Source organism: Silene latifolia, chromosome 6, assembly GCF_048544455.1.
Source record: "Silene latifolia isolate original U9 population chromosome 6, ASM4854445v1, whole genome shotgun sequence".
NCBI lineage: Eukaryota > Viridiplantae > Streptophyta > Magnoliopsida > Caryophyllales > Caryophyllaceae > Silene > Silene latifolia.
The window spans coordinates 25,703,829-25,848,007 of NC_133531.1; the positions used below are offsets into that span (position 1 = coordinate 25,703,829).

Genomic DNA, 144,179 nt, shown 5'->3' on the forward strand with positions numbered 1-144,179 from the left:
TCTTATTGCTATGAACTTCATCCTCATCAGGCCGCCACCTGCCCATCTCCTCAGTCTGCCCCGATGACCCCTGCTATCACCGACCCACCACCTTTGCGGCCCCCTTCGAGTCACGGCTTTGACAATCACCAACAACCAGGTTCGAAATCTAATTGTTTTATATTGATTACTCATGTATTAAGATTGAGAACTTTTGAACGTTTTAATGGATTTTGTATTTGAAATCAATTACATAAGGTTTTAATTTACTCCGTTTGGAATTAAATATCATAGGTTTTCAGGTTTTAAATCAATTATATAACACTTCTAAACATCAACAAATTATTATAACTTAAATACTCATATTTTTATATTGACAACTCACATTTTTAAGTTTAAAATAATTAGTTTCAAATTACTACATAGTTAGCGTATAAGTTTAATTAGCTAATGAAGCATCGAAATTTTTTTACTCCTAAACTTCCAATTTTATCTTGAAAGTAATATAATTATGAAGAAAAGTGACTTTATTTTGTCATCTAAAGTTTGTAGCTAATGATTATTAATTTTAAGTTGAAAATCCAAGGTTTTAATTAAGAAATTCATGACTTTGAGTTGAATATTTGTGTGAAACAGTTACGTGAAGACTGAAGAGTGTACTCGTCTTGATGCTGGATTTTGAATGGTATCAATGGAATGGCATCAGTGGTTTGGATAGCCGTCAACAAGAAATAATGTTGAAAGAGACGAAAAGAATATATATCGTGGGATAATTGGTTTCTTTGATATTTTAGTAATTTTTAAAATTGTATAGTTGCCTTTTAGTAACGCAACTAGATTTCAAGCCCGGGTGTTGCCCGGGTGATATTCAAACAGTAGCGTAAGGTATTACTATTTATCACGATATTAATTGACTTGAGATGCAAAGCCTTTACATACAAAATATTTGCGTTGCTACGTAATTTGTGTGATCTTGATAGTTTTAAATTAACCCATCATAAAACTGCACATTTAAAATTTATCAATTTTAAAATAATTCCTAACAAATTGTAATAATATTACTATTATATTTGGTAGACACTTATAAAATATGATCTTCCATCTTTATTCTATCGATGTGGAACATGAGTTTGCACCCTAACAATATTTCTTAATATTATCTTGGAGTAGTTCCGAAATGCGTAAAATTCATCTAATGCGACATTGTATGCCTTGTATAGTCATATTGATTCTACTCATTTTAATGTTGTAACACCATTTCATCTGGCTTACTTATACGATCAATTCTTATAATAAGCTTAATTAATGTAAGAACTTACTCTCATAATTGGTCAATTTCAATATTTTACCATTTGAGTAGTTTAGAAAATTGGGGGATAAAAAAGTCTAATAAAAATAATTGATTCCTTTAATAATTTGATATACTATGACAAATATTAGCTACTATTATCACGATATATGTCTCCTACTACCTTATAAAAGTGGATATATTTTTGGAATAATAAAAAATAAAGAATAAAAATGTACCAATTAGTTGAAATTATAGTTACATACATCAAATTAGGGTTCGCTCTCTTGGTCTGATTGTACACAAGTTGTATTTACAACCGGTTTATATCTCTTATTGGTAAAATTTAGTTGTATGCGATAATTAGAATTTTTTTATGTTTTTTTATTTACTTATAAGAGTTTCACAAAGTAATTTAAAAATTTATAATCTAAGATAGACATTAATAATCTTTTGATCGTGCAGTTTTATTATTCTACCTTAAGAACACAAACTTTTGACCCATAAACTAATAGACGTAATTTCATTTAGATGTTTGATTGAGATGCATAATAATCAATCTTTATATTATCTTTTTTTTTTTTGATGAAATCTTTGTATTATCTTTTAATTAACTAATTGTTATATTCTAGTTTCAGTATAGCTTTTACGAAGTTACCGTTGGAATTTCATACTTCTTAGTTCAGATAAGAATAAGAAAGATATATTACTGGAGGTTAAAGTTATACCATGTATTCCCGTGTAACGTCCTCTATATTTGCTTATCCAACTATGAAATTCATTATGTAGTACTAACTACCCTAAAGTCGGGAATATGACTATAAATCTAATATTTTGTTATTAATCTTCGCATACCCTTCCTGTTCATCCACAGCTTCACCATTGTTTTCGCTACTTGCCGGAAAAAAATAGATGATGCCTTCAACCTAGCGTGTGCCGCCGCCGCGGCGATGTTAATCGTGTCAATAATGTCAATGGTGAAGACAACATGTTTCCTTTTATATCCTTCCATATAATGTGTTAAAGTTGTTATTAATACAATTAGTTATTATTTCATTCGTACCCCCAGTGGCGCCCTATCGCCATCCTTTATTAATAACAATAAATGAACGATTTCTTCTAGATACAGACCGTCTCCCGTGTAATCGTCTTATTTTAGAATGTGTGATTAGTTATAATTATTGACAGTTGAAAGTAGACACGTTACAAAAAATAGATACGTTACAAAAAGTAGACATCTTGTTTATCTTTTATGCACTACGTTACAACGATAGCACATACTCTGTATATCTTCATCTGATTGACTCATATTGATCGCTTGTTTACGATCTTCTGGAATAAGACTATAAAAGCCAAGGACCTACAAAATAAGCAAATAGAAAACAATTAAATGGTGGAAACAAAAGAGGTGCAAATAGGGTATGATAAAAGTAATATGAACAGAGCACTTAAAATAACGTAAAAACATCATAGGTCTCATATGAGAAAACACATTAGAAAAGAGGAAAAAAGTCAACTTGATTAGTAATTCGTATAAATAAACTATATTTATAGCTATAGCTAATGAGTTGTTTGGAGTGAAACAGAACTCTTATTTTAATTTTTTAAATCGTGATAAGTTTTTTGTTACTATCTTTTATTCTATTGTAAAAACAATTAATATCTTTTTGAAAAAAAAAATAATTAGGTAGTTTACAAAAAAAGTTGCAGCCAATAAAATCGCTCGAAAAGTTCCCCTTTAAATAGTCAATGAAATCGCTCCAAAAGTTCCTCTTTTAAGTATATATATTGATTGCTAAATCCCGCACACTCTTTTGCTAAATCCTACACACTTTGTCTTAAGATTCCACATCTACCCTTCACCATTAAAAAAAAAAAAAAAAAAAATCAAAAAAAAAAACCTCCCCTCCCACAAACCTCACAAATAACATTATACCTCCAGTGGTACAATAGCATCATACAACCAAATTATATCTTATCGAGCTTATGTGTATTTTTTTTGAGTTTTCTTAAAGTTAATTTTTTTTAGGTTTAAGTTAGTGAGTTCAGAAATTTTATGGTATAGCTCGACTTCTTTAAAACAAAACTCGAAAACTTTATTATATAGCTCGGGTTCTAGAGCATACAACTGGGTACAACTGGTTGTAAGATCTATTAACTGAACAAACCTAACCAATTCAATAAAAAGTTGACGATTATGGATTGTATTTCGCACATACCACACGTAATTTTTCCATTTTATCAACAATTTTATTAATACCGTTTTTAAATTGATTTAATTTATTTATTTATTTCGAAAATGGTTTTTTTTATACAATTAGGTTTTGAATGAATTTGATTAAACAATATGTCGATTACACGATTAGTTGGATAGACATGAGGAAGGTTAAGTTGAAATGACGAACGCGTTTTGACAAATAAAAAACACCTGCAAATTGCACGTTGCTTCCAATTTAAGATGATCATATTTAACTCCTTCGCTTTTGATTTTAATTGGTGCTAATTGATTTAATTGATGCTTAATTGAAGATGGCGTGTGTTCTCTTACTTTGTATACTGAAGCAATTGCCAGATTTAGTTGTTGTAAACATTCATCATCGGAGTACGGTGTTAACGAGAGAGGGGGTGAGTGATTGGGAGGGGACGAAGAGAGAATGAGATGTGTTAATTTTTTGGGACGTGCCACGTCATTAATACAACTTTTTTTTTTTTGAAATTCATGTTATGGTGAGATCTGTTAGTGTGCAAAGAATTTATTTCTTTAGAATTCTGCTAATACAAACATGCGACAAATTCCTTCTTAGAGCAAATACTATGAAATAATACTATGAAATAATTTTGTACATTCTGAATAAATGAAATTAATGGCATATAAGCGGTATGAATTACAAAAAACTAATTCCAAATTATAGAGTTTACATAATTTTACAAAAAATTGAATAACAATAAAATTACATCATTACGAGAAGGATTTATATTTAATTACGGGATTGAATTACATATAATGCGAATAAATTACAGGCATAATTTTTTAAAACTAGATAGTACGATATATTTAAAAAAAATCATGACGGAGTATTTACTTACAGTTAAAAACTCGGCAACTTAACTACTAGCCGCACACACCGAAAATATTAGGTGACAATGATAGACTTCCGAGTAAATTTACTCTTCAATAAACGTCGAGAATGTTCATTTCCAGTTAGATCACTGATCTACATTAAACATGTAGATCACTGATATAGAACTATTAGATAATTATAATAGAAATGTAAAAATAAAATATTTATAAAAAAACATTCATATCGTCCTAAATACATACCCGTGCAATTTTGCACGGGTTTAAAACTAGTTTGTGTAATATTAAATATCTTTTCTTAATGTTTTAATGGTAAATAAAATATATCGAGTCGGGTTAGGTCGAACCATTTCGGATTTGGGTCATTTTTCGGTCTATTATTATCAAGTTTATTGGGGCAATGATTAATATACAATAATAAACATTCGTGTCGGATCATATTGGTCCGCATCAATTCGGATAAAGGGTCATCATGGGATCCTCAATTCATGTGTCGCATCAGTTTGATTAAATCCTTCGGTCAAGTTAGTTCGGCTCGGTTTTTATTAAATCCGAGTTCTAGTAAACCCGAAAATGACCCGACCCGAACTCGATCTAATCAATCCAAATGAATCGTAAATGTAATTTCAAGTCAAAATAAATTTAAGTCGAGAATATATCAAAGGTCAAAATATTGTCCGCATATATTACTTACTATATGTTCATTAACAAAAAAAATTATAATATTATTTATTTATAGATTTTGGCCTAAATATCACTTAATTAAACAATTTTTACCAATTTATCACTTCATTATAATTTTTTAACCAATTCGTTCAACGTGCTATTTTTTTTTTTTACCATTTTATCCAATATGCTAATTTTTTTCACCAATTTGTTCAACATGCTACTTTTTTTACCTATTTCTCCAACACTCGATATTTTGTGGGTGCTGATTTTCGCGGTACGTATTTTACTCATTACAGTACGTTTTGACCGTTTTACCCTTCTCATTATTTCTTCCCTCCGTGTACTACATTGAAGAAAAAGAAAAGAAAAAATTAACACGTACAGTAACTTCACCCACACCTTCCAACTTCACCACCACCACCACCACCCCCATCCATTTCCTGTCCACCACCACTACCGGCCACCGGACAATCCAGTCCATCACCGGCGACCGGCCACAATCATCTCTCCCGCCCCTCCCATTCTCGCCCTCTTTTCCTCATCCCTCTCCTTCACACCCTCACTCCCCACAGCCAACCAACGACCACCCTCCCTATGTGTGGACAGCGGGGGTGCCCACGGGGGCGCTTGGGAGGAAAGAGAAACAAGCGTTTGCATATTTGTTAGAGTCGCCACCAATTTTTATGGGAAATTGAAACCGTTCGAATACCTCGTGTCATGTCAAGAACAAAGTAAAGACATGAACACTAAGCAATCGTTACCCTTAGCATTCTATGTCTAGAATGACTCTCGCGGATGCCAATGAACACGGGTGCTCACGGAGATCTGAAGTAAGGGGTGAGGGTACGTATTAGGAAGCTCTTTTGATCGAACACCTAATCCCGCCCGCCTCGATAGCGGCCTCTACTAATGATTAGGGAAGTTATTCGTACTTGATATATCGTCGATTATATGCATGCAATGCAACATCCAAGTTTTAATCCTAACATGTGAGAATTAGACTAGGTCGGTTGACAATTAGTTTAACATACAATTAAGGTCGAAGTAGGATTTAATGCTCAATTACATATGAAAACATACAAATGATACAAAATTCAATGATAAATACAATAGGAAAATTACGATAATAAAAATTACAATAATTACAATGGATTAGGCGATTTATGTCGAAAATACCTTTAAAACGGATAATTTGAGAAAACGAATAAAAGAATAAATTAACGAACATAACAGAAGGTGATAATACGGATAATAATTAATTAAACGTAAGCTAATTTAAACTAGGTCAAACAACAACGGAGTTCAGGGACAGAATTCAGCCCGGAACAGGCGCAGCAGAGCTGCGTCCTTTGGAATAGGCGCAGCAATTGCTGCGCCTGTTCCTGACCTGAATTCTGGTTGTGAAGCCGGAATTGCGTGTTGTTAATACTCGTCGGTAAATTTAATGATTGATTAAATTAGTTACTCGGATGAAAGTGATTAATAGGTTATTTACATGTGATTAATGGGTCATGAAAGCAATAAACATGGATGAGACGGAATTAAACGAATTAATTACATGAATGAATGATTGATTAGTGACATGAGTGAATGAAATAAACTAAACAAGATAAATTAACGACAAATATGCAATGAATATGCGATACATATGACAAAAGACAGATGAAAATATATCAAAGGATCGAATTCCAGAAACTCAATATGAACAAATTGAATTTCTACAACCCGGATTGAATTCAATGACGAAAACCCGCAAATATGAGATTACTTGGGATTCAAGCCGAATTTAATGATGAATTAAATATGTTAACGGTGAATAATAATATACATGTGAAATATTATACTATTATGACGAAGAATTAACAAAAAACAACGGAAACAAATAAGAAAGAACGAATTACAGAGGACGAAGGAAGAAGAAAGGAAGCAGGAACTGCGGCAGCCTCACGAAGAGGCGCAGCAGGTGCTGCGTCTCCTTCGAAGAGGCGCAGCAGTTGCTGCGTCCTTTCTCGACGGTCATCTTCTGGAAATCCGTAAAAAGAGGTTTTGAACACGGTTTTAGAAATCGGTTTTAATGATATTTTCGACATAAATCTTACATTGATGATTGCAAAAAGTAAATAAATAAATAAATAAGGATTATACACCCTCAGACTTACATGTTTGACGAAACGAGAAGGACTAAGATATCGATTAGTGATGCTCGACGCGAATGTAAAGAAAGTGCCCTCGTAAGAGGAAAATGATTAATTAATTAAGTTGATTGATGTGGAGTTGGTCAAATTGGTCGGTCATGCAAACGAGGCTGGTACTCAGAAGGATCCGAGCTTACGTGGTCGAATGTTCAAGCACGTAGACGCCAAAAAGTAAGAACAAAGGTCTAGAATGCAAAGGGAGAAGAGAAGAGCGGACACTCGCGTTAGAAATATGAGGAGCGAAGGCTCCTATTTATACTAATCACGTGAAGGAATTAGGGTTTCGGAGACTCTTTGGAAGTGAATCTCGGAAAGATATGAAAAAGATACGAAAACTACGCAGAATAGGACCTGGGAAGAGGCGCAGCAGCACCATCGCGTCTCTTGGAAGAGGCGCAAAGACCGCCTTGCGTCTGTTCCCAAGTGGTTTCCTCCTGCGGAAGAAAGATTTCCGTGTTTAAGTTATGGTAGGACGGAATAATTTGGTTTTCCTGAATATCTTATGTGAATATTTCGGGAAATTGTTTACCAAAGGATGAAAATTATGAAATATGGAATAGAAATATCCGGAACATTCCAGAACATTCTGACTCGGAATTTAACGGTTATCAGAAAATGAAGACGGTTTTAGGCCCGGACTCCAAATGTACTCTAATTACTGTCAAAACGACCGTATCGGAACGTAGATGACAACTAAGAGGTAGACATTAATATTTGAGCAATCACTTGACGATAATCTTACGAATTGTCACAAATCGTTCCGCGTACCAAACATGCTGCCCAATCATCACCGGGTGGTTTGCGAGAGGTGCAGAAATGAGGTATCTACAGAGCCCCCACTTTGACTGAGGCTTGGACAAGGCGAAAGTCAAAGTATAGCCATCAGGTCAATCGAAGATTACAACCTGACGACTATGGCGACGCGAGGCGGCTCAAGGGGTCTGAGCCAAGGACCTGTCGTCGGGAACATTTTAGAGTTTGTCGACTATCGGGGAGGGTCGTTTAAAGTCCATTAGACTACGTAAGGAAGCTCGCCAGCCATAAGAAAAGACCATACCTGAGACTTCTTCTCGAAATGCTTCCGGAGGTACATGGGAGCTAAGGAGTGAAGATCAAGCGTAAGGACTAAATAAGGTGAGTAGCAGGACACAGACGGGAACTGCTGAAAGAAGACTTCTTGGGTAGTCTTCGAGAAATAATCGCGAATAGCAGGACACATGCGGGAACTGCTGAGGAGAAGACTGCTTAGGTAGATGTTAATCTTCATGTCTTGATAGGGACAGTACGTCCGCTTACTCTCGCCGGGGACATGATTGGGAATTAATCTTCATGTCGTGAGAGGGAAAGTGTATCCGCTTACTCTCGTTATAATGAAGGCGTGTCGAATTCTGTGAAGGAATAAATGCTCGTTGCGACAAGCAAAGGTCTTGAAAGGAATAAATAATATGCAACAGTCTGCTGCTGGCTTGATAAAATGCGGGTCGGAATGAAAGAAAATCGTCAAACGAACCAAAAAGATAAAATAGCATCGGGGAAGAGGCGCACCAAAGATGGGCCCACAAATAACGAACTCATAACGAATTTTTGAAAATCCGTATGGAGGGAACACAAGGAAGAGGCGCAGCAAGAGCTGCGTCTCTTGGAAGAAGCGCAGCGCCTGCTGCGTCTATTCCCCAAAGTGTTTTTTCTGCGTAAAAACGCGATAATCAGGAGGCTTATGTTCATTTGTTCGAAACACAATTTCACATATTTTCTCTCAAATCTTCACCATTTCCGCCAAGGTTTGATTCAAAAGCTTGCACTAATCATGACTAATCGAGGTATGTGTCTCATTCTTGCATTAATCTTCCGTATTTGCTCAATTTTGAGTCGAAAAAATTAGGGTTTATGACCCATTTGATCGAAAATTTGGGGCTTTTTCCCCAAATGCATTTGCCTTGTCAAATTGACATTAGAAATGGATAATTGGTAGTATAAGGAACACAACCATGTATTTGCCTCAGATTTTCGTCGAGTTTTGAGCCTTTGAATGAAATTTGAGACGGTTTCACAGCTAAACCGTAAATTGCTTCGAAAATAGCCTTAGGATCGCCCATTTGCGATGAAACTTGATATATGGGACCCTTGAATGATGGGTAAACTTTCTACCATCTCGGAATTTTGGTTTGTGACAACTTTTTCAGGACACTTTTCTAGGGCATAATTGCTGTTATAACGAAATGCTGCCGAAATTTCGACTCGAACCCGGAACTAGGCTTCAAAGTAGGTTTGACTTGACCCAAGTTACCACATGGGTGATCGGGTTGGTGAGAATATGGCCAAAGATGGCGAGAAAAGAGCGATTTCAGGGCTTCCGAAGGCTCGAGAATCCTTTAACCAAGGCTTGTCGTTACATGACGCGGCCTAAATTTGCTTTAACGTTGCAGGTGGTGTGGCTTCTACTTCTGGGAGGACTCCCATGTAGATAGACGTTGCTACTGTCGAGGAGGCTTTAGAGCAGGCCTTCACCGCCGCGGTGATGGCTGCTGGGGACGAGGTCCATGAGGAGGAGGCTGTTGAGGAGGAGGAGGCCCCGAGACGGGCCAACGTTGGACAAGGAGGTCGTCAGCTGAGAGGAGCTCCTGCGTGGGCTGAGACTTGGGAGAGTAGGCACCTGCTGTGGGTCTGCAGAGGGTCACCGTCCCACGGGACGGTGAAGAGCTTGGTAAATAGGAATTCACTACTTGTTACTCATCCTCTTTCATTCATTTATATCTCTTTCGATTTTCATTCAAAACTAAAGATAGCTTTTGTTTCAAATCACAATAGGAGGCCGGGAACATCAGGTCGTTCTCGGGCTATACGACAGCGATGGAGCACTACGAGCGGCTGTCGGCGGAGGAGCGGGCCGTGATTGAGCGTGGAGCGTTCGGTCCTTTGGTGCAGGCCTGGAGGGATATCGCGAAGAGGAAGTTGCGGGCTAACCTTAGCCTGGTCCGCGCTTTCTTGGACCGATTCTGGGATACGACTTCCACGTTTCACATGCCTTTTGGTGAGGTGGGAGTCACTTTGGAGGATTACGGCATGATTTCTGGTCTGCCGTGTGGGACCGAGGAGGTGGAGTGGCCGGAGACTGCCATGAGGGTGGACTCGGCCGAGGCGAGGAGATTGATCGGCTGGAACCTGTCGCCGAAGGCCGTCACAGTGCCGGGCTTGGTGCCCAGCTCCTACGTTCGAGACTACTTTGCGGGAAAGATCCCGACGCTGGTGACGATTGACGGGAGAAGACGGCTCCTTCTCCCTGTACAGCTGAGCAGAGGGCTCGTTTGTGGCTCTGGTGGTTTCTGTCTTCGATTTACCTCGGAGACAAGGGCGAGAGGCTGTCGACGAAGCTTCTTCCCTTCTTTTCTGACCTGAGCTCCCTAGGGCGTTGGGACTGGGTCACTGATGGCTTTGCGGTCATAGACTTGGTCTTGGGTAACTTGTATTTGGGCTAGCGCGGCTAGGATTCGGTCATTACCATCTTGAAGTTGGTGGAGGTTTGTTTCACTGGATCCAGGCATCTTGGAAACTGGATAAGAGATCGAGGATGAATCAAAACGCGATCGACCATTCTAACACACTTGCTAAAAGAAGAAATGTTTTGACTCGTGAAGTGGGTGTGTGCCACTTGAGTTGAGTGAGCTTTGAAGAAAGACAAGGTTTTTGAAAATGTGCGTCCTAGTCAACTATAGTGTAGTTGTAGGAGTGGACTCAAAGTGAGGTTTTGAAATGGGCTTGTGACCCGAATTTTGACACGACAAATGGACAGAGTTTTGACTCGGTTTTGCGCTAATTGAAGGCCTATTTCGAAATTTTGATTAAGAAAAAGGGTTTTTGATTTTTGAAAAATCGTCATGGTTTTGTTTAGAAATGGTGATCACGTAAGGTACAAACAAGCATTATAACGGGATGCTGAGTGCATTTAAAAGGGTTTTGGTTTAAAGGGTGGGTTGCCATACCGAACCATCAAACCCGAAGTCTGTGGAGAGGCTCGTACCAAACAAGAGTAAGGCCGATTCCTAGTCCATTTCCTCAAGTAGTGAAGGCCCTTGATACAAACAAGAGTAAGCATCATGGTATGGATGACGTCAATCGCTATCCATCCTTAGGCCCAAATAAGAATTAGGACCGTTTAGACGGGACGATTGGTCGAATGGGTTGGGTTGGGCCTAGGAAGGCCGAATAAAATGATCTAGGAAGACCGAGTTATGAAAACCGACAATTGTCTTGTACAAACTATTCCCTAACCTTGTTCAAGTTTCACCCTTGCTACACGTAAGTGTATTATCCCCAGCGGAGTCACCAAACTGTGGACAGCGGGGGTGCCCACGGGGGCGCTTGGGAGGAAAGAGAAACAAGCGTTTGCATTTTTGTTGGAGTCGCCACCAATTTTTATGGGAAATTGGAACCGTTCGAATACCTCGTGTCATGTCAAGACACAAAGTAAAGACATGAACACTAAGCAATCGTTATCCTTAGCATTCTATGTCTAGAATGACTCTCGTAGATGCCAATGAACACGGGTGCTCACGGAGATCTGGAGTAAGGGGTGAAGGTACGTATTAGGAAGCTCTTTTGATCGAACACCTAATCCCGCCCGCCTCGATAGCGGCCTCTACTAATGATTAGGGAAGTTATTCGTACTTGATATATCGTCGATTATATGCATGCAATGCAACATCCAAGTTTTAATCCTAACATGTGAGAATTAGACTAGGTCGGTTGACAATTAGTTTAACATACAATTAAGGTCGAAGTAGGATTTAATGTTCAATTTCATGTGAAAACATACAAATGGATACAAGAAACAAAATTACAATAATGAAAATTACAATAATTACATTGGGATAGGCGATTTATGTCGAAAATACCTTTAAAACGGATAATTTGAGAAAACGAATAAAAGAATAAATTAACGAACACAACAGAAGGTGATAATACGGATAATAATTAATTAAACGTAAGCTAATTTAAACTAGGTCAAACAACAACGGAGTTCAGGGACAGAATTCAGCCCGGAACAGGCGCAGCAGAGTTACGTCCTTTGGAATAGGCGCAGCAATTGCTGCGTCTGTTCCTGACCTGAATTCTGGCTGTGAAGCCGGAATTGCGTGTTGTTAATACTTGTCGGTAAATTTAATGATTGATTAAATTAGTTACTCGGATGAAAGTGATTAATAGGTTATTTACATGTGATTAATGGGTCATGAAAGCAATAAATATGGATGAGACGGAATTAAACGAATTAATTACATGAATGAATGATTGATTAGTGACATGAGTGAATGAAATAAACTAAACAAGATGAATTAACAACAAATATGCAATGAATATGCGATACATATGACAAAAGACAGATGAAAATATATCAAAGGATCGAATTCCAGAAACTCAATATGAACAAATTGAATTTCTACAACCCGGATTGAATTCAATGACGAAAACCCGCAAATATGAGATTACTTGGGATTCAAGCCGAATTTAATGATGAATTAAACATATTAACGGTGAATAATAATATACATGTGAAATATTATACTATTATGACGAAGAATTAACAAAAAACAACGGAAACAAATAAGAAAGAACGAATTACAGAGGACGAAGGAAGAAGAAAGGAAGCAGGAACTGCGGCAGCCTCACGAAGACACGCAGCAGGTGCTGCGCTCCTTCGAAGAGGCGCAGCAGTTGCTGCGTCCTTTCTCGACGGTCATCTTCTGGAAATCCGTAAAAAGAGGTTTTGAACACGGTTTTAGAAATCGGTTTTAATGATATTTTCGATATAAATCTTACATTGATGATTGCAAAAAGTAAATAAATAAATAAATAAGGATTATACACCCTTAGACTTACATGTTTGACGAAACGAGAAGGACTAAGATATCGATTAGTGATGCTCGACGCGAATGTAAAGAAAGTGCCCTCGTAAGAGGAAAACGATTAATTAATTAATTAAGTTGATTGATGTGGAGTTGGTCAAATTGGTCGGTCATGCAAACGAGGCTGGTATTGAAAGATTCGAGCTTATGTGGTCGAATGTTCAAGCACGTAGACGCCAAAAAGTAAGAACAAAGGTCTAGAATGCAAAGGGAGAAGAGAAGGGCGGACACTCGCGTGAGAAATATGAGGAGCGAAGGCTCCTATTTATACTAATCACGTGAAGGAATTAGGGTTTCAGAGACTCTTTGGAAGTGAATCTCGGAAAGATATGAAAAAGATACGAAAACTACGCAGAATAGGACCTGGGAAGAGGCGCAGCAGCCACTGCGTCTCTTGGAAGAGGCGCAAGAGACCGCTGCCTCCGTTTCCCAAGTGGTTTCCTCCTGCGGAAGAAAGATTTCTGTGTTTAAGTTATGGTAGGACGGAATAATTTGGTTATCCTTAATATCTTATGTGAATATTTCGGGAAATTGTTTACCAAAGGATGAAAATTATGAAATATGGAATAGAAATATCCGGAACATTCCAGAACATTCTGACTCGGGATTTAACAGTTATCAGAAAATGAAGACGGTTTTAGGCCCGGACTCCAAATGTACTCTAATTACTGTCAAAACGACCGTATCGGCACGTAGATGACAACTAAGAGGTAGACATTAATATTTGAGCAATCACTTGACAATAATCTTACGAATTATCACAAATCGTTCCGCGTACCAAACATGCGGCCCAATCATCACCGGGAGGTTTGCGAAAGGTGCAGAAATGAGGTATCTACAGGGCCCCCACTTTGACTGAGGCTTGGACAAGGCGAAAGTCAAAGTATAGCCATCAGGTCAATCGAAGATTATAACCTGACGACTATGGCAACGCGAGGCGGCTCAAGGGGTCTGAGCCAAGGACCTGTCGTCGGGAATATTTTAGAGTCTGTCAACTATCGGGGAGGGTCGTTTAAAGTCCATTAGACTACGTAAGGAAGCTCGCCAGCCATAAGAAAAGACCATACCTGAGACTTCTTCTCGAAATGCTTCCGGAGGTACATGGGAGCTAAGGAGCGAAGATCAAGCGTAAGGACTAAATAAGGTGAGTAGCAGGACACAGACGGGAACTGCTGAAAGAAGACTGCTTGGGTAGTCTTCGAGAAATAATCGCAAAGAGCAGGACACAGGCGGGAACTGCTGAGGAGAAGACTGCTTGGGTAGTCTTCGAGAAGCATTATAAATAGCAGAACACAGTCGAGAACTGCTGAGGAGAAATCTGCTTAGGTAGATGTTAATCTTCATGTCTTGAGAGGGACAGTACGTCCGCTTACTCTCGCCGGGTACATGATTGGGAATTAATCTCCATGTCGTGAGAGGGAACGTGTATCCGCTTACTCTCGTTATAATGAAGGCGTGTCGAATTCTGTGAAGGAATAAATGCTCGTTGCGACAAGCAAAGGTCTTGAAAGGAATAAATAATATGCAACGATCTGTCTTGGCTTGAGAAAATGCGGGTCGGAATGAAAGAAAATCGTCAAACGGACCAAAAAGATAAAATAGCATCGAGGAAGAGGCGCACCAAAGATGGGCCCACAAATAACGAACTCATAACGAATTTTTGAAAATCCGTATGGAGGGAACACAAGGAAGAGGCGCAGAAGAGTCGCGTCTCTTGGAAGAGGCGCAGCGCCTGCTGCGTCTATTCCCCATAGTATTTTTTCTGCGTAAAAACGCGATAATCAGGAGGCTTATGTTCATTTGTTCGAAACACAATTTCACATATTCTCTCTCAAATCTTCACCATTTCCGCCAAGGTTTGATTCAAAAGCTTGCATTAATCATGACTAATCGAGGTATGTGTCTCATTCTTGCATTAATCTTCCGTATTTGCTCAATTTTGAGTCGAAAAAATTAGGGTTTATGACCCATTTGATCGAAAATTTGGGGCTTTTCCCCCCAAATGCATTTGCCTTGTCAAATTGACATTAGAAATGGATAATTTGGGGCTTTTCCCCCCAAATGCATTTGCCTTGTCAAATTGACATTAGAAATGGATAATTGGTAGTATAAGGAACGAGCGGCTGTCGGCGGAGGAGCGGGCCATGATCGAGTGTGGAGCGTTCGGTCCTTTGGTGCAGGCCTGGAGGGATATCGCGAATAGGAAGTTGCGGGCTAACCTTAGCCTGGTCCGCACTTTCTTGGACCGATTCTGGGATACGACTTCCACGTTTCACATGCCTTTTGTGTAAGGTAATATCCGTATAAAACCCCTTAAAATTAAGGACTATAACGCAAATTACCATGTGATTAATTGTCATAAACGAAAAACAAGAGAAACGATAAAGTAACAAGAATCAACCTCGAGTCCTATGTAAAACGCGGCCTAAGAACAGAAATCAAATTAGATTTCCTCCTAATTGTTGCACCCAAGATCGTCTGAGACTATGCCCCTCATGCTAGAAATTACTCTCTAATTGCCTTGCAATATTGAGAGAGCCTTTTGTGAGTTTTCTGATGTGAGATCTAGAATTTCAGAGAGAAATGCTCCAAAACCCTAATTTTTGTGCAAATGATGATGATTAGGTCAAAAGGAGAGAAGGGCTCTCCTTTTGTTCATCTCGGCCAAACCGTGAGCTCAAGGGGGGAGTGGGCTTTCCACTTTCTCCTTATTTAACTCGTGGTCCGACTCGTATTGCTAAAATGTATATGACGGGTTTTAATTATAAATCGTCATCCTATATCGGATATTAAAATATCGACTAGTAACATGAATCAGTCGACATATTATTACTTGTCCGACAATGACAATATTGTATAATTAATCAATTCAATATACATTAATTAAATATAACCGTTTATATTCAATTTACGAATTAACCGCTTAATTCACCTTAGCTAGTATTATTTAATCCGTATTAAATAAATATCTCAACATCGCGTTTGACTAATTATTAGTCAATAACTCTGACTAACCGCTTAGTCATAATGGGCATCAACATGACTGTATTTTCATACCGTCACATCTCTCAAACGTATCTTATAGGTGTGACTTTTAGGGACCAGTTGATCACCGCCATCTGTATGACAATAACGTCAAACTTATCTAGCAAGCCAACCGTTATTGATAAACGTGGACCAACTGATAATAATACAAAAGTATACCCTTTAATCCTTTTAGAGGTTTATATGTCATTGCACTAACTGTGGAGGACACAAGCCCCAACATTTTGGTGAGGTGGGAGTCACTTTGGAGGATTACGGCATGATTTCTGGTCTGCCGTGTGGGACCGAGGAGGTGGAGTGGCCGGAGACTGCCATGAGGGTGGACTCGGCCGAGGCGAGGAGATTGATCGGCTGGAACCTGTCGCCGAAGGCCGTCACAGTGCCGGGCTTGGTGCCCAGCTCCTACGTTCGAGACTACTTTGCGGGAAAGATCCCGGTGCTGGTGACGATTGACGGGAGGGAGACGGCTCCTCCTCCCTGTACAGCTGAGCAGAGGGCTCGTTTGTGGCTCTGGTGGTTTCTGTCTTCGATTTACCTCGGAGACAAGGGCGAGAGAGGTCACGACGAAGCTTCTTCCCTTCCTTTCTGACCTGAGTTCCCTAGGGCATTGGGACTGGGTCACTGCTGGTTTTGCGGTCCTCATCCGCTTCATGAGGGCCATGGTTCGTCCGGAGTTGATGGAGAAGGGGGCTTCTCCTGGCGCTGTCGGACCTGGACTACTGCTGGAGGTATGAACCTTCCTTTAGACCAAAGTTAATTCCTTTCTTTATCAAATCCTGAAAGATCATCATTGATTATCTTGCTTCACAGGCGTGGGTGTACTCCTACTTCCCGAGCCTCACGCCCAAGAGAACGGAGCCGCTGGAGAAGGCCAATCCCGTGGTGAGGGATTGAGTGATGTGCAGGACGAAGAGCAAGCGTTCTTCTCACGGTGTCTACCGGCGGGATGTGAACGCTCTTCAGCTAGACAGCGTAAGTATCTTGCTTATATTCATTTGCTTCTATATTGCTTTTAAATTGATCATAAGAATGATTCCTTTGTTTATCTTATCCCAGTTGGTGCCCAGGCCTTGGGCGGAGTACGCTGACACGCCTCTTTTTGTGGCTGAGGTCCTTCGACCTAGGAGCTCGAGCCGGTTGCTGTTGAGGACGTCGATGGGTCCGGTGTGGTACTTGGGCGAGCGCTTGGCTCGTCAGTGCTCTCGGGACGTGTTGACGGTTCCCATTGATCCTCCTAGGACGATGTTCGTGGAGCCTTCGAGGCGAGAGAGGAGGCGGACTTGGCTGGCGCTAGTGGTGACGCCCTCCTTCTTCCTGGCGAGGACTACTCGGTGTTCCTCTACGGGAGGTTGGCGTACTGGCCGGTAGTGGTGAGTATCTTTTACTCTTTCTCTTGATTTGATTTCCTTTTGAGAACTATGATGAAAGATCACCAATTAACGAGAAATATTTGGTTTTGTAGGAGGTTGGGGCGACGGGCATCGAGCCCCCAGAGTACCCCGAGACCCTCGAGTACACTGACGCGACTGGGAGGACGACGATCTCCGAGCTGCGTGACTTTGACGTAGCTGTGACGGATGCTGGCCTAGACGATTGGCAGCATCTGATTCGGAGGGTAAATCCTCTAACTTTGCATAACTTTTGTGTAAGAACACATTTGATTGAGTTTGTTCAATTGTTGAGAACTTCTTTTTTTAAAATACAGGTTGCGCCGTCTCGGTTCGTGGCGTTGTGGAGGGTGGCCAACCGGCTGCGAGCTACTGCCGTCGAGGCACTTGTCGGCGGTCGAGGCCGTCAGGTATGAACCTTGTGTCTGTTTCATTTTTGAATTTTGAATTTCCAATTTTGCTTGAAACGATCGACATGAGCCATTTTGTTGTTTACAGGGGGACCGCGAGCTGGAGCGAGAGTTGACCCAGTCTCGGGAGGAGACAACTCACTTGTTGAGGGAGCTCGAGGTTCGGGACGCCGAGATTGCCGCTCTTGCGGCAAGAGTTGCAGAGCTGGAGGGCGACTAGCAGTAGTTTTGTGTAGCTTTTTTGTTTGTTTGTTGGCTGTATTTTGCACAGTTGTACATTGGACCTTCATTTGGAACATTCTGGACTTTGTTTGGGGCTCGAGCCCCCAGTTTGTTGTACATTTCCCTTTTTTGTGTATATAAGATGGCCTGAGTGCCTTTCTTTGGGGTTGCGTTGCTTGTACCTGCAGGTTAGCTTTGAACAAGTTTGGTGGATGACGTTTACGCCGTCATGCCGCCGAAATTTACATAGAAAATCACGCAAAACATACATTTATATATACATATGGCCTTAATTAGCGCAAAACGAGTGACTCAAAAGAATGCAAAAAGTGCAAAAAATCTGCCGGAAAATGACCGGACGGTAGGGAGGGTTACCCCCTAAAAAGGAAAAAAAAATAGAAATCTATAAGTTAGAGGTGAGATGATGAAATAAATGAAATGAAATCGAAATGAGATTTATTTCCTAAAATGAATTAATAAAAATGAAAATTATTTCCTAAAATGAAAATAGAAATTATTAAAAATGAAAATTATTTCCTAAAATGAAAATGAAAATTATGTGCAAGTGCGGTAAAATGGCGAAAGTGTCGGTGTCGCCTCGAAATGCGTGCCCGCGGAATTAGGAAACCTGAAACATGGTAATCAACACGTATTTACCAAAATAACAACCCGTAGGAATAGGAAATTATTCGTTATGGAATTAGGAAAGATCCAACGCGGAAAATCACGGAAGTGAAGCTGAGGAAGAGGCGCAGCATGAGCTGCGTCCCGTTGAAGAGGCGCAGCAGGTGCTGCGCCTGTTCCCAAGTTGTTCTATTCTGGCGGATTTTTGGAAACAGAAATTAGTATAAATAGAAACTTCGATGGAGCTTTTATTCACACAATTCTTCCGTCTCTGCTTCGTCTAATTACATAAAATTCTCAAAATAATCTTTTCATCATGAATACTTTGGAGATTCGCTTGAAGGAATGGACCAACGAATTTTCGAACATGGAGAAACATGATATGGGTGCTTATAATTTTGGGTCTTTGTTGAGTTTAAAACTCATCAAGATTGTTAGACCGTTCCTGGATGCTTGTCTTGACTATTGGGACCCGAATTACCATGTTTTCGCGTTCCCTGGGGGCGATATTTGCCCATTTCCTGAAGAAATTGCTGCTATTGGTGGGTGGGATCCCGAACACTTGCCTGCCATTCCTTCTACTTCGCAAGGGTACAAGAGCAAATTTAGAGACTTGATTGGGTTGACTAGACTCGAGGTGGACCATCTAGTGACTTCGAAGGGAGTGCGAATGTTGGACTTCATAGATCGATTCATCAGCAGGGCCGACCTCACCGTTTCTCATGTTGCTAGGCGGAGGGCATTTGGCTTTTGCTTGTTACATGTGTATGTTTTCCAAGGGCATGTTGATGAAGACTTGAGAGGTGATCCCCGTCTTCTGGGCCTTGTTGAGCAAATGGAGCTGCGCAGGAGACCAGCTCGTTTTTTTTTTTTTTTTTTTTTTTTTTTTTTTTCGTTTTTTTTTTTTTTTTTTTTTTTTTTTTTTTTGATGTCTAGTACCTGCTTTTGGTAGGTTTGGCTTATGGAACGGCTCCGATTGATCGAGCCCCCAGTTCATGTTCCTTCCTATCATGCTCGCTCAATTGCGATGAGGACTAGGCTTTACATGGTGGATTTCACCCGAGTCTGCAATTATTGGGAGAACAAACTGAAGAGCGATGATGGTCCCTTGATTAGGTGGATTGTGCCGTGTTGGCACCTCAAATCTGTCACTGGAGTGTCTTCTTTGGATCCTACTCGATCCGTGCGCATTCCTGGATTGGAGTTTATGGTGTGCATCTTCCCGGAAAGGCTGATGAGACAAGTTGGGCTGAAACAGACGATCCCGAAGCTTGATACCGTCCCGCAGACTGCTATGGCGCTTACTACAGAGAGCCGAAGGGAGTGGGCCATTAAATGGGCTCAAAGAAATGTGTGGTTCTTGAACTCTTCTGCAAATGCCTTGTGGGTGTCGGATTCTTATCTGCGATGGAGAAAGGCTACTACTCCGGAAGAGCGCGAGAGATTGAGGAAGCGCGAGCCCGTTGACTACAAGGTGCGCGAGGTAGAGAAAGAGAAAGAGAAGCATCTGACAGAAGGAGAAGAAGAAGCCGGGCTTCGAGATATTCATCCTTCGAAGAAACCGAAGATCTCTCCTGTCGTGGAAATGATGATTGGCAAGAATGGAAAGTCTAGGCCTCGAGAAAGACCTTTGGTGATTAGGTCTGAAGTGGCGCAAGAGCATTCGGCTCGAGGTCGTGACAAGAAATATGACAAGAATGACAAGGGCAAGGGAAAAATGGAAGAATAGCCCGAGTCTTTATTTATTATTTGATTATTATTATTATTTATTGTTGTAAAAAAAAGGTGGGGTTTTTAGAATCCTAGCCTCTTCTATTTTTATTATGTAGCGTACTATTATTATTAGAATGAATGAAATAAAAAGGTTAAATGGTTATGAAACCGTTGTGATTTTCTATTTATTATTCTTGTCGAATTCCAAATGCAATGCAAATGTCCTTCTATTTACATTTTAAAATAAATGGGTTGTATCCTGTGAAGGATTGCCTACGTATTCACTTAAAGAAATGAAATCAAACCCTTGCGCGTAGTTCGAGTAAATGTAAAAGAATAATTGTTCTAAGCAAGAGCTTGTAATGAACTTAGAAAATAAGCATGAGCTTTTTGCTTACTCTGGAGGTGCAAATTTAGTTTATTTGATGATACGAGGATGATAAATTTGTCAAAATACAAGAGTACAGTGACATTAGCTTATTTCAGCTTGGCCAGGGGCCGTTTATTTAGTGCCACAAGAGCGACACGTGGGGTTACGTGAGGCGCGTTTTTGTCCCTATCCTAGGCATAGTACCGTTTTAGTTGGTCAAGGTTTGTTGGGTTTGAAAACTCATTCCCATCTAGGTCAGTGATTCTAACTGCACCCCCTGGGAGTATGGATTTGACTAGAAATGGTCCGGCCCAATTAGGTTTAAATTTTCCCCGTGGGTCAACAGGTAGAAGAGCTCTAACCGATTTAAGTACTAAGTCTCCCTCCTTGATGTTCCTTGGCCTAACCCTTTTGTTGAAAGCTCATTTGATACGTGCTTGATATGTTTGGACATTATGTAAGGCGCGTAGCCTACGTTCATCCAGGAGGATGAGTTCTTCCTATCTATCCCTCTTCCAATCGGTTTCCGGGATTTGACTTTCGAGTAAAATACGCAAGGATGGTATCTCTAGCTCGACTGGTTGTACAGCTTCCATGTCGTAGGTCAAATAGAAAGGAATAGCCCCAGTGGGCGTCCTAACAGATGTACGATACCCCCACAAAGCAAAGAGTATCTTGCTTAGCCAATCTCTATAGTTGTCAATCATTTTCTTGAGAATCGTGACAACATTCTTGTTTGCCGCCTCTACCGCGCCGTTAGTCTGTGGTCTATAGGGCGAAGAGTGGTGATGCCTAATCTTGTATTTGGCTAGAAATTGCTCGGTCTCAGCCTGGAAATGTGATCCATTATCACTAATGATCTCATGTGGGCAACCGTATCGACAGATGATGTTGTTTTGTATGAACTTTGCCACATTTTTAGCCGTGAGACTGGTGTAGGAAGCCGCTTCTACCCATTTGGTGAAATAGTCAATTGCCACTAGGATGAAATAGTGGCCTCCTGTTCCGGCTGGGGTTATCTTCCCGATTATGTCAATTCCCCATGCAGAAAATGGCCAGGGAGATGTCATTGTATAGAGCAATGAAGGAGGGACATGTTGTACATTCCCGAAGATTTGGCAATTATGGCAATGTCTTACATATTTGATGCAATCGGATTCCATTGTGGTCCAATAATATCCCAAACGTGTGATTTTCTTTGCCATCACGGGCCCACTCATGTGAGGACCGCATTCTCCGTCGTGGACTTCTTCCATCACCTTTCGTGCCTGTGAATGATCAAGGCAGCGTAGGATTACACCAAGAGGTGTCCTTTTGTATAACTCTCCTTGCATGAGAACGCATTGGGAAGCTAGTAAGCGTATAACACGTTGTCCCCTCTTATCCATATCGGATGGATAGGTACCATTGAGCTTATAATTCAGGATTGCTTGGAACCAGGGTTCCTGCGCGATTTCCTCTTTGTCGGTGATTTGATGGACATAAGCCGGCTCTGATCGTCGTTCGATGCACAAAGGCATTTCCACCATGTGATCTGGCATATTAATCAAAGATGCAAGTTTGGCAAGAGCGTCTGCAAATTGATTTTCCTCCCGAGGTAGGTGTAGGTATGTCACGTGATCAAAGAATTGGGCAACTTGGTCTACTCTGACTTGATAAGGTGCGAGGCTTTCGCTTCGAATTTTCCAAGATCCTGTAACTTGGTTGATGATCAAGGATGAATCTCCATGTACTCGGAGGTTTTTAATGCCTAAGCTTACTGCCGCTTGTAGTCCAATTAGACAAGCTTCGTATTCTGCAACATTGTTTGTCACCTCGAAGTCGAGTTTGACAGCAATTGGTGTATGCTCGCCTTCAGGAGAAATGAGCAACACTCCTATTCCAAATCCTCTTAAGTTTGATGCTCCATCAAAATAAAGGTCCCAGGAATCTACATCACTTTGGAGTATGTCCTCTTCTGGAAATGACCAAGTGTCTATCGTTTGTGCGTCATTGATGAGATTTTTTGCGAAGAATTCGGCGACGGCGCGACCTTTTATAACTTTCAGCGGCACGTATTTGAGGTCGAATTCTGAGAGCATTAGAGTCCATCTTGCTAGGCGTCCGTTGAGGACGGGTTTCTCGAAGATGTATTTGACTGGATCCATTTTGGAGTATATTTTGACGGAGTAGCTAAGCATGTAATGGCGTAGCTTCTTTGTTGCCCACACAAGAGCGACGCATGTCTTTTCGAGTTGTGAGTATTTACACTCGTATTCCAAGAACTTCTTACTAAGGTAGTAGATAGCTCTTTCTTCATTTCCTACAGTTTGAGCCAGCATGGCACCCATGGCTGTGTCGGTTACTGTGAGATATAAACCAAGAGGTTGATCTCGTTGTGGCGGCATGAGCACTGGTGGTTTAGCCAATATCTCTTTGATTCGGTCAAATGCCTTTTGACAATCATCATCCCACATGGTGTGGTCCGTTTTCTTGAGTTTCTTGAAGATAGGCTCACAGATCATGGTGAGTTTCGATATGAATCGACTTATATACTGCACTTTTCCCAGGAATCCTCTGACTTCTTTTTCTGTTTGAGGTTGTGGCATTTCGATCAAAGCTTTGATCTTGGAAGGGTCTATTTCTTTCATATTAAAATTTGAGTAGAGTTGAAACAAAGAAGCCAACTGATCCATGGTCAGTGGCGGCAAAGGGACAGTGGTTGGGACATTTCCCGAACTACTGTGACTACTCGAGGCTAAGCTAGGAGAAACAAAGGGAGTGGGGATGACGACAGGAGGAGACTCTCTAATGACTTCTCTAGACTCCGACTCTGACTCCGACTCCGACTCGAACTCATCGTCTTCTGGTTCTCCTTTGAACATCTCTCCTTCTCCAGTGGTGAGCTTGAAGAGTCTTCCTTGATTGTTTGTCCACTTGATTGATTTTCTCCATCCTTTCTGTTGACTTGTGTTGGTTTCTGTGATTAACGCAGTGGGGTTGAAGCGATCGTCTTGAAGTATCATGGTAATGATCTCATCCTGCGCGGCCCTAACAAATCGTTGTTCTCCGAACAATAGGCTAACAGCATGTTCGTCTAAGCAAGGTGCTTGACGGGCTTTGACGGTAGGAACCGTCTCTGGAGGGATGAAGTAGCAATCATGAAAGATCTCGATTCCGGTTAGCTTCCTCTCGAGATAATGCCAAGGCTCGGGAAATCCATGAAAGAGTTCTAGGCTTCCTTCTTGAACAAAGTACCCATTTAGAGTAGGGAGATAGGGTCGCATTTGGACTCCTACGTGCTTGCGGTTTTGGACTTGAGCAAGCATTTCGATAACCTCTTTTTTAGTGGGTTTGTACCCTAGTCCAAGTGGTATCCTCTTTGAGTTGCCTTCCTTATATGGTGCGAAGGTGTTTCTTCGGGTAGGGTTTAAAGGCATTCCAGGGAAGTATCCCTGGGTTTTGAGTATGTGGTTGACCACCAAGTTGGAGTAGGGATCATAGTATAAGGATGCCAACTCACTTTCTATGACACTTATGCTTTGGAAGCCCCCAAGTTCATATACGGGATCTGCAAGGACTTGATTGTTCGACTGTTTTTCTATTATTGCCTTGATCTACTTTGCCATTTAGTGGGATTTTGATCTTTTGATGAAGAGTGGATGTTACTGCTTTGGAAGCGTGAATCCAAGGCCTTCCCAGAAGTATGTTGAAGGAATCTTCGATGTCCACTATTTGGAAGTTAACCTGATAGGCTTATCGCGTACCTATGCAAAGATAAAATTCTCTAAACACAAATTAATGTAGTAATAGGGGTCGAACCACAAGGAAACGGGAATTACTTCGTGAATTGGTATGGGTAGATTCTTATCAAGGTCGATTTCGATTTGGGTTGGTTTGATTGTTTGGTGATTAATAACAATAATGATGTAAATTATATGATAAAAGAGAGTCTAAGGGGTTCGGGTCACACATGCAAAGGTAAACATATGATTATGATAAATTCGGTACTAATAACATTGTCAATTGCTTAGGCTTAAAGATACCCACCTTGCGGCATTAGCATCAACCATAGACCGGGTCCTAGAGAAACTCTCGTCCATGACTAGGTCGTCCTACTATACATGCTTAGTCTAATTCAATTCCGTGCCTCTCGACTTATAGAACGAATGAACAAACTTAATCAATTGAATAGGGCCCTAAACAAAGATTAAACATTGTGGCACAAGCATGTGATAGAAGCAATATGATCAATATTATTATTAATCTATTTTATCATGTTTATATATTAAGTTTATGCATGGCTCCCCTAGCCCTTAGACTAGGAAATTTAGCTACTCATACTAAAATGTAAATTGCAAACTATATTGTAAGAAATATTAAACATGGTTATAAGATTTATATTAATTAGATGATATAACATGAGAAAAGAACAATGCTAATGTAAAATGGAATACTTGATTATAAACTATGTGGTAACTAAATAGAAATGTAAAATTGCAAACTAGAAATAGAAATACCTTAATAATAGAGAACTTGTATGGAAGAACAATGTATAACCAAAAGCTTGAAATAACTTAGAACCAAATGTTTGAACAACTACAAGATTAACTAATTTGTAAACTAATATGAAAACTATTGAGAGAATTATAGTGCTTAAGGCTATTGTAAACTAAAACTTGGACGTAAAATTGGATGCCTAAAGCTTTGGAACACCTCTCCTATTTATAGGAGAGGAGAGCATAACGTAAAAGCCAAGAGGCATGCAACCCCGATCGGGTCGTGTGTTTCAGCTCCTTTGCCTTAATTCTCCTCTTAATTGCTTGGAGAATCCTATGTTGGTGATTAATTGTGCGATTAATCACCCGGTTAAGACCTTAATTCTTGGCATCCTAGGTAGCTTGGAATCCTATCTTTTCCACCTTGACTTGGACTTGGAGTTGGGCTTGACTTTGGTTTGTTGACAACAATTGTATTGCACACATTAGTCCATCAACTTCTTCATGAAAAACCCATGCAAACACTCCATGATAGCCCAATATTTGGTCTTGCTTAGCCATTGCACTCTAGTAGCTCATCTTGTAGTATTTTAGCTCCAAAAGCTTAAGTATCCTACAAAACATGTGGAGACAAACAAATGCACTAGAATAACAAATATTAGCTCAAAACACTATGATAAGTGCTAAATGACAAATAAAATGGAGCTAATATAGGGGATGAAAGTATATAAAATATGCACTTATCAAACTCCCCCAAGCTAAACCCTTACTTGTCCCCAAGCAAGAAACCAAATCCCATCAATTGCAATATCCCAATGAGCTAAGCATAACGATTTAAAAACCCGAAACAAAATGGGCAAGGAATAAATCAAAGCATGGTTGAGATTTACACGACGGCGTAGCATAGAAAACTTTGAATGAACCTTTAAACTCTTACATGATCTTTTGACTTATGGACTCTCACGGGACACTCAAACTCTTTTATATGTGAAAGGACAATTTTGTGAATAAACACTCAACTATCCTCGACTTATGATAATGTGCCCGCAATCTAATATGGTAAACATGTCAAATCTAGTAAGCCAAAACATGCAAATGTAAGCATGATAAAGAAGCCAAATGGGTAGGAAGAAGACAATATGTAATGGGTAAGAAGGGGGAACAAATGAATTATGGATTGTGGAGCTAATGTCAAGCTAGCAACAACCAAATGTAAGGATGCTCAATCCCTAATTCTAACCCAATTTTGCAATTCAAATCATAAGAAAACTCTCCAAAATATGTAAATAATGCTTGAGAATTTCTCACATCTTTTCTTCTTCTCTTTTCTCCAATGCATACTTCTTCTTCATTTCTCTTTCATGTTTTTTTTCATTTCTTTCTTCTTTCTTTTCTCATTTTTTTTCATCATTTTTCTTTTTCACTTTCCTCTTTTCTTTCATTTTTTTTCATTTTCCTCCTTTTTATCTCTTGAGCATTAAGACCAAGCTCACATGATATTCAACTTTGAAACAAATCTCAATTGAGCACCCAAACAAGACCAATCAAGCTACTAGCTCAACAAGGTAGGCAAGTTATAATGTAGCTAGGGAAAATTGTTTGTGAAGGGGTCAAGAAGGCAATTATATTCATGTGAATGGCTCCAAAATGCTATAACAAATGAATGCATGCTTACCAAGAGATGACATGAAGACCATACTTGTGCGTATTGATGAAACACACATCATAAGGAGACACCTACACTCACCTAAGAGAGACCGGATATGGATGCATCGGTCAAAAGAGGCTCTACCTTACCATTTTGTAGCTTGCCACAAGTCAAGATCAAGCCTATTCGGTTCATTATTCATCTCCCACCTACTATGTCAAGACATCCCCATGTAGCTAATATCCCAACATGAAAGAATAAATCATTAGCAACAAGCCATTATTAGGATAAGCAAAGAGGAAAGTAGGCAACAAGCAAGCATAAAGCAAAAAATTTCTCTCAAAATTTTTCAAAATTTCTACACTATATGCAACTATACTATATGCAAATGCAATATCTTCCTCCAAGCTAAACATCACATTGTCCTCAATGTGCCAACTATCCAAATCACCCAATCAAATCATAATAATGGCTCAAAGCACAAAACAGGAAGGACTAGAGGTTATGTTTAATGGGTTGCAAGATCTAAACTAATATGCAAAGCAATGAAAAAACTTACTCGACTTGCTAATCTCCCCCAAGCTAGCATGAATTCGGGGGGATGTAGATGTTTCCTTGTGACTTAGGTGAAGAATAGTGAAGAAAAAATGGTAGAGAAAGAGAATGGAGGTACCGTCGGGTTTATATAAGAATGATAAAACGATTCACTCTTTACCCGCATAAGGAAGAAAGGCCAAAATTTCACAGAACCACGACCCCGATCGGGGCCACCAACCCCGATCGGGGTTGACCTCCTCTACAGGTTTTGCTTCTTTTCCGCGTTGATGTAATTTCCTTCTCTTTTTCGAAAACCACGTCCCCGAACGGGGTTGTTGTATGGGGAAGCGTGCTATATTCACTTCTAAACCTTCTTTCTTCCTTTTCACCTAAAAATCACAAAAAGAAACATCGTCAAGTCGAACATTTTATTACTAATCTACGAAAAACAATAAATTGCAGAAAATTAAAAACAAAAAAAAAAAGCTTGGGTTGCCTCCCAAGAAGCGCTGGTTTAACGTCCCGCACGACGTAAGAAGCTATTTGATTCAAGTTTTGTTCTTGAGCTTGCCACCAACCAAACTCCATGTCATAGATCCTTTAGCATTCCGCAACCATTTGAAATTTTTCAAATAAAATTTCCGTTTCTTCTTTTTGACACTCTTAGCATTAGTGCCCTTAGCATCGTCACCTACAAAACAAACAACACCCATATCTTCCTCCAACGGATCCATTAGTAAGGATTCAAGCGTAGTAGAGGCATAAGAAGAGTCCACAGTGCTAAATAAATAACAAGACTCTTGTAACATTGGGCTTCTAATGGTGTTGTTTTTGCTAAAAGAAACCCGGTCATCACCTACTTCCAACGTCAACTTCCCATTTTTCACATCAATTAACGCACCCGCGGTGCGTAAAAATGGCCTACCCAATATAATTGGGGTTTGTGAGTCCTCGGCCATATCGAGTATGAGGAAGTCAACGGGTATGAAAAACTTGCCAACTTTGACGGGAACATCTTCTAAGACACCTAGAGGTCGCTTTAAAGAACGGTCCGCCATTTGCAATGTAATACTCGTGCATTTTAAAGCACCCATGTTAAGTTTTTCACAAAGGGAATAGGGCATGACACTTACACTAGCACCTAGGTCGCAAAGGGCCTTATCGATGGTATATTTGCCTATAGTGCAAGGAATAGAATAGCTACCGGGGTCCTTAAGTTTTGGGGGAGACTTATTTTGTAAGAGTGCACTACACTCTCCGGTGAAAGCAATGGTCTCAACCTCATTGAAGGATCGCTTCTTTGAGAGAATTTCCTTCATAAACTTTGCGTAGGAGGGGACTTGGGTAAGCAATTCTAAAAATGGGACGGTGACTTGTAAATTCTTACACATTTCCAAAAATTTAGCAAACTTACCTTCCTCCTTGTGCTTTGCTAGACGATGAGGAAATGGTATTTGAACAATTTCCTTGGGAGGAGCATCCTCCACATCTTTCACTTTCTCATCCTCATTGGGAACACTCACCTTTGTTGGAACGGCATCACTCTCCTTAGCATTAGGAGAGATTTCTTCAATAAACACCTCATCACTTTCTTTTGGCATAGGAGGCCCAACATCTTTGGCATCAAGCTTGCTCTTCCTCTTTAGCATCAACAATCGATGAGGAAATGGCACACGATCTTTAACAATAGGCTCTTCACTAGCCTTCTTTTTGTCATTTCCCCCAAGCTTAGCCTTTTTGACAACCACCTCATCATCCAAAGTCATGGATGGCCCATCATAGCTTGAACCACTTCTCAAGGAAATAGAATTAACGGTTTCATGTGGTTGCTCACCTTGGGGAGGTAGTTGACCATTCTTCCTTTGAGAGCTAGAAGTGGCTAGTTGAGCCACTTGTTGTTCCAATATCTTGACCGCGGCACTATGAGCTTGATCATTCTTTTGAATTTGAGCCAACAATTCCCTTTGCTTTTGGATTATCATGCCCTCGAGCTTACCAACTCCTTGATTGTTTTGTTGGCCATTTTGTGGTGGATTTTGTTGGTAATTGTTTTGTGGGGGCCTTTGTTGATTTTGATAACCCGGCGGAGGGATATACTTTTGTTGTTGAGGAACATAGGCATTTTGTTGTGGTGGGGGTTGAGGGTTAAGAACATTGTTGCTAGTGTAAGACAAGTTCGGATGGAATTTTGAATTCGGGTTATAGGTGTTGGAAAATGTACCCGGTGGATATGAACTTTGTCTAAAAGCTTGAAAAGCATTTACCTCTTCCATAGGAGCTCGGCAATGAGCGGCATAGTGGCACGCACCTCCACATCCATCACAAACGATGATTTGGCTTGTTGAAGACACAACATTCAGTTGTTGGATGGAATCTTTAGCATCTCTTTCCGCCAATTGTTGTTGGAGCAAGGCAATTTGAGCTAGCAAAACGGAGTTGTTGGAGGATTCTTCTTTACCTTTCGATGGCACAACTCGGGAATTGACATATTGGGCATCATGGATCGCCATAGATTCGATCGTGGAATGAGCAAGATCGGTGTCAATTTGATCAAACCGCCCATTGTTGGCGGAATCAAGAATCCTTCGGGACTCGGCACAACATCCATTGTAGAATGTTATTGCTAGAAACCAATCATCTAGCCCATGATGTGGGCATTGCCTTTGAAGCTCTTTGTACCTCTCCCAAGCCTCATATAAGCTCTCAAGAGCTTGTTGACGGAATCCGGTGATTTGGCTCCTCAAAGTTTGAGTTTTCTTCGGTGGAAAAAACTTTTGATAAAAAGCAAGAGCCAATGTCTCCCAATTGGTGATTCCCAAGGTGGTGCGGTCAAGGCTATTGATCCAAAGCTTGGCCTTGTCCTTCAAAGAGAAAGGGAAAAGTATTTCCCTTATTTGGGCTTGGGTGACGCCCGTTTGACGGATCATGGAGCAATAGTCACAAAAGTTTTGCACATGCAAATTGGGATCTTCCAAAGGACTTCCTCCAAATTGCTTTCTCTCCACAAGGCTAATGAAAGTCGGTTTGATCTCGAAGTCCGGCGCGGTGATTTAAGTGGTTGTCATTCCGGCCGGAAGCATGGCCGCGGTGGGCTTTGAGTGATCGGAAAGTCTCACCATCTTTTTGGTAGTAGATGGTGATGGTGGTGGAGATGATGAATAAGAAACCTCCTCCTCTTCAAGGGCTTCTAGATCGTCTAAGTAAGACTTTCTAGCACTTTCAACTTGTATGGGAGAAGTGGCTTCTTTCACTTCCTTCCAAAATCATCGTCTTCTCCTAAAGGTTTTCTCGGGCTCGGAATCTGGTGAAAGCAATTCTCCACTACGAGAGGACCTGGGCATAAGACAACAATTTCTAGGAAAATGATAAGTAACGGTCTCAAGGAACAAGTGTTCCTCAAGACAAAATAAAACAAGATAAAAATCGACAATTCAAAAAGCAATAAAACCGTTTCCCCGGCAACGGCGCCAAAATTTGATAGGCTTATCGCGTACCTATGCAAAGATAAAATTCCCTAAACACAAACTAATGTAGTAATAGGGGTCGAACCACAAGGAAACGGGAATTACTTCGTGAATTGGTATGGATAGATTCTTATCAAGGTCGATTTCGATTTGGGTTGGTTTGATTGTTTGGTGATTAATAACAATAATGATGTAAATTATATGATAAAAGAGAGTCTAAGGAGTTCGGGTCACACATGCAAAGGTAAACATATGATTATGATAAATTCGGTACTAATAACATTGTCAATTGCTTAGGCTTAAAGATACCCACCTTGCGGCATTAACATCAACCATAGACCGGGTCCTAGAGAAACTCTCGTCCATGACTAGGTCGTCCTACTATACATGCTTAGTCTAATTCAATTCCGTGCCTCTCGACTTATAGAACGAATGAACAAACTTAATCAATTGAATAGGGCCCTAAACAAAGATTAAACATTGTGGCACAAGCATGTGATAGAAGCAATATGATCAATATTATTATTAATCTATTTTATCATGTTTATATATTAAGTTTATGCATGGCTCCCCTAGCCCTTAGACTAGGAAATTTAGCTACTCATACTAAAATGTAAATTGCAAACTATATTGTAAGAAATATTAAACATGGTTATAAGATTTATATTAATTAGATGATATAACATGAGAAAAGAACATGCTAATGTAAAATGGAATACTTGATTATAAACTATATGGTAACTAAATAGAAATGTAAAATTGCAAACTAGAAATAGAAATACCTTAATAATAGAGAACTTGTATGGAAGAACAATGTATAACCAAAAGCTTGAAATAACTTAGAACCAAATGTTTGAACAACTACAAGATTAACTAATTTGTAAACTAATATGAAAACTATTGAGAGAATTATAGTGCTTAAGGCTATTGTAAACTAAAACTTGGACGTAAAATTGGATGCCTAAAGCTTTGGAACACCTCTCCTATTTATAGGAGAGGAGAGCATAACGTAAAAGCCAAGAGGCATGCAACCCCGATCGGGGTCGTGTGTTTCCAGCTCCTTTGACTTAATTCTCCTCTTAATTGCTTGGAGAATCCTATGTTGGTGATTAATTGTGCGATTAATCACCCGGTTAAGACCTTAATTCTTGGCATCCTAGGTAGCTTGGAATCCTATCTTTTCCACCTTGACTTGGACTTGAAGTTGGGCTTGACTTTGGTTTGTTGACAACAATTGTATTGCACACATTAGTCCATCAACTTCTTCATGAAAAACCCATGCAAACACTCCATGATAGCCCAATATTTGGTCTTGCTTAGCCATTGCACTCTAGTAGCTCATCTTGTAGTATTTTAGCTCCAAAAGCTTAAGTATCCTACAAAACATGTGGAGACAAACAAATGCACTAGAATAACAAATATTAGCTCAAAACACTATGATAAGTGCTAAATGACAAATAAAATGGAGCTAATATAGGGGATGAAAGTATATAAAATATGCACTTATCATAACCTTTCGCTCAATTGGCCCTGTGGCTATGGTTAGGTTAACAAGTCCTACCACCTTTCGTCGTGTACCATCATATGCACGCACACCTTGATTGGTAGGGGTCCAATCCGACTCTTTCATGCCTAGCTTGTATGCCGTTTTGAGGGGTATGACGTTGACCGCGGAGCCATCATCTACCAAGGTCATTGGCACGTTCTTCTTTAGACAAATTACAGTGATGTAAAGAGCTAAATTGTGACTAGCGCCAAAAGGTGGCAAATCTTCGTCTGAGAAAGTAATAGGATTACTTATCTTTGGTGGTTCTTGGAAGACCAAGTTGACTACATCTTCGGGTGTCGAGTTGTGTGCTACATTTAGTTTGGCCAAAGCTTGCAGTAAAGCTTGGCGATGTGGGAATGAGCTTGCTATTAATTGCCAGACTGAAAGATCGGCCTTCGTCTTCTGTAATTGCTTGAGCAAATGGTCAGTAGAGTCCTCTTCGTTATCATTTGGTGTGACAACGTTGGTTGGACCATTTTGAGCAATGCTTTGATATGGACGACCCGAGCGAGTTAGGTGGTCCACATCTTGGTCTTCACCATTTTGGACTATTTCCTTGACTAGGGAGTTCTCAATGAGGTACTCGTCATCGTCGGCCCAAACCCCATTGATTGTAGCCAGTTTCCTCATTCTCATGATTTCATCCTCTAGTCGTATGATTTGGTCGACTAGTTTATCAACCATGGTGACTACCTCTTGCAGAGTAGTGTCTTGAGAGAAGATTAGTGGCACATGTTCTTTGGGTGTTGCGTTGGGATTGCGTAGAGTTATCACCACATTTTCTAATTCCCACACTTGCCTATCTACACTCCTTGCCCATGTGATGAAGTCGGAAATGGTAGGGGAAATAGTAGAGTAGAACCCTTCATTCTCGATGGCATGGATATCATTTTCGACTGGAGAAATGAGGTGTGAGCAATCTAAGGTATATTCGTCACTTGTAATCACTAGAACTCCAAGAGGATTCTGAGTGTTGTTGGGTTTACCTCCCGGCGGTATTGGCAATCGACCATCTTCAATCATGTCTTGAAGCACATTTTTCAACTTGTAGCATTTTTCTGTGTCGTGCCCCTTGCCCCTATGGTATTCACAGTACGAATTCTCGTCCCAGAATTTGGATTTCCTTTCGGGTTCGGGAGTAGGCCCAATGGGTTGGAGTTTACCTTGCTTCATTAACCTTTTTAGAGCGTTGGAGTAAGTGTCCCCAAGATTTGTGAATTTCCTTAGTGGGGTACTTCTCTTGGATGGCTCGAGAAGGTTAACTTCATCGGTCTTGCTAGTAGAGCCGTACGAACGACTTGTTGAACCTTGATATCCTCGACCTACCGTTTTGGACAAGAGTCCTTTACGGATGTCATCTTCGATCCTTGTCCCTAGTACAGTTAAATCCTTGAAAGTTTTGATATTTTGGTATCTCAAATGATTGGCATAGATGGGTTTGAGATTGTCCACAAACTTCTCCACTAGGGTAGCCTCATCCGGGCGTTCGACTAGTTGGGTACTAGTCTTCCTCCACCTACTTAGGAAGTCGGTGAATCCTTCTTTGTCATTTTGGGTAAGAACCTCTAGAGTGCGCATGTTAACTTGGATCTCGGCATTATCCGCATATTGTTTAGAGAACTCGATTGCGGCATCTTCCCAAGTAGCGACCTTCTTATGATCTAAGGAGTAGAACCATTGCTTCGGGATGGTGTCAAGAGATGAAGGAAAGATCCTTAAGAACATCTCGCGTTTAATGCCTTTGATAGACATATAATCCTTGAAGGCACGGATGTGGTTCAAAGGGTTCTCGTGCCCCTTGAATTTAGGGATATCCGTCATATTGAAGTTGGTTGGCAATTTGGAATTGACGGCCTCATACTTGCGATTGTTCTCCCTATAAATGTCATCCCCCTTAAGGTACATCAATTGCTCCTCTAAGTATTGGAGTCTTTTCTCAGCTACAGTCATCCCCATGAGAGGATTTTCATCCTTGGATTCATTCTCGGAGTCACCTATTACTTCACTTTCCTGAGGGGGCAACCTCCCCTCTACGGCATAGATCCGGCCCTCGATGGTCTCAAGGCGGTCATAGACTTGGTCTTGGGTAATTTGCATTTGGGCTAGCGCGGCTAGGATTCGATCATTACCATCTTGAAGTTGGTTGAGGTTTGTTTCGCTGGATCCAGGCATCTTGGAAACTGGATAAGAGATCGAGGACGAATCAAAACACGATCGACCATCCTAACACAGTTGCTAAAAGAAGAAATGTTTTGACTCGTGAAGTGGGTGTGTGCCACTTGTGTTGAGTGAGCTTTGAAGAAAGACAAGGTTTTTGAAAATGTGCGTCCTAGTCAACTATAGTGTAGTTGTAGGAGTGGACTCAAAGTGAGGTTTTGAAATGGGCTTGTGACCCGAATTTTGACACGACAAATGGACATAGTTTTGACTCGGTTTTGCGCTAAATGAAGGCCTATTTCGAAATTTTGATTAAGAAAAAGGGTTTTTGATTTTTGAAAAATCGTCATGGTTTTGTTTAGAAATGGTGATCACGTAAGGTACAAACATTTATACAAGCATTATAACGGGATGCTGAGTGCATTTAAAAGGGTTTTGGTTTAAAGGGTGGGTTGTCATACCGAACCATCAAACCCGAAGTCTGTGGAGAGGCTCGTGCCAAACAAGAGTAAGGCCGATTCCTAGTCCATTTCCTCAAGTAGTGAAGGCCCTTGATACAAACAAGAGTAAGCATCATGGTATGGATGACGTCAATCGCTATCCATCCTTAGGCCCAAATAAGAATTAGGACCGTTTAGACGGGACGATTTGTCGAATGGGTTGGATTGGGCCTAGGAAGGCCGAATAAAACGATCTAGGAAGACCGAGTTATGAAAACCGACAATTGTCTTGTACAAACTATTCCCTAACCTTGTTCAAGTTTCACCCTTGCTACACGTAAGTGTATTATCCCCAGCGGAGTCGCCAAACTGTGGACAGCGGGGGGCCCACGGGGGCGCTTGGGAGGAAAGAGAAACAAGCGTTTGCATTTTTGTTGGAGTCGCCACCAATTTTTATGGGAAATTGGAACCGTTCGAATACCTCGTGTCATGTCAAGACACAAAGTAAAGACATGAACACTAAGCAATCGTTACCCTTAGCATTCTATGTCTAGAATGACTCTCGCGGATGCCAATGAACACGGGTGCTCACGGAGATCTGGAGTAAGGGGTGAGGGTACGTATTAGGAAGCTCTTTTGATCGAACACCTAATCCCGCCCGCCTCGATAGCGGCCTCTACTAATGATTAGGGAAGTTATTCGTACTTGATATATAGTCGATTATATGCATGCAATGCAACATCCAAGTTTTAATCCTAACATGTGAGAATTAGACTAGGTCGGTTGACAATTAGTTTAACATACAATTAAGGTCGAAGTAGAATTTAATGCTCAATTACATATGAAAACATACAAATGATACAAAATTCAATGATAAATACAATAGGAACATTACGATAATAAAAATTACAATAATTACAATGGATTAGGCGATTTATGTCGAAAATACCTTTAAAACGGATAATTTGAGAAAACGAATAAAAGAATAAATTAACGAACATAATGAAGGTGATAATACGGATAATAATTAATTAAACGTAAGCTAATTTAAACTAGGTCAAACAACAACGGAGTTCAGAAGCAGATTCACCGAATAAAGCGCAGCGGAGAGCGCGTCCTTTGGAATAGGCGCAAAGCAATTGCTGCGTCTGTTTCTGACCAATCCGTCGTGAAGTTTTAATTGCGTGTTGTTAATACTCGTCGGTAAATTTAATGATTGATTAAATTAGTTACTCGGATGAAAGTGATTAATAGGTTATTTACATGTGATTAATGGGTCATGAAAGTAATAAACATGGATGGGACGGAATTAAACGAATTAATTACATGAATGAATGATTGATTAGTGACATGAGTGAATGAAATAAACTAAACAAGATAAATTAACGACAAATATGCAATGAATATGCGATACATATGACAAAAGACAGATGAAAATATATCAAAGGATCGAATTCCAGAAACTCAATATGAACAAATTGAATTTCTACAACCCGGATTGAATTCAATGACGAAAACCCGCAAATATGAGATTACTTGGGATTCAAGCCGAATTTAATGATGAATTAAATATGTTAACGGTGAATAATAATATACATGTGAAATATTATACTATTATGACGAAGAATTAACAAAAAACAACGGAAACAAATAAGAAAGAACGAATTACAGAGGACGAAGGAAGAAGAAAGGAAGCAGGAACTGCGGCAGCCTAACGAAGAGGCGCGGCAGGTGCTGCGTCCCTTCGAAGAGGCGCAACAGTTGCTGCGTCCTTTCTCGACGGTCATCTTCTGGAAATCCGTAAAAAGAGGTTTTGAACACGGTTTTAGAAATCGGTTTTAATGATATTTTTGACATAAATCATACATTGATGATTTCAAAAAGTAAATAAATAAATAAATAAGGATTATACACCCTCAGACTTACATGTTTGACGAAACGAGAAGGACTAAGATATCGATTAGTGATGCTCGACGCGAATGTAAAGAAAGTGCCCTCGTAAGAGGAAAACGATTAATTAATTAAGTTGATTGATGTGGAGTTGGTCAAATTGGTCGGTCATGCAAACGAGGCTGGTACTCAGAGGATCCGAGCTTACGTGGTCGAATGTTCAAGCACGTAGACACCAAAAAGTAAGAACAAAGGTCTAGAATGCAAAGGTCTAGAATGCAAAGGGAGAAGAGAAGGGCGGACACTCGCGTGAGAAATATGAGGAGCGAAGGCTCCTATTTATACTAATCACGTGAAGGAAAACCCTCCCTACCGTCCGGTCATTTTCCGGCAGATTTTTTGCATTCTTTTGAGTCACTCGTTTTGCGCTAATTAAGGCCATATGTATATATAAATGTATGTTTTGCGTGATTTTCTATGTAAATTTCGGCGGCATGACGGCGTAAACGTCATCCACCAAACCTGTTCAAAGCTAACCTGCAGGTACAAGCGACGCAACCCAGCAGCAAAGCCACTCAGGCCATCTTATATACACAAAAAAAGGAAATGTACAACAAACTGGGGGCTCGAGCCCCAAACAAAGTCCAGAATGTTCCAAATGAAGGTCCAAATGTACAACTGTGCAAAATACAGCTAACAAACAAACAAAAAAGCTACATAAAACTACTGCTGGTCGCCCTCCAGCTCTGCAACTCTTGCCGCAAGAGCGGCAATCTCGGCGTCCCGAACCTCGAGCTCCCTCAACAAGCGAGCTGTCTCCTCCCGAGACTGGGTCAACTCTCGCTCCAGCTCGCGGTCCCCCTGTAAACAACAAAATGGCTCATGTCAATCGTTTCAAGCAAAATTGGAAAATCAAAATTCAAAAATGAAACAGGCACAAGGTTCATACCTGACGGACTCGACCGCCGACAAGTGCCTCGACGGCAGTAGCTCGCAGCCGGTTGGCCACCCTCCACAACGCCACGAACCGAGACGGCGCAACCTGCATTTTCAAAAAAGAAGTTCTCAACAATTGAACAAACTCAATCAAATGTGTTCTTACACAAAAGCTATGCAAAGTTAGAGGATTTACCCTCCGAATCAGATGTTGCCAATCGTCTAGGCCAGCATCCGTCACAGCTACGTCAAAGTCACGCAGCTCGGAGATCGTCGTCCTCCCGGTCGCGTCAGTGTACTCGAGGGTCTCGGGGTACTCTGGGGGCTCGATGCCCGCCGCCTCAACCTCCTGCAAAACCAAATATTTCTCGTTAATTGGTGATCTTTCATCATAATTCTCAAAAGGAAATCAAATCAAGAGGAAGAGTAAAAGATACTCACCACTACCGGCCAGTACGCCAACCTCCCGTAGAGGAACGCTGAGTAGTCCTCGCCAGGAAGAAGGAGGGCGTCACCACTAGCGTCAGCCAAGTCCGCCTCCCTCTCTGCCTCAGAAGGCTCCCTGAACATCGTCCTAGGAGGATCGATGGGAACCGTCAACACGTCCCGAGAGCACTGACGAGCCAAGCGCTCGCCCAAGTACCACACCGGACCCATCGACGTCCTGAAAAGCAGCCGGCTCGAGCTCCTAGGTCGAAGGACCTCAGCCACAAAAGGAAGCGTGTCAGCGTACTCCGCCCAAGGCCTGGGCACCCACTGGGACAAGATAAACAAAGGAATTATGATCAATTTAAAAGCAATATAGAAGCAAATGAATATTAGCAAGATACTTACGTTGTCTAGCTGAAGAGCGTTCACATCCCGCCGGTAGACACCGTGAGAAGAGCGCTTGCTCTTCGTCCTGCACATCACCCAATCCCTCACCACGAGATAGGCCTTCTCCAGCGGCTCCGTCCTCTTGGGCGCGAGGCTCGGGAAGTAGGAGTACACCCACGCCTGTGAAGCAAGATAATCAATGATGGTCTTTCAGGATTTGATAAAGAAAGGAATTAACTTTGGTCTAAAGGAAGGTTCATACCTCCAGCAGTAGTCCAGGTCCGACAGCGCCATGAGAAGTCCCCTTCTCCATCAACTCCGGACGAACCATGGCCCTCATGATGCGGATGAGAACCGCAAAGCCAGCAGTGACCCAGTCCCAACGCCCTAGGGAGCTCAGGTCAGAAAGGAAGGGAAGAAGCTTCGTCGACAGCCTCTCGCCCTTGTCTCCGAGGTAAATCGAAGACAGAAACCACCAGAGCCACAAACGAGCCCTCTGCTCAGCTGTACAGGGAGGAGGAGCCGTCTCCCTCCCGTCAATCGTAAATAAATAAATAAATAAATAAATAAATAAATAAATAAATAAGGATTATACACCCTCAGACTTACATGTTTGACGAAACGAGAAGGACTAAGATATCGATTAGTGATGCTCGACGCGAATGTAAAGAAAGTGTCCTCGTAAGAGGAAAACGATTAATTAATTAAGTTGATTGATGTGGAGTTGGTCAAATTGGTCGGTCGTGCAAACGAGACTGATACTCAGAAGGATCCGAGCTTACGTGGTCGAATGTTCAAGCACGTAGACGCCAAAAAGTAAGAACAAAGGTCTAGAATGCAAAGGGAGAAGAGAAGGGCGGACACTCGCGTGAGAAATATGAGGAGCGAAGGCTCCTATTTATACTAATCACATGAAGGAATTAGGGTTTCGGAGACTCTTTGGAAGTGAATCTCGGAAAGATATGAAAAAGATACGAAAACTACGCAGAATAGGACCTGGGAAGAGGCGCAACAGCCACTGCGTCTCTTGGAAGAGGCGCAGCACCTGCTGCGTCTGTTCCCAAGTGGTTTCCTCCTGCGGAGGAAAGATTTCCGTGTTTAAGTTATGGTAGGACGGAATAATTTGGTTTTCCTTAATATCTTATGTGAATATTTCGGGAAATTGTTTGCCAAAGGATGAAAATTATGAAATATGGAATAGAAATATCCGGAACATTCCAGAACATTCTGACTCGGGATTTAACGGTTATCAGAAAATGAAGACGGTTTTAGGCCCGGACTCCAAATGTACTCTAATTACTGTCAAAACGACCGTATCGGCACGTAGATGACAACTAAGAGGTAGACATTAATATTTGAGCAATCACTTGACGATAATCTTACGAATTGTCACAAATCGTTCCGCGTACCAAACATGCGGCCCAATCATCACCGGGTGGTTTGCGAGAGGTGCAGAAATGAGGTATCTACACTATGGCCGGCCGCCGACCTCCATCTCACTACCGCTCTATCTCTGGCGACGTGAAAGACGGCCATCATCCGCCACCAATCCCTTCAACCACCAATTAGAATAAACCCCTAAATTGATTTTAAATCTAAACCCTAAATTAATTTAAATGCTATAAAATTCAAAGAAAAACTTTAAATTGATCAATATAAATGTTATTAACAAATTTAATACTTGTTTTACCTTTAAATTATGATTCATAATTAAAGAAATTAATTTATTTTGAAATGAAGGCATTGTTGTCAGAATCGCGATTCGATCCAACGATTCTACGATTTTACGATCCAAAAATGCTTGACCGATCCTGGATCCTACGATTCTATCATAGCTGTAGAATCTTACGATCCTATTAATTTGAAAATATTTAGAGATGGGATCATAATACGATCCTACGATTTTACGATCCTACGATCCGATTCTATAATAAAAAAATTAATATATATTTTTATATAATGACACCGTAAAACCCAAATTTCATGTAACTTGTTCATACAATGATACTAAAATCATTAATTACCAATATTTTATGAATAAATATTAATAAATAAGTGTTCTGATTTTCAATTATATGTTTTTACCAAATAAAAAATTATATATAGTGAGTTTGTAGAATCTTGCGATTCTACGATCCGATTCTACCGATTCGATCCTACCCTCCCCATCGATCCAAAGTAGAATCCCGATCCTGACAACATTGAATGAAGGTATGATTAGAGATTGAGAGAAAACCTTTTTTTTTGTAAGGGTAAATAAATGGAAAGTAAGGGTTAAAAAGTACTATAATGAGTAAAAAATGTACTGCAAAAATAAATTAGTACTCTAATTTGAGAGTTTGGCCAAAATAAGATAATGCATAAAGATCCAAATTTGATATATCATGTATGCTCCACAATATTACCGTTTTTTTTTTTTTTTTTTTGGTTAAGAGAGAAAAAGGATAGCTTACAGCTTCCTAAAAGTAACATAACAAACTACACGACTAAGCAACCCTAGACACCGGATTAGCAAATCTAGTGTTACAAAGCCAAACTTAAAGACTATATTAATATTTTTTTGAAAGTAAAATTACAATAGTAAGGCAAACTAGAGCAATGTAAGCGTGATGTTGAAAGACGGAAGCTTGGCCACGAACGTTGGTATCAACATCATTAGCACGGAAGATCTCCAAAGGTTTATCTATGGGTGTTAATGAGACGAGACAACTTGCGAGCAATTCGAGATCGGCTCAGTCAAAGCTCGCCTCGGGCTCGGCTCGAGAGCTTAACAAGTCAACAAGTCAAGTCGAGCAAAGGCATGCTCGACTCTAAAAGCTCGTGAGCGGCTCGAACTTGTGTGATTACATAAGATATTTCTCATATTTTGTAAAAATATCATACATATCAAATGTCTCGCTAATTTGCCAAATATTTTTACATATAACCTTTGAGCCTTGTTCTTAAAAATATGGGAGAAAAAAAATAAAAAAAATAAACAATTTTATCTAGGCTCGATTTGGGTTCGAGTTTGGCCCGAGCTCGCGTTAAATCTCGTAAGCTTTATAACGAGCACATTTTTTTCAAGCTCGGGTAAGCTCGAGATCGGCTGGAGCTCAGGTTTTGATTCTTGAGCACAAGCCGAGCAAAGCCAAGCTCAGGTTCAGCTCGGCTCGTTAACACCCCTAATTGTATCAACGTTAATTGTCCAGTTACATTATGTTTGTGAATTTGAAACTGATCGATGAAACGAGCATTGTTCAATTGTAGAGGATTACAAGTTTACAACAACATAAGCGAATGCCTTTAAAGCTCTCTTCTATGGCAAGATAAGGCAGCAAAGTTCATTGTATACGCAGCCTAACACTTGTCTTGAAAACATAGGGATACTAGAAGGGATGAGTCCGGATGACTACTAATGAACATTGAGCTGATAAAAAGTGGGTTTTGAAGCACCTTTTTTTTTTGCTAAGCATTGCTTTTGGTTTGTCATATCATGCTAAAACCCTTTTTTTATATAGTATTATCATAGTGCAAGATTAATTAAACTAGTAAATATCCATCTCGATAGAAAGGTATTTCACGAGTTATTTTTTTTAACAATTACGATTTAATAGTCTATCAATCTAGCCCTAAATACATTACATTCCTAGTTCCGACCCTGGTGTAAACTCCAATTTTTTGAATTTCACATTTACCTTCTAGGTTTGAATGTGCAACTTGTAGGGTTACACGGTTCGGTGTTCGATTGGGCACAACAGTTCGTGCTCCTTCGGCTGCTCCTCACTCTTTCATCTCTAATCAGCATCCCTTTATAACAGCTCAAGACTTTGGTACTGTTCTTTCCACCAAACTCGGAAGTCGGAACCGTGTAACAGAGTAACCAACTAGTGCATTGTGAGTGCTTTTCTGAGGGTAAGATTATTGATATTTTTGAGACAAGACTTTGGTAAATTTTAAGACAAGACTCACCAAGATTACCAATAATCTACCAAAGTCTTAAGTTGAGTCTTGAAAATCCAAGACTCAACTTAAGACTTTGGGTGAGTCTTGACCCCACCTCGAAAGAAAATTATCCAATGAGTGGCTCTCATGTGTCCCTTCTTTTTTGTTAAAAAAAAAGAAGTAAAGTAAAAAAGTAGAGTTGTATAAAGTATGAAGTAAGTGAGACAAGTCTGAACAATAAAGAAATAATAAAAGTTAGTGAAAAGCCGAAGTGCAGAGTCTTAAGACTTTGGAGAGTCTTCCTGATAATCTCACCCTTGCATTAGAAATGCAATATTATCGATTCTTTTAATTAAAATTAAAAGGTCGATTAACTATTTTATTGTTTTAACGAAATCTAAATGCATTAAATTACCGTATACTAAACGGTTCCAGTGAAGGTTTTTCACAGTATAATCCGAGAGCTAGCTTGAGATCGAAGCTTCACCACAATATCCGATACTTAATATGGTTACTTCACATATTTTTTCATCATAGCCACTAACTCCTCGTGCTTCTTAGTCTGATCTGCAATTCTCAGCTCCTTGAGAACCATTCCGTACGCTTCGTACACATCCACAAGTGGTCTCAAGTACGCACACTCGAGCATGTCCTCAAAGAATAAACACGCATCTGACCAATCCCCAATAGCACAAAGCACCGATATCAAAATCTTATAAGTTTTAGCATTAGGTTCAACATCAAGTTCACACATTTCCTCTTCCAACTTAAAAACCATATCAGTCGACTTAAATTCAACAAACATCCTCAATAACACATTAAAGGTCACGGTGTTAGGCTGGCACTTCAATTCCTTCATCTTTGCATACAACGTGTCAGCAGCATTCATATCTCCCACTTGTGAGATACAATTAAATATCGGATTAAAACTATGCGCGTTAGGCACAATACCCTTATTCACCATTTCGTCAATCAACTTCATTGCATCATCCCTATTCTCAACATCCCTACAATAACACGCAATCAAACAGTTATAAGTAGTTACATCAGGTTCACACCCAAACCTCTTCATTTGATTATAAACCTCCAAAATCTTCTCGGTCGTCCCAAACTTCACATAATAATTCAAGAAGTTATTAAAACTCGCAGCATTAGGCTGACAACCTTTCTCAATCATCACTGAGAAAACCCTCTCAGCCCGCGTAATCTGACAATGGCTACACAATCCATCAATAAAAACATTATAAGTAGACACATTTGGAACAATTCCCGTCTTTTTCATTTCGGCAAAAACCCTCGCAGCCTTGGAAATCTTATGAACACTACACCAACCCTTAATCAAGTTATTATAATCAACAACATCAAGCTCACAAATATCCTTCAATTTATCAAAAAACCACTGAGCCTCGGCTGCCTGTTTCTTCTTAACAAACATAGCAATAACAAAAGTAATTGCAGCTTTATCAAGACTACAACCATATTCCTCCATCCAATTAAACGCACGATAACCTGAAATATTATAATGTTTAAATTTCCTTCTAAGCAACCTAACAAAAAGCTCAGAAGGAATTTCTAATTTTCGACGTCTCATTTCCTCAATAAAACCACAAGCATGATCAAATCTATCAGCTTTCCCAAGTAAATCAACAATTTCAACAAAACCCTGCTTATAAATCTCAAAATTGTCCCAACTAACTGCCCAATTAAAAAAGGTAAGAGCTTGGTAATAGGGGATACGAGGTCGAGAATACCGACATTTTTTGAGAATAGAAAGGACAACCGAAGGCGAAATACACTCACCTGGAGTAATCTGAGAAAAGGATTGAGCAAGGGAGGGGATTATATTAGCATCAATTTCATACTCGCGGCTTGTATCATAGGGTATGCTAAACTTAGGGTTTTCTTTATGATGATCTTTAATCAATGAATTCAATCCTTTAACAATTGGGTTTTTTTGAGGAGTGATATTAGAACTTATATTAGCATCAATTTCATGGGTTTCTTTCTCATTTTGAGAACAATTAGGGTTTTTAGGGGATTCAAGAACTGTCGAAAATGGTAAAGAAAAGGATTTAATAAAAGATTTAGGGAAAGCAAGATGTAATTTTGATCTAATTAACGCCATAATTAGATTGATTGATGAAATGGGTTTGAAGAAAATTTTGATTTTTAAGAGTGGTTTTGATGGAATTCAAGAATCTGAGGTATCAAGGGTTTTAGGTTAAATTTGGGGAAGAACAATGAATCAATTAAATCATTAACTGCTTGCTCCTAGAGTCCTAGGGCTGAGCAACTTTAACTCTGGAGTCTGGACCGTAAAAAGGGACCGCACCGAACCACTTGGTCTGGACCGAAATCGGACCAAATTTTCTTAGGTCCGGTCCTCGGTCCATATTTTTTACTCCCTCCTATTCCAGATAATCGTCCCATTGTCCATTTCCGTCTAGTCGGGTAACTGTCCCATTGTCTATTTTTGGTGAGTGTTGTGTGGTGCAAATTCAATTCCATTTCCGTCTATTCACATAATTGTCCCATTGTCCGTTTTGTGTGGTCTAAACTCACTTTCTTAATTCTTGTGCCATTTTCACAATGGGACGGTTATGTAGAATAGGAGGGAGTAGCTTTTAGTATTCGATTAAGTCTTGTCCAAGAGCGGTAATTTTAGGTACGGACAGAAAAGAACGAAATCCATAAGGTTAATTTAGTATAATTTTTTTTGAAACAGTTTACTAATTTAGTTTCAAAAGACATTACAAACCAAATGATAAATAAAAAAACAATTGCTCCCAACTCCAAAGTAGGCAGCAAGGGTAGCAGTAACCCTACCTCGTGGAATGAGAGTTGGGCATTACAGAGCCTTTAACCAGAAGACAATAACCCCATGGCACCTGAACCATTCATACGCCAAAGCAACCTTAAACTTACCATTTCTAGACCAATTGTTCACAGTATTAATACCAGTTATAATGGAACCAATCCTATTGAGAATTTCATTCTATCCTTAATGTTGATCTACCATATACTCCGTAGTACGTACTAGAAGGAGAATTGTAAGCTCTACTCCGCTGAGCCCAATTTTCGACATAATCATGTGCAAGTAACCAAATCCATTTAGCCAACAATGCTTTATTCCAAGAGAGGAGTTCTTTTACATTGAATCCCCCCTCTTTGTGAGGTTTGCAAATACTCTTCCAACCATCAAATACCATTTCCCTACTGTCAGATTCAATGTTCCATAAATAGTCTTTGAATATTTTGTTGATCCTCTTAAGAACATTCTTAGACAGCAGGGCACTGGCACACCAGAAATTAGCTAGCCCAAATATGACAGAATTCAAAATTTGGGTCCTTTCAGCATAAGACAAGAAATTATTAGACCAGTGCATCCGAGAGTTCTGGATCTTCGTAATCAAGGCACCATAAACTTCCATGGAATTCTTAGTAGAGTTTAAAGGGATGCCCAGATATCTGAAGGGGAAATGACCCTCTGTAAAGCTAGTAACCTGTAAAATCCGAGCTTTAACAGTGGGAGAAATCCCTCCCAAATAGATATCGGTTTTACTAATATTAGCATGTAATTCAAACCAAGAAACAAATTCATCTAGTATCCTAATTGCACCTTTAACTGAAGGCACATCTCCTCTTGTGAAGATTATGAGGTCATCATCAACAAACACCAGATGAGTGAGTTTTAGTTTGGCACACTTGAATTGGGATGTAGAGAGACCAATGGCTGAAAATTTGACCTCCTCAAGTGCCTAGATAATATTTTCATGCCAAGTACAAAGAGATAAGAGAAAGAGAGTCTCCTTGCTGAGTCCACTTTAACCTTTGAAAAATCCATGAGTAGCTCTATTGCTTTTGATGGAAAACCAGGATCCAGAGATGCAACCCATTATCCAACTAGTGAACAATAAGTCTTCCTTGTGATGGATATATCGGTCACAAACTTGGGACGGGTCAAGTATCACTCACATTGGTAGATAAAATAAAAGTAAAAGTGCCTAAGTAATCACAAAGGTTTGTCCTTATCTTACCAAGTAAGTTTTATTTGACCCGTCACAAGCTCCCTAAGAGTAAGATACTTCCTACTGTAATTTCTTACTAAGGATTGGAAAAACATAAGTTTTTCAAAAATATTAATGATTTTGTGTGAATGCTTTTATATATAACGTACTTCAAAAATAATCATTGGATAGTGTCAAAATTATGTTAGAATTCTTGTTTTGGGATTACTTGATACAACCATATGGCTCAACAAATAAATTGTGTTTTTCTTGTTATTGTGAAGTAGCCATTATTCGGTATAGCTCCAACAATTTTTATTACGGCTCATTCTAAAACAACCAGATTTCATGGTAGAGAATGAGAAACCTCACATGTTTATGTTGATGATGTTGCTTTATGAAATTTAGAATTTTCCTGGTACGATTTCCATTTTGCGGCATGGCACTCTTTTTTAATAAATAGCTGATTTTTCTGTCTACGTTCTGCGAATCCAGGACTATTTTTACTTTCCAACTGGTTGTTGCTGCTAGCATTTCTAATCACCCGGTGTGAGTGTGTGCGACATATAGTGATATATGCATGATCAGAAACTTGCATAAGTCTCAGATTGTCGCCGCCCGACTCAATGGTGGCGAACACTTCAGAATGGTCCAGACACTGTCGAAGAGCTGCTAGATCACCATGTGATGAAGGAGCCATAGTATGATGATGATGATGAAAATGAGAGGCTATCTCTTAGGAGACTTACTCCTGCTAAAATGGTTTTGTTGTTTGTATTTGGATACAGTTATTTGGTATAAATTTACTGGGCATTATAATTCAGTCCAGTCTTCGGTCCTTGTTTTTGTCCGTCCTAGTCTATCCTAAGATCGAGTAATTAAGGATTTAAGGTTCTCATTGAATTTACCGAAAGTTGAAATTTATGTTTTTCCAAAACTAGCCCTTAAAATTAAGTAATTAGGTATTTTACCAAAAAAAAAAAAGCATTAGAAACTCAATATTATCGATTCTTTTAATTTTTTTTTTTTTTGGCCGTTGATAAGAAAGGTTCTACATAATCTAAATGCATTTAATTAATTACCGTATACTTAACTTGACAGTTCCAGTTAAGGTTTTTCACAGTATAATCCGAGAGCTAGCTTCAGATTGAAGCTTCACCACAGTGTAAATTGACAATTTATTATTTTCTAACGTTTTTCATCATTGTTATTTTGATTTGAGAGAAAAAAAAAAACAATTTAAGTAATACTCATAACATGAAATGTGTATTTTAATGAAAAAAAGTTTTTACACAGATTTAATGATACTGTTTTATAACTTTTTTTAAAAGCATATTTTTTAGCTATAACTTATCTTATAACTTATCTTACCAAGAACGAAATTTTTATCATCAAAAACCTAGAAGCAAATCTTAAATTGGGAAGTACTATATCGAAATAGGAAAGAAAATAAGAGATTATATCAAAATAGGGGAAATATTTTAGGCGGTGAGTTTTCCTATTCATTTAGTATATAGGGGATGGGTTTTCATCATATCCACTAACTCCGCGTGCTTCTTAGTCTGACCTGCAATTCTCAACGCCTTGAGAACCATATCGTACACTTCGTACACAAGCATACGTGGTCTCAACTTCATTTGCTCGAGCATCTCCTCAAAGTATTTACACGCCTTTGACCAGTCCCCCATAGCACAAAACATCGAAATGTAAATCTTATAGGTTTCAACATTAACATCATCCATTTCATCTATGAGTTTAAAAACCATATCAGTCGACTTAGATTCAACAAACATCCTCAGTAGCACATTATAACTCACGACATTAGGCTCGCACTCCAATTCCTTCATCTTTGCGTACAACGTTTGAGCAGCATTCACATCTCCCACTTGTGAGTAACAATTAAATATCGGATTAAAACTATGCGCGTTAGGCTCAATACCCTTATTCACCATTTCGTCAATCAACAACATTGCATCATCCCTTTTCTCAACATCCCTACAATAAAACTTAATCAAACAGTTATAAGTAATTAAATCAGGTTGACACCCAAGCGTCTTCATCTGATTATAAACCTGCAAAAACTGCTCAGTCGTCCCAAACTTCACATAATGACTCAACAAGTTGTTAAAAGTCGCAGCATTAGGCTGACAACCTTTCTCAATCATCACCGATAAAACATCATGCGCCCGCTTAATCTCCCAACGTCTACACAATCCATCAATTAAAATATTATAAGTATACACATTTGGAACAATTCCCTTTCTCTTCATTTCGCGAAAAACACTCTCAGCCTTCCAAATATTTTTAATCCTACACCAACCCTTAATCAAGTTATTATAATCAACAACATCAGGCTCAAACCTATCCTTTAACCCATCAATAAACAACTGAGCCTCGACCGGCTTATACTTATTAACAAACATAGCAATAACAGCAGAAATTGCAGCATTATCAAGACTAAAACCATACCACTCCATCCAATTAAGCACTTCTTCCGCATCTGAAAATTTACCAGCTTTAACATGCCTCCTAAACAACCTAGCTAAAAGCACAGTAGGAATGTCTAATTTTCGATGTTTCATTTCTCTAATTAAATTATAAACAAGATCACACCTATCAGCTTTCCCAAGTAAATCAACAATTTCAACAAAACTCTGCTTATAAATCTCAAAATTGTCCCAATTAACTGCCCAATTAAAAAAGGCAAGAGCTTGGGCAAAGGGGATAGGATGTCGAATATACCGACATTTTTCGAGAACAGAAACGACAACCGAAGGAGAAATACACTCACCTGGAGCAATCTGAGAAAAGGATTGAGCAAGAGAGGGGATTGTAAAATTATAGGTTATATCACGGGATTCGTAAAGTTTAGGGTTTTTTCTATGATGATCTTTAATCAATGAATTCAATCCTTTAACAACTGGGTTCTGTTGAGGAGTGATATTAGAGCTTATATTAGCATCAATTTCATGGGTTTCTTTCTCATCTTGAGAAAAATTAGGGTTTTTAGAGGATTCAAGAACTGTCGAAAACGATAATGAAAAGGGTTTAATAAAAGATTTAGGGAAAGCAAGATGTAATTTTGATCTAATTAACGCCATAATTAGATTGATTGATGAAATGGGCTTGAAGAAAGTTTGATTTTTAAGAGCGGTTTTGATGGAATTGAAGGATCTGAGGTTTATCAAGGGAGCTGGGTTAGATTTGGGGAAGAACAGTGAATTAAATCATTAATCGCTTGCAAAATGACACAAAACGACGTCGTAGTCTCGTAGATGACATTTGAGCCGTATAATTTCAATTCCTGGGTCGAATTTGTAATGGGTCGGTTTTTTAAACACAAAATATCATTTTACGCTATCTCTCTAAAGTTGTAGATGGGTTCATAATAATAAGACAAACAATAAATGACATGAAGAGAGTTGTCTTATTATAAAAGTGGTGACATATTTGACCCGTCTATACTTGTACCCTGAGTTTTTCGGTTTATGTTATAGCCCTAATTTTTTTATATTTTACATTGTACTTGAGTTTTTTTTTTTTTAATATATTTTTTTTATTCTGACTTAATAATTTTGTATCATTGTCCTATATGAGAAAAATCACAAAGCACTTTTAATAAGCAGAAACTACTATTAAAAACATCCGTTATGATTCATGAGTGACTATGACATGATAATGGAAATTCGATGAACTTTTAATTAGATTTATATATATTATTTGGTGGGTTTATGGGTAATTCGGCAAACTAATAATTGGTCCAACTCCAAGTAGCAAGAACAACATTTCAGGTATAAAGAAAATTTGTATGATCTGGGTTTTTGTTTATTCCATACCTGTTGCTTGTGACGGCCACAAGCTTGTGACCTCTCACAACTTTCTCCCACTTGCCCTTTCATTTGTCCCACTTGCCCCTTTGTCTCACGTCACAAGGTTGTGATGGATTTGTGCAAAGATTAAGGAGAAAGAGGAGACCATTTGTGAGTGTTGGCGTGTTGTTATTGAGTGACAAGTGAATACTGAATAATAGACTACATGGAGATTAACCTTTAAAAATATTTATAATATAGAAATATAGACAAATGAATGAGACAATCGAAATGAAATAGATAAACAAATGTCCAAACGAAGAGGTATCTAGATAAGAAGGTGCATAAAGATCCAAACTTGAAATATCTTATATGCTCCACACTTTTTTTTGGTGCAAATGAGGGGCAAGTCCCTGTTGAAGATATGAAGATATGATTTCATAATCATATCAAATCAAGCACAAATCATGTAAATACTATAATCAGTTTTATTCTTTATTTTAGGCAAATGTAATTATCTTATTCATTTGTAATTATACGATCCTCAATTATCTCCACAATCAGTGGGATTAGATTAGATTAGATAGCTTGCTGTGTATTTGTAGTATATAAAGCCATGTATTCCTACCTTGCAAATAATCAATACAATTCATCTTTATTATCTTATATGGTATCATTCCTTCTATCGATCCTAACCTTCATCACCTTCCTCGTTGTTGTACTAGGCACAACCACCATGGCCAACCATTCCAACACTCTCATCCCAAACACCGATGAACCCGACCACCCTCTCATTTCCGTTCATTTCACCAATTGTACCCGTCTCACCAAAACCAACTATCGCTCTTGGCGATTCCAGATTATACGGTTCCTTCAAGGTCTCGGGCTCTTCGCTTTCCTTGATGGTTCTCGCTCCTCACCACCCGAAACAACCACACCTACTGCCACCACCGACAAACCCAACCCCACTCCTGTCCCTAACCCAGCCTACTCCACGTGGTTCCGTCAAGATAATCTTATCCTTGGCGCTATCGCGGGTACCCTCCATGATGATGTATCACCCATCATCCTCGACGCAACCACATCTCGAGAAGCGTGGACACTTCTCGAAACCACCTTCGCCAACCCGTCCCGTGGTCACATCCTTCAACTGAAGGAGCGTTTTCGCCACATTACCCAAGGTAATCAACCCGTATCTGACTATCTCCTCTCCGTCAAAACCTGCGCTGCCGAATTAGCTCAACTAGGTAAACCCGTCGATGCCGAAGATCTTACCCATCAGATCCTTCATGGTCTCGACCAAGACAAGTATAAATCCGTTATTGACATAGTTCGTGCCCGGGACACCCCAATAGCCTTCGAACAATTACATGAAAAATTAATCCAACATGAACTCCTCACCAAAACTCAAACCCCTGCCTCACCCTTTCCTCCCTCTGCCCACGCCGCAACCAATCGTGGCTATCATCACCAAACCCGCCAACACCAACAACCCTACCAACCTCGTGCTCAAACCACCGCTTCCCAATCTCACCCTCGCTATCCTAACCAATCTCAACCTTCCAATCAAAACCAAGAACCCAAACCATTCCTTGGCCACTGCCAATTTTGTCGCAGCAAAGGCCATGTCATTAGCGACTGTGAAGATTTCCGTCGCACCTACCCTATGGTCGCCTTCCCTCCCCCTCCCACTCGTCAGCAACCTCGCCCACATGCCCATACCGCCACTATACCACCATCGTCTTCCTCCTCCTTCCTTGTTGACAGCGGTGCTTCCCATCACGTTGTTAACGATTTGCAAAACCTCTCGCTGCATACCCCATATGACGGTGCCGACGACCTCATTATAGGAGATGGCTCCTCTCTTCCTATTACTCATTACGGTTCTTTCTCTTATAATGCTCTTTCATTTACCAATGTTTTAGTCGTTCCTACCATTTCCCGTAAATTACTTTCCGTTTCTCAATTTTGCAAAGATAATAATGCTATTGCTATTTTCTCACCAACTTCATTTTGTTTTAAGGCACAAGTGACGGGAACAATCCTCCTCCAGGGCCGATTTAATGATGGCACATATGAGTGGCAACCACAACCTATCCCTAAAGCTTATGCCGTATCCTCCACCTCATGGCACCACCGACTAGGCCACCCCTCCGATGCCACCCTCAAGATTTTAAATTCTCAATTTAAATTTCGCATCTCCAATTTTCCGCATTGTACGGCATGCTTAATGAATAAAAGCCACAAGTTGCCTTTTTCCATTTCAAGTATTAAATCCAGTGCTCCTCTCGATGTGATTTTTCGACGTTTGGACCGCTCCATCGCTTTCACATGATAACTTCAAATATTATATAATATTTGTTGACCACTATAGTCATTATTTTTGGATTTACCCACTTAAAAATAAATCCGATACCTATTTAACCTTTCATCGTTTCAAAGCCGTTGTTGAAAAATATTTTAATAAACCAATTAAACAATTCTTTTCCGACAATGGAGGAGAATTTATCAAACTCACCCCCGACCTCTTAAATGATGGCATAACCCACTTAACCTCCCCACCACATACACCCGAGCATAATGGGTTCGCGGAACGTCGCCATAGACACATTGTAGAAACCGGCCTAGCTCTCCTCACTCAGGCTCGACTACCCACCAATTTTTGGACCTATGCTTTCACCACCGCCACGTACCTCATAAATCGCTTACCCACCTCAACACTAAACAATAAATCCCCCTACGAAATTCTTCATCACCAACCACCTAACTATGAAAAGCTTCGCCCATTTGGTTGTCTATGTTTCCCGTGGCTTCGTCCCTATACCACTCATAAGCTTGAAAGTCGGTCCACCCCGTGTATCTTTGTCGGATACTCTACAACCCAAAGTGCTTATTATTGTTTTGACCCGTCCCTCAACAAAGTCTTCACCTCTCGACATGTTCGATTTGTGGAAACAGAATTTCCCTATCCCACCTTATCCAACACGTCTTCCTCCTCCATACCATCCACTGATCAATGGTGTACCCTTGCTCTCCCTCTCCTTACCACCCCGACGCCCACAGTTACTACCTCGCCCCCCCTTCGCCTGAAACCACCTCTCCACAACCTCCAAACACAACCCCTACCAACTCCCCTGCTTCCTCGAACCCCACTCCCCCCTCTACCGCGACCTCTCCCTCCTCTGCCTCTCCACCCCCTCCGCCACCACCGCCACCTCCACCTTCCCATCGACATGGCACTCACCTATCTAATAATATAGTTAAGCCGAACCCCCGTTATGCCAAAACCGCCAATCTGGCCACCACCTATCCCACTCCTACAACAACCAAACAAGCCCTCATCGACCCTCGCTGGAGAGCAGCCATGATTGATGAATACCAAGCCCTCCTCAAAAATCAGACTTGGACATTAGTTCCCCGGTCCCAAGCCCAAAACCTGGTTGGTTGCAAATGGGTCTATCGTGTCAAGTACAACCCCGATGGAAGTCTCAAACAACATAAGGCCCGCCTGGTAGCTAAAGGTTTTCATCAACGCCCGGGAATTGACTACTCGGAAACATTCAGCCCGGTAGTCAAGCCCACCACCATCCGTCTTGTTCTTTCTCTTGCAGTCACGCAACACTGGCATCTTCACCAAATCGACATTAACAATGCTTTCCTTCAAGGCACACTAACCGATACCGTATTCATGTCACAACCTGCAGGTTTTATTGACACGGATAAACCAGATTATGTTTGCAAGCTACAAAAAGCCATCTATGGTCTCAAACAAGCACCGAGAGCATGGTATACCGAACTCAAAAATTATTTAATTACCTTTGGTTTCAAAAATTCTATTTCGGATCCATCCTTATTTATTTACAATTCAAATAAAATTTCTTTATTAGTCTTAGTTTACGTCGACGACATTATTGTAACCGGACCAAACCATACTCACATCACCGAATTTATCACCAAAATATCGACCAAATTTTCGTTGAAAGACCTCGGCCCCCTTTCTTATTTTCTAGGGATTGAAGTGACCCCTACAAAAACCGGACTCCACCTTAACCAAAGCAAATATCTCTCCGACCTCCTTCACAAATACAACTATCAAGAATGCAACCCTGCAACAACACCAATGCTTCCGCACCCGCCCCTGACATCCGAACCTAAAAATCCCGTTATCAATGAAAGCGACTATCGTGCTATTATTGGTAGCCTTCAATACCTCTCCCTCACGCGTCCTGATATTGCCTTTCCCGTTAATAAACTAGCACAATTTTTAACACACCCCACAACCTCTCACTGGACAGCCCTTAAACGTCTTCTACGCTACCTTCGTGGTACCCTCCACATGGGTGTTCACATCTCCAATTCCTCACCTTTGTCGCTTCATGCCTTTTGTGATGCCGACCTAGGCGGTGATACAAATGACTTTGTGTCGACTTCAGGCTTTCTAGTATACCTTGGTTCCAATCCCATCTGTTGGTCCTCTCGAAAACAACGGGCAGTCTCACGCTCATCAACTGAGGCCGAATTCCGGGCAGTGGCCGATACCACTGCCGAGCTCCTTTGGTTACTGTCACTATTAAGCGAACTTGGTATCACCGTTACTAAACCTCCCTCTATTTATTGTGATAATCTAAGTGCAACTAGTTATTCCGCGAATCCCGTTTTCCACTCCAAAATGAAGCATCTCGCTTTGTCTTTTCACTTCGTTAAAGAGCAGGTTCGCCTACAAAAAATACGAGTTCAACACATCAATGGCAATGACCAACTTGCTGACACGCTGACGAAGCCCCTCCACAAGTCCCGTTTCCTTGATCTCATTAGCAAGATTGGACTTCGTTTACGTCCGTCCATCTTGAAGGGGAATGTTGAAGATATGAAGATATGATTTCATAATCATATCAAATCAAGCACAAATCATGTAAATACTATTGTAGACACGTAAAATTTATATACGTGCCACGTCGGAAGTCAAGAGTCAAATGTTGACCCATCAAATGAAATGCAAAATTAATATTTTTAATTTGGACGAAATTCAATTAAATTAGTCCATTTTAATTATTTTACCCGAATTCATTAAAGTGGCAAAACCCGACAAATGGGTCAAATCCACCTAAATGAGACAAATCGACTTTCAAGTCCAAGCCCATTAAAAACCTAGAGTTTTAGTGTGCATTTCTCTATAAATAGAGAGCTCATGTTCATTTGCAAGGGATGGAAAAAAATATAAGAGAAAAGGAGAAGACTAGAAAAATCATTCACTCTACAAATCAAATCCTTCTAAGTTCCAGTTCCATCAAGAAAGAAGATCAAAGCATCGTCTCCAAGGATAGATCGACATTGAAGCACTTCAAATCCCGTGCCATCATCGTCGCCCCCAAGGAGTCAAATCATCAAAGGAGAGCAAGCCCAACGACCCTCCATCAAATCATCTGCGGAGATCAAGTCAAGCGACCCTCTTCAATCAAATCGTTCTTCTCTTCAAATCCCGACATCAAGCACCCGAAATCGTGCAGTCAAAGGTGAAGAAAACAAGATCCCGTCAAAGGAGAATTAAAGTCATCGCGACCCTCCTTAAAACATCGTCATTCAAGTGTAGTGGAGATCGAATCAGCGGATTACATTAGAGATTGTACTCGAAACATTTAAATTAATAAAATTATTTTGTTACCATTTTTGTGTTTGTCGTTTATTTTACAGATCACAAATTTGTGTATACAAATTTGGCACGCTCGGTGGGACCATCTCTACCGCTCATCTCTTTCTCCACATCAAAATCGTCAAACTCATCTCAATGCCTTCAGTGAATAATTCCGCCGAAAAGACGATAGGCGCGCCATCTGATTCTTATGTTGAAAGATCCACCACCCTTGGCGACAACTTCGGCGATCTACTCACCGATGCGAACACAAGAAGTTTTGAAGTGCCTTCAACGACGCAAACCGTCATCGTTGCTTCCGTGATGGTGATTGGAGCATTATCATTCGATGAAGAACTGGCGAAAATGAAGATTATCATCGAACAACTTCAAAAAGAAAGTCAAGAGAAAGATGCTCAAATTGCCGCTCTCAAAAGAAAGTTGGAGAAACGACCGATCGATGAAAACTCCGACTTCTCGAAGGTTAGCGGTGAGAGTGAAAAATCGAAGCATGATGACCACTCCGTGCATGATGATGGTGATGGCAATCCAAAAACTAAATCTCTTTCCGCCCAACAAATCCAAGAGGTGATCGAACGACTCGTCAAAGAAAAGTTCGGCGGAAGTAAAAAAGACAATCACCTCTACATGAAACCGTATACTAGGAGGGTTGATAGCTTGATGATGCCTCTCGGATACAAGCCGCCAAAGTTTCAGCAATTCGACGGAAAAGGCAACCCAAAACAGCATGTTGCCCACTTTGTCGAAACATGTAACAATGCAGGCACCGATGGTGATCTTCTGGTGAAGCAATTCGTTCGCAGCCTCAAAGGAATGGCGTTCGACTGGTACATCGATTTGGCCCACCAATCCATCGACAGTTGGAAGCAAATGGAAGAAGAGTTTTTAAACCGCTTCTACTGCACTCGCCGAGTTGTTAGCATGGTTGAACTAACTAACGCCAAGCAAGAGGAAGAAGAGCCCGTCATCGACTTCATAAACCGTTGGCGAGCACTAAGCTTAGAATGCAAGGATCGTCTCTCGGAAATTTCAGCAGTGGAGATGTGCATCCAAGGAATGAACTTGGACTTGGTTTATATTCTTCAAGGAAATAAACCAAGGACATTTCAAGAATTGGCGACTCGAGCTCATGACATGGAGATCACAATCGCAAGTCATGGGGGACATCTCTTCCGCCAATAGAAGCAAGCAAATGGAGGATTCACGAGAATTGTTACTTCGATGATTCGCGCAACCGTGGTTGTTCCTCCAAACAAAACAAATGGGGGCAAAGAAGCCGCTTACTCCGTGAAACTCCAAGAAAGCTCCAAAGCACGAGCCTAAACTGCAAACAAAAAAAAAACTCACAAAAAAAAAAAAAAAAAAAAAAAAAAAAATCCATGAACTACGTTGGCTTGATCTCGTGAAATGATTTCTTATTTTACGAGTACGTAGGCAGCTTGAATCTTACTCGAGTCCAGCCACGCCAAAACAAAAGCTCAATGTATCTTGGGGGCATCGTCAGTCGAAGCAACGAAAGTCTTCAAAGTGTCATGACGAAATTTTGGTGAATGCTCACGCGCCTCAAGTTTTCATTAAAATGATCAAAGATGAGCGAAGTAGGGGAAGAGGTTTCCAAACACTAAGGCCAAGTCGTAAACTCAAAGGATGTGACAAATGGAGAAAGCTCTCAAGCACCATAAATTCATCAAATAATCAAAGACATAGATTCGGAGAAAGCTTCCAAGCACCGAGACTTGTCTTGAAGTCAAATAATGAAGATTTGAAGAGAGCTCACAAGCACCACTTCTTCGTCAAAATTATGAAAGATAGGTTAGGGCTCCGAGAAAGCTTCCAAGCACGGAGACATTATGTTCATTATCGTAAAATCAAATGATGAAGATTGAAGAAAGCTCACGAGTTCTGTCAAAATTATCAAAGTTTGGTTAATTCTTGGAGAAAACTTTCAAGTACTGAGACTTTGCCGTAAAACTAAATGATACAGATTCGGAGAAAGCTTTTAAGCACCGAAACTTGTCGTAAAGATAAACGATGAACGATTGGAGAAATCTCACAAGAACCAAGACTTCATCAAAATTAAATGGTAAAATTTGATCTGGATCCGGAGAAACTTTCAAGCTTCGGGTCTTGCTATAAAGTGTGATTCACGGTCAAATAAAGCAAGCTCGCAAGCACCAAATTCACTCGAGTGTTGAGAAGTACTTCAGAAAGCTTCCAAACACTGAGACGCGGACAAATGACGAGGATTGGAGAAAGGTCGCAAACACCAAGGCATCGCCAAATGATCACACACAAATTGTCGGGGATTTGGAGAAAGCTCGTAAATACCAAGCCTTCGTCATCAATAATCAAACACAAGTTAGATTCGGAGAAAGCTTCTAAGCACCGTCTCAAACTCAAAGTCCAAAAAAAAAAAAAAAAAAAAAAGCACTGCTGCAAAGTGCAAACTACACACCCATCAAAGTCAAAATCAAAAGCCAAAATTCCAAATTAAAGGAAACATCCCAAATTAAAGGAAAAGGGAAAACGAAAATAAAAAGCATTTAACAAATTTGCCATTGGAAAGGAAGCTCCTGCAAACCCAAAAGTCAAACAACTTGGAAATCCCAAACTCAAATGCTAATTGATTTCTCAGTTGCGTGCAAATCTCTGCCCAGGAAATTTGTTTATGATGATGCTTCATGGTTTCCCTCGAGTGCAGCGTCTTTCTTTCCGTGATGGCGGGTCAGGCACACGTCAATGATAAAGCAGCTGTGATGACAAGAAGCAGGCGGTATTGTCCTCAAGTCGTGGCATCTTCGTGATCACAGGGGGCAGCGTACCGCTTAGCGAAGAAACTGATGCGTTGAATAGTCAAGCGAAGCAATGGTCGTGTCCCCGAAACGGGCGTGCTTGTTAAATAAGCCGCTGTTATTCTTGTGCCAGGAGTCTCTCAAAAGACATACTGACTTCGTCTTTGTGGGCATGATGGCGTTGTCCCAGATGACATGTACCTGTACATGACAAAAAAGAAGAAGAAGAAAGCCATGTTAACAGATTCGGCAGTTTGGCTTCTTTGTCGCAAGGTGAAGGTGTAACTTCAGGAAGTTGCAGGGGAGTGCTCGTATGGTCGCCACCATTCCGCATCACGCCAGGGAGTGGGGGTCTCAAATGACACGACAGAAATCATCCTTGTGTGAGATGGGCATGAAATGAAGCGGTTCAACGTGGCAAGTCTAGTGGCAGTTCGGCATAGACAAATCCAGCGGCAGCCCTTGAAATGGATCCTATCAGTCGACGAGCGAGTCTTGCGTGGTAGATACACATCAGAATTCACGATTACTATAGAATATGAGAAACAAGAAATTGGACAAAGTAGTAGTTTTGTACGATTGTTGTTCTGCTTTCTCTCAAAAGGAAATGATGAATTTATACAACCTAAGAGGAACCAAGAAGCTGGAAAACCAAACGATTGGTATCCTAAAGTAAAGCTATCCTAAAGTAAAGCAACATTAGTGCTAGTAAAGAGAAGCTGGGACCAAACGATTGGTATCCTAAAGTAAAGCTACAAAAGTGCTAGAAAAGATATGTACTAATTATATGTTAATCTAATAATAACACAATAGTCCAATACCCCCCCTCAAGTTGGAGCATGGGAGTCGGAAATGCCCAACTTGTCAAGCAAAACCATGAACTTCGGACGACCCAAAGCTTTAGTTAATATATCAGCCAATTGTGCTTGAGTATGGACATAGCATGGTAACACAACACCATTATGAATATGAGTACGAATGAAGTGACAATCGACCTCGATATGCTTGGTCCTTTCATGATAGACCGGATTGTTGGCGATATGCATAGCACTCTCATTATCGCAGTGTAACCGAATAGGTTCATGAATATGAATTCCCATCCCGTCAAGCAATCCTTTCAACCACAAAATTTCACATGTAGCGGCGGTCATGGCTCTATACTCGGCTTTAGTGGAAGATAAGGCAACCGTGGCTTGCTTTTTAGTTTTCCAAGAAATAGGAGAACCACCTATACAAACGAAATAAGCAGTAATGGAACGGCGCGTAATCGGACAACTAGCATAAGCCGCGTCACAATATGCTTCAAGCTGAAGAACCGAAGAGGAGCGAAAAAGAATTCCTTGCCCTGGATTATTTTTCAAATAACGAACGACCCGTAAAGCAGCGTCCCATTGTGTAGCTGTCGGTTTGTGCATGAATTGGGACAAAACATGGACCGAATAACTAATATCAGGACGAGTAAGACAAAGGTAAATTAATTTACCCACCAACCTTCGATAACTTGTACCGTCTTCGAGAGGAGCATCCGTAGCAAGAGCAAGTTGGTGTTTTTCATCCATGGGAACACCAGCAGGTTTACAACCAAGAAGGCCTGTCTCGGATAATAAATCGAGGGCGTACTTACGTTGACAAAGGAATAACCCCTTCGAACTGTGGGCAACTTCAAGCCCCAAAAAATACTTTAACTTCCCTAAATCCTTCATATAAAAGCATGTGCTTAAGTAAGACTTAAAGGCAGCTATAGCATGTGAATCATTTCCAGCTATTACCAAGTCGTCCACATAAATAAGTATGTGCATCTCAACTTTAGTTTTACGGAAAGTAAACAGTGAATTATCGGAAGCGCTCATAACAAAACCATAAGAAGATAAAGCTGTAGCAAGTTTATCATACCAACATCTCGGAGCTTGACGGAGCCCGTATATAGACTTGTGAAGTCGACAAACTTTACCCACGAATCCTTTACTAAAGCCAGGCGGCATGCGCATATATACTTCTTCCACCAAATCACCGTGAAGAAAGGCATTATGCACATCCATTTGATGTAATTCCCACTTTTTAATAGTGGCTACGGCTAAAAAAGTGCGAACAGTAACCATTTTAACCGTCGGAGCAAAGGTCTCTTTAAAATCAACACCTGCTTCCTGATGATTGCCAAGTACCACGAGTCGGGCCTTAAAGCGTTCAACGGAACCATCAGACTTGTGTTTAATTTTAAACACCCACATACAACCAATAGGAATTTTTCCAGGCGGTAAATCAGTCACAGTCCAAGTTTTATTAGTTTCAAGAGCAATTATTTCTTCAGACATTGCTTTTCTCCACCTAGCATTGCCCATGGCCTCTTTAAAGGACCTAGGCTCAATATCCCGAGTAATCGCTGCAAGAAAATGACGGTGTGGTTGCGAAAATTTATCATATTTCACAAAGTGAGATAAAGGATAAGAACTACCTGAGACGGAATTGGCGGTGGTGGGTGACTCATCGAAGACCGTGTCAATGCAATCCCATTTAACATAATCTTTGTGATTTTTATTCGGGATTTTTTCGCGCTTTCCACGCCCCAGATTAGCAGTTGTCGAACCCCCTGCATTATTCATTTCAGAACCAGAAATAACAGGGGCACTGTCACTATGAGTAGTAACGATGCTGTCCTCCAACGCATCCAACACAGGCCCACTGTTTTCACCAGAACCAGTCACGGCACCACCTGCAGCAGTACTACTGTGCTGATCAGAACTAGGTACGACGACCCCTGCATCCTCAGAACCAGTCACGCCACTCCCATTGTCACCCACGCGAGAGGCCGGACTAGTAAAAACAGGCTCGACATCATGGACAACAAACTCCTCATCGACAAAAACAGTGTCATCATTCGAAACATTCGACCCGACTCCTGCTGCTTTCGAATAAGGAAAAATCTCCTCAATAAAACTAACATCACGGGAATGGAAGTATTTACCCGACTCCAAATCAAACAAAGTCCATCCCTTTTTACCAAATGGATAACCGAGGAAAACACACTTCCTACTTCGACTATCAAATTTGTCAGTAGGATTGACATTCTTCGCATAAGCTAAACACCCGAAGACCCGTAGCAACTCAAGATTGGCTGGTTTACCAAAAAGTAATTCAAAAGGTGTTTTGCCATGTAGAATGCGACTCGGAGTTCTATTTATCAAATGGGCAGCTGTTAAGACACACTCGCCCCAAAATTTAGTTGGTAACGAACTCTGAAAACGCAAAGCCCGAGCAACATTAAGTAAGTGCCGATGCTTTCGCTCAACTCGAGCATTTTGTTGTGGGGTTTTGACCATAGAGGTTTCGAAAATTATGCCTTGTTCTCGAAAATAAGGAATTAAAGGTTTAAACTCCGTGCCATTATCACTCCGTATTCTTTTAAAAGTGGAATTAAATTGCCGCATAATTAAGGCGAAAAATTCTCTCATAAGTCGTGGAACTTCATCTTTCGATTTGAACAAAAAAACCCACACACTACGGGAATAGTCATCGACAAGAGAAAGAAAATACCGTGACCCACAAGATTGATTCGAGTCATAGGGACCCCAAACATCACAATGTAAGAGTTCGAACAAGTGCACCGCATTACTAGTACTCAACGGAAAAACTGACCGAGTTTGTTTAGCCCGAAAACAAACATCACAATATTTATTATTATCTAAATAATGCTTAATATTCTTAATTGACGGAAAACACTCCATTGCCTTAAAAGATGGATGCCCTAACCGTTTGTGCCATAGACCGACATTCCCAACAGCTTCGATTGCATTGACACGTCTTGGTTGTTCCATAGGCAGATGATAGAGTCCATCTATGAGTGCACCCTCACCAATCCTCGTCTTCAAGATACGGTCCTGAATAATACAAGTAGATTTAGTGAAATTGATACACGCATTTTGGGAAGTTAATAATTGTGAAACGGACAAAAGGTTGCAAGTAAAAGTTGGCACAAAAAGCACATCATCCAACGTGAAAGCAGTATTAATTCTGGCCTTGCCACGATGAGTGGCTTTTAAGCGTGCTCCGTTCGGCAAACCGACTGCAAGGGGGGCGATTTTAACACACTCAACCAATAGATCAAAATCTCCACACACATGTGTAGAAGCACCTGTATCGACAATCCAAGTGACCGCATGCTTACCATGAAGACGAATATGATTAGCATCAATTGCGGATTCACCGAACACCGCATTAGTTTGAGCAGTTGACGAGCTCGCCCCTGTTCCAGAGACCGCACCAGAACCAGAACGTGGCCCACGACCCTCCGGATAGCCGTACTTATCCCAACAGTTTGGTTCACTATGGCCGGGTTTCTTACAGTGGGAGCATTTCAGACGTGGCTTCCCCTGTTTTGTCCCCTGCCCACGGTTGTGAACCGCAAATGCCATGGCCGAGGGAGTCTCCTGGGTAATATGGCGGACTTCTTCTTCCTGCACGATACGAGAGTACACAGAATCCAAGGAAGGTAACGGTGTGATACCCAAGATATTAGAACGAGCAGTTGAATAGCAAGGAAGTAAACCCATTAAAAATTTCCGAGTTTGCCTCGTTTCACGACGCTGGCGTAACTGGACGGAAATATTACACCGACAACCGGTACAATCACAAGTTGGAAGGACGTCATAATCATTGACATCATCCCAAAGTTTCTTTAATCTACCATAAAACTCCATGACAGATTCATCATCTCTTTGTTTGCAATCGGAAATTTCCGATTCCAAATGATACACTTTTATGCCATTTCCACGAGAAAAACGAGTACGGATATCGTCCCATAATTCCACCGCCGTATCGCGATATGATATGGACGGTCGAATTGTGGGATCAATAGTATTAAAAATCCAAGCAATTACCGTGTAGTTAGCAATGGACCAATCGTCCAGGTCCTCTGACTCCTCCGCCGGTCGCTTGAGGGAACCATCAACGAAACCCAGCTTCCTTTTTGCCCCCAATCCGTTACGAAAACCTTTAGCCCATTCCGTGTAATTCGAGCCTGTCAAAACAACATGAGTTATTTTGGCAGAGACTCCATCGGAATGAGAAAGAGCGTAGACGGGTTTGGTGATATGCGGCGTGGGATTGGGTATTAATGCGCCTGACATGGTTAGGATTCGAGAATGCGAAACCCAACTGATACCATATAGAATATGAGAAACAAGAAATTGGACAAAGTAGTAGTTTTGTACGATTGTTGTTCTGCTTTCTCTCAAAAGGAAATGATGAATTTATACAACCTAAGAGGAACCAAGAAGCTGGAAAACCAAACGATTGGTATCCTAAAGTAAAGCTATCCTAAAGTAAAGCAACATTAGTGCTAGTAAAGAGAAGCTGGGACCAAACGATTGGTATCCTAAAGTAAAGCTACAAAAGTGCTAGAAAAGATATGTACTAATTATATGTTAATCTAATAATAACACAATAGTCCAATAATTACGCCAAAGAAGCAAGTAATGGCACTTTTACGGGGAGTTGACGGTGTCCGTAAAGGTCGCCATGACGGGCTGCATACGGTGGCGTCGCCTCGCTTCACGTCATGGTTCCGGGCCGAGCAATAGGGTGGTTCCATTATGTTCAACCATGTACCTGTACAAATCAAACGGAAATATGAAAGGACAAATTAACGGTGTCGCCAGTCCGAATCGAGCGTTGCTCCGCTGCACTTGGTGATCAGTTGAAAGCGTATCTACAGCTGCCTCCATCGCCGGAGAAGATTTTGTCCTTCACATCTCCGAAAAGCATAAAGGGAAGGTCTGCGTCACGGCTCGTGTATCCTTCAATCGACTTAATGCTTCATTCCTCCGTCGGGATGACGGCTTCATACTGAAGAATACGGTGGCTCCATGGCTTAGACCGAGCACCTGCACAAAAAAAAAAAAAAAAAAAAAAAAAAAAAAAAAAAAAACGGAGCCCGTGTCACCGTCAGCTTCTTATCGTGCAGTTGGGTCACCGGTTCATCTCGTCAGTGTCGTAACATCTGTGGCTTGTTTCATCGGTATTATTGCATCTCCGGGACGGCATCTCGTCATCTTCATTCCGGTCTTCGGTCTTCGGTTGGTTGCTATGAACAAGATTACCAGGTCTTCTATTTATACGCCATGGAGAAGAAGTTTAGGAGTGATATGACTCTTAATCTTGGAAACTGAACGATACGGCAAAGATTTCCATTCCATAAAACAGAAAGCATATCATATTGCCATATAATATCAGATGATCGCTAAAAAAAAAAAAAAATTCTGTGAGTGCTCCGCAAGTCTCAAAGCCAAAATGGACAACTTAAAGATAAGCAAGACAAAATGTTCACAGACGGTACAATTATATCAAGTATGAAATTTATCAGCCTATCAAAATGCCAATTGCCAAGAGAATTCATTATTCATGTAGTGATGGTGTAGGTTGATTGCTTAAGCCGATCTACAAAAGTAAAAATTCGAGACCCGATCATGCTTAAACACTCAAATCGTGTACATGACCAAGTCTCGAGGGGGCAATTTGTAGACACGTAAAATTTATATACGTGCCACGTCGGAAGTCAAGAGTCAAATGTTGACCCATCAAATGAAATGCAAAATTAATATTTTTAATTTGGACGAAATTCAATTAAATTAGTCCATTTTAATTATTTTACCCGAATTCATTAAAGTGGCAAAACCCGACAAATGGGTCAAATCCACCTAAATGAGACAAATCGACTTTCAAGTCCAAGCCCATTAAAAACCTAGAGTTTTAGTGTGCATTTCTCTATAAATAGAGAGCTCATGTTCATTTGCAAGGGATGGAAAAAAATATAAGAGAAAAGGAGAAGACTAGAAAAATCATTCACTCTACAAATCAAATCCTTCTAAGTTCCAGTTCCATCAAGAAAGAAGATCAAAGCATCGTCTCCAAGGATAGATCGACATTGAAGCACTTCAAATCCCGTGCCATCATCGTCGCCCCCAAGGAGTCAAATCATCAAAGGAGAGCAAGCCCAACGACCCTCCATCAAATCATCTGCGGAGATCAAGTCAAGCGACCCTCTTCAATCAAATCGTTCTTCTCTTCAAATCCCGACATCAAGCACCCGAAATCGTGCAGTCAAAGGTGAAGAAAACAAGATCCCGTCAAAGGAGAATTAAAGTCATCGCGACCCTCCTTAAAACATCGTCATTCAAGTGTAGTGGAGATCGAATCAGCGGATTACATTAGAGATTGTACTCGAAACATTTAAATTAATAAAATTATTTTGTTACCATTTTTGTGTTTGTCGTTTATTTTACAGATCACAAATTTGTGTATACAACTATAATCAGTTTTATTCTTTATTTTAGGCAAATGTAATTATCTTATTCATTTGTAATTATACGATCCTCAATTATCTCCACAATCAGTGGGATTAGATTAGATAGCTTGCTGTGTATTTGTAGTATATAAAGCCATGTATTCCTACCTTGCAAATCATCAATACAATTCATCTTTATTATCTTATAGTCCCAACGTACTAATTAGTTATTACACAGGGAATAGCTACCCCCAGAATGTCCTCGCGCATAATTGTACGAAGAGCAGCATTTGGATATTCGACAAAGGATTTAGTAATACTCGACTCTACTCCTTGATTAGCTAGCCAATCTGCCGCTCTATTTGCTTCTCTGTAACAATGCTTCAACTCCACCTTCTAGCTGTTATCAAAAATATAATATCTTATATGCTCCACACATTAAAGTCTGTTTGTTCATTGAACTGGGTTTTATCTAGAACAATTAAGGGGTTGTGTGATTGTGTAAACGTTGATGGTTCATTTGAAATGGATCGATGAAACGAGCATTGCCGATTGCAGAGATTACAACAACATAAGCGAATGCCTTTAAAGCTCCCTTCTATGGTAATAGTAAGGCAGAAAGGTCATGTATACTTGTATAGGCAGCCCGCTGCCCGCAGCCTTACCCTTGTCTTGAAAACAGAAGGATACTGTTTACGGATGAGTTCAGATGACTAGTAATGAACATTGAGCTGATAATTGAATTGAATTACTTCTACCTCATAATGTAAGAAGAAGTACTGATTAGGACGAAATCATCGGAAACAGGGTTTGGATCATACCATTTAATTTGGTATAAATTGACTGGGCCCGTATAATTCACTCCAGTCTTTGGTCCTTGTTTTTGAAATATTGTTACTCGTCTTGGACCAGCCTAAGACCGATTAATTAAGGTCCTTGTTGAATTTCCCGAAAATTGAAATTTATGTTTTTTAAAATTAGTCCTTACAATTTTAAGTAATGAGATATTTTACCATAATAAAAAACATTAGAAACTCAAACACATCATTTTTTTTAATTAAAATTAAAGCTCGATTAACTATTTTATTGTTTTAACGAAATCTAAATGCATTTAATTACTGTATACTAATGAGTACTAGTGTAATCTGAAAATAAAACAGGCCTAGCTGTGTACAACATACAGGCGTAAATGCTGTATCAAATGATTTATGATACAGCATTTAAGCCTACCAGTTCTTCGCAAATGCTTCCATTTTTGAGTAAGCATGACTCACAAATCACAATGAAGGTTGCTCGGAACTCTTTGCCTTAGATATGAGTTCCAATTAAGGTTTTTCACCGTAAAATCCAAGCGAGCAAGCTTGAGATTGAAGCTTCATCACAATGTCCGATACTTAGGCAACTTCAAATAGGTCGATCAGCAAATCCTCTTTCAACCATCATATCCACTAACTCCTCGCGCTTCTTAATATGACCTGCATTTTTCAGCTGCTTCAGAACCATTTCGTACAAATGCGTACTTGGTCTCAAGTTCTTTTCCTCGATCATCTCCTTGAAGTACTTACATGCATCAGACCAATGACCCATAGCACAAAACATCGAAATCAAATTGCTATAGGTATTCACATTAAGCTCAACCTCAAGCTCATCCATTTCCTTCTTGAGCTTAAAAACCTTATCAGTAGACTTCAATTCAACAAACATCTTCATTAGCACATTATAAGTCACGGTATTAGGCTGGCACTTCAACTCCTTCATCATTGCAAACAATTTGTCAGCAGCATTCACATCTCTCGCTTTCACGATACAACTAAATATCAGGTTAAAACTATGCACGCTAGGCACAATACCCTTATTCACCATTTGGTCTATCAATTTCATCGCATCATCCCTATTCCCATTCCTACATTGACAATCAATCAAAAAACTATACGTAATCGCATCAGGTTGACACCCAAGCTTCTTCATCTGATTATAAACCTGCAAAACCTTCTCGGTCTTCCTCGCCTTCACATGAACCCTCATCAAACTATTAAAAGTTGCAGCATTAGGCTGGAAACCTTTCTCAATCATCTCCGATAAAACATCATGTGCCCGCGAAATCTGCCCATGTCTACACAATCCATCAATAACAATAGTATAAGTATACACATTTGGAACAATTCCCTTCGTCTTCATTTCACCAAAAACCCTCTCAGCCTCCGAAATATTACCAACCGTACACCAACCACTAACCAAATTAGTATAAACAACAACATCAAGCTCAAACCTATCCTTTAACCCATCAAAAAACGACTGAGCCTCGACCGCCTTTTTTTTCTTAACAAGAATGGCAATGACAGCAGAAATTGCAGCACTATCAGGGCTACAACCATACTCCTCCATCCTATTAAAAGCGTGAATCGCCTCAGAAATCATACCAGCTCTAACATACCTCTTAATCAACCTAACAAAAATATCAGAAGGAATTTCTAATTTTCGGCTTTTCATTTCGTCGATTAATCCCCACGCAACATCAAATTCCTTAGCTTTTCCAGCTAAATCAACCGTTTCAACAAAACCCTGCTTAAAAATTTCTACATTGTGACCTTGCCCAACTGCCCAATTAAAAAAGGCCAGTGCTTGTGGAAAGGGGATATCATGGCGAACAGACCGGCATTTTTCGATAACAGAGACGACAACTGAAGACGAAACACACTCACCTGAACTAACCTGAGAGAAGGATTGAGCAAGGGAGGAAATTGTAAAATTACAGTTAGGGTTTTGGTATACATTAGGGTTTCTTCTATAATGATCTGTAATCAATAAATGCAATCCTTCAACAACTGGGTTCTCTTGAGGAGTGATATTAGAGCTTATATTAGCATCAGTTTCATGGGTTTTTTCATCATCTTCAGAAAAATTAGGGTTTTTAGTGGATTCAAGAACTGTCGAAAACCGTGAAGAAAAGGGTTTAATAAAAGATTTAGGGAAAGCAAGATGTAATTTTGATCTAATTAACGCCATTTTTAGATTGACTAACGAAATGGGTTTGAAGAAATTTTTCATTTTTATGAGTGGTTTTGATTGAATTGAAAAATCTGAGATTTAACAAGGGTTTTAGGGTAAATTTAGGGAAGAACAGTGAATCAATTATTAGCAAATGAGACAAAACGGCGTCGTATTGATGTATTGGGCCGAGATTTTAGTGGGCCATTTCTTTGTTTATTTTGCCTTCAATCTAAATTGTACGCGAAATAAAAGAAAAAAATAATAATTATTTTGGCTACTTTCTCTCTCTTCCTTGTTCCAACTTCAAGCGGCAAGAACTGTCAGGTACAAAAGAAAAAATTCATGATCTGTTTTTTTTTTATAATTTTTTTTTGGGTGGAATTATATTTATGAATTGTTTTGATTGTTATTAGGATTAATAAAGATTAATATTTGATGAAATTGGTAATTTGAACAAATGACAATGTTGATTTGTTCTTGTTGGAAATTGTATGAGATTAGAAAGGGTTTGAAGATCCAATCTTTATACACCTTGTCCCGGTCATTTGTATACCTTTGATTCAAATACCTCTTCCGAAGAATAAAAAAGGTAAACAAATGATTAGTACGGGAAGTATATCCCATATGTGCCTCATATTACCAGTCTGTTTGTTCAATAAGGTAGCTTTTGTTTAGAACTCCCTTCTATGGTAAGATAAGGCCGCAAGGGGTTCACTTATACGCAGCCTTACCCTTGTCTTGAAAACTCGGGGATATTGTTTAGGGATGACTTGTATGAAGATTGAGTTTATAATTTAATTGAGTGACTACTATCTCGTTAAGTAAGAAGAACCCAGCACAACATCCAAGGCCATTCCTAAAATCCTAACTTTTTGAGTTCCACCTCTACCTTCTAGTTCTGAATGTGCAACTAGCATCCGTGTTCGATTAGGTTCTAGAAACGGTTTGAGTTAGTAGAACGCTGCCTCTCTTTGTTGTTAATATAAGGGTAAGAGTAAAGATTGCGTATTTCCAACCCCTTTATCCCGCCATTCATTTGGTGGGATCCTTGAGGCATTGGAGGTAATGTTATAGTTGCAACCTACCACCACGTTTATGGTAGACGAATTAGGCATACTGCAACTTGAGAATGTAGAATTAGTGGTTATTTGTACTTTCTGAAACAAGAGGCTCTTGCTTGTACCCTTGTGGTGGGACCCTTCCCCGGATCCTCGCCTAGCGGGGACGCCATCGTGCACCGGGCTGCCCTTTTACTCAATATGCTGCATTTTATTACAATGGATCTGAATTTTTACAGCTTGGCATGCTAAACAGATTTCATGGTAGAGAGTGAGAAATCTCGCATGTTTATCTTCCTTGATGATCTTTCTTCATTAAATTTAGGATTTTTATGGTCCGAATTCCATTTTATGGCGTGGAACACTTTCTCCGTCCATGGCTGATTTTTCTGTCTATCTTCTGCAAATCCAGGACAATTTTTACTACTCCAACTGGTTGCTTCTAGCATTTGACCCGGTGTGAGTGTGTGACATATAGACATGATCAGGAACTTGCGAAAGTGTCAGATTGTCGCTCCGAGTTTAATTTCTAAAGCGAGCCAATTGAGCAAGGCTCATTGTTGGCGAACACTTCATAATGGTCCAGACACTGTAGAAGAGCTGCTAGATCGCCATGTAGTGAAGGAGAAGCCATCACTTGATGATGACGAAAATGAGAGATTAAATCGCCAAAGGCTTACCAGTACAAGGCGGGAAGCAATGTGTCTTTACAGAGATATTTTACGAGCAACACGTTTTTTCATGTGGCCTGACTCACGAGGCATATTGTGGCGAGATATTTTGAGGGAAAATGCACGGAAAGAATTTGAAGACGCTCGATTTGAAAAGGATCCTGAAATTATAACTCGATTGTTGGTCGGAGGACGAGATGCTGTTCAAGCTGCCATTGACAAGCTTGCTGAGAAACAGAGAGAGCAGATAGAGAAAGAGCGGAATGGTAGAAATTAAGATTATGATTAAAGGTTACAAATCCTAATCTTTCATCTGTAGCTGTTGCAAAAGGATGTGAATGTCATTAGGCTTTTTGTATGTCACTCTTACTCTTATGCTACTAAGTACTAATCATCAAATGCAAAATCGTTCATACTGTAATTTCTGATTAATTCACGAGAGCCGTTTGGTTTACAATCACATTCTGTCAGTTTCTTCATCTATTATCTGTAAAAAGTTGTGATTCCTGGTTCCTTCCCGATTATCTTTTCATGTACGCTACAAGAATATTACGCCAGTACATTCTAAGCTCTCGTCTTAAATAACTAGATAAGTCGAGGTTGAATGTACGAACCAAACTGTAGAAAACTAGTAATGTGATTCATGCATAATTTTGATACCAAGCAAGAATAACTTACTTTATAGTACACATTTCATATTAAAAGCACTAATGTCACCAAAAGCATCATCTCTCTTGGGTTAAGCAAAGTATCCTAAATATTTAGGTATGAAACTTGACTAACATGGCTTCCTTTCCTTCATTAAATAACCTAAAACATTCCAACAAATTATCTAACTACAACCCATAATTGTCTCCATTTCCTCCGAAAAATAAAAGCGAAAAAAAAAAATGGGAAATTGTTTTTCTTCAGATTTTTGCTGTCCAAGAACACTTGAGATTGCAATCTCGTCTTCTTCTTCAGACACAGCTCCTAGGAACAAGTATAGACCTCCACCGCTTCCTCCACCCTCTAAACCGCCAATACCCTTGTATTTCCAGGAAACGGGTCCAATCTTGAATAAACCGTATGTGGACATCTCCTCAATATATCAGCTTGACAAAGAGCTAGGGAGGGGACAGTTTGGTGTCACCTATTTATGTACTGAAAGATCGACTGGTATGAAGTATGCATGTAAGTCCATTTCTAGGCTGAAGTTGAAGCATAGAAAAGATATTGAAGATGTTCGGAGAGAAATATTGATAATGCAACACCTTAGTGGACAACCGAATATTGTCGAGTTTAAAGGGGCTTATGAAGATCGGAATAGTTTGTATGTGGTGATGGAGCTTTGTTCAGGTGGGGAGTTGTTTGATAGGATTGTGGCGAAAGTTAGTTATTCGGAGAAAGAGGCTGCTGTTGTTTTTAGGCAGATTGTGAATGTGGTTCATGTTTGTCATTTTATGGGAGTTATGCATAGAGATTTGAAGCCTGAGAATTTTCTGTTGGTTTCTAAGGATGAGAATTCTGCATTGAAGATTACTGATTTCGGGCTTTCTGTTTTCATTGAGGAAGGTTGGTGTATCTGTATTTATACTGTTTCTTTTACATTATACGGTTAATTTCATATGCTGAATTTGCTGCATATATTTCGAAACGAAATTGAATATTATGCTCTAATGAAATGGATATACCAAATTATACTAGCTGATAGATAAAACTACAGAAACTAAAGGTGTATACTGAGTCGCAAAAATGTTGCAGGAAAGGTGTATAAGGAACTGGTAGGAAGTGCATATTATGTGGCTCCAGAGGTATTGCAGCGTCGTTATGGCAAAGAGATTGATGTCTGGAGTGCTGGAATCATGTTATACATTCTTCTCTGTGGTGTTCCTCCTTTTTGGGCCGGTATGCCCTAACTTCACACTTTAGATGTTTTTTTTTTTTTTTTTTTTTTTATCTTAAATGTGAAAATCACACACATTAATGCTGAAATTACTGTCTCAGAGACTGAAGCTGGGATTTTTACCGAGATTCTGAAAGGAAAGCTTGATTTGGAAAGTGCACCTTGGCCTTCAATATCTGCAGAAGCCAAAGACTTAATTCTTAAGATGTTAGCAAGAGATCCGAAGGCTCGCATTACTGCTGCCCAAGCGCTTGGTAGGTTTCCTGTTCAGAAAAATGACTCACTATACTATCTACGCTGTATACTGTAAAGCAGCAATCGTTGCCATGGTTTTCATTACTGTTCTTCTGGAATAGTCTGCATTTTTTAAATCACCGAGAGCCTTTAAGAATTGAGACGCTGTTGCAATGTTGTTGATGCATGAAACAGAACATCCATGGCTCAAAGAAGGTGGTGAAACTTCTGACAAACCAATTGACAGTGCTGTCCTTATTAGAATGAAGCAGTTCAGAGCAATGAACAAACTCACGAAACTTGCACTCAAGGTAACGAAGCCAGGACAAACGACAATATATGCTTTCTAAGCTGCTAATTTCCACAATGGGTCATACACTATATGAAAATTTGTTTACTAATTACTGAACTGGCAAATGTTCGCTAACTTACATGGTAAAGGCTTTGAGCTGTGATATATATAGCCAAGAGTCAAAACCTAGATTCAAAATTCGTCAATGTTGTCATTGTGGCTTCCTTTATACCAAATAAGGAGGTCTAACTTTTGAACCAGTCACTTGAAGGTATTAATGTTCGCTATACTGGTATGCAGGTAATGGCAGAAAATCTGCCAGACGAAGAAATCAAAGGATTAAAACAAATGTTCAACAACATTGACACAGACAGAAGTGGTACTATCACTCTGGAGGAACTTAAAGCAGGGCTGGCAAGACTGGGTTCTCGGCTCACTGAACCCGAAATTCAGCAGTTAATGGAGGCGGTAACGGCTCCTTAACTTTCTCTTTAATCCCTTAGAAATATGTATAATGCTCCCATCTACTAAAAAAAGGTTACAAGTAAAAGGGAAGCATTGACTCATTGTTATGCAGCTTATTTAATGAGTTCTGGTTTATAACAGGCTGATGTTGATAATAATGGGAGCATTGACTACATGGAATTTATCACAGCTACTATGCACCGTCATCGACTAGATAAGGAGGAAAATCTGCAAAAGACTTTCCTGTACTTTGACAAGGATAACAGCGGGTTAGTATCACTGTACTGAACAACTGACTGAACTGTCTACGCTTCTTATACAAATACGCAGAGTCCACGTTTTCACGACTCTTGTTTTATCGGATAGGTATATCACAAAAGAGGAGCTTAGACAAGCCATGGAAGAATATGGAATGGGAGATGAGGCAACTATCAAAGAGATACTTGATGATGTTGACACTGACAAAGTAATTAACTTCTTTCGACTTTTTTCTTCAATTTTTTTCATGTATAGTTGTACGATTTTTTTAACGTGTATTCTAAGGGCAGACATTAATAACCTAGATGAAAGATTCACAAGATATTCTCACAAGATAATCAACTATAAACTCATTTTTACCATAATTAACGAGAATATCGTGTAATTAGCTGTAATGACTTAATATTTGCGTGCAGGATGGACAAATTAATTATGAAGAATTTGTAGCAATGATGAAGAAGGGAACAACTGATGCTGATGGGAAGCAAACTGAATTGTTATTGTTCAAGTGAAGAGGCCAATCTTGAACTTGTTTTGCTTATTTATTTGTATAATGTAAAGTTTTCATGTGTCCCTTTAAGAACAAAGAGTTATATCTATATTACTTTGACTATGTGAGTATTCATATTACATACGTGTACTCGTTTGAGTCGTTTCTGACACATAACACCTAATCATTCGGATTTTTGAACATAGGCAAGTCATATTAGAGTATAAAACCGATCTTGAAACTCCAAGCATCAGCTTAAGCTTTTGGTTGAGATGGTTTCATGACAAGTCAAGCATACTGAACACTTCAGGTAATTCCGAATTCTTAGATCTGTCAAAACAAGTTAAACGAAGTTTCATCTTTAAACTAGTGCCAAGTGCCAAAACATAGTAGCCCGCTAGGCATCATAAACCCATACCCGACCAGATCGACGACACTAGTCCAACCATACTCATCCTTATACTAAACCAAACATCTCACATTCGACCAAACTCTATAGAGCCTACTGTTCACTTTTGTCCATTACCTTCTGAGTTGAGTATTCTATAATTTGTCAACCAAATCTACCTAACATTTGTTGTACCATAAATGGGCCTACATGGCAAAAGGTACTATTTGAGTACAATTTGGGCACAAGCGTAAACCAAACCATAGACTCCGATAAGATAGTCGGAAATTCACGAAGTACGGACTAATTTTTCTTTATCGATTTGTTTCTGGTAAGGCTATTTTATGGGTGCTGCTGAAGAAAGTCGACAAATTACTTCAAATCGTTGATTACTTTAATAAATTGCCCAAAATACCCGAAATTGTATTTGTGCCTTGTTACTAATTGACGGAAAATGAATCGATTTTTATAAAAACAAAAAAAAAAAAGGTAGGATGTGCACTTCCATATCAAGACCTAACTTTAGACGAGGAAAATACACATTCAAACCTAGATATAAACTTGTTTAAGGCGACTGAACACTCCATCGCTTTCTTTTGCATTAGAAATTCTAAACCTTGATGACTTCCTACTTACGAACCCAATCATTATAGAGCTTGACTTTGACGTCAAAATTAATTATTTGCCTTTCTATTTTGTGAATGTCTTTAATGAGTAATTGGATCTTCCACACTCAATTTGGTCTACTTATCCATCTAATTATTCGTTTTTTTCTCTTTTCTTAATTTTTGTGCCAAAACCAAAGACATACAAATGACCGAAACGGAAAAAGTATAAATTACATTAATGGATCTCAAACGTATTTCTCTAAACAACAAATTGAACTAGTTATAGTCTAAAAGCACTAATCATTCGGTAGACAAATTAAATGATTTGCTCAATCATCATCAACAAAACTTCCTGTAAATATGTGTGACTTGTTAGATTCATATACTCGTGACGTGTTAGCTCAATGAACATTGATTGTGATTGTGATTGTGATTTTGATTTAAGGTGGAGTTAATTCCTTTGGTGTTATTAACTCCACGGTACGTACGTGTAGTCATGGACCACATTAGCATTGGCGCATAGCCGTTTCACAAAATCTCATCATAGACGGCACATATCCGTCTATAACTAAAGACGGGCCAAATATAATACAACATTCCTAATAGGACAAACAACAAGTGGGGTGGTGGGGCCAAAAATGTCACCACTTTCAAGCTATTTGATTCGTCTTTAGTTATAGACGGATATATCCGTCTATAACAAGATTAGCTGCAGTCGTTTATACTATAACAAATCATGTGTTAGACCTAATTAATGGGTTAATTTGAGTCGAGACGTTTCAGGTGTACTATGTGACGATGATTTTTGGTTCATAGTTGGGTACCCCGTATTTAATTCGTGGACTATTTTAGGTATGCAATTTTTCATTTAAAAAATGATCATGCTGATTTTTATATGTTGATTAATCATTTTGGCATGTAATACATTGTTTATTATTTTGAGTTGAATATTTTCAAAAACATTTTTTATTTTCATGAAGCATAACAATTACATAATTTTGGGGTAATACACTTTTATTAAGATTGATTTAAGATTTTTTAGGTCCGGTACAGTAAAGTCCACTTTGGATTAGTTCGCACAATGAGTTTCAATCGGAGTTGACGGTGTAAGAGATATTATCAAGGATCATTGTATAGAGTGGATATCATTAGCGGAAGCCGTTGTTGCCCATCCGAACTGATAAATCGATTAGTGTACTACAAATTTCTCCTCCCTCTTCCAGGGTTCTGGATGATGACAATCAATGGTACGGGACATCTTAATAACTTAGAGGTACTGAGACAAACCTAGATCACAATAAATCTTATAACTACAGTACATACTGTTTTTAGACAAACAATAAAACCCGACTAACGGAAGTTCACATAACAACAATTTATGGTAGCATTCACCAACGTATATAGACATGTAGTGTCAATTGTCCACGTACATGCAGTGATGGAGATGCTAAACAAGAAGCTTGTTATGCTTTTGCAAAGCTGAATTTGGTTTAATTTATTTCCCAATTCCAAAGCCAGTTGTTATTTTAACAAAAAGTGCCAGCTTTTTAATGTTTAGTTTTTCAGTTTCAGACGTGCATCACCCCAATAATTCAACCGTCCCTTTTAAACTTTTGCTACTCGTCACCTATGCAACATGGATTGCTCATGTTTAGAAATTGATATAGGGATGGCATAACAGATTATATTCCCGTCATCCTGGTCATTTGTTTATCTATTTCAATTAACGATATCTCAATCATTTATTTATCTTTTTTATATTGAGAATGTTTTCGTATGATAATTTGATCATTGACATAACATTTTGTCCATTTGTGTTTCAATAACAATGCCTACAAATGATCACCTTCTCTTTCCTTGATCTTAGTGCCAAAATCAAAGTTAAACAAATGACGTGAACAAAGAGAGTACAATAATGTTCGATGAAAAATACACTACTAACAATCAATAGATGTATTAAACACGGTTTTCTTCTCCAATTTGTTTAATTCAATTACATTGTACTTCTTAGTTTCGAAGATGTAGAAGATATAGAAGTTTCCCGCAGCCTAAAGTGTGGCGTGCATGTAGTCTGTCCTATTTTTCACGGTCAAAAAATCTACTCACATGCGAAAGTAACCGGAAGTAATCAAACAAAGGAAATAATACAACATTCTAGTTTCTTTGCGATCAAAATTCACGCATTGCATTGTCTCACCTTCTTTCTTTTTCCGAGTGAAAATTCTATATATTATTTTTTCTCGCCATTTTTCTTTTTCCGAGTAAGTTTCATCAGTTGTCTAATGGTACACTCTTAATCTCTTCTTAACCTAAACAAGATAATGATCCATAGTAATCTAAATAAATGATTATCATTTTAGTATATGTGACAAATGACATATGACCAAACATAGAATACAATGGGGGCGTGTACATTGTTTAGAAAGCGAACTAACAACAAAAGATCACGGAACTTTATTACTTCATCAATTATTGAAAACAAACGTCTCCTTCTCGTACAAATGGTTGGGTTATGAACCAATTTGTAAGTAAAAAACATATGACCCTCCACGACTTACTTTTCTCACTGAGCAAGTTTTCTGAGAGACGGTCTCTCAATAAATTTATTGAGAGAGTATTTTACAATTTTAAGAATAAATGGTACTAAAGGTAATAATATAGGCACAATCATGATTAAAGATAAAATAGGTACGAAATTACTATGTCACGATCAAACACAAATAAAAGGTATGAAAGACTAGTCTCTTAATAACCTATTAAAATACCATCTCTCCCAAGTTTTAATGTTTCTGAATTTGTTTTATTTTACATTTTTTTAACTTATATAAAAAGCCAGATTAATCAGTGAATTGAATTAGTAAAATGAATTGCTGAATATTTAACTATTTTTTATACTAGATTTCTTATTTGTTCTTTATATATATCGTTCTCACATTCCACATATTATTTTCTTTTTAATACGAGTATCTCTTTGAGAGTAAATACTATATGAAATGTTCTATAAAAGCATTTTTCATGTAAATTTGGTTATACAAAGTTCATAATTTTTCATAAGTTTGAAAGTCGAAGGCATGTCTCGGAAAACAAAAAGGTCATGTATAGTATTATGAAATGGATTGTGCATTCTCCTTGTAGTTGTTAGATGATTTTCATTCAAAATTCTATTTTGCCTTGTTTTATTCCAATTTTTAAGTTGTGATTCAATTGTGTATGAAATTGAGATAAATCATACAAGATACGAGTAGTATTCACCAATTTGTGGCCGATTATAGATATTCAGAGGCTTTTAAAACTTAAAGACGTAATTTGTACCTTACGCAGATTGTAATTCGTATGTTTATATTGTTGAATGAATTACTTTACATACGAATAATCAAAGATACTTCGGTAAAACAAATAATACGGTTTTAAATGAATGGATGTAAAACTTAAAAGGGTTCACTCAAAAATCATGAAATCATCAAATACTTTAGTGGCCATAAATAGAAAACATGTCCATTCATTTCATCAAAATTAAACTAAATCCACTCTTTAATGTATTGTAGCTGGCTACCTTACATTTAATTGGGCAACCACATCAATTTCGAAACATTTTCCTCAAAATGAAAAATATCGTTCTCCATACACGACCTTCCACATATTGAATCTTGCCACACTGTCTAGATCATAGTAAATGTTTCAGAGTTTATTGGCGTGGCTCCTCGTTTTTGTCTTTTCCAAATAATAAAGAGTCCTACTTATAACGGTCTTTTTAAAGAGACCTTTCAATCTTTCATGCACCCCCCCCCTCTCTTCCCACTTACCTTTTTTTTTCTTACGTCTCTTTAAAGTGACGGATTTTGTCCGTCATAAATAAGAATTTGTATCCAAAAAAACACCCATCTCAATTTTTCCTTTCTTTTAAGAAATCCACAAGACCACAAAGGGTTTAAATCATATTATCGCAATCAATCGATGTAATATCGTCAAGTTTTTGAGGAAGTACATCAAATTAATCGATTTAATTAAATTAATTAAATACGTCTACCTAAAATTCTTATGTTCTTACACAATCGCTCGGCTACTAGACACTGGCTCCATCGTCCAAAATTCCATATATGATTGGTTTTATGAACGATTATAATGTTTTAATCTAGCATTTACTAGATTACAAGTTTGAATCTTTTCTCACCCTAAATTAGTAGATTGTAATAGTTATTTACGATTTTACACTAATGTTTCCCGATATTTACGCCCTCGTTTAGGCCTAAAAATTTCTTAATACGTATGGAACATATTTGTCTTACAAAAATGAGTTGTAATTTTCTGTCCTATACTTAAAAATCTAAATTTAAAATCATTCACATTTATATCAAAATATTTCCAAAAAAAAATACTCGTATTAAGGAATAAAATACAAGTTCAAATCTAAATAAGTAAGAGCTTTCTCGTTACTAAAATCGATAACTTTTCTTAAACCAAAAATTTAAGTATAAAAAATCATCAAAAAAATCATCTTGTCTAAACTATTCAAAAAAATTTAAACATAAATCTCCTTTTTGAAAAAATAAATAAATAAATAAATAAAGTCTGGAGAATTCCCAAATGTTAGGAAGTTTGTTTGATTCAATGTGACATAATAGTGTAGTTTGTTTGATTCAATGGAAACAGAAAAAAAAAAATAAAAAAAAAATTGATTCATTTGAAAGGATGAATGAATGAATCTGCCCATTTAAAAAACCAAACAAATTAACACGATGACATCTCTAAAACAAAAAACACCCTAAAAATACTTCAACGATCGATCCAATTCGCCGCATTTTTCAAATTCGTCTCATACATTATACATATTTGGTTAACCGTAGTGAATTGGACCGAACGAAGAGACTAACCGCTTAAGAAAAAAACCCAAAACCCCGAAAAAAAAAATTACAACTAATAAAAAATCAAAATCATCTTACACCAAATTCCCAATAAGTTTGTTTGTTGTGTTTTACGGAGACATGTTAAATTAATTAACAAGGATTCAACGATGAATCGAAAAACTCGGGTCCGAGTTTAGTCCGGCAAACCGGGCAAACGGGTTGTTTAGATAGCCACGTGTCAGCACATTGAAGATGAAACCCGTGATTACAACCGGGTACAATTCTAGCCGGTTGATCATCTTCAATATCTTCCAAACAAACCGCACATTCATTTCCATGTACAAGTTTACATCCGGTAACCTTAGGCAATTTATCTAGCTCAGCCGGTGACAAACCCGTCTTCACCACCGGCTTAATTGGTTCAGGTGGAGCGCGACTCGCTGCGTACCATAACATACATATGTATACCATGAATACTACGCTCATACCCGCACATGGTAGGAATAATGCTAAAAATATCGACAATAACATTGTCGGCGTAGCCAGTTTATATATTTAAAAATATATAAATAGGTAGTCCGGACGTAACTGGACGTGACGGCCTGACGGGATGTTATAACGGTGGTATATAATTTTAGAGTGGTGGGGTTGTGGGTATTAGGGTTTTAATAAACGGGGTAAGGAGGGACAGATGTACGGAAAATGAAAATGTCATGGTGTTTATGTTGTGAAAAATATAGGGGAGGTTATATATATACACTTAATCTTGCTTGTGACGGGGTGGCGGGAAATAATGAGGTGGAAAATAGGTGGTGGTGATGACTAGATTAGTTGTATGACAATAGGTGTACAACTAAGAGAAGGAAGATTTGAGATATTCAAAGGAAATGCGTGATTCTTTGTTGACGTGTGAATTTATTTGAGGAATTAATATAGGAAGGAGTTATTGATTTTATTTTATTTTATTTGTGGTGGTTGTTGCTGTGAAATTAACGGCTATTTATAGGAAGATTTAGGAAGAGAAGAAAAGAAGGGTTTGCAAGTAAAGTTATGGTTCAAAACGATGCGTTTCTTAGACCATCTCCAAGCAGAAGGTCGAGTTAATCGGGTCACCAATATTTTTTCTCATTATCACACCTTAATTATCTTGACCCACTTTCATCCTCCCAAGCAGAAGGTCACGACCTAGGTCACCAACCCAATTATTTTTCACTTTTTAACCAATGAGAGAGTGCCACCTACCGGGTCATCATACTCAACCAAATGTCACCTTCTTTTTATTTTGACGGTTGTCCTTTTTTTTGTTTTCAGCCAATGGAAGTATGCCACCTAGCGGGTCACCAACAAGGTCACCAACTCAACTCAAGGTCACCAATTGACCCTGAGTAGTTGAAGGTCACCAAAATTAACCCCTTGATCCTAATTTAAGGTGTCATTAAGGTGACCCAACAAGGTCACGACCGCTTGGGGATGGTCTTATAGAAATTGACTGGAGGAAAAGTAAGAAATCTTCTAGGTTCTTATTGTCATGGAAGATATTTGTAAGGTGTTCATATAGAGATCTGACATAATTGATTCGATTTGAATAATTTGATGCAATTAATTTAACCTGTGTTCAGAGGTGATAATTGGGTTACTCAGATTGGTTATTATGGGTTGAGATCCTTGAGTCGGGTTAGCTTTTGTCAGCTCTACAGCCATATTTGACACGAAAATTGAGGACCCGAACTTGAACCCTTACTTGAATTGACTTGAAATGAATGTTTTTTGTTGCACGTTATTCATTAATCATTAATAATAACATATCTGAAATTGACTCGAACCCTAACTAGACCTGATCTGAATTCTGTTAAACTCGAACTAATCGGCCCGAACTAATCATCCCCGCACCCGGCCTGTTTACTAGACCTGATCTGAATTCTGTTACTCTTCCTTGTTCCGGCTGTTCCTTAATTTATTTTGTTATTAGTTTATAACTTATTTTTCTATTATTGGGGGTATTTGAATGAATTGATGCAGTGAATTGGTGTATAATTGACACTTTACTGGTCTGCAACAAGCTTCACTTTGGTGCCTTTTCTTGTTCTATTATTATGGATGCTTTTTTTCCCTTTCTAGAGGGTGTTTGAGTGTGTTTTTAGGGAGGCTTCATGAGGAGGTCAAGTTGTAATTTTAAAAAATAATTAAGATTAATATTTTTGACTAAATTGTGAGATACGAAATTCAATTAGCTCAACATCAATTGGGAACGATAGCTGATCTAGTACACATCAATAAATGTTTCTACGCCCATTTCTAATCTTGTCAGATCGTCTTTATTTTGAGAACACGTCTGCATACAATATATAAATAAGGGGGATTCAAACCCTTGACCTATCGTCAAGCTGCCTCAATCTTAATCACTAAACTACAACCTCTTCGATATTTTCTAATATTATGAATGTCACTAAATGACTCTACCTACCAACATCTTTCAAGTCGTTTTGGGCCGTGACGTGAGTTTTCGTTATCTATTGTCACTATTGATATTCCTACAACTCCGTATTTATTTGCGTTTATACTTGGCCCTTCAAATCGTGTATTTATTTGTCGTTTATACTTGGCCCTTCAAATCGTACGAAGCTCAATTTAAATTAGCACGGACACCAACACATTTCCGCTGGGTGTCCTCTCAACTAAAGTACTCTTATTAACAAATTAAAATAAAGTATAAATAAGGTATGAAACCACAATTAGTACGAATCCATTTTTGAAATAATGCTCAGAAATAAAATATTTGTCGTTTTGGGTCGGTTTTGAAAATATTTGTCAAAATGGTGTCCACGTAGGCTCGGAATTTCTGGACCTAAAACACGCCACTACCAATGGCGTGTTTACAATGAATAGGGAAAGACACATCATTAAAATGGACTAAAACAAACACGCCATTGGGAATGGCGGGTTTTGGAGCGGAAACACGCCACTCCCTATGGTGTGTCTATGTATTTGCCAAAATAGAGGAGAAGAAACACGCCACTGTGAGTGGCGGCTCTTGTGAACGAAACACGCCGTTCACAATGGCGTGTGAATGAAACACTGCATTGCTGCTTCATTTGCTGAAGAAACACGCCAGTCCCACTCGTTACTCTTGCTTTTCAAACTGGTAACCTTTTCCGAATCAATCAAACAACAAGAGCGTTGTATTCAAGCTTGCCAATCGCTTCAAACATAACTGTCTCGGGGCTGATAATCTCACCTCCCAATTAGTACTATGCGATGCAATGCAGCAATGCACGCCATTGTTGTTGTTTCATTCACACACCAAAAGCAAGAGTCGAGTCCACCCTCGACTCTGCTCCACCATCACAACCATTGATTCCTCCTCCCCTCAGCTCCACGCGCCGGTCACTATGGCCACCACTTCATCCCCTTCACCTTTTCAAGTTGTTTGATGAGAGAAACAAGAATTTTATTAATAGTGCGCTCGTTTTGCGGAAGCCTTAATCGTCCTTCCATCGCATATAATCAACCAAAACAAACAAATAATCAGTTAATTAAACTCAAACACCGAAATTGGTGGACTTTGGCATATCTTAGCTTAGTGACCTTGTGTTGAAATTGGTCCCATCATCAGTGAATCCAATAAACAACAAGAACTGGGTAATGATAGAGCATTATAAGAGATGATAAGGAAATAAATGATAGAATTAGAGGAGATGAATTTGTAGCTTAGAATAGAATTCTAGAAGAAATGCAAAGAAGAAATGGCATTAGAGGAAAATCAGGAAATGCAAGAAAGAATTCAATGATAGTACACGTGGTATATTCATGTGGAAGGAAGAGGAGGTGGACTTGTTAATTATGCGGTCAAAAAAAGAGACACGCCAGTCAGTTTGGCGTGTTTAATACAGGAGAAACGCCACCTCCAATGGCGTGTTTCCGCCTCCTATATTCTTAGGCCGCAGTTTTCTTCGACACTGTAAACACGCCATTTCTAATGGCGTGTTTAGTCCGTGTTTCAAAACCCGAGCCTACGTGGACACCATTTTGATAAATAGTTTCAAGACCGACCCGAAACGTTAAATACTTTATTTTTGAGCATTATTTTAAAAAATCGTTCAATTAGTACGGATAATTATTGGTTAAGCAGTAGTGGAGTATGCGTGATTAGCAAACAAAAGCAATTACAAATCATTTTTTAACAATATCTAACATCAAAAGCTAATCATTGAGTAGCATTATGTCTTAGCAGATAACCCACTCTCCACTCACTCACTATTTTTCGTCGCGAATTTGAAGAACGAAAGGATGGTGAATCTATCCTAGTCCGAAGCTAATCGACATTCAATAATAAAGACATATTGTAAATGTCAATTAGCTTAGTTGTTAAAGTCATTAGTAGTGACGCTCATAACCTGAGATCTCTGTGATATTTTACGACCTTATACCCATTTACGGGAAAATGAAACCCCTTTTAATCTCGTAATCGTGAAGTGAACATCCGACCTATATTTTTAACATCAATCATTATCGTCGAGAATTAACAAATTAATAAAGTGTAATAAAAGGGTTGTTTTAATTGAACAATGGACCATAAGGGTGGTTAAAGAAAACCTTCTTTTTGTTATGGAAGCCGTGGAAGTTATCATTCTTCTATTCTTTTTGTTCCTCAATTTGCAAGGATGGGAAAAGAGGTAGGCCATCTAGTTGAGTTTATCATCTCCTGCAAAAAAAAACTTTGCCATTATTTTGGCATTTGGATATAATCCATAACATCAAGTAGCGGATAACTATCTCGGCTTCCTTGTCCTAAAGAAAACTATCTCGGTAACCTCTTTGTATTATCAGCTGCCATATTCGGCCCCGGGTACAAACCATTTTTCAACCCACCCATCTTTTTTCTTCGAATGGAACGGTGGATAAATTTTGCCATACCTCTTCGATTAACCCTGTTTGAAACAAGAGCGCTGCGCCCAATAGTCTACGGGACCCTGAAAAATATTATGATAAAGATATACATTATGAAAAGGAAACAGGAAGGCAAAATAAAAATTTAAAAGAAGCAATAGCTTGGATTATACTCAAGGACATTGACAAAATCCAATAAAGTTAGAACAGGGAAACACACTAAAAACGCATTTCTAAAGCAGATAGATAAGCCATTACAGAAGATGTAAATGTCTCCCACAAACTCTGGAGCCCATCAGGGTTTTTTCAATTGTTCATAAGTTTTAAGGCTCCCGGTATTTTTTAATGTTGCCACTTGCGTGAATCGTAATCAGATTATTATCCTGCAATAGAAGCATTATTAGCATTTTATGTCCGTCTTAAGATTAAAACGGCCAAATAGCATCTCACTTGCATAGATAGAATAAGTTTTTTTTTTCTAAGCTCTAGGCATTCTGCTTTGTCTTATCTATCCTATTTGGCCCGTTTTAAGTTTAAGACGGATATTCCCGTCTTAAACAGGAATTTGTGTCAGCAAATAGACCAGGCTAAACCAGTTTCACATCCCACTTACTGCATTATTAATCCTGCAGTAAAACAAGAGTCAGTATCGAGTCTATCCTTGCTAAGAGTCATCTAGAAATTATCTACTCCCACCGTCCTGGCCATTTTTTGTACCTTTGGTTTTAGCACAAAGATCAGAAACAGGGAGTAGGTTCAAGTCTACCCTTCAAACACGTTTTCCTAAATCAAAAAGCTAAAAATACGACTGAGATACACAAAAATGGAATGGGTAATCAAATGGCTTATCTGTTAGCCCTAAATAGGGAGGAGCCTTATTAGAAGCACTATGATAATGATGATTAACCTAACTCTAGTAGCCATAATTTTCCCAGTTCTTAATGATCATTAGGTGCAAGTCGTGCAACGCAACTTTTCTGTAGCCAATCCTAGGTTACATATGGATTATTCAGTCATTAGATAATACACAAGCCTAACCAAACAAAAGTTAGGAGAGCTAAGATGGCTTTTTGTCATTTCAAATTCATATCAGATGCAAATAAGGACGCCAATACATGCTCCGCTACCTCATTTGAAAATCAATTTCCAAAGTCGTAACAATTTTGTTGCCACAAAAGGAAAATGGAACCTTTATTTCAAATGTTCAGACGAACTGTAAGGCAAAAAGGGAATTTAAAGGCTAGTACTATTAAATTGTGTTTTGCAATGCAGATAGATTTGAATTTTAAGCTATCTACTGAACAATTTTTTTTAGTTAACACTTGAAAAATTAACACAACTTGAGCAGAACAACTTATCGTCTTACTAAACAAATACACAGATAAGAATTAAGAGACAAACATGTTCCTAGGCCCTACCGAACTAATCTTATCCAAGATTAGAAAAAAAAAAAAAAAAAGCAAGGCATTAATCCTACGAGGATGGCCCTTATACTAGGTTTGACTGTTTTAAGTATCATAGCCACTGGTTAAATCTCATAGCCCATAACGTGCTTAAGAAAAAGTTCCTAGTGAAGCATCCGCATGCACATCAAAGAACTGTGAGAAGACGAGTTTTACTCACCCACAGAATATTGCAAATAAGCTACAGAAGTTTTAGATAAATTTTATGTATCCCGTAACATGTCTTTCTTAATCAGAAAATGTCAAGTGCAAAATTGTGTTTTATTATTGAGGTTACATAAGATTAGTTTGACTTCGTAGCTCTTGCTAAAGGACATCCCAAACTAATTCTAGAAATAGCTCGCCAAATTGTCATTGTATATTATGTGTGAAGTTGCACTCAATTGAAGTAATTTTCATTATTGGTGATTTGAAAACAGACCCCCTGTATTTTAACACAAGGGAAGATCTCGAACATCTGATATTCTGACCCCCCTTACCCTGTCTTTGACAATAGCATTTGGAACCAAGGAAAAGTCGTTGATGTAATGATGTTACTGTCTAGAGCGAGTTAAACCTTTATTTTCATGGAGGGTTCAAAATATGCAAAGGACTTCTATTGAAAAAGGTATTCAGGAATACATACAAGTTTTACATTATCACCTCATTAATATTTAGCTCGCCTAAAACAAACGCGGATTCAACTGAGACTTGCTCAGACCTTGAGTGGAAAGGCATCTCTGACTTTTCTGTTGTTTAACATATCATTCAGTACGGGTCGAAATCAGCTAATAGGATGATGAAGCCTCTTTACTACATGTATGTTTGCAAGTATAAAAAGATAAAACTTTTTTGAGACTCACTTTTAGCACTTCAAAAGTTTTGTTTGGGGAGTAAAAGATTAGTGGGATTGTTGGAATCCTGTTTCAAAATGCTAAATATATATTCCCAACCTTTTCCGATTAACAAATTACAATTTGAAGCTCATTATTAACGTAATTGAGTTGGAGTTGGGCGACGCAAATAAGCGAAAATTAATACTCCCTCGTCCCGGTCAATTGTTTACCTTTGCTTTTGGCAGAAAGACCAAGGATAGAGGAGGGGACCATTTGTGGTTATTGAGTGACAAATGGACAATAGGTTATGTGGATGATCAAATTACCCTTCAAAAAGCATTTCCGAAATAGAAAGGTAAACAAATGAATTAAACACCCAGAAATGGAAAAGGTAAATAAATGACCGGGACGGAGGAAGTATAATCTTGGTCATCCTTCATGCAAATGAAAGGTAATGAGAAATTACTAAAACTCGAGGAAGAAAGAAATAAGCTTAATAGACGGAGAAGCATAAGAGATAAGACATGTTTGGTACCTGATCACATATTTGGCAATGAATCAGAGGACATGTTTGAAGATAGAGCAAAGTATCCTGGCCTGTATATTCAGACAAGAAGATTCCTCATTATGAGAATTATGTAAGAGTAACATCACCGCAAGTCGGTAACAATCTAATTTCAAAGGGGTGGTCTATACACAAAAAACTGAGACAGAATTTAGTGGGATGGGTTTCTCTCTACCTAAAACACCAAAAGCTGAAGAATGTCATTTCCTAGTACTAAATTAAATCTGTAAAATGGCTAATCCGAATTGTTATACTTATACCTAACATTTGGGCAATTAGCCAGATTACAGAGTTTGAATGTCTTCAGTAACTCAAACTTCCCTACAAGTGTCAAACTCGAGTGAGATTCCAACTCCGTCTTAGATATTATATGATTCTTTTTTCCAAGTTTTTGGCCAAAAATGAAGTGCCCAAGTGTCATAGAGCGTCTCAATATCAGGGTGTCCTATAAGAGTATAGAAAAACTAGGACTCAGAAAATACTCACTTTGATCAAGTTGAGAATGTGACAGTTCTAAAACATGGAGCAGCATCCAATGACCTTCGGGAATACTCATATATCGAAACATTTTTTTATGTTCAAGTCAATAACCTTGAAACCGTGGTGAACTCTAGAAATCTCAGAAGATTAATTCACCAATGATCACCACAAGAACATTCCCCATCTTTGAAATGGTGGAAGCGATTAGTATCTCTAACAAAAATTTCCCGCCCTTCAAAGCTAGAAATAAATTTAATAACTGCATGGCAATCGCCACAAATCCTAAGGTTCTTAATGACACGAAGAGGAAACCCTGCACGAGAATTTAAGAGCCCAAAAGCTACGGCTAATTTCTCGCTATGTCCACACAGCATCTGCTCCTTATCTTGCTCCTCCACATCATGCAGCACATAATCAGTTTTCGGGGCTAGTCCCGCTTTCTGCATCTCTGAGCCCAATGCGTCCAATTTTTGGATGATTTGGGCCATTTGAGGATGGGTTTTGTCCCCAGCAAGAAGCATGTGGACTTTGTTTTTGATCTCAATCCAACTGCAGCCAGGATTCTTCTTCAAACCTGTTCCCTTCATCAAATCCCTCACTCTGTCCACATCAGCCCACATAGTCTTTGAAGCATAGATATTCGAAAGAAGGACATAGTTCCCAGGATTTTTAGGCTCCAACTTGAAAAGCTTCTCGGCAGCAATTTCTCCGAGCTCTAAATTCTTGTAGACTCTACAAGAACTGAGAAGAGCTCCCCAAACACAAGCATCTGGCTCAAAAGGCATTTCCTTGATCAACGAATAAGCTTCTTCAAGCTTGCCTACACGGCTCAAGAGACTCACCATACAAGCATAATGCTCCATTCTAGGTTCAACACCATAATCTTTAGACATATTATTAAAATAGTGCCACCCCTCATCAACAAGGCCTTTCTGATTACAAGCAGAGAGCAAACAAGTAAATGTCACAGAGTTTGGTTTCTGTCCACTCTTCTTCATCAAATCAAACATATCAAATGCTTCTTTGTGCTTTCCATGCATAGCGTATCCACCTATTATCACATTCCAAGTTACCAAATTTTTAGTCGGCATTGCATCAAAACATAGTCGAGAATCCCTTATTTTGCCACACTTTGCGTACATGTCTATAAGCGCACTGCCAACAAAGACGTCGTGCACCATCCCCCTTCTAAGAGAGAAGCAATGTGCAGCCTTCCCGTGCATTAACGCTGCCATATTACCACAGGCAGGAAGTAAGCAAGGGATGGTGACTGCATTGGGTTTCACACCAGCAAGCTGCATATCAGTGAAAAGCTTCAAAGCCTCGATATCTTTCCCATTCTGGGAACAACAAGCAATCATTGATGTCCAAGAAACGACATTTAGATCCATGCCATGCCCTCTCAGTCTCTTAAACAAGACTAGTGCATCATCAACAAGACCATTTCGCGCAAGTCCAGTGGCTAAGGCATTACATGAACCCATTTCCATATATCCCAACTGATCAAAAACAAGCTTCATCTCAGGGACACACCTACACTTACCATACATATTGACAAGAGCACTCACAACCCAAGCATCCGACTCAAAACCCCTCTTGATCACATAATCATGAATTTGAACTCCCACATTTAAAACCTCCAAATCTGCAATTGCAGCTAACACACTCGAAAAGCTACTCCCATCAGGCTGAATACCCTTCAAATGCATATCCCTAAAAACAGTAATTGCCTCCAAATACCCACCACTCTGATTAAACCCGGCAATCAAACCATTCCAAGAAATCAAATTCGCTTCCAAACCCAACTTTCCCATCTCATCAAACAACCCTTTCGCCGCACCTACATTCCCATCTCTAGCATAACCAGCAATCATAGCACTAAAAGTGACAACATCTGGTTCAGAAATTTCATCAAGCACCTTATGTGCAACACTCAACCGACCACATTTCACATACATATGAACCAAGGACGACTGCACAACATTATCATATCCATGCCCACATACTTTCACAATCCCATGAACCTGTCTACCAACTTCAAAAGCCGACAACCCGGCACACGCCTTCGCCACAGCCGGCATTACATACCCATCAGGAAACACACCTTTAGATAACATTTTCCTAAACAAATGTAACACATTGTTAAAAAGATTAAATTTTGACAATGCATTAATAACAATTGAGTAAGAAGATGAAATGGGTTCATCAATGGAGTTAAGGAAAAGTGTTGCATCATCAAAACAATGGTGATTTGCATATAAAGATAGCAACTTTGAGGAGAAGGATACATCAATTAAAAACCCAGTTTTAAGAATGTGAGCATGTGCTTGTTTAGTACGAAAAATTGAAGATGAAGCTGACTTTAGAATTAATGGGATACTTAATGTTGATCTACTTATTTTAAAAATTGGTTTGGTAGCCATGACATTTTAGTGATCTTATACGGTGGTGTTGTTCAACAATCGGTACGTGACGATTGTAAAGGATGATTAGTGTCAGCCGACTCAGAAGTCTGGAGTTGTTGTTGAGGTTGTTGATTGAGTAATGATCAAGGTTTTAGTAAGTAGACTTCTGAGTTCTGGGTTTAAGTCACTTCAATTGAGGTGTTTTTCAGTGGAAAAGAGTGGAGGGATTAATGTTTAAACAATCACAATAGGCTTTGTTGGATGTGTTAAAATTATTCACTTCTTTTCTCTAACCTCCTTCTACACGGATTAACTTTAAAATTAAACTAGTACTAGATTTTGTGCCCGTACGTTGTACGGGTTATAATATTGTTTTGTCTCTAATTGTATTTTCGCAATTGAGAAGTTATGTTTACTTTCTTAACATTAGTTTTCTCGTGAGAATGTGAGTATATACAAATACATTAAAATATTTTTTTTTAGAATATGATTATATACAAATAAATTAACCTTCTTTTTTTATGATTTGTGTATATAAAAGTTATAATCGCTATGCACGAGTAACTAAATAGTGTTCTGTTTGTGAGTGAGCTTGTACAAATGTAATTTTTTTTTGCATCTGAAAAATGTAAGTTTTTCTTCGTAGAATAAATAATTAATGAGTTAAATACAGGCATGACTAACTCAATATTAGTTGTTATATGTTATATTTGAAGAATAATTAGAAATTATTATTATTTTAAATATTTTAAATTACAAAAATAATTGAAAAATCAAGTTTATATATTTTATTAAATTAATATAATTTTTATAAATTCTTCACTATAAGTATGGTAAGTAATATTAATTATAATATTATTATTATTGAATATGATTGCTTTTGACAAATAAAATATACCATATCAATCTATATTTTGACATGTATTCTGATTCTACCTCGACCCGTGACCCGTATAAGCCCACCCATATTTAGTTTGACCCGTATTCGAGTTTAACATGTATGAACCGCCTCAGCAGTCGACCCATCCAATCCGTTTGAGTGGTCTACAACTGTTTTAAAATTCTTATCATTTTAGCTTTTTACTTTTAAAGTTTATATATATATATATATATATACTAATATAACCCTTCATCTTGATTGGATAAAATTTCCATAAGTTTGGTGATAGTTCTAGGTAGTTAAAAAAGTAAAGTAAGGCAATTTACAACATGTAAACAATTGAAATAGAGTGAAATTAAGATAAGAAATATACCAACTTAAATAAAAGGAACAAAGAAATTTGAATAAATTAGAGAAGAATTAAACTAAGAACAAAGAAAGATTACAAATTTAATTAATGAGAAATTGAGAGGAAAAATAAGACGGGTTTTCTATCCTCTAAACTATACTACTCTACTGTTTTCTATTTCTCAAATGAATAAAGCTGCGTCTAAAACTATTGTCTACCCTGTTGTATTGTTGTGTACACTGCCTTTTATATCCCCTCAATACAAAACAGCAAATTACAAAACTGCCCTCGCTTAAACTCAATGAAAGAAATGAATTGCCAGGGGCTCAATAGTCTTTTCCATGACCCATGTTAACCTGGTGTCAGTCACAGGGAATTGAGTACCGGTTTCATATGTTATGTAAGCAGGTGGATGGTGTCGTAGTAACATATGTAACCACTTACGGAGGAAGCAGGCTACGCCAGTATATATCAAAAATAGAATGGAGAGCTGCAGCCACACATAACAAAAACCAGAAAACTAAATTGCTAGTAAATGGTTCCAGGGGTGTTAAAAAAGATATCTATTCATAGACACTTAGACGTATATCTTGTCATGGATCATACTGCCAATCAACTGTTTTTCGGACCAATATGATCTTTTACTTCCATGAATATGGATCTACCTTTCTGAGCTTTTGCCTAATATGTACATCAGTACAGTACATGAAGTGCTGGTGCAATTATGAGGATGTCTCACATCTATTTTTGCTTTGTGAAGTTGTTTGTCTTTATGGGATCAATTCGTAAAGGTGAGACCACTTACAAACTTATTATGTTGGCTTGGTTGGAATAAGGAGAGGAAAATGACTTTCGGTGAGCTGCAGCCACAAATAACAAAAACCAGAAAACTTGTCATCACCAAATTACATTAATAATCATAATCAGTTGATGTTTAGAAAATCAAAGTTGAACTAACATCATAAAAATCCTATTTGTTCAGCAAATTACAAAAACCAGAAGATGAACATCGAATATTGCTCATTTTATTTGTTCATAATCAAGAATAAACATGTTATTTCATCCCTTAATTCAAAAATCCTACATCTGTCGAAGTGGTGGACTCGGGTTTTGCTGCCACTTCGGTTGAATTTGTCGACCTTGGTGGTCAGATTGGTTGCAGGTTACGGTTCAACTGCTCGGAATCGATGATGAATGATGGAGTGGTGGTGCTGGCGGTCGAACTGGCGGTTTGATGGAGATGAATCGAGACATGGTGGTTGTAGAACGGAGCACAGGAGAAATGGAGGTCAGGCGACAATGGTTCGAATTTATGGCGGTCGTACGGTGGCAGGCTGCTACTGATTGTTGTTGCGGTGGACAGAGGAGGGCGAATCAGTGGAGCTGCTGGTGGTGGTTGTCGAATTGAACGGAGGTCTTCAATTGAAGGAGCAGCGGCGAATCGAGTTGATGTGGACCCGTTTTTATGCTGATGTTGGTGAAGTGAACCCGGGTTTTAATTCCGAGTTCGGAATTGAAGATAGAGAATTGAATTGGGTGGTTGTTGTGGTCGGGTAGTGGTGTTGATCAAATTGATTTCCAAGCTCGATCATGTTAATCAACAGTCCTAATGAAAATCCCACCTAAAAAATCTTCGTCACCATCACAAAATTTAATTTCCTAGATCATTGATTTATGATTCATCAATGGCTTTGCTTTGCTATTCCAATCGCGCTCAATGTCTTCCGCTACCTTCATAGCATCTACTGATACACCTAGCGGGCCTCGTTTAGTGAAGCCTACCGAATATAAGCCATTCTCGCCTTTCCAACCTTCCGGGAATGGTATATATATATATGATTCTTTGGAGATTTAGCTTATATAGGATTCAAAAATAAAACTCAATCTTTTTTGTAATTTATTATATCTCTTATTAAAAATAATTATCTTCAACTGAGTTTATTATTAAAAATAAAAATCGTGTTTTAAAATAGTTGGAGTAAATTAATCGAAAAAAAGCTCTTTTATATATATCTAGATTTAATGCGCAACGATCGCCAATTTGTAATATACTATGATGTAATAATACTCCACATCCTTGTTTTTTTTGACTTAAATTTGTTGAATTGAACTTAACTTATAAGCTTAACTTTACTGAACTTATAGGAGCTTAAAGTTTCTGAACTGAAATATATATAGGAACTGAACTGTAGTTACAAAGTTTAGTTTGTAGAAAAATGTGTGTGAATTGAGCTTAACTTTTATGAACAAAACTTAGAGCTAAACTAAACTACTCATGAATTAAAACAATTCCCTTTTTAACCATAGTAGAAAAAACGTCCATGTTACCAAATCAATCAAAATCATCCACCACTGTTGAAGTGATACCCTTTTAACCAAAAATACTTCGTTTCCGTAGCTATATAAGACTACCTTTGGCCATATGGTGTGATTAATATGATAATAAATAAATATTAGAGGAGAGTTGCACCGTTTTATCGTCTTAACCAAAAAGATAATATTGTGATGTAGGGAATACTCCCTCCATTCAACTCTACTTTGTAATATTTGCTTTATTACATTTGCCAACGTGACTTTTACGTGGTAAATATCTTTAGCTGTGTATTTGCAAAAATTATTAAAGTTAGATATTTTTAATGTACTTTTAAAGACGAATCAAATAAGATTTCACATGAATATATTTTAACTTATGTATTGAGAGAAAATTGAAGTTGAATGTATGAATAATGTGCAAAAGAGAAACATGCGAAGTGTAGTTGAATGGAGGAGTATTTGAAGAGTAATATATATCTAATTCAACAAACTTGATCGACTCGTCAATGTATAAGTTAATTCTTTGAGTATATAAAACTCATCGGTTAGAATTGTGCCAAATTTGCAACCACCATTAATCCAAATCTTAAACCTTGAAAAAAATAAAAATCCGATAAATATATGATCCTAAAAATAAAACCTTATTATATTTAAACATGCATAATTACATCGTTAAGTATGATCCCTTTTTCCTATAACAACTTAGGTACGATCGTACGGAGTAGTTCTTTCTTGTATAAAGTGTTTGTTTATATGATAAATCCTTGTTCTTGCAGTATTGCTTGAGCTCTCTTGAACTTACCAAAATTTGACCCGTACCAAAACTCATTAATAATCCCACTTCAATAATACCTTTGGCTCATTAATTTGCTTGAAAAATTCCCAAATTTAGAACTATGGAACTATATATCTTGTCATTTTGGTAGTATCTTATCACCTTAAATATCTTGATTTCCTCCGGTATGCTAAGGATGTCCATGCAGTGACCGAACATTGCTCTACACTGAATTATCATATCTAAGTAGAAAATAGGGCCATCAATCAACTCAACCGTAAAGAGATAAAGTAATGTGTAAAAGAGTTATAAAGTAACGATATTGTAAACGGTAAGTTCAAAGTTACCGAAGAACGAATTCTAAGATAAATAAAATAGAGATGAGTAATATATACAAAGTACTACCTTTTTTATATAATTTTTTTTTTTACTTAAATCAACCCTTAACTTCTTCTTTATATTATTAGTCATTAACTTCTTCTTTATATTATTAGTCAAAAATTTGAGTATGCAATTTTTTTGGTATAAAACGTATCGCACAAATATTATTGCATGAAAGTACCCTTGATGCCAAAAACATGGATTATCAAGGCTAACTTATTATATCATATTCAAATGACATTAATCATCATTACTTTAAATAAAGAGAATAAAATATTTACCTTGAGTCTTTCATCAGAACTCTTTCGATTATACTCTGTATACGATATACCTATTAGAAATTGGCAAGCTTTATTAGTGGCACCACTGTGAAGAGCAGAAGTCCAAACATATTAATAACGCATAAATACAAAACTAATATAATGTAATATAGGTCGTACAAAATTATAACATTCACTCATTCATTCAGAATTTATTAACGTACCTTACTATACAAATCTTATAGTTGCTTTTTGTCAAACTTGATTCCTGAAAGGAAAAAAAAAATTAATTAGTTCTCTATTAAAAGCTATAATCATGCAAATATGCAAATGACTGATTTTACGTATATTGCTACCATACAAAAACAAAACCGATGAGGACATTGTTGGGGTTGCTGGACTATTTATATAGCTTAATATTGGTGAGATTGATAGCGGCTAATCTTTTAGTTGTGGTAGACTTTTTGATTGAACAACAATTTATCATGATAATATTTTTTAAAGTGTTTTATTAATGTTGAGACTCTCAAAAGTCGTTCGTTAAATTTGGACTCTCTGTAATCGCTCGAAAAAAGCTTGCTTTATTAATATAGATAGATATTGATTGGTGTCCGGCTTCGTCCGGGCAACCTCTACTTACCATTATTTTATTTTTTTCATTAAATAAAATTACTTAAATTGCATAAATCATAAATTTATCATTAATATAGTTTTTTATGACATATCCTAAAATTATGATGAAATAAATTTAGAGACAAATTTACTACTCCTGCTATTAATATTTTACTCTTATTAATGAAACAATAGTAATAACATTTCACTACTTGCCCGTAATAATTGTTACTTTTACTACTCTCGCCGTAATTATTGTTACTTTCACTACTGCCGCATTAAGCCATTAATATTGATAATTTCACTACTCCCGCCGTAATTATTGTTACTTTCACTATTGCCACATTAATATTGATTATTTCACTACTCCTGTTGTTGTTTCTACCACTTTGACTAATCTCGCTGATAAAATAGTTACTTTTACTATTCAAATGAGTGATTACTATTATATAACTATATCCAATGTTACTACAATTCTTTTCTTTTTTTTTTTTTTTTTTTTTTTTTTTTTTTTTTTTTTTGATGACGAGGAGGTTGGATCCTCCCGGATACTGAGACCCCACCCTACTAGGCGTCCCGTACCATGTGAGTTCTTTCCCGCGGGATTATTCCCTCTCCAAGGCCAGTCCCAGAAAGTGTTCATCTAGGGAATCGAACCCAGGACCTCGCAATTCCTCCTTAGGAGGCTTTGAGGTTACCCTGGAATTCCACTAGACTCACACATCTTGGGTCAATTCTTTTCTTTACTGACGAAATTACTTTTACTATTTAGACATGCAATTTTAAGAGGATTATATATTTATATAAATATATTACATATATGCATTAAATCAAATTGAAAGAATTATGCAATATTATATATTATGGAATCTAACTTGAATTATTTATAACCTACTTATTATATTTTTGTATGTTAAATAATTAACATCTCTATACATCTAATAAATTATATAGTTTAATAAAATTGCATAGATTTTAAATTTAATACATAATTTTAGGATGATAATAATTAATACCATAAGTGTGCATGTTTATACTAATTAACTAGTTTGGGTGCCCGTGCGTTGCAACGGGGTAATTAACTTAGTAAAAAATTTGGTTATAAGGTCTTAATATTTACATTTTATGTCTAATCATTTATTTAGATATGATTAAAAGTCTAAACATCTTATTTAAGAAACGCAAAAAATGTTAGGTTGATACCTAAGTTCCAAGGATGCCTCATATTTATAATCATAAGACCACTACATCTTATGTTAATCTTTTGATGTGGGACAATTCTATTATTTTTATATAATCCTACATTATTTATCAATGTGGACCTAAGAAGCACACAATTTTATATATGTACAAATTATATGAAATCTATATGCTAATGATATCATTTTCACCACGAATCAAATTATGTTATTTTCATAATTTTCTTAACGATAATTTTTTGCCAAATGAAATGTAATTTTTTATATAAAAATTAGAAACATCACTTGAATATAATATAAGAAATAAATATTATAATAATTAAAAGATTTTCCACTTTATTTTTTACATCAAAAAACATTATTTATGATACTTTCCTAAATTAATTTTTAAGATCGCCCCACCTTATGATAATTTCTGATGTGGGACAATTCAACCATTTATATGTAGTATATTTACCACACCTACATTATTTTTCAATGTGGGACAAATAACACACGAAAAAGTGTACCATCTCTTTTGCACCTATTTCGATATCCAACCCGATTTAATAATGAGAAAATATTATACTATCTATTTATATTCGTACGTTTTTTTTCCATTTTTTGTTATAATTAAAATATGTACAAATGATATGATTTAAATTACATTTTTTTTTCTAACACGAAATTTAAGATCTAATTGAGGGAGCAATAAAATGTATAAACAAATGCAAAATATTTTCTTTTTCTGGTGCGATTTTGATTAATGGTTAAAAATTATGATGTGTTTTAGTTACTCAAATGTAATGAGGCATATAATTACCTATATTTGAAAGTTAAAAAGATTTAATTCTACTATTTATCAAAGTAAAAAAGCTCATTATCTATTTGTTTGTGGATTCAAGATCTTTTTATGCAACACTTGATTGTATTACATTATATGACACATTAATAACCAATTTATGTATATTTAGCACCCATTTTATTTTTTAATTATGATTTTGTCTTAAGTAAAGTTATTATACGATCGATTGTCTTAAAATAAACATTATAATATCACTAATATAGTAATATATAGGGTTTTTAGATAACTTATACCTTGAATAACTTACTTTTTCAAATCTTATACCTAAGATAACTTTATTTAAAATTTTATACTTAAAATTACATTTTCTTCCAAACTTAATACCAAATCTCAAAAAAAGCCCTTAATTGACGATCCTGTCCTTATTAATAAAACATCATCATCCTTTCCCCCACCTATTAACCCACACATCCACAATTACCACCACTAAAAACTCTCAAATTAGTAAGGGCAAATTCGTCAATTTAGGGCTTTTTTAAAGATTTGGTATCAAGTTTGAAAGAAAATGTTATTTTAGGTTTAATATTTTAACGAATGTTATCTTAGATATAAGATTTGAAAAAGTGCGAGGTATAAGTTATCAAAAAATCCTAATATAATCACTTTTTAAATATCTACTTGATTAATATTTGTATGGTATTGTTGTAACTAAGGTTTGCCGTTAATACAAACTCTTATAAGAACTCTCTAAGATAATTTTTAAGCGATTCAAAAGATTTTGGCTTGATACCGCTAAGTTTAAAATATGACTCATATTTATAATCATATGATACCTCACCTCATGATAATCTTCTAATGTGGGACAATTCAACTATTTATATGTAGTATATTTATCACACCTACATTATTTTTCAATGTGGGCAAACAATATACTTATAAATACACCATTTTTTCGGACCTAATTCGACATCTAACCCAGTTTAATACTCCGTAATAATAAGTAAATACTATACTATTTATTAATATTCGTATAGTACAATTTTTTTTGTAACTTCTTATCATAATTAAAATATGTGCAAATAATATGATATTATATTCTAATGCTAGCATTTATTTACCACGAATCTAATTATATAATTTTTCTAAAAAAAAATTATGTTAATTTTTTTGCTAAATGAGATGTATAAGTTTTCATATAAAAATTATAAACACCACTTGGACATAATATAAAAAATATGTATATATCATACTGTGAAGATAATGATATAAACTCTTAGGAGCTCTTCAAAACAATGCTTAAGAGACTCAAAAGGTTTTTGGTTGGTATTTAGGTTCCAATGATGACTCCTATTTATAATCATAGGATCACCCACCTTATGTTAATCTTTCGATGTGGGACAATTCTATAATTTATACGTAATATATTCACCACACTAACATTGTTTTTCAATGTGGAACATATAACATATTAAGAAGTACATCATCTTTAATACTCGTATGTGCAAATCATATGAAATCTATACTCTAATGAAAGCATTTTTTTTTTACCAAGAATCTAATTATATTATTTTCATAATTTTTATAACAACATTTTTTTGCCAAATGAAATGTCAAAATTTTTATATAAAAATTAGAAATTTCTCATGAATATAAAATAGGAAATATACATATTATAATAGTTAAAAGATTCTCCACTTTATTTTTTATGTAGAAAATAATATTTATGAAACTTTCCAAAATTAATTGTTGATGATGTGGACGCTCTAGAATCGCTCGAAAAAACTCTCTTTTATATATAGATATAGATTATTTTATTTTAAGGAAATTGAACATCTTCTAGTCTTCTATAAATATTTAGGAAAATTATCAAGCATCATCTCTCTTTTAGTCTCCTTGAAATTGACCATCTTAATTAATTATTTTATTTTAAGGAAATTGACCATCTTAATTAATTATTTTATTTGAAGGAAATTGACCATGTTTTAGTCTCTTACAAATGTTTAGGAAAATTACCAAACTTCTATATAATTTAATTTTAACCCAAACTATATAATATTTGCATTGAGATCCCTTAATCGGATCCATCACACGGTGCTATTGATTTAAAACTATATAGTATAATTAATTTGTATAACTTTCTTTAATTACATTGAAGTCCCCTGATTTCTGGATTTAATATATAGTATTGAAAGATCATGACGAAAACAGTTTTGTCATCATATACTTCTCTGATGCAGCCACATCCGCTGATGTGGCATCATAATTTACAAGCATTATAAAAAAAATCTGTTGGTATTGATTGTCAACGTGATTATTGTGGAAATTCCACAAAATGTTCATCAGATATCCTCTCAGATAGAATATCACCAAAGTCCACAAACCTGAATCCATATTGAGGGATGGGTAGATTGTACACTTCTCTAACAATTGTAGGATATGCAAAATAGATGCGAACTTCCCCAGAAGTTGCGATTTCAGCCCCCTTAATTGCATTCACGGTGAATCTTGACAGTTTGTATAAATGTCCCTAGTTGATTATATTAGTTGCTTGATTAGATTGTCCTGTAAATTATACAGTAGTCATTATGGTATGTTATTTAACAGTACATGATTGTTTCACAGGAAAAATGTGTCAATTAATGTTAAAACATGTAATACCTCTGCATCTAACAATAGCACCTCTAACGCCAAAGTGACCTTGTACCTCGTCTGACAGCGTGTTGTTATAAAACGCGACGACTGAAACATAATTCATTTCGACGGTTCATTTTATCATTTCTAAAACCTAAACTCTCTCTCTCCCCCCCCCCTCCCAGTTCTCCCATCTCACACTACACATCTTCCCCCCAATTCTCTCATCTCACACTACACATCTTGGATAGCCTTGGACACTAATTCGGGAAGGGAGACGGTCTAAGCATGAGGTCACCGAGTCGGGTTTGTCGCTGCCACTAGCATCGGTTGTTCTTCAAGGTGAGTTTGTGATTAATTAACACTACTAGGAGAATTGGCTTTAGCGACCCTTTTTTTATACCTTTTGCAATGCTAAATAGCGCCGCGAAGGGTTTTACCGACGCTATGAAAAGCGCCGGCTTTTCCTATGCCGCTAGCACTTTTAGCGGCGCTATTTTAGTGCGTCGGTAAAAATGAAATATTAGCGCCGCTAAAATTGAGGCACTATAGAAACTGATTCAGTGGCGCTTACTAGCGTCGTTACCTGCTAGTGTCGTTTTAGTAGTAAACCCTCATAATCGTGCTTGTCTACCGTATACTCTCATTACACATTTGACCGATCACAAAATTCTAAACAAATAGCTTTCACATTAAAAATATACATATTTACATGAATTTATCAAAAACTGATTTCATTCAATATAAAAAATGGTGTTACACAAATTTCCAACTCTATATTAAACGAAAATAAAATCGAATCTAGGACTTTTACACTGATATCAGTTACCAGGCTCTAGGTACTAAACTATACGAGCTTCTATTCATCAAACCCCCTGACCAGAAGATTACTACTCTAAAACTAAATGATTGTTATGTTAAGCTACATTACACTGCTCCTATTGTCAATTTTGTTGTCGTCTTATAAACATTCACCTGCAATAACAAGTAAAAGAGATAAATTAGGACATATGAAGGCTAAACATAAAAAAACTAAGTAGGAGAACACCTATTGTGTTCTCATAATAAACTGAGAGGTTGCAAATACTGAACGACCGTCAATGTGCAAGTCAAGTAGAAGAGTAGTAAAACCTGTCAAAAAAGGCTTTCTCGATAAAGTAATAAATTTGACGCAAATATGTTCTTCGTGCCAAGTTTCTCTTGTTTGATCCTCCTGCAAATTATAAATAGAAAATCCCCTATTTATTACCCATCCACAACTGAAGAAGCTAACTACGGAGTATACAACATCTACCAGGAAAATATGACTAGCTATAATGTTACTTGAGGAAGACTTTACCATTAACATCGAGTAGTGTAATCTTTATTTTCTTGGATTACTATACTAACTTATCATAAGAAAATACTCCATTCATGTCTGTTAAAAAACTGATAATCCAAGAATAATTAATTATCATTCCATTTCATAGCTAGCAGCCAACACCACCAAAAGCTCATATTTTATTCATTCAAAAACCAATTGAAATAAAGAGTTTGGCATGCCAAGATCACCTTCAATATAGCTATATTGAACGGAGTTTTTAGACTGATCTATTGAGTTATCACCTGCGAGACAAAAGAGTTATCATATTCATATAAGTAACATTATAACATTCTATACGGAGTAAGAGTATTATACAACCACCATTGTTTTTGGTCTTTACTAAACTTTTTCAATCAATTGCACATTTTACCACTGCACCTCCAGGTCGAGAAGATTTTAACTTGAAGTTGATTATTCTGCAAACCTGCAAGTTTCATTTTGATGAAACTATTAGGCTAAACTTCAATTTCCCCAACATGTCATTGTATGATTAAAAGAGCTTATATTATCCCCAAATTACAGGCTATGATTATTCATACATAAATGTCTTCATCATTGAAATTAAAATCCAATTTGATTAATAAAAGTAGAACTAAACTCAGATCCACATATCATCAGCTTCAAATTCAAGCAATTCGATTTTACCCAATTAAGCAAATACCTAATCAAATTTGTATTAAACTAGAGCAAAACAATAGTGAATAAATTTTATGTGATACATAAACGACAAGATTCTCAACTCATTAACTATAATCGTCTAACAACATAGACACATATAATCGAATTGTTAACCCGGAAGAAAAGGGGAAAAAATCAAATATTTAATACGAGAAAAAAAAAACAGTAGAATCAAGATCCAAATTGAATAAAAGGGATAGAGGAGGAAGCAATTCATACCTTATACTGTGATTTTTATTAGAAGTTCGATAACTTTGGTTGCGATTGTGACTGAATCGTTGCATATATGAAATATGGGTGGAGGTTTTCCTTTTTTTTTTCTTTTTTTTTGAGAAAAGATCGTTATCATTAATAAAAAGTCATACGACATATACAACATATTCAAGTTTCAATCTGGATACAAATCGACATACCATGTGAAATAAATTCTTGTTCAAAGAATGAAACATCGCAACATAGTCTCTATCATCGATTCGCCGCAAAAGGCTTTCATCCATAAGAGGGTCTCCGAATCTTCCTTGACGAGTATCCATTTCTTCTGACGTGATTGATTGTAGCCATGAATCGGACAAAATATGTAAAACTATATAACGATCTATAACAACGCTGATCTTCTGCCGACTTATTAGAAAACTGCAAACGAACCAGAAAACGAAAGCTCTCAAACTAAGAGAAGGACACCACCGATAGACGGGGACAGAGCCCTCAGAAAGAGAGACGAAACAAAAACGAAAGCGGAAATTAAACAAAAACATAAAGGAAACAAAGCGGAATATAGGAACAAAATCGAAAGCCACCGCCTCCCTACCAAGTACAACCCACACCACCACCAGATCCAAGCACCACCCTGCCACCCTGCCACACCACCTCAACAAACTCGTCCGATAAGACCCGAACAACCCACATACACCACGCAGACCGAGAGGTGTTGTAGGATACGATATGGAGTCTTGCTTAACGTGGTATGATGGATTCGTTTTGTAGATTTGCGAAAAGGTAGGGTTTTTCTACTCAGTTGACTGTGTACTTGATTTGAGATTGATTGTGATTGATTGTATAACCATGTTTCATTGGATTGAAATTGGTTGAGATTATATTGTTGATTGGTATTGTTGTTATGAGACCATTTTCGGGAGATGGTTCCAACCCTATGTTCGCCCCTTGTGGCTCCCGTCACAAGAGGAATGTGCACATTAATGATTTAGGTTCGCTCGTTGCGATGAGCGGGGATTAGGTGGGCAAGGTTGCGGTCCCCCACTGGCGGTGAGGGTTATCTGTTGCGATGAGTAACCTGGCAGGGCTACACACTTAGGTGTGTAGTCGGTTACTGGTTACTAATGGAGTTTGGAGGATGGTACTACAATTGGATTGAATTGTATTGGTTGTGTTTGTGATTTCTTATCTTGGTTATGCAGTTGACTAACCCCGTTTATCGTTTTGAAAACTGTGGTGATCCATTCGGGGATGGTGAGTAGTTAGTTTAGCAGGTATAGAGGTATTGGATGTTGATGTTGCTTGCGGGATATGGATGGGATCGAGTCATCACGCTGTCCAGCTAGCTGCCGCTGTCACTTATGCTTAGTTGTGCTTTTCAGTTGTTTCGGAGTTGTATCCCTTGTGACTATGTTTTGTATAAACCGTAAGAACACATTTAATAAACGTTCTGTTATGGTAATGCCCCTTACTTATTGAGGATGATATTGTTAAGACTCCTTGGTAAGTGGGGGTGTTACACAAATGTTGTAACTAGTGTTTGTTGTTTAGGTAATTTTTTTGTCGAAAAGTGGTTACATTTGTCTGTAAGAGCATCCGCAAAGGTGGGGAGGTGCCTTCCCATATGCACTTTTTCTCCTCATATGGGGCTCCTCATTATTGCGCCAACCTCCCCAACATTTGGGGTTCCTCTACTTTTGGAGGAGCTTCCCAAATGAAAAAGTGGGCCATGCTCTAATAAATAAATAATTGTTGGGGTTCCTCTACTTTTGTAGGATTATTTAGAGCAGAGTAGAGTCGAGTCGAGTCGGGTTGGATGAGGTACATTTGAGTTTGTAACTTCAAATCTATTTAGCGTGGTTGTTTTATCTTTCTCGTGTTTAGTTTCAAGTTTAAAAAATTATCTTTCTTGTCTTATTTTCGGAATTAATCAACTTATTAACTCAATTACTTAAAAATAAAAAATACTTAACAATACAAAATTAATTATCAATGTAATTAACTAATTAAAATTGGTAATTGAAATCTTAATAATCGATTTATTTAACAAATTCTAATCATCCATGTCAAATATAAATATTGTTGGGGAACCCTATTGTTGCAGAGATGTAGTTATGAAATAGGGAGGGTAAATGAAAAAGTTAGTGAAAAATGAGGTGGACGAATAAGAAAAAGAAAGAGAAAATATGGGGAGCCCCATTGTTGTGGAAGCTCTAAATGGGTCGTATATTGCTCATCCACTACTACAAATATAGGCAATAACAACGCCCAATTAACAACGCATATTAACGCATTATATGTAATACCGTTGTTAGTCAGGTTAGTATATTTTGGAGCAATTCTATGAAAAGTAATAACAACGGTTATTTCTTTAAAACCGTTGTTATTAGTAATCACAACGGGTTTCATTTTAGAACCGTTGTTAATAGTTGAAAAGTTAAACAAGGGTTATTTATTTAAAACCGTTGTTATTACTTTTAACAACCGTTTTTTTTGCATATAATCGTTGTTATTACTTTTAACAACGGTTTTTTACATATAACCGTTGTTACTACTTTTAACAACGGTTTTTTTACATATAACCGTTGTTATTACTTTTAACAACGTTTTTTTTTTACATATAACCCTTGTTATTACCTTCCACCAAAATATTTTCATTGTGGGACAAACCGGATCCCTTATGTTTCTTTCCCTTTCTATTCTTTATTCATCTTCAACCTTCGCATCTTCATCTCTCTCACACTCAAAAACAAAACCTCTCACACAATACTCACTCAAAACCCACCAAATCACCCCGAAAACACTCAAAAATTCTCCCTAACTCAATTTACATACTTATAACCCATTTTTCAACCTTCAAAACTACCAAAATCACTCAAAATTGACTTTTAGAAACCCAGGGTTTTAAAAATACGAGAGCAAGAAATTGATTTTTTGGTTTGATTTTCGCCTTATTACTTCGATTGTTAGGTATGAAATACTAACCTACTCGATTTACTTGTCAACACAAAATCTTAATAATTGCACATCTATTTTATTTCCCATTTTACTGTTGTTTGACTAACTCTTCTTTATCTCACCACCGACATCACTCTCCCCTTTATCAATTATTCATTTTACACTGTCAATTACCCTATTAAATTTTAGGGTTTTGTTTGATTTCATAAGGATCTCATCTTTCAGAGTATCCATGAAGGGATTTAGATCTAGAGATATTCTTTCTAACCGTAATTGCTTCGCCTATTTTAATTTTAAAATCTCTGGTGCCTTGTTGAATTTTAGGTTTCGTTTGATATTTGTACTTTTTTTACCGTCTCGCGTTATTCTTATACTTGGAAGGTCAAACATGGTGGAAGTTTGTACATTGTAGTCTTTTACCGTCTTTCTTGTCAGGTAATCTCGCTAAATATATGGGCTCCTATTTAATGATCATATTGTTTGGTGGATATGATGCTTCTTTGTATACTATTTGATGCGTGTATTTTATATAAGGTTTTTACCTCATTTTTACACGCATTTCTGTACTATTTATGTAGCATCTAACTACAAATACCCCCGAATATTCTACTTTGGATCGTTTTATGTAATTTGCAGGAATAAACCAAAAGAGGAGCTAAATCGAGCCTAATTTGTCCCAATTGCATGCATTTATGGAGGATAAGGAGCCGGAGCTTGGAATCTAACATTTTGGAGACGCGTGAGCTGGTTTCGGAAGGTGCTTTAACGTCTTACGTGCCAAGATAGCTCGATCGAGTAGATTTATCACTCGATCGAATGCTTTATTTATTGGAGTTGCTCGATCGAGCAGTTCAAGTATACTCAAGAGAAGACATTGCAAGGAGTGCTCGATCGAGTGGTTTATTTCCACTCGATCGAGAGGTTTGATGGCTAGTTACTCGATCGAGTGGTTTATTTCCACTCGATGAAGTGGTTTATCTTTCTATAGACTTTTTCCGCCTAATTTTCATATGGGCTTTTGTAATCAGTCCATAGATTAGGTTTAGAGTGGATTTTTCGTATAAGGAGAGTGAAGAACAACGTAACTAATCTCTCTCCCCCTCTCGCACTGACTTTTACTCGATACTTTGCTACTGTTCATGGGATTTTGCTTTCTTTCTACACTTTTGCTACTCGGATTCGGATTGTATTGGTACCATTATTCTTCTTTAATCTCTTAATCTTAATTATTGCTTTAATTCTCTCTTTCCTTTATTGTTATCATAATTGCTTTAATTCGATCTTTATTAGTTTTGTCATTATGTTTAGTTTCAATTATCTATTTGTTATTATTGTTAGTTCAATGATGATGCGTAGCTGATTCCCTTCTGCTAAGACTATAGGGGATCCATAATTATGAAGGGAAAGTAATCGATCTATTGGGTTAATGCTGGTATAATCTTCGTTGTTAACTGCTGCAATTAATTGTATCTGTTTAATTGAGTCGACGCAATTAGGCATTTATATCTTATTGACCCTTGACCTGGACCGAAAGGTTGGAATAGGTGAGACTAGTAGCGAACAATATGGCATTATAGTTAGGGCGAAAGCTAAGCTATTTGTGCTTTAGGGCGAATTGAGACCGAAAGGAGATGTTCACTGTCCCTCAGACCGTATCTGCACTAACCTGAGACCTAGATTACTTGACTGAATGATTATGGTGAACCGTCTGTCTTAGCTGTTTTCTCTACTTGATTTATCCTTATTCTCTTATTCTCTCTTCCCTGTCCTTATCATTAGTTTAGAATCAATCAATTAAAACCCCCCAATTTGGTTACCGAGACAAACTTAGATTAAGCTGACATCTTCCCATCTCCCTGTGGAGATCGACCCGAGTTCCCTAGCTATATTAGTTAGAGCCAGTTGGTTATTTTTTATAGGTATACGACCGCCCTGTCAAATTTTGGCGCCGTTGCCGGGGAGGTGGCGCAATTTTGCTGCTTTATTTAAGTTTGTTTCTCGTCTCAAGGAATTTATTCCTTGAGACTGATCTCATTTCTGCAAAGTTTTTGATTAGTTTTGCAGGTTACTTGTTTGCTTGTAAAGTCTATTTGCCAGAATGCCTAAATTAGCCTTGACCATTCGTGAGCCTATCGTGGATTCGCTTCCAAAAGGTTTCCTATTACCCATTACTGATCAGGGAAACTTTGGAATCCACCCGTCTTACATATAGCTGGTAGAGAGAAATCTCTTTAGGGGGTACCTGAAGAAGATCCATGCAGGCATATAGAGCTGTTTACAGAGTATTGCTCTACCATTCCCCTTCTCATTGGGGTGACACGGGAGACAAAGTGAAGGGAGCCCTCTTTCCCTTTTCTTTAGCCGATGATGCCCGGGAGTGGTTGAGAGATTTAGATAGGGAGGCAGCGGTGTAACCGATCGGAGTTCCCTTGCTTTAGCCTTTACAAAGCGATATTTTCACGCAGCGCACCAATGCCTTGAGAGCTCAGATTAGTTCTTTTGAGCACTGTCTCATCTGAAGATTTGAATGGGGCTTGGACTAGGTTCAAGAAGCTTGTCCGCTCTGTGCCTCATCACGGGTTCAAACGATGGTTCCTTTGTACTCAGTTTTACAACGGACTATATCGAAGCGAGAGAGCTATTCTTGATAGCGTAGCTAAAAGGAGATTCACGAAGAATGTTGAAGATGACCAAGGGTGGTGTCTCATTGAGGAGATGGCTATTCATGTCTCTGAATATGGAAATCCCCGAGGTGGTGAGCAAATTATTGAGTCGGCAGCGGCTGCAGTGGAAGGTCCTAGCAAAAGTCTAGGTAATGTGGAGATTACAGAAGCTTCAGGCGACAGTGCTCAGGTTTGTTCGATTACTGGGTATGTTGAGCTATGTGGTAGATGTGGTATGGAAGGGCATAATCCTATTGGATGCCTGGCAAGTACAGAGCGCGTCCTTGCTTATCAGAAATACAAGCAAGGAGTTCCTTTTTCTCAACTGTACGAAGAAATAAGGAATGCTCCTACTCTTTCTACGTCAGCGCCGCAACCGGTTTCTCCTCCTGCAAATCAAGAAATTACTGAACTGAAATCCTTTATGTTTAGCATAACACAACAATTTCAGGAGAAGTGCAATAAGAAAGAAACTGTCATAGCGGAATTGAGAGAACAAGTCGCGCAGTTAACACTCGCGAAAGACCAAGCCAAGCCTCTACCGACATACGATTCAGCCAATGCAATGAATCTCCAAGTTGGCCTTACTCATGAAGGGCCAATAGTACCAGAAGACGGGGTTTTGATAGCTGAAGATACCCCGGAGGATGATATAGATGAGTTTCTGGACGAAATTGTTGCTGCGTGTGTTCCAGATACTCGATCGAGTGAAAAATCTACTCGACCGAGTGATCCAATTCATCCCGTCACTCGATCGAGTGATAATTATGGTCGATCGAGAAGTGCACAAATCGAGGATGGTCGATCGAGTGATATTCTTACTCGATCGAGTAAGTTTTCTGAAGAAATCATTCGATCGAGTGATAAAAATGCTCGATCGAGTAAGGCAGATAAAGGGAATGGTCGATCGAGTGAGGAAAGTGGTCGATCGAGTATTTCTCAACAAGAAATCACTCGATCGAGTGATAAAAGTACTCGATCGAATACCAGAAGCGGCGGAAACCCTATTTTACTATCTAATTCTGCTACCGTGTCATCTTCCCGTGCTGTGGAGACGTCACGCACTGATAAAGGTAAAGATAAAGTTGCGGGTTCACTCATTGCTACCAGAGTGCCCTTCCCAGGTCGTCTGATGGATGCAAAGATCGAGTGACAGTATGGTAAGTTTGTGGACGTTGTGAAGAACCTCCAGGTAACTGTCACTTTTACCGAACTTGTTACTCAGGTACCTACTTACGCTAAGTTTATGAAGGATATTGTGACGCGTAAGAGAGATTTAAGTGAATTTGAGGCAGTTTCATTTATGGAAGAGTCTAGTAATTTGCTTTTAAATAAGGCTCCACCAAAAATGAAAGACCCGGGCAGCTTTTCTATTACCTGTATTATAGGCAATGTGGTTATTGATAAGGCTCTCTGTGATTTAGGAGCCAGTGTCAGTGTCATGCCCCTATCTGTCTGCAATAAACTGAACATGAGTCATCTTAAAGTGACTAACATTACACTACAGATGGCTGATAGATCTGTTAGGAAGCCCTTAGGTGTCTTAGAGGACGTGCCTGTGAAAATAGGCAAGCTCTTTATCCCAGTAGATTTAATTGTTTTAGATATAGCTGAGGACACCCGGACCCCAATTATCTTAGGAAGACCATTCCTTTGTACAGCTGGGGCCGTCATTGATGTCAAACAAGGGCGTTTGACTCTTGCAGTAGGGGATGGGCTCGGCCAATGATAGAGGATACTTGCTATTCGGTCGATATTATTGACGAGTCTATTTATGACTTCTGGTCGGGTTCTTTTATGAAGGACCCACTAGAAGCCCTTATGCTTTTTGATGAGTGTGCAGATAGCCCAGATGACGATGACGCTGTGTTGGATTTGCTTGTTGATGATTTAGATGAGCCTGAACTCACCGAAGCTGAGGGAGAACAAGTGGAACAGATGATTAGCACTCTTTGCTCCATTGAGGTAAAGGTACCAGAGCGTAAGCCTCTCCCGTCTCGTGTAAAATATGTTTTCTTAGACGATACTGAGCAATTTCCAGTCATTGTTAGTGCTAAGCTTGATAATGATCAGCTAACCTCTCTGTTAGATGTACTTAAGAAAAACAGGAAAGCACTAGGTTATTCATTGGACGATATCAAGGGGATTAGTCCCAATATTTGTATGCACAGGATAGAGCTGGAGGAAGATCACAAACCTTGCAGACAGGGTCAGCGCAGACTGAACCAGAAGATGCAGGATGTTGTGATGGCTGAGGTAATGAAGCTGCTCGACGAAGGTATTATTTATTCTGTTGGTCACTCTAAATGGGTGAGTCCAGTACAGGTGGTCCCGAAGAAAGGAGGGACAACTGTGGTTAAGAATGATAAGGATGAGTTAATACCTACTCGAGTAGTGACTGGTTGGCGGATGTGCATAGATTACAGACAGCTTAATGCCGCCACCAAGAAAGATCACTTATTCACTTTCCCCTTCCTTTTATTGATCAAATGGTAGAAAGGTTAGCTTCTCATAAATTTTTCTGCTATTTAGACGGGTACTCCGGGTTCTTTCAGATCCCTATTCACCCAGACGATCAAGCTAAGACTACATTTACTTGTCCTCAGGGCGTTTTTGCTTATCGCAGGATGCCTTTTGGTTTGTTTAATGCCCCTGCCACCTTTCAAAGGTGTATGATGGGGATATTTTCAGAGTATATTGAGTCTATTATGGAAGTTTTCATGGACGATTTCAGTGTTTATGGAAGTGATTTTTCTAACTGTCTGTCTAACCTTGAAAAAGTGTTGCAGCGCTGTATTGAGGTTAATCTTGTGCTGAACTGGGAGAAGTGCCACTTTATGGTCAACGAGGGAGTTGTCTTAGGGCACTTAGTTTCTGATAGGGGAATAGAGGTTGATAAAGCAAAGGTGGAAGTTTTTCAGCAATTACCACCTCCTGTTTAACGTTAAGGGGGTGAGGAGTTTCCTTGGCCACACCGGTTTTTATCGCCGGTTTATCAAGGACTTCTTAAAAATTGCTAAACCACTTACACAGTTGCTACTGGATGCCCCTTTTGTGTTTACTGATGAGTGTCTTTCTGCTTTTCACAGGTTAAAGCAGGCTTTAGTCTCCTCGCCGATCATACAGCCTCCCGACTGGGACCTACCGTTTGAGATTATGTGTGATGCCAGTGACTATGCACTAGGAGCGGTGCTAGGCCAAAGGAAAGACAAAGCTTTGAATGCGATCTATTATGCGAGCCGAACTCTGGATGAGGCTCAAGTGAATTACACTACCACTGAGAAGGAGCTGCTAGCTGTAGTTTATGCCTTAGAGAAGTTTCGTTCTTATTTAGTTGGGTCGAAAGTTCTTTTCATTTTTTACCGACCATGCAGCTTTAAGGCATCTCCTCGCTAAGAAGAAGGCTAAACCACGGCTATTGAGATGGATACTTCTTCTTCAGGAGTTTGATTTGCAGATTAAGGATAAGAAAGGAGCTGAGAACGTTGTAGCTGATCACTTGTCACGACTGATGCGACAAGAAGGGGAAGATTCTCTACCTATTGATGATTCTTTTCCTGACGATACTTTAATTGCTGTTATATCGTCTATTGTTAACCAAGAGCCTTGGTATGCAGATATAGCTAACTTCGTTGTCGGTGGTAAGTGCCGCACTTTGACCTTTCTCATCAGCGAGTAAGCGTTTTACGTATAACGCTAAAGCGGTATTTTGGGATGATCCTTATTTGTTTAAGGAATGTGCGGCCGGTCTCTCTGAGGACGGTGTATTCCGCAGATGGGAGGCCAAAGTAGTCCTGGAAGGCTGTCACTCCCTCTTCCTATGGTGGTCACCACGGTCCATCGCGCACCGTGGCTAAGGTACTTCATCTGGTTTTTTCTTGGCCTTCTTTGTTTGATGATGCTAAGTCTTTTGTTTCAGCTTGTGATGCTTGCCAACGATCAGGGAATATTTCGAAGAGACATGAGATGCCACAAAACGACATCTTAGAGGTTGAGGTTTTCGATGTCTGGGGCATTGATTTCCAAGGACCCTTCCCGTCTAGTAAAGGTAACAGGTACATTTTTGTGGCTGTAGATTATGTGTCGAAATGGGTTGAGGCAATTGCCTCACCTCATTGTGATGCCAAGACCGTGATAAAAATGTTTAAAAAGGTAATATTTCCCCGATTTGGTGTCCCTAGGGTTGTCATTAGTGATGGGGGAATGCACTTTAAGGAAAAGAAACTAACTTCTATTATGTCTAAAGTTGGTGTCCAACACCGGCGTGGTTTGGGGTATCATCCCCAAACTAGTGGTCAGGTTGAGGTCTCTGACCGCGAGTTGAAAGAGATCTTGTCTAAGGTAGTTTCTAAATCACGGAAGGACTGGAGTCTTAAGTTAGAGGACACATTATGGGCCTACAGAACTGCCTTTAAGACACCAATTGGTGCATCACCTTATAGGTTAGTTTATGGTAAATCATGTCACTTACTTGTTGAATTGGAATGTAAGGCTTGGTGGACAATTAGTGAGCTTAACTTTGATCCTAAGTTGTGTGGTCGGAATCTTCTTTTGCAGCTAGATGAGTTGGAAGAGTTTAGGCTTAATGCCTATGATAGCTCGCGCATATACAAAGAAAAGACGAAGAGATGGCATGACAAGAGAATTCTACCTCAGGAGTTTCATGTTGGGCAAAAGGTGCTGCTGTTTAATGCCCGATTGAGATTGTTTCCTGGCAAGCTGAAGTCCAGGTGGAGTGGTCCTTATACGGTGACGGCTGTTACTAAATTTGGATCCATGGAGCTCGAAGATTCCGAAGGTAGTAGGTTCAAGGTGAATGGGCAATATGTGAAGCATTACCACGAGGCAAATGAAGCAGACAATTGTATTGAAGTCCTGTACTTCGACGAGCTAGACGCGCCAGTTAATTGATGCTAGAAAGGTCGTGCGGGACCTCTTAAACCAGCGCTCTTCGGGAAGCAGCCCGGACTGTTTTATTGTACTTTTGTTGAACACTCTATTTTTTTTTAGCTTTTTGTTGAACTTTAGACGCCGTTTTACGAACCTTTTTATCCTTTCCTTGCTTTTAACGCGTATTTTGCAGGTCCAGTCACTCGATCGAGTAGTTTTTCTACTCGATCGAGCACTTTTTGGGTAGTAATCACTCGATCGAGTGATATATCTACTCGATCGACCAGAGCAAAAATCACATTTACTCGATCGAGTGGTTTTATACTCGATCGAGTCCTTCCATATACCAGTTTGCTCGATCGAGCCGTTCCAAGTTGCTGGATCGAGCAGTTATGTCTTCCAGCCGCTATTTTACGTCTATGGAGCTACTGCTTGACTTTATTTGACCTCCCATGTTCATGGTCGGTTTGGGTAGGTCCCTCTATACAACGTTTTGTAAGTTTTCCGACTCCACTTCTCCTTTTCTCTTCAGTTTGCATTTCTTTCCCTATTTTTGGTACAATGAGGGCATTGTACGGTTTGGTTTGGGGAGGTATGCATCCATATCTGTGTCTGTCTGCATGTTTTTTCTTGCATTTTTGCTTGCACGTTTAATTATTTTCGCATGCATTGTTGTTTCAATTATTTAAAAAAAAAATAATCACATAAAAATCATAAAATTCAAAAAATTTCATGTTTAATTTGAGTCGGAACGTTTGAACGTTGACGCTACATTGAATCCTTACTTGAGCCTTGCATATTCTTGACATTTAGTTGGCATGATTATGTGCATGATCTACGAGTTTTTGTTTCTCTCTTATCTGAACGAATAGACTTGATTCATTATATCGGCAAGCTACATTACATTCTGAGGTTAGAGCTTTATAAACTGGTGACATTCATGACCGGTTTCATCTAGGATGTGAGTAGTACTCTCTTTAAGGCATGTAACATCATTTTGCATAAGCATGAGTCTAGTCTTCTTAATACCTGTATGCATTCGGTTTGTGGATGGTGACACATGTTAGGAGAGGCAGTTCCCTTTATTTCATTCTACCCATGAGCCCCACATAGCCAAATTGCCTTTTTGTCCTTTTAGCTACTTTCTATAATACTTCCTACCCTAGCCGAGCTAGTGACGAGTAGTTGTTGGAATGTTTTATTGCAATATGGTTATTTTATCTGATTTCAGAAGTTAGTGGAAGAATTGAAGGGAATGAAAAAAAATGATGAATGAAAAATGAAGAAAAAGAAAAATAAAAAAGAGAACGAAAAAAGAAAGAAAAATCATGTGTAAAAAAAATGAGAAATTGTATAATGATTTTCACTCCCATGTTTTATTTATATCTTACGGGGAGTTGACGAGTTGTTTTGGTGTTTCGTGAGTAGAGGTGCATGGTTTTTGCACCGTTTCATCTTGTTATATTGAGTACGAAGTTGGGATGCAGTTCAAATTTGGATTCCGTTGTTGCTAGCCTGGCTATTAACCCCACATATCCAAATTCATTTCAGCCCCTTCTTACCCATTACCTCACTTACCCAAATGTAAGTCCTCGGCATGTGTCTTGGTCATTAGTATGGTTGGAATGCGTATGTATGGTTGTAGAGACTTTATTCATGTTAACTGCATGCATGTTCTTATAGGTCGAGTTAGGTGAGTGTCTTTACTTCTTTCTATCTTTCACATATATACTCACCTTGTGCCTAATTCTGAGTGATGAGCGACCCGTGAGAGTCCGATATCTTTTGAGTCTTGCAAGGTCGACAGTTCAGTAAGTTTGAAACATTGATTTAACTCGTTTGCACTTCTCTTTCGCCACTTTGTCAGTTGTTGCATTAAACTGGTTGTGGTGGGTGATTTGTGGCTGATGCGTTGGTCCCGTTCCACTGTTCATTCTTAGTTGCATTCATATTTTTCTTGGGGACAAGCAAAGGTTTGGTTTAGGGAGATTTGATGCGTGTATTTTATATAAGGTTTTTACCTCATTTTTACACGCATTTCTGTACTATTTATGTAGCATCTAGCTACAAATACCCCCGAATATTCTACTTTGGGTCGTTTTATGTAATTTGCAGGAATAAACCAAAGGGGAGCTAAATCGAGCCTAATTTGTCCCAATTGCATGCATTTATGGAGGATAAGGAGCCGGAGCTTGGAATCTAACATTTTGGAGACGCGTGAGCTGGTTTCGGAAGGTGCTTTAACGTCTTACGTGCCAAGATAGCTCGATCGAGTAGATTTATCACTCGATCGAATGCTTTATTTATTGGAGTTGCTCGATCGAGCAGTTCAAGTATACTCAAGAGAAGACATTGCAAGGAGTGCTCGATCGAGTGGTTTATTTCCACTCGATCGAGAGGTTTGATGGCTAGTTACTCGATCGAGTGGTTTATTTCCACTCGATCAAGTGGTTTATCTTTCTATAGACTTTTTCCGCCAAATTTTCGTATGGGCTTGTAATCAGTCCATAGATTAGGTTTAGAGTGGATTTTTCGTATAAGGAGAGTGAAGAACAACGTAACTAATCTCTCTCCCCCTCTCGCACTGACTTTTACTCGATACTTTGCTACTGTTCATGGGATTTTGCTTTCTTTCTACACTTTTGCTACTCGGATTCGGATTGTATTGGTACCATTATTCTTCTTTAATCTCTTAATCTTAATTATTGCTTTAATTCCCTCTTTCCTTTATTGTTATCATAATTGCTTTAATTCGATCTTTATTAGTTTTGTCATTATGTTTAGTTTCAATTATCTATTTGTTATTATTGTTAGTTCAATGATGATGCGTAGCTAATTCCCCTCTGCTAAGACTATAGGGGATCCATAATTGTGAAGGGAAAGTAATCGATCTATTGGGTTAATGCTGGTATAATCTTTGTTGTTAACTGCTGCAATTAATTGTATCTGTTTAATTGAGTCGACGCAATTAGGCATTTATATCTTAGTGACCCTTGACCTAGACCGAAAGGTTGGAATAGGTGAGACTAGTAGCGAACAATAGGGCATTATAGTTAGGGCGAAAGCTAAGCTATTTGTGCTTTAGGGCGAATTGAGACCGAAAGGAGATGTTCACTGCCCCTCAGACCGTATCTGCACTGACCCGAGACCTAGATTACTTGGCTGAATGATTATGGTGAACCGTCTGTCTTAGCTGTTTTCTCTACTTGATTTATCCTTATTCTCTTATTCTCTCTTCCCTGTCCTTATCATTAGTTTAGAATCAATTAATTAAAACCCCCCAATTTGGTTACCGAGACAAACTTAGATTAAGCTGACATCTTCCCATCTCCCTGTGGAGATCGACCCGACTTCCCTAGCTATATTAGTTAGAGCCAGTTGGTTATTTTTGATAGGTATACGACTGCCCTGTCACTATTGTTCGATTATAGATGATTAATTTCAGAGGTGCGTGAAATGGTATGTATTCTTTCCTTTTAACGAAGATACTAACCTGTGACCTCTTCATTTTCCCCATTTCAGCGGTATTACCTAGCATTGGGATTTTAATATATGCTCTTATTCAGGTTAACATCTTAAATTGACCTCTTCTTTAGAGAAATTGATCCTGCAGGTAGTAATCACTGCTGCCGAAGCAACTCTGACTGACAAAGCAGGACGAAAGCCACTTCATCTGGTAATTATCACAACTTTTTTTTCACTAGAAATTATGTTGTTCATATATAGTTTACATATAGTGCAAAGTTTTTAATTGCTAAGGATTCGCAAGACTCGGAATATTTTGTCATTGGAATGTTATAGAACTGTTTAATTTATTTGCTGCATATCAACAAGTCTTTCAACTATAACTAATTTGACTCGGTAATTTAGTCCACCCACAATATCCATTATGGTTTGAATCTTCTTCCAAATTTTATGAAGTACGTTAAGATGGATCAATGTTGTTTGTGTTACTTCAGTTTCAAGTGTTTGAGTTCTGTGGACAGCGGGCCGCCCACAGGGGCGCTTGGTGAATGTCGAAAACAAGCGTTTGCATTTTGTATGGAGTCGCCACCAATTTTTATGGGAAATTGGAACCGTTCGAATACCTCGTGTCATGTCAAGACACAAAGTAGTGACATGAACACTAAGCAATCGTTACCCTTAGCATTCTATGTCTAGAATGACTCTCGTGGATGCCAATGAACACGGGTGCTCACGGAGATCTGGAGTAAGGGGTGAGGGTACGTATTAGGAAGCTCTTTTGATCGAACACCTAATCCCACCCGCCTCGATAGCGACCTCTACTAATGATTAGGGAAGTTATTCGTACTTGATATATCGTCGGCTATATGCATGCAATGCAACATCCAAGTTTTAATCCTAGCATGTGAAGATTAGGCTAAGTCGGTTGGCACATAATTAGCATACAATTGGGTCGAAGTAGGATTTAATGCTCATTACATGTGAAAACATCCAAATGATAAAAGAAATACAATAATTGAAAATTACAATAATTACAACGGATTAGGTGATTTATGTCGAAAATACCTTTAAAACGGATAATTTGAGAAAAAGGAATAAAAGGATGAAACAAATAAATTAACGAACACAACAGAAGGTGATAATACGGATAATAGTTAATTAATACGTAGTCTAAACAAACTAGGTCAAGGAGAACGGAGTTCGGGGACGAAATCATCTGGAACAGCGCGCAGCGGGGCTGCGCCCTCGGAAGAGGCGCAGCGATTCTTTGCGTCTGTTCAAGGGTGAGTTCGGGCTGTGAAGCGAAGCGCAAATCGTTAATGTCGATTGGTGAATTTAATGATGGATTGGTGATATTTACTCGGATGAAAGTGATTAATAGGTTAATTACATGTGAATGATGGTCATAAAAGCGATAAACATGGATAGGACGAACCGGAAACGGATTATTTACATGAAATTAATGATGAAAATATTAATGAGTCCTCTATTGAAATAAGTCAATTAGACTAAATACGACGGATATACAACGAATATGCTATTTAACATGCGAATAAAAGATTAAACTATATCAATGATGAATTCGAAACTCAATATGAACAAATTGAATCTCTAAAATCCGGGTTTGAATTCAATGACGAAAACCCGTAAATATGGATTATTTAGGATCTAAGTCGGATTTATGATGAATTAAAACATGCTAATGATGAATGATTACAATACATGTGGATTATATACTATTACGACGAAGAATTAACAGACGAAACAAACAAAAGAAAGATTTGAATACGAATTACAGAGGACAAACGAAGAAGAAAGGAAGCAGGAACTGCGGCAGCCTCTCGAAGAGGCGCAGCAGGAGCTGCGCTCCTTCGAAGAGGCGCAGCGATTCTTTGCGTCCTTTCTCGACGGTTATTTTCGGAAATCCGCAAAAACAGATTTTAACAAAGGGTTTTAGAAATCGATTTTAACGGTATTTTCGACGTAAATCTTACAATTGACAACGATAAAGTAAAATACAATAAATAAATAGGATCATACACCCTCAGACTTACATGTTGACGAAACGAGAAGGACTAAGATATCGATTAGTGAATGCTCGACGCGAATGCAAAGAGAGTGCCCTCGTAAGAGGAAAACGATTGAAACAAATTGATTAATTAGATTGATTATTGTGGAGTTGGTCAAATTGGTCGGTCATGCAAACGGAGAGGCTGGTACCCGGAAAGATCCGAGCTTACGTGGTCGAAAGTTCAAGCACGTAGGCGCCAGTAAGTAAGAACAAAGTCTAGAATGCAAAGGGAGAAGAGAAGGGCGGACACTCGCGTGAGAAATATGAGGAGCGAAGGCTCCTATTTATACTAATCACGCGGAGGAATTAGGGTTTCGGAGACTCTTTGGAAGTGAATCTCGGAAAGATATGAAAAAGATACGTAAAACATGCAGAAAAGGGCCTGGGAAGAGGCGCAGTAGCCACTGCGTCTCTTGGAAGAGGCGCAGCGCCTGCTGCGTCTGTTCCCAGGAGGTTTCCTCTTGCTGAAGAAAGATTTCCGCGTTTGAGTTATGGTAGGACGGAAATAATTCGACTTCCTTAATATCTTATATGAATATTACGGGATATTATTTGCCAAAAGATAAAATTTATGAAATATGGACTAGAAATATCCGGAACATTCCAGGACATTCTGACTCGGGATTTAACAGTTATCAGAAAATGGAGACGGTTTTTGACCCGGACTCCGAATGTACTCTAATTACTGCCAAAACGACCGTATCGGGACGTAGATGACAACTAAGAGGTAGACATTTAATATTTGAGCAATCACTTGACGATAATCTTACGAACTGTCACAAATCGTTCCGCGTATCAAACATGCGGCCCAATCATCACCGGGTGGCTTGCGGGAGGTGCAGAAATGAGGTATCTACAGAGCCCCCACTTTGACTGAGGCTTGGACAAGGCGAAAGTCAAAGTATAGGCATCAGGTCAATCGAAGATTACAACCTGACGACTATGGCGACGCGAGGCGGCTCAAGGGGTCTGAACCATGGACCTGTCGTCGGGAACATTTTAGAGTCTGTCGACTATCGGGGAGGGTCGTTTAAAGTCCGTTAGACTACGTAAGGAGGCTCGCCAGCCATAAGAAGAGACCATACCTGAGACTTCTTCTCGAGATGCTTTCGGAGTTGCGTAGGAGCTAAGGTTGAGCATGGGAGCTAAGGGTAAGACCTAAAGGATATATGAGGATTGTGCTAGGGTGTGGGGCCCTAAAGGAAAGCATTGACGGGAAGGAGGCCTAGCAATAAGGTCAACTTAAAGGTAGCTAAGGTTTGGGTATAGGAACTTCTGGAGAACGACACCCTGTCGAACTCCGCGGGGAAACACAAAATATAGTGAGGGTAGCAGGACGTCGGTAGAAACTGCTGGGGCATCCGCTTGCGTCAGTCTCAAGCGAACTCTGGCAAAAACTTGAGGTTGAATCAGCTTGCGTCGGTCTCAAGCGAACTCTTGTTGGGGAATATACTGACGATTAGGAACATCTTGATCGCCATGGAAGGAATCTTGAGTGAGCAATCGCAAAAATCTTCTGCTCGCCGGGGACAAATATTTTGACGACCTAGGAACATCTTGATCGTCATGGAAGAAATCTTGAGTGAGCAATACTGCAAAATATTGCTGCTACTGGGACAAATGCGAGTGGCGGGGACTTGGTGCTGGGAGCGCTTGAGACATAATGAAGGTGTGTCGAATTTTTGTAAGTGAGTAAATGCTTGTTGCGACAAGCAAAATGAGCCTTGGAAGGAATGACAGTCCGCTACTGGCTTGGAAATGCGAGCCGGAATGAAAGAAAATCGTCGAACGGACCAAAAGAGTAAAATAGCATCGAGGAAGAGGCGCACCAAAGATGGGCCCACAAATAACGAACTTATAACGGATTTTTGAAAATCCATGTGGAGGGAACAGAAGGAAGAGGCGCAGCAAGAGCTGCGTCTCTTGGAAGAGGCGCAGCGCCTGCTGCGTCTTTTCCGCAATTTGGCTTTCCTGCGTAAAAACGCGAAATCAGAGGGATTATGTTTCATTATTTCGAAACACAAAATTACTTGTTTCTCTCTCAAATCTTCACCATTTCCGCCAAGGTTTGATTCAAAAGCTTGCTTTAAACATGACTAATCGAGGTATGTGTCTTAATCTTGCATTAATCTTCTTCATTCGTTGAATTTTGAGCCGCGAGAATTAGGGTTTTCGACCCTTTTGATCGAAAATTTGGGGCTTTTCCCCCAAACGGACTTGCCTTGCCAAATTGATGTTAGAAATGGATAGTAGGTAGTGTTAGGAACACAACCATGCATTCGCTTCAAATTTTCATCAAGTTTTGAGCCTTTGAATGAACTTTGAGACGGTTTTACAGCTGAACCGTAATTTGCTTCGAAAATAGCCTTAGGATTGCCCATTGGCGACGAAATTTGATATTTGGGATCCTTGAATGATGGGTAAACTTCCTACCATCTCAGAATTTTGGTTTGTGACAACTTTTTCAGGACACCTTTCTAGGGCATAATCACCGTTATAGCGAAATGCTGCCGAATTTCCGACTCGAACCCGGAACTAGGCCTCGAATTGGACTTGACTTGACCCAATTTATCGCATAAGTGATCGGGTTGGTGGGAACATGGCCAAGGATGGCACGGGAGGAGTAGTTTCAGGGCTTTGAAGGCTCGAAAACCCCTTAACAAAGGCTTGTCGTCGTATGACGCGGCCTGAATTTGCTTTAATGTTGCAGGTGATGAGGCTTCTACTTCTGGAAGAGCTCCCATAGAGATAGACGCCGCTGTTGTTGAGGAGGCTTTAGAGCAGGCCTTCACCGCTGCGGTGATGGCTGCTGGAGACGAGGCTCACGAGAAGGAGGCCGTCGAGGAGGAGGAGGCCCCGAGACGGGCCAACGTCGGGCGAGGAGGTCGTCAGCTGAGAGGAGCTCTGCGTGGTGAGACACGGGAGAGTAGACACCTCGTGTGGGCTGCAGAGGGTCACCTGTCCTACAGGACGGTGAAGAGCTTGGTAAATAAGAATTCACTACTAATTATTCATCCTCTTTCATTCTTTTTTTGTCTAAATTTTTTCAAATTTCATTCAAAACTAAAGATAGCTTTGTTTCAAATCATAATAGGAGGCCGGGAACATCAGGTCGTTCTCGGGTTACACGACAGCGATGGAGCACTACGAGCAGCTGTCGGCGGAGGAGAGGGCCATGATCGAGCGTGGAGCGTTCGGTCCTCTGGTTCAGGTCTGGAGGGATATCGTGAAGAGGAAGTTGCGGGCTAACCTTAGCCTGGTCCGCGCTTTCTTGGACCGATTTTGGGACACGACTTCCACGTTTCACCTACCTTTTGGTGAGGTGGGTGTCACTCTGGAGGATTACGGCATGATTTACAGTGCAGGTGCGGGGCCGAGGAGATGGTGTGGCCGGAGGCGCCATGAGGGCGGACTCGGCCGAGGCGAGGAGATTGATCGGTTGGAACTTGTCGCCGAAGGTCTGTTGCGATCCGGGTTTGGTACCCAGTACTTACGTTCGAGACTACTTTGCGGGAAGACCCGGTGCTTGGTGACAATTGATGGGAGGGAGACGGCTCCTCCTCCCTATCTGGAGCGAGAGGGTTCGTACGTGGCTCGGTGGTTTTGTCTTCGATTTACCTCGGAGACAAGGGCGAGAGGTCGTCGACGAAGCTCCTTCCCTTTCTTTCGACCGAGTTCCCTAGGGCGTTGGGGACCGGGTCCTTTGCTGGTTTTGCGGTCCTCATCCGCTTCATGAGGGCCATGGTTCGTTCGGAGTTGATGGAGAAGGGGACTTCTCCTGGCGTCGGACACAGGCTCTTGTTGGAGGTATGAACCAAAATAAATTCCTTTCTTTATCAAATCACGAAAGATCGTCATTGATTATTCTACATTTACTGGCGTGGGTGTACTCCTACTTTCGGGCCTCGCGCCCAAGAGGACGGAGCCGGTGGAGAGGGCATATCCCGTGGTGAGGGATTGGGTCATGTGTCGGACGAAGAGCAAGCGTTCTTCTCACAATGTCTACCGGCGGGACGTGAACGCTCTTGGTGAGCGAGCGTGAGTATCCCATTTGTATTCATTTATTCTTCTTATACTTTGCTTTTAATTGGTCATAGGGATTATCTATGCTTTTATCTTGTTCTGATGGGTGCCGGACCTTGGGCGGAGTCTGTTGGAGCGCCCCCTTTCGTTCGTTGCGAGGTCCTTCGACCTAGGAGCTCGAGTCGAGCCTTCGCCGAGGACGTCGATGGGTCTGTGTGGTACTTGGGCGAGCGGTTGGCTCGTCGGTGCTCTCGGGACGCGTTGACGGTTCCCGTCGATCCTCCCAGGACGATGTTTAGGGAGCCTTCCGAGGCTGAGAGGGAGGCGGACTTGGGCGGTGCCAGCGCGACGACCTTCTTACGCTGGCGAGGACTACTCGGCGTTCCTTTACGGGAGGGTGGCGTGCGGCGGTAGTGGTGAGTGTCTTTACTTTTTCTTGATTTGATTCCGAGAATTACGACGAAGGATCATCGATTAATGAGAGCTATTTGTCTTTGCAGGAGGTTGAGGCGGCGGGCATCGAGCCCCCAGTATACCCCGAGACCCTCGAGTACACCGACGCGACCGGGAGGACGACGATCTCCGAGTTGCGTGACTTTGACGTAGCCGTGACGGATCTTGGCTTAGATGATTGTGGCCATCGATTCGGAGGGTAAGCCTCCAACTTGTATGACTTTTGTGTAAGAACACATTTGATTGAGTTTGCTCAATTTTTTGAGAATTTTTTTTTGATAATGCGGGTCGCGCCGTCCCGGTTCGTGGCGCTATGGAGGGTGGCCAACCGGCTGCGAGCTACTGCCATCGAGGCACTCGTCGGTGGTCGAGGTCGTCGGTTATGAACCTTATTTGATTTTTTTTTTTTGATTTTGATTTTCGATCTTGCTTGAATTGATTGACATGAGCCAATTTATTGTTGTTTCTGGGGTGACCGCGAGTGGAGCGAGAGTTGACCCGATCTCGGGAGGAGACGGCTCGCTTCTTTGAGGAGCTCGAGGTTCGGGACGCCGAGATCGCCGTTCGGTGGCGAGAGTTGCGAGAGTTGGGCGCCCGGCGGTAGTTTCGTATAGTTTTGTAGACTTGTACATTTGGACATCTGATTTTGAAACATTTTTGGACTCTGTTTGGGCGCAAGCCCCGGTTGCTTGGACTTTTGGACTTTGTTCGGGCGCAAGCCCCGGTTGCTTGTACATTTGCTCTGTTTGGTGTATATACGGCCGAGTGCCTTTTTCTTGGGTTGTGTTGCTTGTACTGTTGAGTTAGTTCTTGAACAGGTTTGGTAGATAACGGTTTTTGCGCCGTCATCCGAAATTTACATAGAAATTACGCAAAACATACATTTTATATACATAAGGCCTTTAATCAGCGCAAAATGAGACGCAAAAGAACACGAGGAAAAGCAAAAAATTTGCATGAGACGCAAAAGCAAAAAATTTGCCGGAAATGACCGGACGGTAGGGAGGGTTACCCCCTAAAAAAAAAGAAAAAAGAAATCTGTAAGTTAGAGATGTGGAAATGAAATTAAGAAAATAAAAATAATAATAAAAAAAGTAAATGAATTATAATGGAAATTATGTCCTAAATGAGGAATTGGAATTATTTCTAAAAAATGAAAATGAAATGTATTTCCTAAAATGAAAATGTGCACATGTGGTAAAATGGCGAACTGTCGATGTCGTCTCGAAATGCGTGCCCGCGAAAATAGGAAACTTGAAACATGGTAAACTGCTCGTATTTACCAAAATAAAATCCCGTAGGAATAAGAAATTATTCGTTATAGAATTAGGAAAGATCCAAACGCGGAAATCACGAAGTGAGGCGGGGAAGAGGCGCGGCATGAGTGCGTCCCTCGAAGAGGCGCAATGAGTCTTTGCGCCTTTTCCCAAGCAGGTCCGTTCTGGCGGATTTTTGGAAACAGCAATTAGTATAAATAGAAGCGTCGACGGGGCGTTAATTCACACGATTCTTCCGTCTCCTCCTCGTCTATTCACATAAAACTCTCAAAATAAGTCTTCAAGAGAAAATTGTCATTATGAATACTTTGGAGATCCGCTTGAAGGAATGGACCAACGAGTTTTCGAATATGGAGAAGCACGACATGGGTGCTTATAACCTTGGGTCTTTGTTGAGTTTGAAACTCATTAAGGTAGTAAAACCGTTCTTGGATGCTTGCCTTGACTATTGGGACCCGAATTATCATGTTTTCGCGTTCCGGGAGGTGATATTTGCCCATTTCTGAAGAAATTGTGCTATTGGTGGGTGGGACCCGAACATTTACCGCCATCCCTTCTACTTCACAAGGGTACAAAAGCAAATTCAGAGACTTGCTTGGGTGACTAGACTTGAGGTGGATCGTCTAGTTACCCGAAAGGCGTGAGAATGTTGGATTTTATAGACCGATTCATCAACAGGGCCGACCCTACTGTTTCTCATGTTGCTAGGAGGAGGGCATTTGGCTTTTGTGTGTTGCACGTGTACGTCTTCCAGGGACACGTTGACGAAGACTTGAGAGGTGATCCCCGTCTTTTGAGCCTTATTGAGCAAATGGAGCTGCGCAGGAGCCCAGCTTGCTTATGCTTAGGAGAGATCATTTTGGGTTTGGATAATAGGAAATCCAACCGCGATCTGCCGTTCTTGGGGAGTCCCGTCATTTTGCAGGTAAAAGACATCATCTTCTTTTCTCTTTTTTTTTTCGTTTTTTTTTTTTTTTTTTCGATGTCTAATACCTGCTCTTGGTAGGTTTGGCTTATGAAACGGCTCCGATTGATCGAGCCCCCAGTTCATGCACTTTCCTATCATTCCCGTTCGATTGCGATGAGGACGCGGTTGTACATGGTGGACTTCACTCGGGTCTGCGATTAATGGAAGAACAAGCTGAAGAATGATGACGGTCCGTTGATTAGGTGGGTTGTACCGTGGTGGCACCTCAAGTCCGTCACTGGAGTATCTTCCTTGGATCCCACTAGGTCCGTGCGCATTCCGGGATTGGAGTTTATGGTATGCATCTTTCAGGAAAGATTGATGAGGCAAGTTGGGTTGAAGCAGACGATCTCTAGGCTTGATACCGTCCCGCAGACTGCTATGGCGCTTACTACAGAGTGTTGGGGTTGGTGTCCTTAACAGTTAGTGCAAGGACTTACAAACCTCTAAAAGGATCAAAGGGCATACTTTGGTATTATTATCAGTTGATCCACGTTTATCAATAACGGTTGGCTTGCTAGATAAGTTTGACGTTATTGTCATACAGATGGCGGTGATCAACTGGTCCCTAAAAGTCACACCTATAGGACACGTTCGAGAGACGTGACCGTATGAAAATACAGTCATGTAGATGCCAAATTTGACTAACCAGTTAGTCCGAGTTATTTGACTAGTAATTAGTCAAATATGTGATGTTGAGATATTATATTTAATACGGATTAAATATCATGGGCTAAAGCGAGTTAACAGTTAATTCGTAAAATTAAATATAAACGATTTATATTTAATTAATGTATATTGAATATAATTATACAATCTTTTGTTTTGTCGGACACGAATTAATAATTCAGCTAGCCCGTATTATTAGCTGATGCCTTAATTTCCGATAACCGATGTGATTTATAATCAAACCGCATCATATACATTTGGAATTTAATGAATAGGACCACGAGTTAAAACCAAGAGGAAGTGGAAGCCCACTTCCCTTGTGTGGGTCTCGGTTTTTGCCGAGTGAGAGGGATCAAAAGGGAGAGCTTCTCCTCCTTCCGACCTAATCATCATTTGAAACAAAAATTAGGGTTTGAAGAGCATTCTTTCTGTAGAAACCGAGATCTCACATCTCAAGCAAACTCACATCAGTTCTCCCAATATTGCAAGGCAATCGGAGAACACGTTCTAGCACAAGGGCATATCTCGGACAAGGTCTTGGGTGCAACAATTAGGAGGAATCTCATTTGATTTCATTTCTTTACGCCGCACTATAAGGACCCGAGGTTGATTCTAATTCCTTATCGTTTCTATATTGTATTTATGTTTTATGACGATATTCGCATGTTAAATTTACGTTATAGTCCTAAATTTAAAGGGTAGTATACGGATATTAACCCACAAGTGGTATCAGAGCGAGGCCACGTGAATTTTTCCATGTGTTTTTCATAAAACTATCTTGAAACGATTTTTGTTTTGTCTAAAAATCCGTGCGGCAGCAGCTATTCTCTCGGCAGAAATTTTTTTTCTGTTATTGCTGCGTTTTTGTTGCATTGGGAACCGTGTCCTGTTTACACGATTGCTCTTGTTGTTGTTTTGTCTCGAAAACCGTACCGTGACATGTTTTACACGGGTTATTTTCGTCTTGATTTTATGCATATTGTTATTTTACACGATCATTATAACAATATGTTAATTTCTAGCATTTTGTAGATTTGTTTTCAATCAGTTTTGATCAAAATAGCGTTTGTTTTGTCTCGCCAAAACTGTTTCACGAGGGTTTTGAAGTTTTCAGAGGTTTTTGCACTCGATCGACCAAGTTTTTAATCGATCGAGTGGTTTTTTTGACAAGTTTTTACTCGATCGAGTCCTTGTTGTACTCGATCGACACGCTTTAAACCCCACTGCTCGATCGAGGAGTCCTCGTACTCGATCGAGTAGTATTTCTTGATATAAGTCCTCGATCGACCACCAGTTCGTCGATCGAGTACCTCTCCGATTAGCATACCTCGATCGATCGACTTGCGATTCAGTCGATCGAGCCCTCTAATCCCCTCGATCGAGCACTTATGTCCCTGGATCGAGGATTTAGATTTGATGACTTTGAAAATTTGTTTCTTTTGATTTAAATTTTCTTTTGGCTTCAATATGTACTTTATACGGATATAGTACACTCGCTATGATTGTGAAACGGTTCACACACGTACCATTAAGTTATTTTAAAGCGTTTTTAAAGTAACGGATTGTAATGGATTAAAATTAAATGATAGAAGCGGTTTTATCACATGAATTTTAATCATTAAAAGGTGGTTTGGATAAATTTAACATAATTACGGAATTATGTCACGAATGAATTTTTTTAGTTGATGCATTTTTATTTATCGTTAATTATGAATGTTTTTGAATGCCTTTTATTACGTATTTATTTATTTATTTTGCAAACGGTTGTAACTTAGTGTGGCCTTAGTAGAACGTGTTACCGTAATGATGGAACACGGTCTTGGTTGTATTTTGAGATCTCGTATCTCCGTTTTGGATTTTTCACTTGTAATTACAGTTTTAATTAGAATGTAATTAGGTTTATATTTTGTAATTTTAATTGTAATTTTTGAGAAGACCAAAGACGGAGACCAGATGCTCACTCCCGCTACATGGATCAAGATGGAACAACAAGACAAGCTTCTTGGGTCCAACGGTGGATTCCAAAGTTGTATTTTGTTCTTTTTATTAGGATAGGCCACACTAGGAAATTTTATTTACGTATTGCATTCAATTATTTATGTTATCGTAACGATAGTATGCATCATATTCCGCCTAAAAACCAAACCACCTAATAATTGCATGAAAACTGACACATATAGAGGTCACGAGTTAGTTTTCTTTGACATTCGCATGTCACACGATTTTAAGCCATCACCTAAATTAATTCATTCACGCAAACGCTAGTTATTCGTTCACTTAAAATGAATTATAATTAAGCTGATGGGATCTTCCTCGTATAAACCAAAATTGAGAACGGTCTTTATAGGTCAAACTCCAATGACTCCCTTCTTCGTCGGTAGGCATAATATGACCCCTTCTACGTCGGGTAAGTTGGAACCGATTGACCTATTTTATCTCAACACTTGTGGTCACTAAATACGATCCTGTGATCATGGTGGACTATAGATAGGATTTACGGAAATCTATCGACCAAGAGTTCTTCCTGAAGAATTAGCTAAACAGTTGGCTTATCAATTTACAGAAATTGAGTCTTGGGATCACTTGTATCATTCTTGAGGAGATCAATTATGCAAGTGCGAGAGTCTACATGTTTAAAATGAATTTTAAAATAGACTTAAATCACCTCGATGAGTTGCTTATTTCGTTTTGTTTTTCTTTCTTTTTCGGTGTAGATCACGTTTTTAAATCGCTAAACAACAAATGGCTGGTTCAAGTGATAACCCAATGCCAAGTGCCACATTGGACCGTGAGTCCTGGCTTAGGATCTTCATGAATCGGATGAATCGGTCTACTCGATCGAAGAATGATGGATCCAACTTCGCGGACCGGGAGGCGGCATTACGGAATCTGCTGCGCCGCCGACGGGAAGCTCAAATATCTATTAGAGCCCATCCCGGCAAACCCAGGTCCCACGGCTAGAGTTGCTGAAATCACCAAGTTTAATGATTTCCGTATGGAAGCGGGTGCGATTAAAAACGTACTCATTTTTGCAATGGAACCCAATTTGCAGAAACGCTTCATAGCCCATGGTGCAAACAAGATTTTCACCACGCTCACCAAGGAATTCTCGAAAGCACCGAGAATCGTGACTTATGAGCATACCACTCGCTTCTTTGATGCGAGACTCCAGAAGGGCCAACCGGTTAGCCCACACATTCTCAGCATGATTGAGAATGTCGAGAAATCGAGACCTTTAATCGTAACATCAGCGAGAACATTGTTATCGACCGCATACTTCACTCACTCCACGATGGTTATTCGCAATTTAGAGCGAATTACTATATGAATGATTTGAAGAAAACTCCCCATGAACTGCACTCCCTTCTCGTACAGACCGAGAAGGACATGAAGTCCAGTGGGAGCATGAAACAGGATGTTCTCGTTGTGTCAAATAAAGGAAAGGGTAAGGGCAAAGCTCAGGCAAACCTAGCAGTAGGTAAGGCGAAGTTCAAGAAGTCGGGCTCAGGTAAGAGTGGTCCTGGTGAGTCGAGTAACTCATCAGGCGTGACAAAGAGCAAGAATGAAAACATGGAATGCCATCATTGCCACAAGACTGGGCATTGGAGACGCACATGTCCTGTTTATCATGAGGACTTAAAGGCAGGTCGTGTTAAACCTGTTGGTATGTCTTCTTCTTCTTCTACTTTTATTCATATGATTGAGATTAACCACGCAAGTTACGGAACTTGGGTACTTGATACTTGTTGTGGTTCTCATCTGTGTAATCATGTGCGGGGGCTCAAACATCGAACCCCTCGTAAAGGGTGAGGTGGACTGCGTGTTGGGAATGGAGCAAGAGTGGCTGCCATCTCCAAGGGGACATATGTGATCCAGCTTCCTAGCGGATTCGAGTTGTCATTATATGACTGTTATTATGTTCCTAGTCTTTCGAAAAACATTATTTCAGTTTCTGCACTTGATAAACTTGGTTTTTCATTTGTAATAGAAAATAATTCTTGCATTTTCTCATTACACGATATGATTTACGGCAAGGCAGTCTCCATGAACGGAATTTATGTTTTAGATCGACCACGTAAATATTACACGTAATGAATAAAAAGTTAAAGGTTGGTGACAAAGATCAAACGTATCTATGGCACCGCCGTATGGGACACATTAATGAGAAACGCGTAAAACAGCTCATCAAGCATGGAGCTATCTCGGCCTTTGATTTTCAATCATTTGGCACGTGTGAATCATGTCTCATCGGTAAGATGACTCGTATTTCCTTCAAAGGTGTTGGAATGCGCTGGCTGGCCGACCTACTAGGGCTCATACACACGGATGTATGTGGTCCTATGTCAATCACCGCACGAGAAGGCTATAGGTATTTCATCACTTTCACGGACGATTTGAGTAGATATGGCTATGTCTACTTAATGAAGCACAAAAGTGAATCCTTTGAGAAATTCAAGGAATACCAAAATAGGGTACAGAACCTATTGGGTAGAAAGATAAAAACACTGCGTTCGGATCGTGGTGGCGAGTATCTTTCTCACGAGTTTGATCAACACCTAAAGGACTGTGGGATTGCCCTACAGTTAACTCCACCTGGAACACCTCAGTTGAATGGTGTGTCCGAACGGAGAAATCGAACACTACTTGATATGGTTCGATCCATGATGAGTCACACGGTTTTACCTGATTCGTTATGGGGTTATGCTCTTTTTTGTCGGCCGCTCTAATACTTAACCGAAGTCCGTCTAAAGCTGTTGACAAGACTCCATATGAACTATGGAAGGGAACGGTCCCTAACTTGTCCTTTATACGGGTTTGGGGCTGCGAGGCTTATGTCAAGTGGAGACCTGAAGATAAGCTCGGCCCGCGATCGGTCAAGACATACTTTATAGGTTATCCTAAAGGAACACGTGGTCATTACTTCTATTCGCCAACCGAACAACGCGTTTTTGTTGCGGCTAGTGCGACATTCTTAGAGAAGGAATTTCTCGAGAATGCAAAGAGTGATAGAACCTTCGACCTATCGGAGATTCCAGAACCAAACACCGAGCAACCATTGGAGGAACCTATTCCTTCAATCCCGGCTGCGGTGAACATTCCTGAGGAACCTAGAAGGTCGGGAAGAGTCTCTATTCCTCCGGCAGATACATTGGTATGGTCGAGGAACATGACATAGATGACGTTCTACTCTTAACGAGTAGTGAACCCGCAACCTATAAAGGTGCCATGACTAGTTCTGACTCAAAGCTATGGCTTGAGGCCATGCAATCCGAGATGGACTCCATGTATGAGAACAACGTATGGGATCTTGTTGACTTACCTGCTAAGGTTCGTCCCCTTCAATGCAAATGGCTTTACAAGATAAAGCATTATGTGGAAGGTCAACAAGATATCTATAAAGCACGACTAGTTGCTAAAGGTTTCACCCAAGTGCCAGGTTTGCACTACGATGAAATTTTCGCACTCGTAGTCATGCTGCGTTCCATTCGGATTATCTTAGCGATTGCCGCTTTTCATGACTATGAAATTTGGCAAATGGACGTGAAGACCGCCTTCTTAAACGGTTTTTTGGAGGAAGAGTTGTACATGGTACAACCCGAAGGTTTCATCGATCCAGTACATCCTAAGAAAGTGTGCAAGCTTAAGCGTTCCATTTATGGACTTAAACAAGCATCAAGGAGTTGGAATCATCGCTTCGACCAAGTGATAAAAGAAAATGGATTTACTCGATCTGTCGAGGAACCATGTCTATATATCAAGTCGAGTGGGAGCAAGATTGTCTTCCTAATATTGTATGTTGACGACATACTCCTGATTGGGAATGACATACCTCTCTTAACTTCGGTGAAAGTATGGTTGAAAAACCATTTCCAGATGAAAGATCTGGGAGAGGCACAAAGAATTCTAGGCATCCGTATCTATCGAGATAGATCACGACGGATGTTATCTCTCAGTCAGGAGTCTTACATAGACAAAGTCCTAGAGAGATTCAAAGATGACTAACTCCAAGAAGGGGTTCCTTCCTATGGCTCAAGGGGTGCATTTGAGCAAGTCTCAGGCACCAGAGACACCGGAAGAGAAAGAGCGCATGACACGGATTCCTTATGCTTCGGCTATAGGATCAATCATGTATGCCATGATATGCACACGCCCGGACGTGGCATATGCATTGAGTATGACAAGTCGATTCCAACAGCATCCAGGTGAACCACATTGGTCGGTGTCAAGAACATTCTTAAGTACCTACGGAGGACTAAAGATTGGGCATTGACTTATGGAGGCGATCAAAAGCTATGCGCAACCGGTTACGCAGATGCTAGCTTCCAAACGGATCGAGATGACTCGAAATCTCAGTCTGGATTCGTTTTTACTCTTAATGGCGCTGCAGTCAGCTGGAAGAGTTCGAAACAAACTGTTACAGCAGATTCTACGACTGAGTCCGAGTACTATGCCGCGTCTGAAGCTACAAAGGAAGCGATATGGATGCGTCAATTCTTACATGGGCTCTCTGTAGTGCCTAGTTCGAATGACCCGATCACCATCTATTGCGACAATAGTGGTGTCATCTTCCAAGCTAAGGAGCCAAAGTCTAGCAACAAGTCTAGACATGTACAACGGAAAGCTCATCTAATCGGAGATTACGTGGAGCAAAAGAGATGAGTGATAGAAAAGATTGCTACGAGATGATAACATAGCGAGATCCTCTCACTAAAGCATTACGACAAGATAAGCATGAAGGGCATGTTAATTCCATGGGAATTAAACGTGTTCCTAAGTTGTAGTACTCTTTTATGGATCAGATTCATCCTCTCTTGTACTCTATACGACATCATCGTTTTGATATTTTATATATATATTTTGTTTTTCATGTGGATTTGTACGACAAATTTTGAACACCACAAAGTGAACTGAACAAACATTATATCTTTTCAGTCCTTAATTGCCCACATGAGCTGATAACTCTGGCAATTATTTTGTGACGTTGGTTGATGGTGTGTTCAACGAGCCATAAGTCAACCGGTTGGTCGACCAATCACAGAGGCGATTTATACGGATATTTCGTAGGACACTATTGTGACATCGACGTGGAGTCCTAAATGTTTTATAACATTCCGTGCCCGGTCGTGGATAGGACCTCCATGGTGATCCTAAGAGTCGATTCTTTTGACTATCGACTGTCTCTTGAGACTAAGGCAGATTTTGGGTGACTTTGGTTTCTTTCTCACGGTCATCCGTAACAGGGGGCCAAGTAGATTTTTTCTGGGTCATTTCATCTTTGTGCTTAGATCGGAAGGAGTTCGAGTTGAAGGAAATATTCAGCCTTTATCGGGTACTCGATATTTCTCAGGGCCACTCGAGGAGTCAGAATCGAAATGCATGGCCATGCTCGGATACGGATTCGTTTTATCAGTTAAGTTACTCTCTAGTCGGGGAAACCACTCTTGATACAGATCGATTGTAAAATACGACCTTTGCGGATCCAGATCTGCAAATTGTTTTACATTGAGTGGGAGAAATTTTAAATGAATATGAGAATAGGTTATCGCACATACACTTGTACGGACAAGTGGGAGTTTGTTGGAGCTTGTGTCCTCCAGTTAGTGCGGATAACGTCATTGCACATGCACTTGTACGGACAAGTGGGAGCTTGTTGGGGTTGGTGTCCTTAACAGTTAGTGCAAGGACTTACAAACCTCTAAAAGGATCAAAGGGCATACTTTGGTATTATTATCAGTTGATCCACGTTTATCAATAACGGTTGGCTTGCTAGATAAGTTTGACGTTATTGTCATACAGATGGCGGTGATCAACTGGTCCCTAAAAGTCACACCTATAGGACACGTTCGAGAGACGTGACCGTATGAAAATACAGTCATGTAGATGCCAAATTTGACTAACCAGTTAGTCCGAGTTATTTGACTAGTAATTAGTCAAATATGTGATGTTGAGATATTATATTTAATACGGATTAAATATCATGGGCTAAGGCGAGTTAACCAGTTAATTCGTAAAATTAAATATAAACGATTTATATTTAATTAATGTATATTGAATATAATTATACAATACTGTTTTGTCGGACACGAATTAATAATTCAGCTAGCCCGTATTATTAGCTGATGTCTTAATTTCCGATAACCGATAACAGTTTATAATCAAACCGCATCATATACATTTGGAATTTAATGAACCGGACCACGAGTTAAAACCAAGAGGAAGTGGAAGCCCACTTCCCTTGTGTGGGTCTCGGTTTTGCCGAGTGAGAGGGATCAAAAGGGAGAGCTTCTCCTCCCTTCTGACCTAATCATCATTTGAAACAAAAATTAGGGTTTCGAAGAGCATTCTTCTCTGTAGAAACCGAGATCTCACATCTCAAGCAAACTCACATCAGTTCTCCCAATATTGCAAGGCAATCGGAGAACACGTTCTAGCACAAGGGCATATCTCGGACAAGGTCTTGGGTGCAACAATTAGGAGGGAATCTCATTTGATTTACATTCTTTCTTTACGCCGCACTATAAGGACCCGAGGTTGATTCTAATTCCTTATCGTTTCTATATTGTATTTATGTTTTATGACGATATTCGCATGTTAAATTTACGTTATAGTCCTAAATTTAAAGGGTAGTATACGGATATTAACCCACACAGAGAGCCGAAGGGAGTGGGCCATTAAATGGGCCCAAAGAAACATGTGGTTCTTGAGCTTCTCCGCCAATGCTTTGTGGGTGTCGGACTCTTATCCGAGGTGGAGAAAGACTGCAACTCCGGAAGAGCGCGAGAGATCGAGGAAACGCGAGCTGTTGATTACAAGGTGCGCGAGGGAGAGAAAGAGAAGGAGAAGCATCTGACAGAGGGAGAAGAAGAAGCCGGATTTCAAGTCATTCATCCTTCAAAGAAATCAAAGACTACTCCTGTCGCGGAAATGGTGGTTGGCAAGAATGGCAGAGTCAGGCCTCGAGAAAGACCGTTGGTGATTAGGTCTGAAGTGGTGCAAGAGCGCCCGGCTCGAGGTCGTGACAAGAAATATGACAAGAATGACAAGGGCAAGGGGAAGATGGAGGAATAGCCCGAGTCTTTATTTATTATTTGATTATTATTATTATTGTTGTTGTAATAAAAAGGAGGGATTTTTAGAATCCTAGCCTATTCTATTTTTATTATGTAACGTACTACTATTATTAGAAAGTGAATGAAATAAAAAAGGTTAAATGGTTATGAAACCGTTGAGATTTTCCACTTATTATTCTTGTCGAATTTCAAATGCAATGCAAATGTCCTTCTATTTACATTTTTAGATATAATGGGTTGAATCCCGTGAAGGATTGCCTACGTATTCACTTAAAAAGCGAAATCAAACCCTTGCGCGTAGTTCGAGTAAATGTAAAAGAATAATTGTTCGAAGCAAGAGCTTGTAATGAACATAGAAAATAAGCATGAGTTTTTGCTTACTCTGGAGGTGCGAATTTAGTTTGTTTGATGATATGAGGATGACAAACTTGTCAAAATGCAAGAGCACAGTGACATTTAGCTTATTTCAGCTTGGCCAGGGGCCGTTTATTTAGTGTCACAAGAGCGACACATGGGTTTACGCGAGGCGCGTTTTTGTCCTATTCTAGGCATAGTACCGTTTCAATTGGTCAAGGTTTGTGGGGTTTGAAAACTCATTCCCATCTAGGTCTGTGATTCTAACCGCACCCCCCGGGAGTATGGATTTGACTAGAAATGGTCCGGCCCAATTAGGTTTGAATTTTCCCGTGGGTCGATTGCAAGGTAAAAGAGCTCTAACCGATTTGAGTACTAAGTCTCCTTCTTTGATGTTTCTTGGCCTAACCCTTTTGTTGAAAGCTCGTCTTATACGTGCTTGATATGTTTGGACATTATGTAAGGCGCGTAGCCTACGTTCATCCAGGAGGATGAGTTCTTCATACCTATCCCTCTTCCAATCGGCCTCCGGGATTTGACTTTCTAGTAGAATACGCAAGGATGGTATCTCTAGCTCGACTGGTTGTACGACTTCCATGCCGTAGGTCAAATAGAAAGGAGTAGCCCCAAAGTGGGAGTCCCGACGGATGTACGGTACCCCCATAAGGCGAAAGGTATCTTGTTTGGCCAATCTCTATAGTTGTCAATCATTTTCTTGAGAATTGTGACAACATTCTTGTTTCTTTGCCTCTACCGCGCGCCGTTAGTCCGTGGTCTATAGGGCGAAGAGTGGTGATGCTTAATCTTGTATTTGGCTAGCAATTGCTCGGTTTCAGCTTGGAAGTGTGACCCATTATCGCTAATGATCTCATGTGGGCAACCATATCGACAGATGATGTTATTTTGTATGAATTTGGCCACATTTTTGGCCGTAAGATCTGTGTAGGAAGCCGCTTCTACCCATTTGGTGAAATAGTCAATCGCCACTAGAATGAAACAGTGACCTCTGTTCCTACTGGGGTTATTTTCCGATTATGTCAATTCCCCATGCGAGAGAATGGCCAAGGAGATGTCATCGTGTAGAAACGAAGGAGGGACATGTTGTACATTCCCGAAGATTTGACAATTGTGGCAATGTCTCACGTATTTGATGCAATCGGATTCCATTGTGGTCCAATAATATCCCAAGCGCGTGATTTTCTTTGCCATCATGGGCCCACTCATGTGAGGACCGCATTCTCCGTCGTGGACTTCTTCCATCACCTTTCGTGCCTGTGAATGATCAAGGCATCGCAGGACTACACCAAGAGGTGTTCTTTTGTATAATTCTCCTTGCATCAGAATGTATTGGGAAGCTAATAGGCGTATAGCACGTTGTCCCCTTTTGTCCATATCCGGCGGATAGGTACCATTAAGCTTGAAATTCAGGATTGCTTGGAACCAGGGTTCCTGTGCGATTTCTTCTTCATCGGTAATTTGATGGACATAAGCCGGCTCTGACCGTCGTTCGATACACAAGGGCATTTCCACCATGTGATCTGGCATATTTATCAAAGATGCAAGTTTCGCAAGAGCGTCTGCAAATTGATTTTCCTCCCGAGGTAGGTGTAGGTATGTTACGTGATCAAAGAATTGAGCGACTTGGTCTATCCTAGCCTGATAGGGTGCGAGGCTTTCGCTTCGGATTTTCCAAGATCCTGTAACTTGGTTGATGATCAGTGATGAGTCGCCATGTACTCGGAGATTTTTGATGCCTAAGCTTACTGCCGCTTGTAGTCCAATGAGACAAGCTTCGATTCTCATGCAAAGCATTGTTTGTCACCTCGAAGTCGAGTTTGACAAAGAATCGGTGTATGCTCACCTTCTGGAGAAATGAGCAACACTCATATCCCAAACCCTCTTAAGTTTGATGCTCCGTCAAAGTATAGGTCCCAGGAGTCTACATCAGTTTGAAGTATGTCCTCGTCGGGAAATGACCAGGTATCTATGGTTTGTGCGTCATTGATAGGACTTTCTGCGAAGAATTCGGCGGCGACGGGCGCGACCTTTTATAACTTTCGGTGGCACATATTTGAGGTCAAATTCCGAGAGCATCGAGTCCATCTTGCCATACGTCCGTTGAGGACGGGTTTCTCAAGAGGTATTTTGGGGTCCATTTTGGAGTATATCTTGACGGAGTAGCTAAGCATATAATGACGTAGCTTCTTCGTTGCCCACACAAGAGCGAGGCATGTCTTTTCGAGTTGTGAGTATTTGCACTCGTACTCCAAGAACTTCTTACTTAGATAGTAAATAGCTCTTTCTTCGCTTCCTACGGTTTGAGCTAGCATGGCACCCATGGCGGTTTGATTCTTGTGAGATATAAACCAAGAGGTTGATCTCGTTGCGGCGGCATGAGCACTGGTGGTTTAGCAATATCTCCTTGATTCGGTTAAATGCCTTTTGACAATCATCATCCCACATGGTATGGTCTGTTTTCTTGAGTTTCTTGAAGATAGGCTCACAAATCATCATAAGTTTCGATATGAATCGACTTATATACTGCACTTTTCCCAGGAATCCTCTGACTTCTTTTTCTGTTTGAGGTTGTGGCATTTCGATCAGAGCTTTGATTTTGGAAGGATCTATTTCTATGCCCCGTTGGCTAACAACGTATCCTAGGAGTTTGCCAGATGTTACCCCAAATGTACATTTCTGAGGATTGAGTCTCATGTTGTACTTTCGTAGTCTTGCGAAGAACTTGCGAAGGTTCGCAATATGTCCCTCTCTTTCCTTGGATTTGACGATCATGTCATCTACGTATACCTCAACTTCTCTGTGCATCATGTCATGTAGGAGTGTAGTTGCGGTGCGTTGGTATGTAGCTCCGGCGTTGATCAATCCGAACGGCATTCTTGTATAACAATAGGTTCCCATTGGGTGACGAACGGTCTTATGCATATCTTCCACGGCCATCTTGATTTGGTTATAACCCGCATATCCATCCATGAAGGATAGTAATGCGTGGTCTGCAGATTGTCTACCAATATGTCAATGTGAGGTAGAGGGAAGTCATCTTTTGGACTCGCTTTGTTCAAGTCCCTAAAGTCAACACAAACACGGATTCTCCCATCCTTTTTGGGTACAGGTACTATGTTAGCTGCCCAAATGAATACTCGGAGACTTTGATGAACCCGGCTTTGAATTGCTTGTCAACTTCTTCCTTAATCTTTAGAGCCCATTCTGTTCTCATCCGTCGAAGCTTCTGCATTTCTGAGGTTTGAAACCTGGCTTAATCGGAATCCTATGTTCGGCGATATCCCCGTCGATCCCTGGCATGTCTTTGTAGGACCAAGCGAAAACGTCTTTGAATTCATTTAGGAGGTCTATGAAATCGGCCCTTTCGGTGGAGCTCAAGGTAGTCCCTATCCTAAGTTCTTTGGGTTCTAGTTCGGTTCCAACATTGATGGGTTCGGTGTCCTCTATTACTGGTCCCCCTTCCCCTTCCTGTAGTATTTTTTTGGCTACGTAGGGAGGTATTTCGGTCAAGTCTGGGTCTTGGTCATCCTCGGTATCATCGTAAACAGAATTGCACTCAAGATAACACAAAGAGTAAGCGAACTCCGATTTATTCATATTAAGATTTGAGTAAAGTTGAAACAAAGAAGCCAACTGATCCATGGTGGGTGGCGGCAAAAAGGGACGATGGTGGGGCATTTCCCGAACTACCGTGACTACTCGAGGCTAAGCTAGGAGAAACGAAGGGAGTGGGGATGACAACATGAGTAGATTCTCTAATGACTTCTCTAGACTCCGACTCTGACTCCGACTCCGACTCCGACTCGAACTCGTCGTCTTCTGGTTCTCCTTTGAACATCTCTCCTTCTCCAGTGGTGAGCTTGAAGAGTCTTCCTTGGTTGTTGGTCCATTTGATAGATTTTCTCCATCCTTTCTCGCTTTGCTTTGTGTCGGTTTCGTGATCAACGCGGTGGGGTTGAAGCGATCGTCTTGAAGTATCATAGTAATGATCTCATCCTGCGCGGCCCTAATGAATCGATCTTCTCCAAACAATAGGCTAACAGCTTGTTCGTCGAAGCAAGGTGCTTGACGGGTTTTGACGGTAGGAACCGTTTCTGTAGGAATGAAGTAGCAATCGTGAAAGATCTCGATTCCGGCTAACTTCCTCTCAAGATAATGCCAAGGTTCGGGAAATCCATGAAAGAGTTCTGAACTTCCTTCTTGAACAAAGTATCCGTTTAAAGTAGGGAGATATGGCCTCATTTGGACTCCTACGTGCTTGCGATTTTGGACTTGGGCGAGCATTTCGAGAACTTCTTCTTTTGTGGGTTTGTACCCTAGTCCAAGTGGTATCCTTTTCGAGTTGCCTTCCTTGTATGGTGCGAAGGTATTCTTCCGAATTGGGTTCAAAGGCATTCCAGGGAAGTATCCCTGGGATTTGAGTATGTGGTTGACCACCAAGTTAGAGTAGGGATTATAGTATAAGGGTGCCAACTCACTTTCTATAACTCTTACACTTTGGAATCCCCCAAGTTCATATACGGGATCCGCAAGGACTTGATTGTTTGATTGTTTCTTGGTTATTGCCTTGATGGGTGACGAAGTGATCGTCACAACTTTGCCATTTAGTGGGATCTTGATCTTTTGATGAAGGGTGGATGTTACCGCTTTGGAAGCGTGAATCCAAGGCCTTCCCAGAAGTATGTTGAATGAAGCTTCAATGTCCACTATTTAGAAGTTAACCTTTCGTTCAATCGGCCCCGTGGCTATGGTTAGGTTAGCAAGTCCTACCACTTTTCGTCGCGTACCGTCATATGCACGAACACCTTGATTTGTAGGAGTCCAATCCGACTCTTTCATGCCTAATTTGTATGCCGTTTTGAGGGGTATGACGTTGACCGCGGAGCCATCATCCACCAAGGTCATTGGCACATTCTTCTTTAGACAGATGACAGTGATGTATAGAGCAAGGTTGTGACTAGCGCCAAAAGGTGGCAAGTCTTCATCCGAGAAAGTAATAGGATTACTTAGCTTAGGTGATTCTTGGAAGACCAAGTTGACTACATCTTCAGGAGTGGAGTTATGTGCTACATTCAATTTGGCCAAAGCTTGCAGTAAAGCTTGGCGATGTGGAAATGAGCTTGCCACTAGTTGCGGACTAAAAGATCAGCCTTGGTCTTTCGTAGTTGCTTGAGCAAATGATGGTGGGGTCATCTTCCTTGTCATTTGGTGTGATGACGTTGGTTGGACCGTTTTGAGTAGTGCTTTGATATGGGCGACCCGAACGAGTTAGGTGATCCACATCTTGGTCTTCACCATTTTGGACTATTTCTTTGACTAGGGAGTTTTCAATGAGATATTCGTCCTCATCATCATCGGCCCAAACCCCATTAACTGCAGCTAGTTCCCTCATTCTCATGATATCACCTTCTAGTCGTATGATTTGATCGACTAGTTTATCGACCACGGTGACTACTTCTTGCATAGTGGCATTTTGAGAGAAGACCAATGGTACACGTTCTTTAGGTATTGCGTTGGGATTGCGCAAGGTCGTTACCATGCTTTCTAGTTCCCATACTTGTCTATCTACACTCCTTGCCCATGTGATGAAGTCGGAAATGGTAGGGGAGATAGTAGAGTAGAGCCATTCTTTCTCAATTGCATGAATTTCGTTTTCGGTGGGAGAAATGAGGTGTGAGCAATCTAAGGTAGATTCATCACTTGTAATCACTAGAACTCCAAGAGGATTCTGAGTGTTGTTGGGCTTACTTCCTGGTGGAATTGGAAGTCGACCATCTTCAATCATATCTTGAAGCACGTGTTTCAACTTGTAGCATTTTTCTGTGTCGTGCCCCTTGCCCCTATGATACTCACAGTATGAATTTTCATCCCAAAACTTGGACTTCCTTTCGGGTTCGGGAGTAGGTCCAATGGGTTGGAGTTTACCTTGCTTCATTAGCCTTTTTAGAGCGTTGGAGTACGTATCCCCAAGGTTTGTGAATTTCCTTGGTGGGGTAGTTTTCTTGGATGGCTCGAGAAGGTTAACTTCATCGGTCTTGCTAGTAGAGCCGTATGAACGACTTGTGGACCCTTGATATCCTCGACCTACCGTTTTGGACAAGAGTCCTTTACGGATGTCATCTTCAATTGGTGTCCCTAATACGGTTAAGTCCTTGAAAGTCTTGATGTTTTGATATCTCAAATGGTTGGCATATATGGGCTTGAGATTATCCACAAACTTTTCCACGAGAGTAGCCTCATCCGGGCGTTCAACTAGTTGAGTACTAGTTTTCCTCCACCTACTTAGAAAGTCGGTGAATCCTTCTTTGTCATTTTGGGTAAGAACCTCTAGAGTACGCATGTTGACTTGGATCTCGGCATTATCCGCATATTGTTTAGAGAACTCGATTGCGGCGTCTTCCCAAGTAGCGACTTTCTTGTGATCTAAAGTGTAGAACCATTGCTTCGGGATGGTGTCAAGAGATAAAGGAAAGATCCTTAAGAACATCTCGGGTTTGATGCCTTTGATAGACATGTAATCCTTGAAGGCACGGATGTGATTCAAAGGGTTCTCATGCCCCTTGAACTTAGGGATATCCGTCATGCTAAAGTTAGTTGGCAATTTGGAATTGACGGCTTCATTCTTGCGATTGTTTTCCCTATAAATGTCATCCCCCTTAAGGTACATCAATTGCTCCTCTAGGTATTGGAGTCTTTTCTCACCAGTCATCCCCATGAGAGGATTCTCATCCCTAGACTCGTCATCGGAATTACGTAGCACTTCACTTTTAAGGGGAGGCAACTTTCCCTCTACGTCATAGATACGGCTTTCGATGTGATCAAGGCGGTCGTAGGTTTGCTCTTGGGTAACTTGCATTTGGGCTAGCGCGGCTAGGATTCGATCATTACTATCTTGAATTTGCTGGAGATTCGTTTCATCACTTGACCCGGGCATCTTGGAAACTGGATAAGAGATCGGCGACAAATCAAAACACGATCGACCATTCTATCACACTTGCTAAAAGAGGAAATGTTTTGACTTGTGAAGTGGGTGTGTGCCACTTGTGTTGAGTGAGTTTTGAAGAAAGACAAGGTCTTTGAAAATGTGTGTCCTAGTCAACTGTAGTGTAGTTGTAGGAGTGGACTCGAAGTGAGGTTTTGAAATGGGCTTGCGGCCCGAATTTTGACTCGACAAACGGACAGAGTTTTGACCGGATTTTGCGCTAATTGAAGGCCTTTTTTTCGAAATTTTGTTTTGAAATTGGGTTTTGATTTTTGAAAATTCGTCATGATTTCGTTTAGAAATGGTGATCACGTAAGGTTTACACATTTATACAAGCATTATAACGGGATGCTGAGTGCATTTAAAAGGGTTTTGGTTTAAAGGGTGGGTTGCCATACCGAACCATCAAACCCGAAGTCTGTGGAGAGGCTCGTGCCAAACAAGAGTAAGGCCGATTCCTAGTCCATTTCCTCAAGTAGTGAAGGCCCTTGATACAAACAAGAGTAAGCATCATGGTATGGATGACATCAATCACTATCCATCCTTAGGCCCAAATAAGAATTAGGACCGTTTAGACGGGACGATTGGTCGAATGGGTTGGGTTGGGCCTAGGAAGGCCGAATAAAACAGTCTAGGAAGACCGAGTTATGAAAACCGACAATTGTCTTGTACAAACTTATTCCCTAACCTTGTTCAAGTTTCACCCTTAGCTACACGTAAGTGTATATCCCCAGCGGAGTCGCCAAACTGTGGACAGCGGGCCGCCTACGGGGGCGCTTGGTGAAGGTCGAAAACAAGCGTTTGCATTTTGTATGGAGTCGCC

At 39.4% G+C, this 144,179-nt stretch overlaps 5 protein-coding genes, 2 long non-coding RNA genes and 1 other non-coding gene across 12 annotated transcripts; 3 read left to right on the forward strand and 5 right to left on the reverse strand.

Moving 5' to 3' along the window:
- The first annotated feature begins 30,185 nt into the window (after positions 1-30,185).
- On the forward strand, positions 30,186-30,292 carry LOC141589352 (small nucleolar RNA R71). The gene has a single exon (XR_012520294.1). It is a non-coding gene; the product is annotated as a small nucleolar RNA R71 (small nucleolar RNA).
- A 17,893-nt stretch (positions 30,293-48,185) lies between these two features.
- On the reverse strand, positions 48,186-49,942 carry LOC141586558 (pentatricopeptide repeat-containing protein At1g20300, mitochondrial-like). Its single transcript, XM_074407837.1, has one exon. It carries the CDS (start codon positions 49,827-49,829, stop codon positions 48,231-48,233), a length of 1,599 nt encoding a protein of 532 aa, XP_074263938.1. The 5' UTR covers positions 49,830-49,942; the 3' UTR covers positions 48,186-48,230.
- Positions 49,943-63,314: 13,372 nt separating this feature from the next.
- LOC141587902 (uncharacterized) lies at positions 63,315-64,102 on the reverse strand. Its single transcript, XM_074409365.1, has 2 exons — positions 63,481-64,102; positions 63,315-63,430 (listed from the first exon to the last, which is right to left on the reverse strand). Exons 1-2 carry the CDS (start codon positions 64,100-64,102, stop codon positions 63,315-63,317), a joined length of 738 nt encoding a protein of 245 aa, XP_074265466.1.
- A 3,439-nt stretch (positions 64,103-67,541) lies between these two features.
- On the reverse strand, positions 67,542-69,381 carry LOC141586559 (pentatricopeptide repeat-containing protein At1g20300, mitochondrial-like). Its single transcript, XM_074407839.1, has one exon. It carries the CDS (start codon positions 69,304-69,306, stop codon positions 67,663-67,665), a length of 1,644 nt encoding a protein of 547 aa, XP_074263940.1. The 5' UTR covers positions 69,307-69,381; the 3' UTR covers positions 67,542-67,662.
- A 106-nt stretch (positions 69,382-69,487) lies between these two features.
- Positions 69,488-71,433, forward strand: LOC141586562 (uncharacterized). The gene is made up of 2 exons (XR_012519602.1): positions 69,488-69,573; positions 70,720-71,433. It is a non-coding gene; the product is annotated as an uncharacterized LOC141586562 (long non-coding RNA).
- A 340-nt stretch (positions 71,434-71,773) lies between these two features.
- On the forward strand, positions 71,774-74,742 carry LOC141586561 (calcium-dependent protein kinase 29-like). Its single transcript, XM_074407840.1, has 8 exons — positions 71,774-72,532; positions 72,722-72,865; positions 72,965-73,117; positions 73,293-73,408; positions 73,690-73,857; positions 73,996-74,123; positions 74,221-74,320; positions 74,529-74,742. The coding sequence occupies exons 1-8, from the start codon at positions 71,869-71,871 to the stop codon at positions 74,622-74,624; spliced, it is 1,569 nt and encodes a 522-aa protein (XP_074263941.1). The 5' UTR covers positions 71,774-71,868; the 3' UTR covers positions 74,625-74,742.
- A 10,111-nt stretch (positions 74,743-84,853) lies between these two features.
- Positions 84,854-91,320, reverse strand: LOC141586563 (pentatricopeptide repeat-containing protein At1g20230-like). 5 transcript variants are annotated; one of them, XM_074407842.1, is made up of 4 exons: positions 88,659-91,320; positions 88,143-88,204; positions 85,357-85,412; positions 84,854-85,144 (listed from the first exon to the last, which is right to left on the reverse strand). In XM_074407842.1, the coding sequence occupies exon 1, from the start codon at positions 91,073-91,075 to the stop codon at positions 88,805-88,807; it is 2,271 nt and encodes a 756-aa protein (XP_074263943.1). In that variant the 5' UTR covers positions 91,076-91,320; the 3' UTR covers positions 84,854-85,144; positions 85,357-85,412; positions 88,143-88,204; positions 88,659-88,804. The 5 variants fall into 5 exon arrangements, with proteins under 5 accessions (XP_074263943.1, XP_074263944.1, XP_074263942.1 ...); XM_074407843.1 differs by having other exon boundaries at positions 84,854-85,412; positions 88,143-88,199; XM_074407841.1 differs by having other exon boundaries at positions 84,854-85,412.
- Positions 91,321-101,958: 10,638 nt separating this feature from the next.
- Positions 101,959-103,605, reverse strand: LOC141658674 (uncharacterized). Its single transcript, XR_012549343.1, has 4 exons — positions 103,502-103,605; positions 102,793-103,028; positions 102,373-102,454; positions 101,959-102,216 (listed from the first exon to the last, which is right to left on the reverse strand). It is a non-coding gene; the product is annotated as an uncharacterized LOC141658674 (long non-coding RNA).
- Positions 103,606-144,179: the final 40,574 nt, after the last annotated feature.

What these genes read in the sequence shown, in the direction of transcription:
- LOC141586558 (XM_074407837.1), bottom strand. Translation starts at nt 49,829, where the DNA reads ATGGCGTTAATTAGATCAAAATTACATCTTGCTTTCCCTAAATCTTTT.
- LOC141587902 (XM_074409365.1), bottom strand. Translation starts at nt 64,102, where the DNA reads ATGTCAGGCGCATTAATACCCAATCCCACGCCGCATATCACCAAACCC. An exon ending in TGCTCGTTCTAATATCTTGG is followed by an intron (nt 63,431 to 63,480) that starts GTATCACACCGT and finishes CGTATCGTGCAG; the next exon opens with GAAGAAGAAGTCCGCCATAT.
- LOC141586559 (XM_074407839.1), bottom strand. Translation starts at nt 69,306, where the DNA reads ATGAAAAATTTCTTCAAACCCATTTCGTTAGTCAATCTAAAAATGGCG.
- LOC141586561 (XM_074407840.1), top strand. Translation starts at nt 71,869, where the DNA reads ATGGGAAATTGTTTTTCTTCAGATTTTTGCTGTCCAAGAACACTTGAG. An exon ending in TTCAGCAGTTAATGGAGGCG is followed by an intron (nt 73,858 to 73,995) that starts GTAACGGCTCCT and finishes GGTTTATAACAG; the next exon opens with GCTGATGTTGATAATAATGG. An exon ending in ATGATGTTGACACTGACAAA is followed by an intron (nt 74,321 to 74,528) that starts GTAATTAACTTC and finishes ATTTGCGTGCAG; the next exon opens with GATGGACAAATTAATTATGA.
- LOC141586563 (XM_074407843.1), bottom strand. Translation starts at nt 91,075, where the DNA reads ATGGCTACCAAACCAATTTTTAAAATAAGTAGATCAACATTAAGTATC.